General features: G+C 44.4%; 3 protein-coding genes across 4 annotated transcripts; 1 reads left to right on the forward strand and 2 right to left on the reverse strand.

Annotated features, from left to right (window-relative positions):
* The first annotated feature begins 57,854 nt into the window (after window positions 1-57,854).
* MMADHC (metabolism of cobalamin associated D) lies at window positions 57,855-71,179 on the forward strand. 2 transcript variants are annotated; one of them, XM_077784889.1, is made up of 8 exons: window positions 57,855-57,887; window positions 58,179-58,224; window positions 59,612-59,756; window positions 60,837-61,045; window positions 63,090-63,195; window positions 65,529-65,659; window positions 68,641-68,727; window positions 69,877-71,179. In XM_077784889.1, exons 2-8 carry the CDS (start codon window positions 58,216-58,218, stop codon window positions 70,069-70,071), a joined length of 882 nt encoding a protein of 293 aa, XP_077641015.1. In that variant the 5' UTR covers window positions 57,855-57,887; window positions 58,179-58,215; the 3' UTR covers window positions 70,072-71,179. The 2 variants fall into 2 exon arrangements, with proteins under 2 accessions (XP_077641015.1, XP_077641014.1); XM_077784888.1 differs by lacking the exon at window positions 57,855-57,887 and having other exon boundaries at window positions 57,899-58,224.
* Window positions 71,180-79,372: 8,193 nt separating this feature from the next.
* Window positions 79,373-108,548, reverse strand: LYPD6 (LY6/PLAUR domain containing 6). Its single transcript, XM_077784819.1, has 5 exons — window positions 108,395-108,548; window positions 85,545-85,720; window positions 83,431-83,529; window positions 81,055-81,185; window positions 79,373-79,570 (listed from the first exon to the last, which is right to left on the reverse strand). The coding sequence occupies exons 2-5, from the start codon at window positions 85,675-85,677 to the stop codon at window positions 79,373-79,375; spliced, it is 561 nt and encodes a 186-aa protein (XP_077640945.1). The 5' UTR covers window positions 85,678-85,720; window positions 108,395-108,548.
* Window positions 108,549-132,626: 24,078 nt separating this feature from the next.
* Window positions 132,627-138,410, reverse strand: LYPD6B (LY6/PLAUR domain containing 6B). The gene is made up of 4 exons (XM_077784820.1): window positions 138,287-138,410; window positions 137,006-137,104; window positions 134,312-134,442; window positions 132,627-132,803 (listed from the first exon to the last, which is right to left on the reverse strand). Exons 1-4 carry the CDS (start codon window positions 138,408-138,410, stop codon window positions 132,627-132,629), a joined length of 531 nt encoding a protein of 176 aa, XP_077640946.1.
* Between the last annotated feature and the right edge of the window lie 5,769 nt (window positions 138,411-144,179).

Below are 144,179 nucleotides of genomic sequence, written 5' to 3' on the forward strand. Positions count from 1 at the left end.
CATGCTCCCCAACCTCCCCTGGAATCCACCCCCAGGTTCACCAACCCTTCCATGGGGAATCCAATCAGCTGTAACCAGTTCCTGGAGATGCCAAAGGTTTGGCACCACAAACTCCCCAGGGAATGTGGCATTTCCTGCTGCTGGCCAAAATATTGGATGGGCTTTGCCTTTTGGAGGTGAAAAGAGCACCCAGGACACCTGGAAGTGGCATTTGAGGTGGGAAGCTGGATTAGCAGGATAAAATATTCCCCATTTCATCCCTCTCCTGCCTATTCCTGCCCAAAATCCAGGACAAAGGGAGGTACCAGCTTTAAAATCCCATTTTGCTTCTGCAAATTCTATTTTTGCCAAACAAGCTCGGCTTTATTTCCGAGCTTTGCTTTTGCTGCTGATCACGAGGTACAGAAATCAAGGAGAAGAGCGTGAAATGAACTTGAGTTGTTTAAAAGAGCTTGATTGATATGAAGAAAAAGCATTTCCCCTTGAATTCACTGCATGGAGGGAGCTTTTTGAAATCCACACTCCTCGTCAGGAAAACAAGGAATTATGTGCTCATTGAAGCCAGATCCAAAGTCTGGGAAATTACTAAAGTTAGAAAAATGCAAATGTTGGATTAGTCTGGAAGCCTGGAATTGAGTTCCATTAACTCTGACATTTCTGCACATCCACTGTGTATTTTCCCAGTTTATTTCTGTGGCTGACTGGGAGCAAAATCCACCTCAGCCTTTGGGCTCCACAGGAAAAGGAGGGACAACAAAGCAGGACACGGATCATGTCCCACATGCCAGGGACTTCCAGGGGCAATGCCACCTTCCTGAGCTTCCCAGGGCTTTTCCAGCCCTCTGCTCTCTGCATCCAAGCGGGAATAGCAGGTGGGATGTCCCGTTAGGAACGTGCCAGGTGATGCCACCCCTCCGTTGGCACTGCGGCATCCGTGGCAGGCTGGGCGCTGAGATGGAGCCAGATGGCAGCAGCTGTTCCATTCAGGACTCCTGAGTCACAGCCCAGTCCCTGGATCCTTCAGAGAAGATGCTTCTTCCCAGTTTTTTATTTAGCATGGAAGTGCTTTGCTCAGGAATCCACCCCCGGAGCAGCCTCCTACGGTGTTTCTTCCAAAATCTCCTCTCCACGGTTGGGAAAGGAAGAAGCTTTGCTGGCAGCAGAGTTCCCAGCTCCCCAAGGACTGGGAAATGCATGGAACAGCACTTCATTCCCAGGATTAATTAATGAATGATCATTAGGCTCCTCTAGCAGGGCATGCACAGAGGAATGGGACACCACAGCCAATTCTCGGCCCTGAGGATCACCAATCCCACTGGATCATCCATGGTCAGCCAACCCCTCACTCCAGCAAGGCAGGAATTCCTTCTAAACCCTGAAATACAAATTCCTGGAGGAGACAACCTGGATTGCTCCATGGAACCCCAGGGTACAGCCCTGCCCTGCTGGAAACAGCCTTGGGATCACCCATCCCATGTGGAAGCTGCTCGTCAACGCTTGATTTATCCAGCTTATCCCATAGGTAGTTAATTAATCCCCTTCCCCAAAAACAAGTTTATTGCAGTCTGAGTGGCTTCCTGTTTTATCCCAGTTTCCCCATGCCAGGATCTGCACTGGAATGCTGAGTTTGGGACTGTCCCAGTCTTCCTTGGGTTTGTGATCCAAACTTTCCTCTGGCTGTGGGGAACCCCATGGATTTGTGGCTCTCCCGAGGGCTGCCAGCTGCAGTTGGGGGACCAGCAACTCTTCCCTGCCTGGATTGGTTATTCCAGGGAATATGAGCATTTCCAAGGGAAAATGAGCATTTCCAAGGGAATATGAGGATTTCCAAGGGAAATGAGCATTTCCAAAGGGAAAATGAGCATTTCCAAGGGAAAATGAGCTTCCCTGCAGAAGCACCACGATGCAAAAGCTGTTCCAGACCTTATCCCTAATTTAATGCAATTCCCACCAGTTTAGCCCAGAACATTTGTGATCCAAAGCTGGGAGCAAGGAAATGTGGATTTCCTGATTTTTTTTTGGGAGGAAGGAAAGCAAAACCAAATGGGGAAATGCATTTCCCTTGGTAAAGCGCAGCTGCAGTTGCATTTTCCTCATGGATCTTCCCTCTCTGCCATCCCTTTCCTCCCCTTCTCCCACCAGCCAGGCTCCAAATATTCCAGCCAGGACCCATTTCCAGAGTTTATTGTCAGCCTTCCTGAGTGTCCATAGTTCTGGCATGGAAATATTCCCCTCAAGGCACCTGTGTGGGATGGAATTAATTTTTCTGGAGTGTTTGGGAATGGTCAGTTAAGAGATGCTGGATTCCAAATCATTATTATTATTATTATTATTATTATTATTATTATTACACCTGATGCAGTGCACTCCACCTTCCCAGGGTGGAAAGCACAGCTCTGGGATGAAATTCCACATGTTAGGAACAGCTGTCCCAAAACTGAGCATCATCAGGATTGTCCAAGCTTGGTTCTGACCAATTTCCTTCTCCATGAGAGAAGAGTGATTAAAAATCAGGATTCAGTCAGCTGGAATTGCCCGTAAAAGCCAGGATATTATCATTTCTATGAGGGAATCATCATGCCAGGGATGTAAAAGCCCTCCATGAAGAATGAATCCACAGCCAGAGCTGTTGGAAACATTAGGAAAATAAAAGGCTTCTTGCTGTTAAGTTTCATTTAAAGGAGCTTGAAATTCCCAGGAAGAGCAGCCACGAGCTGCAGAAACCTCGTTAAGTGATTTCCAGGGCTGTTTGTTATTTTACCTCTGTTTACATGACATTTACGGCGGGGTTTAGGTGAAACAGCAGCTCCTTCAATCCATTTATAAACCCTCCCTTTCCCAAGGACAGCGGTGGTGCACAAGGAAAAGAGTTAAGGAATGCAAATGTGAGGGGAAAGGGCTTTATCCTAAAACCTGGAGTAGCTACAAATCCAAATAAACCCGGCACCTTCCCATTGGAAAAGCCAGGATGTCCCAGCGGGGAGGAATTGGCTGTAATTTATCCCAATTCCACAGGGTGACCCTTAAAACGTGCTGCACTTTGCATTTCTTGCCCTTTATTACCCAGCCCTTCTCTGCTTTGCTTTTAAAATGATAAAAATCGTGATTAACTGAGGGGAAGCTTGCAGAGAATTTAAATCCTCCACGAGCACCTTTGCACTGCTAAACTGCTGGATAAAAAAAAAAACAACAACAACAAAAAAACCACCCCTAAAAGCCTCTTTTATGTGCTGGATGAAAACACAGAGCAGCAAAGTACAGAGGGAAAAAAAGAAAAACAAACATGGAAAAAAAAAAGCCCTCAGATAAAATTTTAATCATATTTGCAGTAAATCAAGAGCAGTTCTGGGTTGCTCTGAACTTTGTCCCCTTGGGTTTGTTTCAGAATGAAGGCATCACATGAGAATCCCTTTAATAATGACATTATTTTGCCGGGTTTAGAAGAAAAGGATACAAAAATCAGGGGAAAATGGGAATGTGCAGCTCACAAAATTAAATACATGTGGGAAGCATAAAAGAACCAGCCTGAGGAGTAAATTGTGGGCTCAAGGCTTCCCATAATTGCACAGACCCCAATCATCCCCATCCCAGCCCAGCCCGGATTTGATCTGGGATTATTTGGGATTTTATGGGTTATTCCAACCATCACAAACCACGTAATTAACAGGGAAAATAGAACCAACACTTTTCCAGCAAATTGTTCCATTGTCAGCTCATTTATGAGGTGAAACGGAGAATTTTCCCCCAGTTTCCCAAATCCACCACCAATATTTACAAAGGGAAGATGAAAGAAGCTCAGCCACTCAGCACAGAAGGCGACATTTTTGGGAAGTGACTTAATTGCAAACATTTTCCTTTTAGGAGCCACTCTGGGAGACACCTTAAAGGGATTTGTTTTGCGAACGTGTCGGGTGTTTAATTTCTAAAATAACATTTCATGGCCTCAGCACTCCAAGTGATGAGTCACTTGTCAAACCTTGGCCCACGCTGCCAAGTGACTCAGGGAAAAAACTGCCGGAGGGTGTTTGGAAAAGAGGCAAGGAAAAGAGCAGAGGAGGTGGCCAAGATTTAAAGGATGAGTGGCCTTTTTGAGGCCGGGGAGGAGCAGAGAGGGATTTTGGGGAGGGGAATGTGTTTCCATCCTCTCCTGGGGTCCTTTGTCCCCCCACAGCCCCCACAACCAGGAATTCCTTCCCAACGTCCCATCTAAACCTCCTGTCTCCCAGTTTGAAGATATTTCCCTTTGTTCTCTCACTCCATCCCTTGTTCCCAGTCCCTCTCCAGCTCTCCTGGAGCCCTTCAGGCCCTGCCAGGGGCTCTGAGCTCTGCCTGGATCCTTCCCTTCTCCAGGGGAACATTCCCGGGGCTCTGAGCTCTGCCTGGATCCTTCCCTTCTCCAGGGGAACATTCCCGGGGCTCTGAGCTCTGCCTGGATCCTTCCCTTCTCCAGGGGAACATTCCCGGGGCTCTGAGCTCTGCCTGGATCCTTCCCTTCTCCAGGGGAACATTCCCGGGGCTCTGAGCTCTGCCTGGATCCTTCCCTTCTCCAGGGGAACATTCCCGGGGCTCTGAGCTCTGCCTGGATCCTTCCCTTCTCCAGGGGAACATTCCCGGGGCTCTGAGCTCTGCCTGGATCCTTCCCTTCTCCAGGGGAACATTCCCGGGGCTCTGAGCTCTGCCTGGATCCTTCCCTTCTCCAGGGGAACATTCCCGGGGCTCTGAGCTCTGCCTGGATCCTTCCCTTCTCCAGGGGAACATTCCCAGCTCTCCCAGCCTGTCTTATTTATGCAGAGAACAAAATAAAAAACTCAAATGATTCTTGCAGGTCCCCCAAAAATTCCACAATCTGGGTGGAGAAGAAACCCCTCCAAAGGGACAGCCCTGCCTTTGGTGCTTCCAGTCCTCCTCCAATGATCCCAAAATCCCGCCTGGACTGGGAAAGAGCGGAAACCTCGGCGAGGGAGGGTGGCTCCGAGGCAGCAGCATCCATCAACAGCCAATTCATTATCCTAAATCCAGGGAGGATAATGAAACCCGCTGAAATATGGGACCAAAGGCCAAGGTTGGGTTTCCCTGGAAACCAGAGCATTGTGTTGGCTGAATTTTGTTGTCCCCAAACGTTGCCCTCGGTATTCCAGCGCCGTTGGTTTGCCAAGGGAAACGTCGGAGCATTTCCCCCCTTCCCTCCCCTCCCCTCCATCCCTGCACCAGGCTGACTTTATCTCCATTAATTTCTTACTAAAAGGATTCCAAATGTTGCCTTTTTTTTATCATTCCTGAAGTTTTTCCCGTTTAATCCTCATAAGGACGCTGCCATTTATTCCCATAAATATCCTAGCCCACTTAATATCTCCTTGGCCCTTGCCAATCTCTGGGAGAAAAGGAGTGACCTCGGTGGGGCTGGGATGATAAGGCTGGGATTTATCAGGAGGAACTCCTAGGAGCCTTCTTTTCATTTTTTCCAGCTGGGGTATAAATCAAGGGGATGTGGGGATCATTCATCCCTGGTGATGGATCTGTCATCGCAGGGAAGGACGGGGGAGCAGGGAGATTTGTGTGGGTCCCTCCTCTCCCGCCCTGCTGCCACCCCTGATGGAAATGTGAGCTCACACTGGGACTAGCTGGGGAAAAGGGGCTGATAAATTGCTTAACCACACCATTCATATTGTCTGCTCATAATTCCCAGTGTTTTATCTCCGTGTTTTGAAGCGGCGAGGGAATTTCAGGGCTTTTTGCATGCCATTCCTTAAACAAGACAAACTATTTTTAGTGACTGAGCTTTCCAAGGAGGAGTGAGGAGGAGATGGGCTTTCCAGCAGGATTTTTAATGCTCAGCAGCACTTTTCCCCCCACGTGAGGACCCCAAGAGCAGCTCCAGCCAGCCAGGAGATGCCTCTACAACCTCTGCTTCATCAAACCCGCTGTGTGCAGCACCTCCTCTCCCTTTGGTGGCAAAGAAAGGTGATTTTTCCTATTTTGTGTGGATAAAGAAGTGCCTCAGGCCCTGGGATGTGCTCTAATAACAACCAGCCCCACACAGCAGGAGCTGCTAAAGAATGGAAAATGGAGATAAAACTGTGTAAACACTAAGCAAGGGATTAAAACATCGCCACGTTTGTTGAGAAAGCTCAGAAATATCTTCCAGAAGTCCTCCTGAACCGCTTCGTTTTCCATGTTTTGTCTGTCAGCTCTGCCCCCTGAGCAGAAAGGCAGCTGAAAATCCCACAAACAGCCTGGTGGTGGAGGGGAATGACATTCCTGTCAGGACTGGGAAATGCAGGAAATATTTAACATTCACCATCCTTCCTCGGGGGAAGGAAATTCCTGGTTTTTCTTACCCCAGATAATTTCAGTCCATCCCAACCCACAAAGGTTTATCAACATCGGAGCTTCGGCTTGATGATGTTCAAAGGTCTTTTCCAACCTTAACTCCATGAATTTAAGTTCCTTTAATTTAAGTTCACAGGAGGAAAATTGTCTATGTGTCTATTTGGGTTTATTTTCCAGCTTTTTCCTCTTTTCCCTCTTTTTAGGTGGAGGAAATCAGGGATTCGGTTTTCCCATTCCCAGCAGGATTGTGCCAGCCAGGGGACACAGATCCCTCACCCTGCAGAGATGAGCTCCAAGGTCACCCCTGGGACACTGCCAGGGCTCAGAATTCCTCCCGGGACAGGGAAAATTCCTGCTGGGAATGCTCCAGGGCTCAGGAGTGGTGCAGAGGCAGAATTCTCCTCCCCATTCCCAAGGGGAAGGGAACAAGAGGTGTGAATTTACCACTCTGGGGCCATAATATTCCCAAATTTCGGCCCTGGGGAGATGCTGGCCCCCTGTGTGTTGCCCCACCAGTGCTACTGGTGGATTTTTCTGGAATCGCTGGGAAACTGCTGGTGGAAAAGGGAAGGCTGGAACAGGGAAAGGTCATATTCCATGTTTTGTAGGGGGAGCAGGAGCTGGGCCCAGGCAGACACCCGGAATCCCAAAAGGATCAGATGCCTCTGGAGCTGAGCAGGACCTTCATCCTCACCCTTTGGGGACATGGAAAACCCCTACAGGGAGCTGGGAATATTTCTGAGGGAAAAATCCCTAAAGGGAGCTGGGAATGCTGCTGAGGGAAAAATCCTGACAGGGAGCTGGGAATGCTGCTGAGGGAAAAATTCCAATATCGAGCTGGGAATGCTGCTGAGGGGAAAATCCTTAAAGGAAACTGGGAATGTGGCTGAGGTAAAAATTCCTACAGGGAACTGGGAATGCTGCTGAGGGGAAAATTCCAATATTGAGCTGGGAATGCTGCTGAGGGGAAAATCCTTAAAGGAAACTGGGAATGTGGCTGAGGTAAAAATTCCTACAGGGAACTGGGAATGCTGCTGAGGGGAAAATCCTGAATGGAGATAGGAATGCTGTTAATGGAAAATTCCTGACAGGGGACTGGGAATGCTGCAGAGGGAAAAATCCTGACAGGAGCTAGGAATGCTGCTGAGGGGAAATTCCTGACAGGGAGTTGGGAATGTTGCTGAGGTAAAAATCCCTAAAGGGAGCTGGGAATGCTGCTGAGGGGAAAATTCCAATATTGAGCTGGGAATGTTGTTGAGGGGAAAATCCTTAAAGGAAACTGGGAATGTTGCTGAGGGAAAAATCCCTAAACGGAGCTGGGAATGTGGATGAGGGGAAAATCCTGACAGGAAGCTGGGAATGTGGCTGAGGTAAAAATCCCTAAAGGGAGCTGGGAATGTGGATGAGGGGAAAATCCTGAATGGAACCGGGATTTCTGTTAATGGAAAATTCCTTACAGGGAGCTGGGAATTCTGCTGAAGGGGAAATCCTGACAGGGATCTTGAAATGCTGGTAATGGAAAATTCCTGACAGGGAGCTGGGAATGCTGCTGATGGAAAATTCCTGACAGGGAGCTGGAAGTGCTGCTGGCACAGGGATCCCTTCCAAGGCCAGTTTTCCATAGGTGTGGATGAAGGAGAGGGCTCCTGCCTGACCCAAGCTGCCTTTAATTGCCTCATTCCCCTTCCCATCTCTCCACTTTCCTTTCATGCCTCCTCCGCTGTCCGTCCCTGGCTCCTCACATCTCCCCAGGCCTGGTTCCCTCTTTTTTCATTGCCATTTCTAATGCCCCAAAGGGTTGGATTTTTATTCCTCTGCCTCTTGCTTCCCTGAATGCTTTCCCTTGGGAATAACACCGGGGCCTCATCTTTCATTCCCTTCTGAGGCGAGATAAAAGAAAAAGGGATGTTAAAGCCACACAAAGCACCCCAATTTCACTTTGATCTAGACATCAGCGAGTCGTTATAGGGCCAGAATCAAAACAATCCACAAATCCAGCACAGTAAGGAAGGTTTCCAGGATTTTTTTTTTTTTTTAATTAAGTTTCAGGGGAAATTTGAAGTCTTGCATATGAAGGCATTCCACCCTGCCAAATCATTCCCAGGTTTTGTGGTGAGAAAAAGGGAATTGAGTCTTATTTGCCATCAGCAAAATCATGGAACTGCATCAAATTAAAGCAGCCTTTCCCAGGAAACTGGAGAAGTTATCACCTACTCCTATTAGAATGGACCTGACATTAGTAAGACAATTCATAAAACACCAAGACCTAATTGACATTTTGAAGGAAATCCAGAAAAATGGAGAGAAAACTCTCATTACTGTCCATCATGATACAAAAGAGATAACCAGAGTTCTGCTAAGAATCAAACAAGAAGCAGATCATCAGTGCTGGGATGTAATCTTTAGATAGATGCCAACTACAACTGGGATTTTTGATACGCTGTGTCACCCCATTGCAGTTTTACTGATATTAGAGCAAGTTTAGAGTTATCTTTTATAGTATTTATTTAGAATTAATGAACACTACAGTCTCTTTGTCAAATGTGCACAGCCCAGATTCCTGCATTCCCTGCTCCGAATGCCCCTCCTGGAACTCTGCACGTCCTCCAAGTCCCATTCCTGTCTTAGGCTGGAAATGGATGTGTGTTCTGTCACCACCTGTAGAGGTGGGGCAGTTCTCTCCGGTTCTTTGGGCAGCTTTTTCTTTGTCTCTTCCACAACCAATCCTCCCTCCAGGAGATCTCTGCTGTTCATGGGCCATTAATTATTAATTATCTCCTGTTCATGGCTGAGAAAATTCCATCATCCCATGGGGAGATGCTCCACCCAAGGGAGGAGCCAAAAATTCCTACCTGGATCCAATCTGACCTGGGAACAGCACAGCAGCCTTTGCCCCCTGCATTCCCAGAGGAGCAGCTTTCTTCCCCTGCATTCCCAGAGGAGCAGCTTTCTTCCCCCTGCATTCCCAGAGGAGCAGCTTCCTTCCCCCTGCATTCCCAGAGGAGCAGCTTTCTTCCCCCTGCATTCCCAGAGGAGCAGCTTCCTTCCCCTGCATTCCCAGAGGAGCAGCTTTCTTCCCCCTGCATTCCCAGAGGAGCAGCTTCCTTCCCCCTGCATTCCCAGAGGAGCAGCTTCCTTCCCCCTGCATTCCCAGAGGAGCAGCTTCCTTCCCCCTGCATTCCCAGAGGAGCAGCTTCCTTCCCCCTGCATTCCCAGAGGAGCAGCTTCCTTCCCCCTGCATTCCCAGAGGAGCCCAGGCCCATCTCCCCCATTCCTGGAGCTCCAAGGAAAACTCCCCCCTTGTGCAGATCCTGCTCCAGCAGAAGCACAGCTGGCACTGCAGGAGGGCTGAGCCCCCCTGGGATGGGGCTGAGCCACTCCCTGACACACAGGGGACAGGGCATTGCTGACCCTGTCAGTTCTATTTAGTATTTCTGCATTTTTATTTTTATCTTTTTTTTCCCTAGTAAAGAACTGTTATTCCTGTTCCTACATCTTTGCCTGAGAGCCCCTTAATTTCAAAATTATAATAATTCAGAGGGAGGGGGGTTACATTTTCCATTTCAAGGGAGGCTCTGCCTTCCTTAGCAAGCACTTAGCTTTTCAAACCAAAAATTCCCAGCCCAGGGAATTTTGGTTTGGTTTGAAAGCATCAAAAGAGAGATTTTAGACCTGTGTGGCTTTCACTCCAGTGCTCACTGAACATCCTGAGCTGTTCACACTCCCTGGTCTGGGATCTTCTCCCAATTAACCACCGGCAGCTTTTGGGATTTGTGTTTGACACAGGCAAGGGAAGAGCAAAAAGCAGATCCTGGAGGGAGCTGGGTGAGCACCTCAGGGTGGGATAACCTGGGGCCAAGGGGCTCCTGGTGCTGCCCTTCCTGAAGGAGGAGAACGTGGAATCCTGGAATTCTTTACGTTGGAGGGACCTTGAAGCACATCCAGGTGGGCAGGGACACCTTCCAATATCCCAGTTTGCTCCAAGCCCTGTCCTTGGACATTTCCAGGCATGGCACAGCCACAATTTCTCTGGGAATTCCATTCCAGGGCCTCCCCACCCTCACTGCAAAATCTCCTCCCTTAAATCCAATCCAAATCCAGCAAAATCCTTCCTTTAAAAAACATTCCCCTTGTCCTCTCACAGCAGCCATGCCACAAATTTGTTCCTATTTTTTTCAGAGCTCCCCTTCCAGGATTGTCTCCTTTTCCTTCTGGGAATTTTTTATGTGGCGACTTAGGGAATTTTGTGACAACTTAGGGAATTTTCCTCTTTTGTGCAGAAAGATGTAAAGATATGTCAAGGATTGGGATGTCCACCTTCCCCAGTGTGGGATTTCTGGCCCATACTTCCCAGCCTCAGATTCCATCCTTTTTATCCCAAATTTCTCCTGCTGGAAGCAACCAGCCCGTGACCACACCTCTGCTTTCCCAAAAACTCTGTTTCAAACTTCTCTGCGAGTCCTGCTTACTTGAGGAAATGCTCTCCCCGTGGCTGCCAGATAAAAAGCAGAGATAAGAAATGGATTGAGCCCAGCAGAGCATTTTTCGTGCAGAAAGTTCAAATATTATGGTGGGGTGGTTTTTTTTTTAATTTTTTTTTTTTTTTTTTTGGCGGTTTTTTTTTTTTTTTTTTTTTTTTTTTTTTTTTTTTTGGTTTTCCAAGCAAGAAATAGGGATCCAAACCCTGAAGCCATGGATCTGTCCCAACCTGGCCTTGGACACTTCCAGGGATGGGGCAGGCACAGAACCTCCCCACCCTCGGTGTAAAAATCCATGACAATTCTCTTTTTAGCCCTGTTTCACCACGGCTTTAATGGTGCAGTAAATTCCTGGGAAAGGCCACCTTTGCATCCATCTGGATCCCGCCCCAGCTTGATTCCAGCAGTAATTACCGGGAATTTCCTCGGGCAATCAAGCCTTTATCAGCGGCGGGTGCTTCTGCACAGACAAGTAGATATTAAAGGGCATCGCCTTACAAAAATCAGCATAATGGCTTTTAGTGCCGGCCTGAATTGGTGCCGGAACATCTGGCTCCAGGTGTGTGTGTTTAACTGCGCACACATCACCTTAATTAGAGGAGAAACAAGGCTGGGGCACGGAGTCCCCGGCAAGCATTCACTCTCTAGTTTCATTTAAAGCACAGTGATTTGTAATAAGAAAAGCAGATAATGATCGGAATTCTGCCTCTGCTTGCAATAAAACTTTCATTTTTTTTTTTTGGTTTTGGTTTCATTTCAAGCAGCTGACCCCCTCCCCACCAAACCTCACATCCCATCTTCTTGCAGCTCCCTGGTTTTGGGGTATTTGTGGCACCCTGCATGCCCATAAAGCCAGAAATTGCTGCCACACGACCATATTTTGGTTTTATCTAGAAATAAACCCATCAGCTTTGGGCACACCCCGGACTCCAGTGCTCATTTGGGCCCAAATCCACAAAAGAGAATAAACAATAAAGTTCAGCTCCCGCTGGCTGAGGCACTCTGCTGTGGGAGCAATGGATAAACACAGCAGAATTCCCTCCTGATCTGTCCCCTCCGACATTTCTGGGCACCTTGGGAGGGAAGTTGTTGTCTCCATGTCCCTCCTGCCACAGACCCACACCCATTTGGTTTTTTCATCCGTGAAAATTCCATGGATTTGTGAATAATCCAGGGGACAGCGATGAACTCCTCCTCACTCACAGCTCTGCTGGGTGAACTCTGCCAATCCCCTCATCCACAGGGAATCCTGCACCCCCCAGAGCTGCTGGAGGTCTCATCCCATTTTCCCCCTGCTCGTTATTCCAGCTGGAATCACAGGCTCTTGACCCACGGGGTGTGGGCTGGGGAACTCAGCCTTGTAAAACTGCATTTTAGAAGTCTGATCTCTGTTTATTCCCTGCTGCAGGAGGGAAGGGCTCCAGCAGGGCTGTCCCACTGTCCAAACTTCTCCAGAGCGTTGTAGGATCATGGAAGGGATGGTTGGAAGGGGCCTTTAAAGTTGGATGGGGCTTGGAGCAACCTGGGATAGTGGAAGGTGTCCCTGCCCATGGCAGGGGGATGGGCTTTAAGGTGCCTTCCAACCAAACCATTCTGGGATTCTGGGGTTCTGGGATTCTGGGATTCTGGGGTTCTAACTTTGATTAGATCTATTTTATGATCTAGTCCAATTCCCCATGGAAACTCCTCAGAGCCAGAGAAACCCTTGGGAGTCATGGACCACATGGCCCCAGCAGGAGGAGATTTCCAGCCCTCCTTGAAAAGTCATAGAGAAATTTAGGATGCAAACCCTTGAAGTTTATCACGTCCAGCCCTTTCCAGCACTGCCCAGGGCGCCGCTGCCCCGTGTCCCCAAGTGCCACATCCACAGGGCTTCAAATCCCTCCAGGGATCCCTGGGCAGCTTCTTCCAGGCCTTGAGCACTTTTTGAGGAAGAAATTTTCCCTCAGATCCAACCTAAACCTTTCCTGGTGCAACTTGAGGCCATTCCCTCTTTTCCTTAAGTCTGGCATGGAGGAAACAGAACTGGGCCCAAAATCCTTCTCTCCAGTGGTGAGGCAGTTTTATGGTTAATACCTAAGGATTTTTAGCCATGTGGGATTATATCCTTAAATTCCTGCTCTGCTGGGCTCCACATTTCATATTTACCCCCTGCCCAGTACTCTCTGAGTCCCGTCCAAGCACAGCTTGCAAAAGGAACAACCCACACCAGGCTCCAGAGGGAAAATCCAGAATTTGCAGTGCTTTAAAATCCCCACACATCCATTATTCAGGGAAGGGATGCAGGCATGGGGGGCAGGAACGAGCCGGGCCCCCTGCTCGAGATTAGCCGCAGATGGCCCAGCCGAGGTGGGGGAAAGCCTTCGCCTCCCTGGTGATGGATGCACAAATCCCTCCTGCAGCTGGGGAATGGATGGTGATGGATCGGGAGAGCATTAACCTTGTCATTTGTAATAGGTCATCCAGAGATTTTATCACGTTTCAATCCACGTTTTTTATCATGTTTTTATCATCCCGAGCCCCTTCCAAAGGGAAACCTGGAGATGGGGACGGACGGGGGCAGCGTTCAGGGAGTTTGATGATAATTTTTTTAATGCTTGCCTTTCCTGAGTCCTGTTTTATTTTTTTCTTTTTGGCTGTGGAATGAGATGCCCGTTTCCCAAGATTTATGTCACCAGATTAGTGATGTACAATTCCTGATGGCCTCGAATTCCAAATTCTGTGAATTCCCAATGTCCTTGAGGGCACAGCAGGATTAAGGGAATGCCCCAGGGACAGGAAGATTTTAGGGCTGTTTCACGCAAAAAGATGAATCTTTTCAAAGCACCAAACGCTACATTTTCCATTAATCTGGGAAAATTCTTCCTTCTTCACTGGGAACATTTCCCATTTTCACCTCTATTTTCGAAAGGAAGGAAGGAAGGAGGGAGGGAAGGAAGGAAGGAAGGAAGGAAGGAAGGAAGGAAGGAAGGAAGGAAGGAAGGAAGGAAGGAAGGAAGGAAGGAAGGAAGGAAGGAAGGAAGGAAGGAAGGAAGGAAGGAAGGAAGGAAGGAAGGAAGGAAGGAAGATATTGGATCCAGGGGATCATCCTCTCCCAGTTTAATGCCATCAAGCTCAGGTTAGTGGGATTTTTATCTGGAAAAGCCACTGGAGTAAAGTGCTTAGGAAGAGGCTAAACAGATGCCTGAGTTCTGATGAAAAAACGTCATTAAAAACACAAACAAATCAATTTTTTAAGATAGCAAATTAAAGAAGGGGGAGTATTCCAGGCCTGGGAGAGGAGAGGATCCCACCCCGAGCTGTTGACTTCTGCAGAAAATGTAGAAGTCTTGGCTCTTGCCATCTGCATTCCAAAGGGAAAGGAGCTGAATTTCCCTAATTACCAGGATCATTCCCATTCCAGCCTGTCTCTGGAATGCTGAGGACACCGGAGCCTCTTGCCCTCATGGCAGAGCACAGAGTGAATTTTTATCACCTTTGGCATCAGCTACAAAACCAGGGCAAATCTGTTCCATCTGCTCCGTGCTCACGCCCTGAAAACTTGAGATTAAATTAATTTCTTGAGGAGGTTTTTTGGGACAACGATGCACCGGGGTGTATTTATATCACAGGACTGAATTCTCTGGGATTTAGGGCATCTCCTCCCTGGGGGGGAGCTCTGTGCTCCAAATTCCACCAGTGCAACCTCTCCTCAGGCTGTGGAGAAAAGAGGATTTCACCCTCAGCAGCTAAATCCACCTTCAGGGGGAAAGGCACCAGCAGCCTCTTGTCCCAGATGGAATTATCTTGGGAATCACATTTAACTCAGGCTTTCACTTTGTTTCACTTCAAACACAGAAAAACATATGTGGATACAGAGAGGTATTTACACAGTGTTTATTTTTAGATTTAATCTGATGCAGAAAAAGGAGTTTAAAAAAAAAATCAAGCAAAAAGAAGGTGAAAATTAATTTCTGAGATGTGGCTGGATCTGCTGCACCTCGTAATAAGATTTAAGATCAATATGTTGATGGAATATTTTTCTGGAACAAATATTCCAAGGGGAAAGTGGGGCAAGGATGGCTGGGGGCTTTCCAAGCATTTGGATCAGCACTGCAGAAATAGGAGGAATATCCAGTCTGGAAAAAAAGATGGGTTTAAGTTAGAGAAAACCCCAATATATTCAGGAATTTCACTCCATGGAGAGATGATAAATTTACAATTCCGTCTCTCTTTCTAGTGAAGGCATTGCTTTTGTTAAGGGATTATTCTCATTTTTTGTATGAGCTCACATCAGGCACCTTGGCTTGGATCATCCCTGTCATGACCAGGAAGTTAAACACCAAAAAATGGTGGATTTTCCCCAAAAACGTGCCAGAGATTTGCAGTGCCAAACTCTCCTGTCACAACTGGAAGAAGAATTCAACCCTGAAAGCAGCACTTGTGTTCTGAGCCGTGTCCTGTGTTCTGCACACACTCTTGGAAAAGACTTCCCAAAAATATTGAGTGACCAAGGTTTTAAACTGTGCTCCAGCACTTTACAACACACAAACACACACAAAAAAATCCCAGAATTTATCCCTTTGTGGCTGTTGTGCAGCAGAGATGAGTCAGAGTTTGTGAGCACAAGCTCAGGCTGCAGGGTTGTGTCCTGGGCAGGCTCCTCCTGCTCCGTGTGCTCCTGCTGAGGATGGAGATTGTATTAACCAGGGCTGAAAATCGGGGTTTTTAATGGATTTGGATGTTTGGAAGTGCAAATGAATCCCTGGAAATATTCATGGTCACGTTGGATGGGGCTTGGAGCAACCTTGGAGAGGGGAAGGTGCTCCCACCACGGCAGGGTGGAGCTTTAAATATCCCTTCAAACCCAAACAGACCCATGATTCATTCGTATCATTTCAGATAAAATGAGGTAATTTACAGGAAATTTGATTAAAAGCCTCCCATTTTTTGGAGTTTGGTACAAAATGGACTGAGGGAGCTGTTGCTGGTGTTGAATATTTGTTATCATTGCTGGGTCGTGGAAAACAGATTTTGAAGCTGGAAAACGGAGGCTCCAGACAAAGCAAAGCTCATCTTTTCCAGAGGAGCTGGGGCTGCCCCTGGATCCCTGGAAGTGTCCAAGGCCAGGCTGGACGGGGCCTGGAGCAGCCTGGGATCCTTGGAGCACCCTGGGGTGGTGGAAGGTGTCCCTGCCCATGAGCTGAGTGCTCTTTCATGTCCCTTCCACCCAAACCATTCCCTGGTTCCGTGGTGATTCCGTGATTCTATGATGACTCCATGATGATTCCATAACGATTCCATGATGATTCCTTGATGACTCCATGATGATTCCATAACGATTCCATGATGACTCCATGATGACTCTGTGATTCTGTGATGACTCCCTGAGGATTCCATGACGATTCCATGATGAGTCTATGACGATTCCACAACAATTCCATGATGATTCCATGAAGATTCCATGACAACTCCATGATGACTCCATGATGATTCCATGATGATTCCATGGTGATTCCTTGACAACTCCATGATGACTCCATGATGATTCCATGACGATTCCATGATAATTCCATAAAGATTCCATGATGATTGCTTGACAACTCCATGATGACTCCATGATGACTCAATTATGGTTCCATGACTTCATGATGATACCATGATGATTCCATGAAGATTCCACGATGATTCCATGATGACTCCATGACGTTTCCATGATGACTCCATGACAATTCCATGACAATTCCATGATGACTCTATGATGATTCCATGATGACTCTATGATGATTCCATGACAATTCCATGGCGATTCCACCCCCTCACACCACGCAAGGCCGTGACCCACACCCGGCTCAGCCTCCTGGCACACAATCAATGAAATTTGGGTTTTTCACGCGTCAGAGCCCTCACCTGTGAGCGATCAAAAGCAAAAACTCAATCCAGACCCTGCTGAGGTCAGAATCTCAACCCCCCTGTGCCTTCAGACCCTTCGAGCCGCCCGGAACAAAAACCGTTTGGAGAAAAAATCCCAAATAAAGGATTTCAGAGAGAAGCCTGAGCTGCTGGAGCTGTCACACCTGGTTAGCTCCAATCAGGCTGCATCATGGATTTATGGCCCAGCACGGATCACTCCAGAGGCTGGGATGAGGGATTATGCCAGGAAGGATGGATCCTTCCTTTTTTTTTTTTTTTGTACCTAAAAACAAAGTTCAGTTGAATATAAAAAAAAACCAAAAACAAACACAACAAAACAAAACAGAAAACAAAAACAAAAACAAAAAACCAAACCAGACCAAAACAAATGAAAAAAAACAAACCAAAAAAAAAAAAAAACAGCTGACAGACGAACAAAAGTATATAGGGAACATATAGAGGATAAATTTAGGGTTTTAAAAGGACATGGCATTAAAAAAATCTGTGTTTTGTCCTCAGCCTGATGTCTGGCCAAAGGCTCAATCAACTTTTTCCTCAACTTCATGGAGATTTTGCCTTTTCCTCATTATTTTCCCTTGTTTAATCCATGTCCCATCACTGCTTCTGTCTCCATCTGGGAATAATCTTTGTTCTCAGCCACCGCAGGAATTTTTTTTAGGGTGTTTCCTTGAAAATTGGAATTCATTCGGATTCATGAGAGCCCAAGATATCCCTGTGTGTCTTCCTGCACCATCCAAGTGCCACCAAACCACATCCATGGCTTTTTTCCATGGTTTATATTGAAAAAAACTCTGTCACAGATGCCCAAATGATGCCAAATCTTTAATTCTTCCATTTTTTCCCCCTCACATACGGTAATAGTTTTCAACTAAAAAAAATCGTGCATGTCCATGACATTTGCTAAGGATAAAGAAATAAAATAAAATAAAATAAATAAATATTTTTGGGGGCAAGTTCTTTCTTTTGGAAGGAAAACAATGCTTTTGAAACTCTTGTTTTAAAAAGTGCCATTGCTCGTGTCGAGCTGAAAATATTTGGCTCAAGTTCAAGTGCAATAAAAACAGCTTTTGAAACATCCAGATTTACAGTTAAACAGACATTCCAGCCTCCACACAGCTCTGGATCCAGAAAATCCTTAGGAACACTTGGGACAACCCACCCTGGAGACAAGGAGCAGCTGTTTTGCCTTTCCGGTGGCAAAAAAAAAGGAGGATTTTGGGACATTCCATGGTTTCCCTAAGAACGGGGGTTGTTCTGTGTGTGCAGACAATGGATCCATCAAATCCAATCCTGTTTTTCCCAGGATCTCGGACCCTCAACACCAAAATAATGGGAAATAAATGCAGAGGAAAGTCCTTAACCTGAGGAATGGAATGCTGGATGAGTTTCAGGGAAGGGAGATTCCAGTTGGACAATCCTAGGAAGGAGACCTTGCTCCAAGAGCTCCAAGGAATGGATCCCAACAACTTCCAGCTTCCCAAATCCACCTAAAAGAGGGACAGCAGCCACTCTGCTGCTTCTGATTCAGGAGGTAAATACAGAGAAGATAAATACAAAGAAAAGTCTCTCCTTATCCCGAAGAATGGAATGTTGGATGAGTTTCAGGGAAGGGTGATTCCAGTGGGAAAATCTGAAGAAGGAAACCTCGCTCCAAGAGCTCCAAGGAATGGATCCCAACAACTTCCAGCTTCCCAATCCACCTAAAATGGGGACAGAATTGATTCAGGAGATCAATACAGAGGAAGGTCTCTCCTTATCCTGAGGAATGGAATTTCAAGGAAGGGAGATCCCAATGGGACAATGAAAGGAAGGAGATCTCGCTCCAAGGGCGTTCAGGGATGGATCCCAGTAAATTTTGTGCTTCAAGCGTCCCAAATCCACCTGAAAGAGGGACAGCAGCCACGCCGCTGCCTGTGCTACACATCCATATGTGCCACATGCCACGTAATTAACTTAATTAGCCAAAGCCCGACGAGCAACAGGCGCCGGGACTGCTCCCCAAACCATCAACGTGACAGGAGAGCCGGGGCTAATTAACACCTCCTTAATACCTCCACAAATACCAAACCTGCTGCCGGGAGAAAGAGTTTCACACTTCCTTATCAAATTAGGGCGAAAGCACTCCTAATGAGCGAAAATCAATTAGTGCGACACCCAAATGAATGTATTTGTGCTGTCAGCAAGAGTTATTTGCATAACAGTTTGCAAGGGCAGGGGAGATGCTGGAGCTGCTCGGGTTCCTAATGAGGAGCTGCTGCTGGAAAAAAATTGTTTTATCCAATTGTTTTATATTGTTTTATTTATTTGCTGGTCCCGTCAGCACCAGGAGCATCACAGGGGATCCTGCAGAGCTGTGTGTCCAAAAAAAAATCACCCCAAATTCCAGGTGAGGATTGGGAATGACTTTCTAGCACGGCATTGCTGATGGAGACCTGGTTCTTCTCTCGTTTGTCCAGGGAGGTGAATTCCTGTTCAGAGCCTCTCCAGGGAAGAATAAACAGCTGGAAATGGTACCCAAGCCAAAACAGCTCTTGGAAAATCATCCTTTGTTTCGTGTTCTTGTTAAGAGCTCTAATTAAATTGGAGGAGTGGCTCAGGAACAAATGGAGCAGAGATGGACAGCAAGTGATTTTGATCAGATTTAATTTTATTATATCTCCTTCAAACATTTCCTTGCCTTTCTGGTGTGTTCCAATGTAGTCCTGACCTTGGACTTAATTGTTTTGGAGCTGTGTTTGTGACTAATTCCAGCGTGCCTCAATGGAATAGTCATGGAATAGTCACAGAATCATGGAATGGTTTGGTTTGGAGAGGATCTTAAAGTGAATTTGATTTAAATCCCTGCCATGGAACACTTTCCACAATCCCAGGTTGCTCCAAACCCCATCCAGCCTGGCCTTGGATACTTCCAGGGATGGGGCAGCCACACCTTCTGCGGGCAGAAATGTAAATATAAAAATTATAAATATAAATATACATATACACATGACAGAATATGGACTGAAATAACTTCCCGCAAAGCCGAAATCCTGAATTCCTCTCAGGATGCATGCACACACACCCCCCCGACAGCCCTGGCAGGATTTTCCAGCCCATTTTCTCCTTTAAAATCCAATGGTCAATTCTCCACCTTGGGAAATACCCAATCAATAGAAGGCAGAACATTTTCCTGGTAAAACAAAATCAGATTTGAAGATGCGTGGGCAGGGTGGTGCTCTGTGATGATCCCAAGCTTTTCACATCCTCAGTGTTATTTTCCAAGGACAATAATAACTGTGTCCATAAAAACCCATTAAGCACTCAATTCCAACATTTTTAGAATCCCTGTTTTCATTTTAGTAAGCTTATTAAAAGGTGTGAGCACTGGGGAATATTTAATCCACAAAAAAATAAAAATAAAGAAGCAAACAGCCCCATTTATTTCATGTCCTTGAAATCATCTGCAGCAAATATAAAATTATTTTTAAAATTAGGATTGGTGGGGAGGGATGAGGTAACTTCTATGGTTCCTTCCAACCCAAAATATTCCACGATTCTAAATCCATGCTGGAGGTCACGCCTGTGGAAATTTCCCCAGGAATTTTCTTCTTTGAGCCCCTCAATCTTTTGGGATTCCACTTTCCACTGGTTTTCCCGTGGTTCCTTTCTCTCGCCCACTGTGGGATCTGCAGCTCCAGGAATTCCCAGCGTGCTGGGGCTGCAGCCTCGCCATCACCATTCCCTGCCTTCCCTCGGCCCTGCCACAGCAATTCCAGCAGCCCTGGCAGCTCCACCATCCCCTCCTGGAGCACATCCATCACCCAGGTAACCCTGCAGGCTTTGCACCCCTGGCTCTCGCCCAGAAAACAGGGGAAAAATCCACAATATTTTACCTTCCTGCACTAAAATTGGAATGAATTTTAACTTTCTGCTGGGCTCAATCCATTTCTTATCTCTGCTTTTTATCTGGCAGCCACGGGGAGAGCATTTCCTCAAGCAAGCAGGGCCCGCAGAGAAGTTTGAAACAGAGTTTTTGGGAAAGCAGAGGGGTGGTCACGGGCTGGTTGCTTCCAGCAGGAGAAATTTGGGATAAAAAGGATGGAATCTGAGGCTGGGAATTATGGGCCAGAAATCCCACACTGGGGAAGGTGGACATCCCAATCCTTGGCATATCTTTACATCTTTCTGCACAAAAGAGGAAAATTCCCTTAAGTTGTCACAAAATTCCCTAAATCACCACATAAAAAATTCCAAAATAGAAAAGGAGACAACCGTGGAAGAGAAACTCTGAAAACAATAGGAGAAAATTTGTGGCAGGGCTGCTGTGAGAGGACAAGGGGAATGTTTTTTATAGGAAGGATTTTGCTGGGTTTGGATTGGATTTAAGGGAGGAGATTTTGCAGTGAGGGTGGGGAGGCCCTGGAATGGAATTCCCAGAGAAATTGTGGCTGTGCCATGCCTGGAATTGTCCAAGGACAGGGCTTGGAGCAAACTGGGATATTGGCAGGTGTCTCTGCCTACAGGGATTGGAATTAAATGGTCTTTAAAGGTCCCTTTCAACCCCAACCGTTTCATGATTTATGATTATTTGTCCAAGAAAATGAAAATCAACTCCAGCTTCCTGTCAAATGTTATGCAAAAGAAAGAAAATTCCATGGAAACAGATTTTTCTTTCCTCTCACATCACTCCACGGTCTGCTGAGGGCTTTGTTTTCTCTCTGAAAATAAATGTTCTGATGTTCTGTCTGGATCTGATGTATAATTTGGGCATTCTGGGGAGAACTTTGAAAGAAATCAGGTTGTAATCTCCTGGAAAGGATGGGAGGCTGCCAGGTCAGTGCCTGAACCAGATGAGGGCAGATCAGCACCTAATAAAGAAAGCAAATATCAGTGAGAAATGAGGGAAAACAAATTCCTGAAGGGCTGATACCAGAAGGGAGAGAATTGGGAATGAGGGAGATCACAGGAGCTTGGAAAACCCCATCAGCCTCTTATAGACACCTCCAAAATTATTCTCATTTACACAGGGGAAAATTGGCACGGGGCAGCTCCTTGGCTGGTGCAAGCAGGACAAATAGCTGGAATAAATACTGGGAAAAGAGCTGGGAAAGGCTGTGCTGGCAGAGCAGCTCCTTACCTGCCACATTAATTAATGCTATTAACGCTGTGCTCCTGGAGGTGCATTCTGATACCTCAGGTTTTGGCTTTTATTTAATTTTTCAGGTTCTGTGCTGCTTTGGTGTGCAGCTCTGAGCTTCACATTCAGTGTTGCTGAGCAGGGAGACAAAACAATTCCTGCTCCAGCTGGGCACCCAAATGATCCAAACCTCAGCCCAGGAGCACAAACAGCGTGGGCTGGAGAGAGAAAAACAAGCAGGGTGGGACTGCCTGGGCTGGAGCTGGAATGGGACAATGAACTCCAAGGTGCCAGTGGAGCAGAACTGATCATTTTGTGACCAATCATCCATTTTTTGGGACCATTTTGGGTCATTTGGGTGCAGCCCTGGCTGGGCTCTGGTGCTGCCCAAGGTGGTTCCATGGAGGAGATCAATTTAATAAATCCTTTAATAAATCCCTGTTTATTCTGTGACTCTGCCCAGCCTCTGCTCTGGGGCAGCTTCTCAAGGCATCAATTCCCTAAATGAGTCTTTCCTAAGGACACATCCCTGGATGTGGGCTGGAATTCCTCTCCCAGCCTCTCCCGAGGGGAGCACAGGCCCTGCTTGGCAGGAGGTGATACACACACACCCCATGTGCCGGGGGCTCAAAGGTGGTGACAACACCCTGGAAAAGCAAAATCCTCCATGCCTGGCATCCTCAGGGTGAGTGGGGACACAGGAATCCTGCTGGGAGGTGTTTGGCAGCTCAAAGGGGATTTGTAAAACCTCACAGGTGTTTTGGGATGTGAACTCTGTGGAAGACTTCTCTTCCTCTGTGCAGCTTTTCCTCAAGGGATGCTCCAGGAATAATCCTGGTCCTGTCACATCAGACTCAGAGCCCTGGGAATGTTCCCCTGGAGAAGGGAAGGATCCAGGCAGAGCTCAGAGCCCCGGGAATGTTCCCCTGGAGAAGGGAAGGATCCAGGCAGAGCTCAGAGCCCCGGGAATGTTCCCCTGGAGAAGGGAAGGATCCAGGCAGAGCTCAGAGCCCCGGGAATGTTCCCCTGGAGAAGGGAAGGATCCAGACAGAGCTCAGAGCCCCGGGAATGTTCCCCTGGAGAAGGGAAGGATCCAGGCAGAGCTCAGAGCCCCGGGAATGTTCCCCTGGAGAAGGGAAGGATCCAGGCAGAGCTCAGAGCCCCGGGAATGTTCCCCTGGAGAAGGGAAGGATCCAGGCAGAGCTCAGAGCCCCGGGAATGTTCCCCTGGAGAAGGGAAGGATCCAGGCAGAGCTCAGAGCCCCTGGCAGGGCCTGAAGGGCTCCAGGAGAGCTGGAGAGGAACTGGGGACAAGGATGGAGGGACAGGAGCCAGGGAATGGCTCCCACTGCCAGAGGGCAGGGATGGCTGGGAGATTGGGAATTGGGAATTCCTGGCTGGGCTGGAATTCCCAGAGCAGCTGGGGCTGCCCCTGGATCCCTGGCAGTGCCCAAGGCCGGGTTGGACAGGACTTGGAGCACCCTGGGATATGGAAGGTGTCCCTGGGCATGGCAGGGGTGGGATGGATGAACTTTAAGCTCCTTTCCAACCCAAACCATCCCATGATTCCATTCTCCACATTTAATTCCCCAGCTGAGTCGCTCTTCTGGTTGTTCCAAAAACCTGAATTCCTGGTGTGTGACACACAGGAGACAGACGTCACCCCCAGGTTTGGGACAGGGTCTGGTTGTCACTCTCTGATGTCCAACAGCAGCAGGAGGGGGCCCTGGGCTCACCAAGGGATGAAAATTCCCTGGTTCATGAGGGCAGAGGAACCCAAAGCCCACACCCCATCAGCCACAGGGTAAAACTGCTTTCCTTGCCTCCACAGAGGCAAAAATAGCAAAAATACAGCACAGTGCCCGTGGCTAAAGCAGGAGGCTGTGGAGAGCCTGAATCAGACCCAAATCACAGCAAGGAGTGTTTATGTTTGATATCACCCAACAAAATCTCCCCAGGACAACCTCGAGGAGCTCAAACTCCAGCAGGAGACCCTCAGGACAGAGAAAAACATTTCCTTCCCGCTTTTCCAACCCCTCGGGAAGCGAGGCAAAGCTCCTCCAAGGCACGTCGAAATGTCACAGACCTCCCCAAGACAAATATATCTTTTGTGCGATTTAAAAGGCAATCAGGGAGCTGTTTTTTCTGATTAATATGGGCAAAGTTGGCGGCCACAGCGGGGGACTGATGAGGCTAATCCGTCAATGTCCTTGAGAACGGGACTGATTGCTCCAAAGCCACTGGAAGTGCATAATGAGGAGGGATCAGGGATGCCCCATCCCTCCTGCTCCAGGGGTTTTTGGGTGTTTGCACCTCAGCTGCCTCCACGGGAGGGATTTGGGTGCGTTCTCCAGAGGGCATCGCTAATGAAATGAGGAATGGGAGAGGTTGTCCCGGGTCAGGGGAGATCAGGACAGCACGGAGCTGGAATTTAGGATATTTGGGTGGTTCTGGCTCTCAGCATGTGCAGAGACCCTGGAGATGTGGCTGTCCCACACATTAACCTGTGCTCCCAGTGCTGCTGCAGCAGGACCCACCACGGGCGAGTAACCACAACTAAATCCATCAACAATTGTCCAGAGCCCCTTTTCCAGGGAATTTGTACCTTCAGTGGGAGCAGGACGGGGATCACTGCCCAGCCTTCCCTCCTGCATGTGGGACCAGTTATTTGTGATGCAGAAATGCCCTGGAGCAGCCAAGAGCCACCAAATCCACATTTTCCTCTCCATCCTGTGAATCCGGGCTCGTCTCTGCCTGGTTTCTCCGTGCTCAGAGCAGGAGCCATGGGTGTTTTTCAGGCAGCACCGCATCCCTGCTGAGAAATGAGGAATTTCACGGCTTACTGAGCACAGCAAATCGTCACAGCAGATAAGACACGGCCCCAGATTATTTAATTCATTTTTTCTTGCAGTTGTTGCACATTCAGAAATGCCACAGCCTACAAAGCCACGCTGGTTTTCCTCCTCTCAGTGCTGGGAGCTGGGTTGGATACACCCATGGAGAGGATGGAATCCCTGCCCTCTGCCTCCTGGAGTTCTCTCCACTTCCTAAATTCCAAGGAGTCTTTGTCCTGGCAGCATTCCCGCGGCCCCAGGAGCAGTTGGTGGCACCTTCCAAGGAGCTTCCAGAGGGACTTCCCATCTCGCATTTCATTTGGAAGTCTGTGCCTGCCTCCTTGGGATTTCTCCAGGTGGGATTCAAGGATTAGGATCAGGTTTTCCAGAAGGGGGAAGCTGGAGTTGCTGCAGCAGCAATGGACACATTCATGTTGCTTCCCAGAGAGTGGAGAGGAGGAATCAAGTCGAGTTATTCCTAATTTTTCCTCCTTATGGGGTATAATTTTCCTTATGAGCAGCTTTGGCCCTGCTTAACTTCCCACTCCAAAGGGTGAGCCAGGCATGTCCAGACAGTGTTCCCTTTCCTGCATGAACCAAGAAGAGAAGCTGAAGATCTTCTCCATGTCCTGGTGTGACTCTGCCCTCCTTCAAAACCAGGTCACCTCCCATGTCCATCCATCAAAAGCTCCAAGGAGGTGCCAAGGATAATCTCCCACTGGATTAATTTTTATCCTAAATGTTACGAGCACAGAAATGCAGAAAATTAATGGAAATGGCTCCAGCTACGTTGGATAGAATTTACAATTATTTGAAATTAAAATTCCAGTGACAATGACAGCACAACTAAAGCGATTCCACCTCATTTTTTCTCAAGGACACAAAATGTTCCCAGATTCGGGCATCCCTCATGCTCTGGCAGCACCGGGAAGGTTGGGAAGGGGTTGGAAGTGCCCTGACTGGTACCAGTGACCCCCACCCAGCTCAGCTGCCATTTCCATCCCTTCTGACTCCACTTCCAGCCCCGGATCTGTGGATGCTGTGGGGAATCAGATCCTTCCCTCCAGCCTTCAATGCCATGGATTTTGCAGCACGTTTGGCCAAAGAGGAGGTGGCACATCCATGTCCCACGGGAGCTGGGAATGGCCTGGGGTGGCACCTGGCCCAGGGCAGGGTGGGACAATTCCAGCCCCGTTTTCCCGGCAGGGTGGGACACCGGCTGCCAGGATCTCTCGCCATCTGCTCATCTGCTGCCGCAGAGCGATTCAAAGCGAGTTACAAATTTGTAATGACCTGAATATTCCAGCGCTGGCACATTTGTAATTAGTACTCGCTAATTTGCTCTCAGATCTTTCTCTCTCCTGTACAGCTCAGGCTGCTTTGCAAGACAGATGATGGAATACCTTTCCTCCCCTTGGAGAGCAAAGCAGCCCGCCGCAGACGGCAACTCTGCCACCTTAGGATGGCTCTGGAAAACTGCAGGAAAAAATCCAGCCCAAAATCCCGGCGGGCACTTCTCCACCTTCCATCCTCCTCCCTCCATCCTCCCCTCTTCACCTTTCACCCTCAACCCTCCATCTCCAACCCCCATCCTTTGTTTTCCATCCTCCATCCTTCACCCTATATCCTCAATCCCCCATTTTCCACCTTCCACTTCCCACCCTTCATCCCCCATTTTCCACCTTCCACTGTCCATCCTTCATCCTCCATTTTCCACCTTCCAATTACCATCCTTCATCCTCCATTTTTCATCTTCCACTTCCCATCCTTCATCCCCCGTTTTCCACCTTTCACCTCCCATCCTTCATCCCCCATTTTCCACTTTCCACTTTCCCATCCTTCCACCCTCCTTCTCCCACTCTCCATCCTGCATCCTTCATCCTCCACTCTCCATCCTCCATTCTTCATCCTCCACCCTTTATTTCTATCTTTCACCCTCTATCCTCACAGAATTCCCAAAACACTGAGCAGGAGGACAAGCCACACCTGGAGAACATTTTCTTCACACTTTTGGTGCTGCACACCCCTGTCCTGTTCCCTGCTGCAGATCCTGGCGTGGGGTTGTTACACCTGGATTTCCACTGCCGGAGGCAAATTCTTCCAAAAGATCCAACATGGGAATTCAGCTCCGTGCTGGAGGAGGTTTTACCTACTCCCAGCCATGTTTGAAGGGTTTCCCAAGGCCCAGAGCTCCTTGTGGTCCTTGCTCCAAGCTCAGTGGGAATGGCCAAAGATCCCAGCAAGATCCCACCCCGAGTACTCAAAAATATTGATGTTAAAATCCAAAATTTGGCAGGAAAAGCACATGGCCACATCAAGGCAAGGACACCAAACTCCTGCCCAGCCCCTCCTGCAGAGACCTCGGTGCTGCTTTTTTCCCAAAGTTTAGCCGACAATCCCTGTTCTGTAAATATTCCTCCACCAGAAGTCACCTGCTGGCAGCATGGGAAGGAAAGCTTTTCCTTGGAAAAGTCCCCTGGTGTCACCTCCACAGCTGGCAGCGTCCTCAGAGCCGGAGCTGTAACATGAGAAACACTTGGAATTGCTCTGTATCCCAGAAATCTGATCCCACAGAGCCACAATTAAGCAGATGAGCCATCAGAAAATATTTAACGCTTGCAACAGGTTTTCCTTCTCAGCCCCATCAGATAAAGGGATACTGGTGGGAAAATCCAGGGAGGCTGTGGCTGGAGTTCAGCAAAAGGACTAAAGAGAGGGAAAACAATGTTCCTTTTAGGCCCGGGGCTTCAGGAGTCCCAAATTCCCAACATCCGAGCTAACACATCTGAAATTACTCCCTGGGTCCCAGCCCTGAACTCTGTTTATGTTTTGGAGAGCAGCCAAGAGGTGGCTTAAGTGGGTAAGGAATCTGTCTTGGAATAGGATTTCTTCTTGGGATTTTCCTGGGGCTCCATGAGCTGAAGGGGGCACAATTCCTTCCTGGGATATCCCTGGAGCTCTGTGAGCTAAAAGGGACACAATTCCTTCTTGGGATATCCCTGGGGCTCCATGAGCTGAAGGGGACATGATTCCTTCCCGGGATATTCCTGTGGCTCCAGCCCTTCTCCATGAGATAAAGGGGACACAATTCCTTCCCAAGATATTTCTGTGGCTCCATCCTTTCTCCATGAGCTGTAAGGTACACAATTCCTTCCCAGGATATCCCTGGGGCTCCAGCCCTTCTCCATGAGCTGAAGGGGATGGGTTTGGCTTTTCCAACCCTCAGAGATGGCCAGTTGTTCATCCCAGTAAAGCTAAATCCATGGAGAGCCATCCCAGAGCATCAGGAATGGTGTTGGAAGGATGGGAAGCACAGGGATGTGGCAGCACATTTCTCTCCCTCTCAGGATTTTTCATGGAGGTGCACAGAGAGAAATGAAAGAAAACAATTTCTATTTCTGCTCCTTGTTTTCCCATGTGGAATGTGTTTGGAGAATTTTTTCCCTGGGGTGATGCTGGGTTGGATTCTGGTGAGGATTGTTTGAGCCTGGTGGCCAATCCAACCCAATCCAATCCAATCCAATCCAATCCAATCCAATCCAATCCAATCCAATCCAATCCAATCCAACCCACCTGGGGCTGGACTCTCAGAGAGGGTCACCAGTTGTGTTAGAGTTTAGAGTCAGAGAAAGTAGTTTTAGTTTTAGTATCCTCCTTTTATATAGCATATTAATGTATTTTAGCATAGTTATAATAAAGAAATCATTCAGCCTCCTGAACTGAGTCAGACATCAGCATTTCTTCCCATTGGGTTCTCCTGCATTTCCAATACTGGGAAGCTTAGGAAGGTGTTGGAAGGACCAAGCACAGGGCCATGGAATCATTAAGGTTGGAAAAGGCCTCCTGAAATCATCGATTCCAACCATGAACAGAGTCCTTCAGGTCAGGAACATGAGGGTGGGGATGGGGCTCTGATCCCAGGGAATGGGGACGGGATGGGAGGAAATGGCCTCAAGCTGTGCCAGGGCAGGCTCAGGTGGGAGATCAGGAAAATCCCTTCATCCCAGCCCTGGCCCAGGGTGGAATCCCCATCCCTGGAGAGATTGAAAAGCCAGTTTAAAATCTGGATGTGGCACTTGGGGACATGGATCAGTGGTGGCCTCGCCAGGGCTGGGGAACTGGTGGACTCAACCTTGGAGGGCTTTTCCAGCCTTGGAGATTCAGTGATTTGATGATTCTCCTGTAAGGGAGAGACTGGAGCTGCTTCAGGAAGGGAAAATGTGGGTTTTAAGTAGAACCAACACAAAAAAGCTTTCTCCATCTCCCAATTCCAGCTGAAGGAATTCCTTCCAGTCCTTCCAATTATCTTGCTTGAGTTGGAGGGAGGAGAACTGATCCTCACAAATCTCATCAGACCCCTCAGGCTTAAATAATGGTCACCAACTTTTTTTTTTTTCAATAGACTTTGTTGCCTCTGCAATCCATATTTCTCTTCATACATCAAATTTTACATCTTTCCAACAAGAAATTCAAGACTATTTGTGCAGACACTTTATTAAATATGATATTCATTTGTTTTAGTCTCATCTTACACATATTTCATCAATGTTTCTCTGAATGTTTTAAGCTTTTATACACACGGGGATTAAAAATTTTATACATTTGTTGCTCAAGGTGTTCATCAAAGATGTTTTGATGTAATAATAATAATAATAATAGGAAGAAGAAAGAAGAAGAAGAAGAAGAAGAAGAAGAAGAAGAAGAAGAAGAAGAAGAAAAAGAGTAATTGAAAATAGAAGAATGCAGGTGCATTTCCAGAGTTCCAGGTGGAAATTGGACAAGAAAATGTTCCTGTAGGACACCAAAAACCACAGCAGGCCTCAGAAAAACTCAGAGCATGATAAGGTGAGGTAGGAAAATCCTACCTTAGGACATGGAGATGATTCAGGATTCCAAACCCTCATATTTTAGGGAATTAAATCCTCTAATTCATCCCTTTGTCAGGCCTGAATTGCTTCTTGTATTTTTAAGAGTGCCCCATTAAATAATACAATTAATTGGGGATGTAGGTGAGGATATCACAGATCCTGGTTTGGGATGTCCAGGAAAAAGAAGGATTTCTCCCTTCCCTCACATTTATTGATCTGATATCACATTTATTTATATAATATCATATTTATTGATATAATGTCATATGTATTGATATAATGCAATATTTATTTATATAATGTAGTATTTATTGATGTATCTGGAGTGCTGCCAGTCCCACCAGCTCACCCCCAGTAGATGTGAGCACCCTCCAGTTTCCAGCTCAGAACTGGGAATTTCTGCCCCATTTTTCTCCTGGCTCATTTCAGATTTGAGGCTTCCTTGGGGAACAAATCCTGCAAACAAGGGAAAGATTCCCATTGGGATTCTTTCTTCCAGCACCACTTTATGCCTAAATCACAATGTCTAAGATGACCTTCAGTGTGTCTGAACCCTTCCCTGGGGAGCAGGATGAAGAGGAATTTGCATGTCCAACCCTTTTTTTCCATGACATTTGCTGGCAACGTGGATGGAGTTTCATTAGCTCCACGTTATTTATTTGATCTTCCCATTTTTATTCTTGCCTTTGATTACCCAATAACTCTGGAAATTATTTGGAAGCCTACGAGGGGGTTCAGCCTAAATAACAACCCTGCCACCTGACCCTCATTATTCTCCTCTTCCTTTATTTTACATAGGCAGAAGAGGAGGGAAAATAAAAAGGGATTAAAAAAAAAAAAAAAAAACCATGAGGAACGATGTCACGGAGACAGATGAACATTCCTGCTCCGGCTTTTATCTCTGGGAATGCTGGCAGCCCTCAGATGTCTGAGCAATGCTGAGTTGTTACAGCACTGCTGGGATCAATAGCTCCATTAATCTTTCAGAGGCTGCCTCCTTCCATGCTCCATCCACCATTTCGAGGGAAAAAATCCACCTTGCACATCCCAGCTGCATCCCTGGAATCATCCAAGGCCAGGCTGGACCGGGCGTGGGATAGTGGAACCTGTCCCTGCCAAGGAATCCCTTGGAATTAGATCAGCTTAAGGTCCCTTCCAACCCTGGAATTCCATGAAATAAATGTAAAAACCAACCCAGGAGTGGAATATTGGGAAGCTGTGGCTGTGAGCTCCCCATGGAAACAGGAACGTCCCTTCCAACCCTGGAATTCCGTGAAATAAATGTAAAAACCAATCCAAGAGTGGAATATTGGGAAGCTGAGGCTGTGAGCACCCCATGGAAGAGGGAATGTCCCTTCCAACACTGGAATTCCATGCAATAAAGTAAAAAGCAATCAGGAAAGGAACATTGGGAAGCTGTGGCTGTGAGCTCCCCATCGAGGTGTGAACACCCCTTTAAACCCTGGAATTCCATGAAATAAATGTAGAAACCAATCAGGAAAGGAATATTGGGAAGCTGTGGCTGTGAGCTCCCCACGGAAACAGGAACGTCCCTTCCAACCCTGGAATTCCATTTAATAAATATAAAAACCAATCCAGGAGTGCAATATTGGGAAACTGTGGATGTGAGCACCTCATCGAGGTGTGAACACCCCTTTAAACCATGGAATTCCATGAAATAAATGTAAAAACCAATCCAGGAGTGGAATATTGGGAAACTGTGGCTGTGAGCTCCCCATCAGAGCGGGAACATCCCTTCCAACCCTGGAATTCCGTTAAATAAATGAAAACACCTACCCAGGAGTGGAATATTGGGAAGTTGTGCCTGTGAGCACCCCATGGAAGAAGGAATGCACCTTCCAACACTGGAATTCCATGAAATAAATCTAAAAACCAGTCAGGAAAGGAACATTGGGAAGCTGTGGCTGTGAGCTCCCCATCGGAGCGGGAACCCGCGGCACATTCCGGAGCTGAGGGCTGCAATTCCATGTATGGCTCTCTTTAAGTATCATCCTAAGTGTTATTTAAGAGAGGGGCAGTCCTCAGATAGATCCCGAATCCCTGAGGAGAGGAGCTGAGGGAAGAACACACGGAGCAGAAATGGCTTTGTGTCATAATCTGGAGATTTAACGATGAGCAGAGCACGCGGAAAGAGGACGGAAAGGGCAAGGTCGTGACACCAAATCTGAGTAAACAAGCCTGGGAGTTTGTGGGAGAAACAGCCAAGGAAATTCAGGATATTTGATGGGAATTTTCCCAAAAGCTGAGTTCTTCAATGCAAAGCTCTCAGCTGGCAGCTTCCAAATCAAAATTGAATTGGAAAATCCTGCATGGTTTTAAGATACCCTGAGGTACAGGGATGGACAGCTGCCATCCCTGCCAGGAGCAGGGATGCATTTCCAACAAGTAGGAATGAGAGTGAAAAGCAGGAATGAGAATTAATTTGGAATATTCTCTCTGGGAAGGTTTAAATTATGTCCACCATAAAAGCAGGGAGGGGGCAACACCCACATGAGGCTGTGAGTGGGATTTATGTTTCCTGACACTGCTGGGATGGAGCTCTGGGAAGGGATGGAGCTCTGGGAAGGGCTGAGCTCTCATCTTCCTGCTGGTCTGAAAAAACAGATTCAAATTCATCCATTTTCACTGCTCAATGAATTCTTCTCCTGAGAAAATGAAGCAGCTCCAGCACGACTCCTCGATGGCATTTCAGGATCCAACCCGAATATCAGAATCATGGAATTTGGTAATGCTGCAGTGAACTTTACAGGCTGCTTTTCAGCCTCCAAAAAAAAAAAAAAAATACTTGTGTAAGTAGAGAAATAACAGTGATGGAGCTGGTTTTATATTTTATAGGAATATTTGATTAAGGAAATTCATGCAGTTCCACTTGGGAAGGCACAAAGACTGGTTCGAAGCCAAGTGAATGCTCTGTGCAAAGAGACTTTCTCCATCTGCAAGCCAATAAAATGGGAAAATAAATGCCACGTTCAGGGAAAAACAAACAGCACAAACACCACAATTCAAACTGGGTTTTTTGTTTTGTTTTGGTTTGGTTTGGTTTGTTTGTTTGTTGGTTTTTTTTGCAGAGGAATCAGTTATGGCAGCTTTTATATGGATTGGCTTCCAAATGGAGAGGAGATGTGGAGCAGAGATCCCAGCCTGTTTTTTCCCCACTCACACTGAGTTTTCCATCCCCACAAGCCGTTCCCATTCCCGAAATTTCTGCAAAGTCACTCGATTTGCATATATGCAAATAACACTGGGTGTTTTCCCTGCTGGAGACACAGCTCTGCCTTTCTCTGCATTGGGCCATAAATGCTGGCAAACAGCAGAAGCTGCGGGAAAACGAACATCAACTCCAGAACAAGGAATTAGGAGTTGGAGAAATATGGATTAATTAATTTGAAATTACAAATCTGAGCAGCCACCAGGCACTTTGGGGGCTGCTTTGGCCAGGTTATTCCCAGGATGGATAACCCCACCTGGAGCCATGGAAGGGCTTTGCTCACAAAGATTCCAAAGGTTTGGAATTTGCACGGAGCTGGGATTTTATGGTGAGATTTTAGGATAAGAGGAACGACATCCAAGGGCACCATTCCCGGCTCAGGGCTGCAGCTGAAGCACTAAAGCACAAGCAATTTAATCTGCCAAAATGGTGATTATTATTCGCCATTGGCTGCATCCAGCAGGAATCTTTTGAGCCTCTTTTCCCATTGTTTGCAGGTCTGTGGCCAGGCTGTTCCAGAGGCAGGGATGGATCGATCCCGACCCCCATCCCGCATTTCTGACGGACAAAAGGGCTCATTTCACACCCAGCTGGATTCCCTTTGTGAAGGACATTCCTAAAAGGGCTCCCTGGGGTCATCTACACACCAGGCAAACGCTATTTCTGGGAAAATAAAATCATTCCCAATATATTTAGGGATTAAAACTGGGAAAGAGCTATAATCTATGCTCAGCTTTTATTTTAAAAGGGCAGCATTGGAAACCCGTTTGGAAAATCCCATAGGAACATTTCACAGGAGGATAAATCCCACCCTCAGCCAGCCTGGGCAAACTGGAGGTTGGATGGGTGGAATAAGCTCAGGTTCTTTGTCTGTGGAAGCCACGTTTGGGAATGATCCAGTAACAGAAGAGATTAAATCTGCTTTTCTAGCAGAGAAACCAGCCCAGAGCTCCCAGCCCAGTGTTCAGGTGGAGCACACACCCCAGGACAGATTTCCCTGCACATTCCTGCCTCCTGTCCTCAGCCAGGCTGGACACAAAATGTTGGGAATTTTCACAAATCCACAGGGAAAACATTCGGCACTGGATCCATTTCTAGGCCAGACTGGAACAAACTGGGGCCATGGAAGGTGTCCGGGCCCATGGAAGGGGTGGAATAGGCTTTAAGTCCTTCCAACCCAATCCATTCCATGATTCTCTGATGGTTTGCTGGGGCTGAAAATCCTCCTGATCCCAAAAATTCCAGAGGCTGCAGGTACTTCCAAATCCCAGCTCCATCCCATCCCCTCTGCTCCTGGGGAGGTGAATCACACAAGGACATCTTGAAATCACGCAAGGACACCAGCAAACAGCAGCTTTGCAATAAAAAAAATGTATTTCTGATAAAAATTTTGCTGGAAAATCCAAATTTCCCTGGATAACATAAAAAAATGTGATTTTCTCTCTCTTTTTTTTCCTTCAGACACAAGCCCAGTGTTAATAAGGCAAAGTTGTGTGTGACCAGGGTGACTTTTGCCACAACCCCAGGTGGCCCCTGCTCGCCCTAAGGTCACCGACCACAGAGGGTTGGGCAAAATGAAATCTCTTCCTGCAAAAAGGAAAAATCCACCTGGGAATGACGTTATCAGCACTGGCACCAAGGAGAGATCATCACATTCCTGCAGCAATCACCTGGAGAGAAAGGCAAAAATTCCAAACCAGCCGATAGTTTGCGTCGCTGGAGGAAAACCAGTGGTGGATAAATTCATCCCACACGTTGTGGAGTCTTTGCTTGTTTTTTCCTGCCAAGGTCGGGATTAAATGTGTGAGATGGGATTTCTTGTTGGGACTCAGGTGTTTATTAGTTTTTATCTCTGTCACAGTCTCACAGAGTGTGAGCTCTACAACACTTCACTCTAGCAAACTAAAAATGGAGCCATGTCTCTCTCTACAAGGTCTTTTAAGGATAAACTGTTTAATTAAGAAATGACACCTGAATTATTTTCACTTTTAACCCAATAACCAACCATCCATGCCCACAATGGGGACTTTTTCATTTAATTACACAAAAACACCCAAACCCATGGAGAAGAAGGTGGAGAAGAAGGTAAAGAAGAAGGTGAAGAAGGTGGAGAAGAAGGTGGAGAAGAAGGTGAAGAAGGTGAAGAAGAAGGTGAAGAAGGTGAAGAAGGAGAAGAAGGTAAAGAAGGATCAGCCTCCACCCTAAAACCTCCATCTTGCTTTATAGATATTCCTGTTTTCTAAACCTTAAACTCTGAGTTTTCCACCCTGTGATATCACACACTTCTAATCAACTCCCCTCCCACAATCCCAGTTCTGCCATTCCATTTTGGAACCTTCTCCACGACTTCAGGTCAGTGCAGAGTTCTCCTGGGGGTCAGTGCCTGGCAGCACAAAAATCTGAAATTTTCAGCAGCCAGGGCTCCAAGAACTCGTGACCTCCGGGCGCTTCCGAAAGCACAAGGACGCTGATGGATCTGGAGCTTTGACACACGAGCAAACCCGACGTGTTCTGGTTACAATATCCCGTGAAGCCGTAATTAAGGCCTTTATGACAACAAAGAAAATTGGATTACATTATTCCAGGGCTAAACAGCCCGAGGATTGCAGGGAAACCAGGAGGATGGAGCGTAACGAGCCACAGGCGGCTCTGACAGCAGACAAAGACGGGCGATTGTGGGAGAATCTGAAGTGGTTTTGTGCCTTTTGAAATTATAGAGGACAAGCCCAGGAGTGGCAGCTGAGGAAATCACACCTTCATTTTCTCCCGGGCTCTTCAGACTCCATTTTTCTGTAAGTAATGCGGGTAAATCAGAGGGGTTGAATGCCATCCACGCAGATCCTGCTTTCCCCAAGAATCACGTTTTCCATCGTGGCTTTATTTAAATGAGGGCATTGCTCATGTCACAGTGAAGTGAGGGATGCTGGAAATTCCCAACACACACCACAGCCACCTCAACTCTCTGTCCTTTAAAACACCAAACCAGTTCTGTAAGACCCAGAATCCCCGGAATTAAAATCCCAAGGGTAAAGAGGGGCAGCTCCATTGAACTTTGCAATGGATTCCAGCCTTTTCCATTATATTATAGGATCACAGAATTCCAGATGGTTTGGGTTGGAAGGACCTTGAAGGTCATCCCAATCGACCCCTGCCATGGCAGGGACACCTCCCACTGTCCCAGGCTGCTCCAGCCTGGCCTTGGACACTTCCACGGATCCAGGGGCAGCCACAGCTTCTCTGGACACCCCGTGCCAGGACCCACCCTCCCAGGGAATCCTACCTAAATTAACGAAATAATTCTCTTTCCTAGATTAATTAAATTATTATCAGAGTTAATGGGACACTGAGGAGCATCTGTGACCCTGCCCACAGCTCTTCTTCCCTGCCTTCCTCCACCAAGCACAGCAGGATGTGCTCCCTCCTCTCCATCGTTCCCAAAAGGTGTTTTGTGGTCAGCGGATCCCATTTGGGGTTTGCAGGGAGCCAAAGGAGCAGGGATTTGGCTCTTGGCAAAATGTCCTTTTCTTTGTGCGTCCTTGCTCTCTGTGCAAATCCAAATCTGAGCCAAACCCACTGATTTTCACAGAATTCACAGAATTCACAGGATCACCAGGTTGGAAGGGAACTTCGAGATCACCAAGACCATGCCCTAACACCTCAACTAAACCATGGAATCAAGGGCCATATCCAGTCTTTTTCCCTAGTTCTTTGTCAAAGCCTTGTTAAACCTCATCAATTTGCCAAAAAATCCCTCCCAGCCCTTGTCAAAACCCTGGCTGACTTCAAACTGTGGAAAACCTAATTTTTCTTACAGCAAACCCACAGAGCAAGAGTTCTAAGTGCCATGTTCTAAAAAACTCCATTTATTTTATTTATTGCCGTGGTTCCTTGGCCTTTTCCTGGCATCACACTCTGCACCCAGCTGTGCCCACAGAAAAATTTGGAGCTGGGTTTTGCCACGTGCCCCCACCATGGTTTGGCTGTTCAGATGCTGAAATAAAACTGGATTCTCAAGCCAGGGAATAAAAATCACCTCACTCCTCAGTTGTAGGGTAAATGAATTTTATAAAGCACGAATATCATTTGTTTTAATAAAAGGGGGTTGGTTCATCTGAGCTTGGAATTCTTTGTTTCCAGGTCGTGTTTGGCGTGTCCCAGCTGGGCCTTCATCCCTCACTGCCCATCAGATCACACACAGAGGTGGCTGTGCTCTGGAATATTGTTTTTCCATGGATTTTCCATCCTCTTTACTCCTTCAGAAAAGGTACAAAGGTGTCAATACCTTGCCAGGCTGATATTGATTTGTGGCACATCGTGAATGTTTTGTCTTCCATTCCCTTCACTGAGCAAAAAGAGCTGTGGAAAATCTCATCCCTGCTTTGTTTTTTGGGGTTTTTTTTTGGTTGGTTGGTTGATTTTTCAGTGTTTTTTTAAATTTTAGTTTTATTTTTGGTTTATTGTTTTAATTTTTTATTGTTATGTTTTTATTTTTTGGGTTTTTTTTGTTTTGTTTTATTTTTTGTGTTTTGGCAGTTTTTTTTATTTATTTTTTTGGGTTTCTTTTTTTTTGTTGTTGTTGTTGTTTTTTCTGCCCACACAGAATGAGCAAATACCCAGCTCTAAAACAACACCTGAAACACCTGATTGAAAATACAGGAATTTTTCAGTGGATTATTTCAGATTTTTTCAGGGAGGGGCCCCATCACCATGCAGTTTCAAGACAGGCTTTGTACTAATGTGGTTTTATTTTATTTTTTGAATTTTTTTTTGTGTTCCTAATTGGGGTTTGGACAAGGACAGGCCGAATCTGTGTGGGAAAGGGGCAGGGAATGTGCAAAACCTCCCCAGGATGTCCCAGGTGTCACCTCTGGTGCTTCCCTGGGATCCATTGGCATCTTCCAGCTCCTCCCCAGAGCTGCAGCTCCAAATTCCCAGCCAAAAATTCAAGTCTGTTCTTACCACTTGTTTCCCTTCTGTGGAGCATAAATTTAGGGATTAATTTAAAATTAGCAGAGCAGTGTTTCGGGAGGGATGAGGTGTGAATTCTGAATTTAGCAGATTCAGAATGTTTCCTCCCCATGCCTCATTCCAAGATGGCAAAATTGATCTACTTGGAAAAAAAAAAAAAAAAAAAAGATGCTAAACATCAGTAGGATTAACCAACCCCGAAATTCCCCTCCAGAGTTCTTCTGGGATATAAGGAAATTATTTAGGTTGACACTAAGGAAATAAAATTATTTGTTTGGCCCATTAATTGCTTTAAAAATGCATTATCCACACAACTTTGCTTCATTTCCAGTAGGAGCAGACTTCAGCTCCCTGAAAACCTGATTTCTTTAAACATCCACACAACAGGAATTTTGATGGTCTAACAGAGTTTGGGGGGTATAAACCCCCCGTTATCAATTTCTATGGCCTAGCAAAGTTTTAGGGGGGTATAAACTTCACCCAGTATAAATTTTATGGCTTAGAAAAGTTTTGGGGTCCATACAACCCTCCTTAAAAAATTTTATCGCCCATAGATAAAATATATACATATACACTATTTCTAGAAGTATATATATATATATATATATATATATATATATATATATATATATATATTATATATATATATAATATATATATATAAAAATATATATATCTACATATATATATCTACATATATATATATATAAAATATATATAACACCATAGATGTAATATAGATATAGATATAGATATAGATATAGATATAGATATAGATATAGATATAGATAGATAGATATAAGCATATTTATAAATATAAATATAAACAAACGTATAAATAAATTAATTATTTAAACATATAAAGAAATTAATTATATAACTATAACTATAACTAACTATAACTATAACTATAACTATAACTATAAATATAAATATAAATATAATTGGAAGCTCAACAACTCACACTATTATAAATATAACAGTGCCAAGCCTCCTAAAAACCCCCAATCAATTCCATTTTCCAAAGCCTTTGGGCAGGACATCAAGCAGGGGGGCTGCGAATTCCCCCCCTATATCCATCCCCAAAGCCAAGCCAGGCTGTCTGCAGGAATCAAGGCTCCCAACAAATTGGGAATCACTCCTGCAATATTGTGCAGTTTGTTCAGATGAGGCAGAGTCAAAAATCATCCCTAATGGAAGCAGGTCCACGCAGCAGCAGGCGCACGCCAGATAATTTAAGCAGGAGGAAATGGGCTTTGAAGTGGTCCCTGATGAGGTTTGGCTCATTCCTCAGAGAATCCAGATGGATTCCAGAGATTTTTTAAAACCACTTTCTAAAGCTCCCCCCCTCCCTGCCATTAGGGCGCATTATGGTGACACTCTGCAGTTGGGATTTTCTGGGGAAAACGATTTCCCTGTGGGCTTTTCCTGGGAATTGTTCCCCCTCAGTACCTGAAAATTTCTTTGACATTTCATTCCCTGTCCTGCACAATCCCTGGGATTTTCCTGGGAATTGTTCCCCCTCAGTGCCTGAACCCCACTCTGATATTTCATTCCCTGTCCTGCACAATCCCTGGGATTTTCCCGGGAATTGTTCCCTCTCAGTACCTGAACCCCAACTCTGACATTTCATTCCCTGTCCTGCACAATCCCTGGGATTTTCCTGGGAATTGTTCCCCCTCAGTGCCTGAACCCCACTCTGATATTTCATTCCCTGTCCTGCACAATCCCTGGGATTTTCCCGGGAATTGTTCCCTCTCAGTACCTGAACCCCAACTCTGACATTTCATTCCCTGTCCTGCACGATCTGTGGGATTTTTCTGGGAATTGTTCCCCCTCAGTACCTGAAAATTTCTTTGACATTTCATTCCCTGTCCTGCACAATCCCTGGGCTTTTCCTGGGAATTGTTCCCCCTCAGTACCTGAAAATTTCTTTGACATTTCATTCCCTGTCCTGCACAATCCCTGGGATTTTCCTGGGAATTGTTCCCCCTCAGTACCTGAAAATTTCTTTGACATTTCATTCCCTGTCCTGCACAATCCCTGGGCTTTTCCTGGGAATTGTTCCCCCTCAGTACCTGAAAATTTCTTTGACATTTCATTCCCTGTCCTGCACAATCCATGGGATTTTCCTGGGAATTGCTCCTCCTCAGTGCCTGAACCCCACTCTGATATTTCATTCCCTGTCCTGCACAATCCCTGGGTTTTGCATTTTGCAGAGGATCCCTCCTGGGCCAAATCCTGCCTCTTGGTCATCCTTGGAAGCTCATCCATCCTGACCTGCTGGGGGTTGTGCTACAGGCATTGAGAGTGGTCTGAGCACTCCTGCTTTCACCCCAAAATGTTCATTCCTGGTTTTCACAGCTGCAGAGAGGAGCAAATCCAGGGGACAGCCCAAGGATGCGTGCTATTACAAAAGGCTCCCTGATTTTGCACTTTGCTGGGAATTTCCCTGCGAAGCCACGGAGCAGCCAGCCAGGAATGAGGGATTTTTGGATTTATTCCTTGCCTTGCTTTGTCTCCAAAGCGAGGGAAGCGACGTGTTGGATGCTCCAGCTGGCTGGACTGTGCAAGCCAAGGAGGCTGCAGCTAAACCAGGGACACCCAAACAGCCACCGAGCCCAAATCCAGGCCAGGATTGCCTTCCTGATTGGAATTTTAAGGAAGACACACACACACAGACTCATTGTATCTATAATTAAAACCTACAAACCAACCCTACCACGAGCATTCCAGCCCCTCTCCCCACTCAAGCAGCTGCAGCAGGTCCTTCCCATCAGGATAGGGGTCACCAAACCTTGTTTTCCTTTCTTTTCCTTCATTTTTTTTTTCCCAAGATTTGACCTTCAGAAGGCAATTCCTGGGCAACCCTCACAATGAGTGCCTTCCCCCATCCGTGTTAAGTGCCGGGGAAAGCTATCAGGCAAAGAAAATTGATTCCCTTTCAGAGGCAGAACCAGAGGCGGCGAGGGATTTGATTTCCCTGGAAGGTTATTATATTCAATGCTAACATTATTTAAAGGCTTTTCAATGGAGCTGTACTCCACAACACCTCATTACGGAGGAAAATCAGCCTAATGATTGCGCTCTGCCGATACGGGGGGATTTCATTCCTGCTGGAGATGCTCTCCGCCTGGGAATGAGGTGCATCCATCACAGCAACCTGCACAGGATGGGAAAAGGAAGGAGACCAGCCCTGTGCAATAATTGTTAGAATTCCTGGCTGCCAAGTTGGAACTTTTCCGTTCAAACGCGTGGGATTTTGCATTTTCCAGCACCTCGCCGAGGTTTCATCCATTAAACATGAGTTCAGGGCTGAGTCTATTTGGACTGGCTGTTTCCTTTCCATAAGGAACCCGTCAGGAGTTTCAAATAATCGGGAATGTGGTCATTTATTTCCACGTTGCTTTACTAAGTGTGTGAACAGCACTTATCACCCCCTCACACACCTGCAGCGCCGGCACATTTGCATTTGTGGAACTAAACACATTTCTGCAAGGGAATTAAATAACACACACTTTTTCTCAGGTTTGGCCAGCAAAGTTCTTCCAATGTTGGTTTTTTCCCCCTCTCTGAAAAGGTTTTCCAATAAATGAAGTGACTTTGGGGTTTATAAAAAGTATTGGCTGGAAGTGTTTGTGTTTTCAGTGAAAACTCCAAATCATAGAATCATGGAATGGTTTAGGGGGGAAGAAACCTCAAAGCCCATCCAGTTCCACCCCTGCCATGGGCAGGAGCATCTTCTGCTGTCCCAGGTTGTCCAAGCCCTGTCCAACCCAGCCTTGGACGCTTCCAGGGATGAGGCAGCCACAGCAGTGGTAGGCAGGTTGAAAAAACTTGTTGTCCACTCAAAAAATAACATTAAACACATTTTTATAGTGAAAAACTTTGGTTTAATAGATGATTTTTCTCATGAAGGGAAAGATTAGCAGGTGACATCTCCTGTCTAACAGGAGAGTGCTTTGGCAGCCTGGCAAGAAATATTTAAAGTTACCCGAGCTGGGACTTGAAATTCAGCCTGGTACAGCTTAAATCAGTCAGACTCAGTTTCCAACCTTACATAATCTAAAATTTAATACAAACCAGAGCGAATTCCCCAGTGCAGCACGAATCAGGCACCAGGTCTGGCTCAGCAGCCCCAGGCTTGCCCTCCTCCCCCTCTTCCAGCCTTCCTAACTGCACAGAAACTCTGGTTTTCCGAGCTTTTTCCTGCTAATTGAATCCCATTTACTGCAGGCCTGCCTGCATTTACAATGAGCTGGGGGATCGTTTCTGCCCAGACGTGGGGACTCGGCGGAGCTGCAACTCGTAACTCAAACGTGCCCCTTGCAAAGAGGGTTTAGAGCCCTCAAAGGAATAAACCCAGCACTCTGTGACCCTGGAAAGTCACCTCGCTGCAGACACGGGGTGGTGTGGGATCTTTCGTCCCCCAGATCCCAAAATCCAGAGCTTTTCCACCTCTCCAGGCATTGTGGGGCAGAGCTGGCTCTGGTTCTGACGTGTTCCTGTAGATAAATAGGGATTTTTAAACTCCTTTTCCCCCCAGTTTGCCATTAGAATAATTAATGGGAGGAGAGGATATATGGATAAGGAGAGGAAAAATGGATAAGGAGAAGAAAAATGGATAAGGAGAGGAGAGCAGCATCCTGCAGCTCACCCCTCCAGCTTGGAGATGGATGAGGTGAGGAAGAGGAGCCAGCAGGCCACGCTGAAATCCCATCCCAAATCCAGGTTTAATATTTATAGCTGGGACAGTGCACCAGGAGCCTGAATCCCACACAGGGGTTGGATTATTGGGAGTTTTCCCCACTCTTTGCCTTCACCTCCAGCAGCAGAGGCAGCAATTCCATATGGAAGCATCCCAGCACTCGCCCAGCCAGCAAAGCAATTTGCCAGTCATCAGCTGCATTAACCAGGAAATCCTCCGGGCAAAATTCCTCCCCGAGCCGCAGATTCCTTTACGGAGTCCCCCAGCCCTCCAACAACTGGATTTTAATAACTTTAATGACCCCAATCCTGTGAGCTCAAGTTAAAGATTAACTTTGGAGCTTTTCATGGACTAATTTGGGTGCAGGAGGGTTTGGAGTTGTTTTTCCTGTCAGAGGTTTGGCTCTGGGCTTGCAGTTGGATGCTCAGCTCAACTGCTTCGGTTTAACAATTTTTCCTTCAGTTTTCCAACGGTTCCTAAAGTGCAAAGTGGAAGAAAGAGAAACCTTGGGGGTTTTATGGACATTTAAAGTTCACGAGGAGGGTGGTACCCTCTGAGGAGCTCAAGTGTGGTGTAGGAATGGGACAAACCCATTGGAAGTGTCTCCTTCTGGGATGGGATGGTCGCCATCACCCTGCCCTGCTCCGATGGAGGCAGAGTCTGGACACCCAGCACTTTCCAAAGCTCAGGAGAACTGAGGAGCTGCTGCCAGGAGCCCTCACGCTCGTTAACACCTCCTCACTTGCAAGTCTGGCAGCTGGAAGGGTTGGACCTTCTGCAGGTGGGACATGTGGGAATTTGGACCTGTCACTGGTGGAAGACGCCCAACCCAACGTGATGGAAGAACCCCAATCCAACCTGATGGAAGACTCAGCCCAGCAGGATGGAAGACACCCAACCCAACATGGTGGAAGATGTCCAAAGTGATGGAAGACACCCAATCGAGCCTGATGGAAGACCCAGCCCAGCAGGATGGAAGACACCTAACCCAACATGGTGGAAGATGCCCAACCTGGTGGAAGACACCCAACCTGGTGGAAGACGCCCAACCCAACATGGTGGAAGATGTCCAAAGTAATGGAAGACCCCCAATCCAACCTGATGGAAGACTCAGCCCAGCAGGATGGAAGACACCTAACCCAACATGGTCGAAGATGCCCAACATGATGGAAGAACCCGAATCTGGGAAGACTCAGCCCAGCAGGATGGAAGACACCTAACCCAACATAGTGGAAGATGCCCAACCTGATGGAAGAACCCCAATCCAACCTGATGGAAGACTCAGCCCAGCAGGAAGGAAGACACTTAACCCAACATGGTGTAAGATGCCCAACATGATGGAAGAACCCCAATCTGGGAAGACCCAGCCCAGCAGGATGGAAGACACCCATTCCAACATGGCAAAAGAAGTGATGGAAGATGCCCAATCCAACACAATGGAAGGTGCCCAACCCAAAGCAATGGAAGACACCCAACCCAACATGATGGAAGACGCTCAAAGTGATGGCAGATGCCCAACCCAATGGGATTGAAGACACGATGGAAGATACGCGACATGATGGAAGATGCCCAATTTGGTAGAAGATGCCAAATCCAACATGATGGAAAATGCCCGACCCAGTGTAATGGAAAAAACCCAACCCAACGTGATGGAAGATGCCCAACCCAGCGTGATGGAAGATGCCCACCACAACGTGATGGAAGACACCCAACCCAACGTGATGGAAGATGCCCAACTCAGCATGATGCCCACCACAACGTGATGGAAGATGCCCACCACAACAAGCATGAAGACAGTCCAGCATGATGGAAGATGCCCAACCCAATCCAACCAGCTCAGCGCCAGGATTTTGACCTGGAGAATTTGGGGGCCACAGCCAACCCTGCAGGGCAAGTTGGGCAGAGGGGTTCCTGTAGCAGCACTCGTGCAAGAGCCTCATTGCCTCCAGAAGATCTTTTCCTCTCAAGCCTGGTCCAGTGCCAGAACCTTCTTTAGCCCTGCAGTGACAATTCCAGACTGGTTTGGGTGGAAAAGGACCTTAAAACCACCCATTGCAGCCCCTGCCATGGGAACGGACACCTCCCACTAGACCAGGTTGCTCCAAACCTGGTCTGGAACATTTCCAGGGATGGAGAAACCACAGCTTGATCTATCCCACAAATGTTACCGACTCCAAAGGAATTCTACCACGCACCCATGAGGCATCAAAAGCAGGGAAAGCAAAAGCAAGACTGCAAATTCCATCTTTTCTAATGTGAACGTGTTGAGTCACCAGTTAATTAATGAGAAGTTACACGTGAAAACTGCAGAATGAGTCTCCAGCTCTCTGAGTCAGACGCCCACAGGTTGGAGGAGGGAAGGAAGAGGGGGAGAAGGGCTTTGCAAAAGGATGCCCCGAGGAGCAGGAGTGAGGGGCCATCCACCCGTCACATAATTCCCAAGAAAGAGTTATATAGAGCATGATGAGAGATGTCAATGCTTTAAAAAAAAAAAAAAATCCCAAAAAGAAATAAAATGCCAGACGTCTACAAGCAGCAATTTGCCAGAAAAAGCAAAACAGCTGAGGAGGAGTAATCTGAGCCACATTATTTTCTCATTTTCTTCATTAATTTTAAATACCAAAACTTACAGCAAGGCAGACCCTTAAAAAAAAAAAAAAAAAAGGAATAAAAAGAAAGTTTAACTCTTTCTCTTCTGTGTGAATAAAGCAGCAGAGATTTTTCTAGTGAAGTCTCCCTTCGATCTGAGAGGATGGGACCAGGGGCACAGAGCAGAGCTGGCTGCTGAAGAAGACCATGACAAGGTGCTGAACGTGAAAGTTACACCCAGCTTAGATCCCATCAGGGCCTCCAGCCCAGCTCTGCATGGGGAGATTTGGGAAAAGCCTCGAAATCCTTGGACAGTTCTGCTTTCCCTTCTCAGGGTGACAAGGATGGCAAGGCCAGCTGCCCCTCCTGTCACAGATATCAGGACAGACCATCTTCCTGAGCTCTGACACCACAGAGAGGAGTAACCTCCCAAAAAGGGAATTATTCCCAAGCCAAGCTGGAGAAACTCTCCTGTTTGGTTTGAGATTGAACCTGTCCATGTGCTCACCATCCTCCTCCCCTTTTCACTCTCTCCTCTCTGCATGCAGCCTGAGGTTCAGCCCAGTTTGACCAGTAACCACCTAAATTATTTCAGTCATTTCTCATTCCTGGGACGGCTGGGCCTGAAGGAATCACCAAGACAGGGATGAAACAAAACATGATCTGTTAGTTGAGACACCCTGGAGTAAAGCCAAGGAACACCTGGAGCATACTGGAACCTGTGACCCTGCTGTGCCACTGAGTGACAACCACCAGGAGCTTTAAAAATACCTCAAAAGCACCAAACCCAGTGGATGCACCAGGTCCTGCAGCCCCCAGAGGTCCAGGTCCCTCTCCACTCCAGCCAAGAACTCAACGTCCAGACTTCCAAGTTTAGGGAAAACAATTCCTGAAGCTTTTATTGCCAAGAAGCTGCTTCACTGATGACTTGTAGAGGGATTTCTCTTCCCAGCTTTCACCCCCAGCTTGCACCTCCTTATCCTGCACTTCTTGTGGTGATGAAGACAAGACCCAAATGCCTCAGACAGCAAAAAGCTGCTGGTTTTCATCTCCCTGACATACACAGGCCAGGCCCCAAACTCTTTTCATCCAAATTCTCTTTCCCAAAAAGAATATTTTATGCTTATTATGGCACAGTGCTCAGTTTGGGTTTTTATTCCCGAAACCCGAGCTAGAGGTGCTCCAGGTCAGGGGGTTAGGGAGAAACCTGGAAAACTCTGCAGCTTCCAGCTGGTGGCAATGCTCTGCCTGAAGCCATGGCCACAGGAGTCACTTTTTGAATAAAATTCACAAATCATCTCCCAGGTGAGAAGTGAAGCTTTTGGAGTCCCTGTTTCCACGTGGTTTCGTTTGGAAGTGAAGAGGATGGCGAGCAGCAAGGACCTGGTCCTGCTCCCACAGCAGCACCTACTGCTGCCTGCCCTGTTTCAGCCCAAATTTCACTTTTTTCCCCCTGACAAAGCAAAGGATGAGACAAAGCAGGAAAGAACGATTCCTGTTGGGGATCTGTTTCCATAGAAACACTGAAATTAGGAGGGAGAGGAGCCTTCCAGCACCCCCCAGTGCGCCGGAGCTCCGAGGCCTGCTCGCAGCCCAGCTGACAAAACACTCTGCCATGGGAATTCCATGGAATTCCTGCCCACACCGACCCTCCCAGACAGAATTCCACTCTGCTGGGATGGAATCAGGGAGGAAATACCCCAAGGACAATCCTTGAGCCGCCCTCACGCTCCTGCCTGGGGAGCTCTCGGATATATTTAACTGACAAGATGCACAAAACCCAGCAAGGAGAACACAGGAGTTATTTGGACAGGATTCACAGGTTTGCAGTATCCAGATGGAACACACAACTCCTCCAAAACGTGAATATCATGTATTTTTTTTCTTTTTTTTTTTTCTTTTTTTTTTTTTTTGAGCAAATTAATGTGGGCCACCAGCCAGGCTGTGTCAAGAGGAACGTTCACATAAGGGAAGCAGTCACAGCACGACCCTTTGTCCCAAAAAAACATCACTGTACTTCCCACTGCTGCTGGGTTTAGCACAAAGGAGGTTACCAAGCTCCTATCTGGCACCAAAATCCTGGGAATTTGCTGGTCCTGGTGTCCTCCAGTGCCAGCTGGGAAGGAGGAATTTCATCTTCTTCTTTGGACGCCTGGAAATGAAAACATATGTGCCAAAAAAAGAAAAAAAAACAACAAACTCTGAAGCATTAATGAAAACTGGATGCTGCTTCTTGTTACTTTCTAAATTTGAGATATAACAGGAACACCGAAAAATGTGCAAAGGAATGTTCTTCCCCCTCCACTCAACAACAACAAGCTTTTCCCTGGTAGTTTGCAGCACCATCCCTGCTCCATAAAAACACAATAAAATCACTGGGAGAAACACTAGAAGAGATTGACAGAGTAAAACAAGAACAAAGTATAAACCCAGAAGCATCAAGAGTAAGCTCTTAAGTCTCTTCTTCCTAATCTCCCCAATGATCTCCTCCACTGCTCTGTTTTATTACCTCTCAGAAGGGCTTTAGCTTTAATATAGATTGGAATTACTGGGGAAAGGAAACATTGGAAACATTTAGGCATCCTAACTCTTTCAAGAGAGGTTCCTTAACCTTTAATCCTCCTTCCTCCACCCGTGGGCCGCTCGATATGTGAGGCAAAAGGTCAGGAACGTGGGCAAAGGCAATAATGTGAGTGCAGCCCACTTTTCTGTGACCCAGGCAATCAGCAGGCAGTGCACAAACACACAGCCCTGGCTTTTGCTGCTGCCCAGGGCAGTTTCAGCACTGGCAAGAGTTCAAACCACTCCACGGGCGTGGATGGGCAAGGAGAAGGGCTGGCAGGGCCAGAGAGGGCTCAGAAAGCCACCAGGTGGTTTGGGATGGCACCTTAAAGTCCATCTTGTGCCACTCAGTGTCACAGGCAGGGAGATTTCCCACTGTCCCAGGCTGCTCCAGCCTGGCTTTGGGTGTAGGAGTCCAGAGCTTCCCTCTGGCAGGTCTGGGAGCCTGGCAGGGGTCAGGAACTCATGGACAGAGATCACAGACAGTGTCTGGACAGAGCCCCCAGAGACACTGGCTGTGATCTCTGTCCATGGAAAAGAGTTTTCAATCTCACAGGATGAATTACCAGCTCTGAGTGTTTGATATCAGTAATAATTAAGTGTGGCACGGGTGCAAAAGTAAAATTTTAGGATTCTAGATGAGGGGTCCAAAGGGGACAAGCTGGAGGAAATTGGGTGTGCCTTGTCCTTTTTCTCCTTCTTCATGCCCTCCATGTCTCACTGTGGTGTTGGCATTTTTCTGTTGGTTCAGGCTGGGGACACACTGTCCAACGTAGGTGACAGATATTGGCACGTTCTTGTAAATGCAGCCCAGGGAGTTTCTGGTATTTAATGTTTGTCACATCCCACTGAGGGCAGAGCCCCACACGCTGCCCTGCAGGACAGAGCTGGGCAGGGCAGCAGAACATGTGAGAGATAAACAGAATAAACAACCTGGAAACAGCACAGGTTATTTATTATTTCTTCTTTGGCAGTGGGGCTGAAAGACAGAGACTTTCTACAATCTCAGAATCATTTAAATACCACATTTGGGCACTTCCAGGGATCCAGGGGCAGCCACAGCAGCTCCGGGCACCCCGTGCCAGAGCTGGGCAGGGTTGGCCAAGCAGCTCCCTGGCTGATCTGAGCAGTTTTCCCCCTTTTCCTCGCCCCTGGGGTGTTTTTGGGCTGATCAGTGAGTTATGATCATCCCCAGCCCTGGAGCTCCTCAGGAGCTGCAGCTGTCACAGCCCGGCGAGGGACGCGTGGCCTTGGCTCCGCACCGAGGGGTCTCATCTGGCTTTTAGGATGGTTCCTGGCAGCTTGCAAATCAAACAGCAACAGCAAAATCAGCTCCAAATCCCCCTCACAAGGGCTGAGCAGCTCCATGAGATCCTTCCTGCTGCCACCATAAATATTCAGCAGGTGCCCCAGGGAGCGGTGCCTTCATCTCCCGTGCCCTGTGCTGGCAGGGTGACAGCTCTGGAGCCAGGGATGCTTCCCCAGCTCCTCAGGAAGTGTGGAGGGACAGCACTGCACAGCAGGCAGTGATGTGCTCCAAAAGAGGAGTCACAGCCCACAGCCACCCTGCCTCGCTGACCTTCCCAAACCCGCCGCCTTCCCCAGCTCCGCAGAGCCCCTGCTAACCAGAAATGCCAATTTTTCCACAAGTTCATTCCCTCCCAAAAGGCTCCCGAAGGAACAGGGTGACAACTGCAGCCACTGGTGTACCCAGAGCCTAAACTGGGTCCCAGGGGGGAGCTGAAGGCAGATTCTCCCTGCTGAAAAAAAGTGAGCACGACAGAAAAAGAGAAGTTTAAAAAGGGATTCAGCCCTTCTGCTGGTTTTCCACACCAAACTGATTCACTCAGCTAAACATTCAGCCCCGAGGCTTTCTTCCCTCAAAACAGATTCGCTCCAAAAGTTGTTTTATTCGGGGCAGAAAGGATGGGCAAGGCAGGAGGCTCCTTTTTCCTTTCTGTTCAGGCTTGGCTGGGAGTTGGGGTTGCTGGGTTTCGGGGTGATGGAATGATGCTCTCAGCATCACCTCAGGGGTGATGTGTGGTCCCCGTGTGCAGAAACCTCTCCTGAGCTCCAGCTTCATCCCCAGAGCTGCTGATGAGCAGCGCTGGAGGGAGATGAATAAAGATGTGGAATTGAATATTCAAGTACGCAGAGATGTGTTGGTGCTGCCTTTTGTTAGACACACCAGACACTGATTTGTACCTTCTGTCAAAGCTAAAGATTTGGGAGACAGCACAAAATGTTGGGTCTGCTGTGTGGAGTTGAAAAAAAAAAAATAACAAACTTACAAATTCAAGAAAATCATGTGCACGTTGCTGCGTCTCTGGGTTTTTGTGGTTCATCTACGAGTTGGAAGGAAATATTAATTCAGCTCCAACTAAATGATCCTGGGGCTGTCAAAGTTGTGCATCAGTCTGGGAGGTAAGTGGAATTTAAAATTTAAAAAAAAAAATTCCATCAGGGAATCACCAAAATGGACCAGGAACAATCCCATTTCTTCTGATCAGTATTTATTTACCCCAGAGGAAAATACTGATTTATCCCACAGATTAACCCCTCTGATTTTTCTTTTTTTCAGTAGTTTGGAAGATCCTGACAACTAAAAATGAAAACAACGTGCACCAAACAAGCTTTTGGCTGCCCTTTGCAGGCTGCAATCTGACGTGCAGGATGGGGACCCACAGATTTCATGGCTCCACCACACAGGCAGAGAATTTCAGCAAACTTCCCTCTCCCTTTGATCACCTCATCTGTTCCTAGCAGAACTTTTGAAGAGGAATGTCTGATGTTTCCTTCTGAAGTCGACGTGAGAAAGTGAAGAGCCTTTATTTTAAGGTACCTTTAGAAAAGTTGGCACGTGAAAAATGGAGTTTTCACTCATTTGTTTGAGTCATTCCAACACGCACACGCACAAAAAAAAACAAAACAAAAAACAAAAAAAAAAAGAATCTGTCAGTGACAAGTCAGGAGGTTGTTTGTTATTCCTGAACTGGTAAAAAAGAGAATATTCAACCCACCAGGAATGTGTTCTGGAAATTCCACTGTTCCTTACTCTTCCTGAAGGATAAAAAAGTTTTGTGCCGTGGAATGAGGAAAAACAACAAAAAAGCAAATTGAGAACCAGAGTTTGGTGTCAGAATTAGGTAACAGCACCTAACCAGGTTTCTCAGCAGAAGGGTTTTGTTCTCCACAATAAAAATGCTCTCAAGTTAAGAGGTTCAACTTTAAATATCTGACAGAGCAAAATGCAGCAATTTGAATAATTATTTATCTCATTACTCCAGCCAAGGCCTCTCTACAGCAATAATTTTACCCCCAAGTATCAAATCCATGCTGGAAAGCCCAGACAGGGAATTCATACCTGGATTTTGCCTCTCTCAGTGACTCAGAGGGGGAAAATATCTGGGAATTCCTAAAATGAAATATCTGCCAATGGGAAGGAGGAAGTATCTGGGAATTCCTAAAATGAAATATCTGCCAATGGGAAGGAGGAAGTATCTGGGAATTCCTAAAATGAAATATCTGCCAATGGGAAGGGGGAAATATCTGGGAATTCCTAAAATGAAATATCTGCCAATGAGAAAGGGGAAATATCTGGGAATTCCTAATATGAAATATCTGCCAATGGGAAGGGGGAAAATATCTGAGAATTCCTAATATAAAATATCTCCCAATGGGAAGGGGGAAATATCTGGAAATTCCTAAAATGTAATATCTGCCAATGGAAAGGGGAATTCCTAATATGAGATATCTGCCAATAGGAAGAGGGAAATATCCCAATTGGAAGGGGGAAATATCTGGGAATTCCTAATATGAAATATCTGCCAATGGGAAGGGGGAAATATTCCTAATATGCAATATCTGCCAATGGGAATTTTTATCCCAGTTTTCACTAAAGACATTGGAAAGTGTTCCACAATCTTCACTGAGCTCTGGATGTGGGTAAGGAGAATCCTGATGAGGCTTTGCAAGAAGATTTCCTGGACTGTGTCCTGAAATTCTGGGGGTTCTGACCTCCCTTTTCACAGAGCTGAGTTCAGATTTGCTCCTAAAACACAGGAAAAAAGAGGAATATTCAGGGATTGTCAGCATGGCAATGGCAGCATGCTGCACCCTGACTGCTTCCCTCCCATTTCCAGCCAGGAGGTTTGGTTAAAACCCCATAAATTTGGACAGAAAGGGCCTCCAAGTGTCCTGCCCGACACGTCAAGAGAGACATTTTATCACAACATCCATCAGCCAGCCCAGCTCCTCCGAGTGGGAAGTTCTGTGATTTCTGGTCTCACATTCTGCTGGGTTCTTTCATTCCCTGCCAGACAGGAACAGCCCCATAACTCACAGGCAGCCCACCATGCCATAAACCTTTTTTTTTTTGAGACAACCTTCCCATCTGTGAGGGTTAAAAAATACGACCCCATCTATTTAAAAACAACAAAAAAAATTACAATAAACGAGGAATCTGGTGGAATAAGTTGCCCATTAGGCATGGCACGAGTGGGTTTAAGCAGGAATTCTGCCTCCTCAGATTTTCTAACACTTCCCAGATGGATAAAGATTGACCAAAAATAGAAGCAGCCTATTAAAAAAAAAGCTGATTTTGATCCAGTTCTGAAGGGAACCTTTCTCCTAACCTGGCACCCAGCACATAGCCTGGAATGCCACATTCCAGAGCAGATGGAGGGCTCAGGACCACCAGGACCTGGAGCATTCCAGGCTGCCAAGCCTGGTGGCTTTGCCACCAGAAGATCCCAAAAAAGGGCTCCACATTTTCCTGCTCCTCCTCGATCTCTCCATCCAAGAGCTGGGACCTCAGGAAAATGCAAAATACAAACCAGTCCTTTTCCAAATTCAGCTTCAGTGTGGACCAAATTCTGCTCACATTAAACCCAATCCAGACTATTCTGGCCTCCAGCCTTGGTGACAGCCTCAGCACTAAATTACTGACACCTAAATTCCATAAATTCCCAGATTTGCCACCAAATTCAAATCACATTAAACCTAATCCAGATTATTTCTGGCCTCCAGCCTTGGTGACAGCCTCAGCACTAAATTATTGGCACCTAAATTCCATAAATTCCCAGATTTGCCACCAAACTCTGCTCACATTAAACCTAGTCGAGACTATCTTTGGTGACAGCCTCGACACTAAATTATTGGCACCCAAATTCCATAAATTCCCAGATTTGCCACCAAATTCTGCTCACATTAAACCTAATCCAGACTTTTTCTGGCCTCCACCCTCAGCAGTAAATTATTGACACCTAAATTCCACAAATTCCCAGATTTGCCACCAAATTCTGCTCACATTAAACCTAATCCAGATTATTTCTGGCCTCCAGCCTTGGTGACAGCCTCGGCACTAAATTATTGACACCTAAACTCCATAACTTTGGAGTGGGACCAGTGATAATATAAATATCTCCCAAAAGACCCAACCTGAAATCATTCCCTGCTCCCCACAGTCTGTGTTGGATGTGGCAGCATCCCTGAGGTGCTGCTGGAAGGGAGCTGGAGAAAAAGGAATTGGGAATCTCCTCACTCACCCCACGTCAGCAAGGAGGAAGCTCATGCTTCCCAGGAAAAAATATTCCTTTTTAATCCTTACCAAGCAAATTCTAAAGCTTTTAAAGCTCGATTTTCTGTTTTAAACCAAAGTGAGGTGAGTTAATGCCTGCCTCAACCTCATATTCATCTGGATAATCCTGCAACAGGGCTCCTCTTGGAAGGATGTCCCTGGAAATGGCACATCCCACTTTAGGAAGGTTGGTAAAATTCTCTTTTTGGTGAAAAACTGGGAAATTGCAGAGTCAGGGGGAGCTGTGCTGGTAAAGAATTCCCAGTAAATTCCCAGTACAGCAGAGTCAAAGCCAAGCATTTTGCTGGGAAAAGGCTTTTTCCTGCCTTGTCCTTTGGGTGGACATTCCAGCAGGCAGGGAGATAAAGGAGGAAATCCCTTTCAGGTTCACAGCAATCCATTCAAGGGGGAATGTCTTCCCAAAAAGTAAACAAATCATACAAAAACTTATCTGGTGTCATTGCACCGCTCCCCCTAAAAGCCTCTTTTCCCAGTGGTAGCCAGCAAATCTCTGAAAATGCCAGAAGAAAGGGATTGCTCATATAAACACATCCATTTCCAGGGGAAGTTTACTCTTCCTATAGCCAGAGGATGTTTATTTTGGGGGAAAAGAGCACGTTAAAACCTTTCCTCCCTTCTCCTCCATCCCGGTTTCCCTGGCACTCAGGAGCAGCCATTCCTCATTCCCGAGGTTTAGCAGGTCAAGGGAAGGGGGAGCCCCAGTGAAAACGTGAGGAAAAATAAATACAGGGAATAAAATGGATAAACAAAACAGCTGAGCTGGAGTTTGGAGGCTAAAAATTCCCTGGCTGCTGTGGCAAGCACATTTCTCTCCCTCTCAGGATTTTTCATGGAGGTGCACAGAGAGAAATGAAAGAGAAAACAATTTCAATTCCTGCTCCTTGTTTTTCCCACGTGGAATGTGTTTGGAGAATTGTTTCCCTGGGGTGATGCTGGGTTGGATTCTGGTGAGGATTGTTTGAGCCTGGTGGCCAATCCAACCCACCTGGGGCTGGGCTCAGAGAGGGGCACCAGTTGGGTTAAAGAAAGTAATATGTAGTTTTAGTATCCTCCTTTTATATAGTATATTAATGTATTTTAGTATAGTTATAATAAAGAAATCATTCATCTTTCTGAATTGAGTCAGACATCAGCATTTCTTCCCTTTGGGTTCACCTGCATTTACAATAGCGAGGGGCAGAGACAAAGGATGGCTGAGAACTTTGTGGGGTGATCCTAAATTTCCCCTGGAGCACAGTGCCACTCCCTCTGCTGCCCTTTGGGAACGCAGGGAATGGGGCTGGGATGCCGGGGAGGTCTGGAATTCTCCATTTTAGAGATGCAAAATCAATGGCAACGATTTGAACTCGGGTTTTGCACAGCCCTAATGAAGTTTAATGGGTGCCATTAGGAAAATTGGGAGCACCAGCACAATCCATCATTGCACAGATAAATGGGCAATGGGAATAAAAGAATATCTGGGCGGGGTTTAGTACTATTTAACCAGCAATTCCTGTATCCAAAAGGAAAATCACCATGGAAAATACCTAAAATTCAAGTTATTGTTTCATGTCCCTGCTTGCTGTACTGCGGTAACTTCCTCTGCTTTCAGATTTTGCAGCTGCAGTTAGCTCCAAGTTTTCTGTTTTGTTTCCCAGCTTTCTGAAAATCTTCTTGCCTTTACTATCTCCCACAGTTCCCAGGGTGGAACTGGGAATAACACCAGCTAAGGATGAAACCCTGGTTTGGGATTTCCAGTCTGATCCTAGGACCTCTTCCTAGAGTTTTGGAGACTCCAAGGATGGAGTTGGGACAGCTTCTCTGGGTTCTTGGAAGAGCAGAGAGGAAAGAGCTGAAAATTCCCTTTCTGCTCGTCTCGGGCACCAAAGCAGCTTCTCAGGAGCACCTCTGGCTCCTCTGCTTCCAGAGCAGGGAATCCAGGGAAGGAGAATCCTAGATGAGGTCTGGAGTTCAGTTCTCAGCCAGGGGGTGCTGGTGACTGGGAAAGTTCCGAAATTCCTGATGCTCTTCCTGGTGCTGCAGCCTGGTTGAGGTGCCAAGAGGAAATCACTGTCCCAAAAAAAGAGAAAAATCCTGGAATCATGGAATGGTTTGGGTTGGAAAGGACTTTAAAGCTCATCCCAATCCACCCATTCCATGGCAGAGACACCTCCACTGTCCCAGGCTGCTCCAGCCCGGCCTTGGGCACTGCCAGGGATCCAGGGCAGCCCCAGCTGCTCTGGGAATTCCAGCCCAGCCAGGAATTCCCAATTCCCAATCTCCCAGCCATCCCTGCCCTCTGGCAGTGGGAGCCATTCCCTGGCTCCTGTCCCTCCATCCCTTGTCCCCAGTCCCTCTCCAGCTCTCCTGGAGCCCTTCAGGCCCTGCCAGGGGCTCTGAGCTCTGCCTGGATCCTTCCCTTCTCCAGGGGAACATTCCCGGGGCTCTGAGCTCTGCCTGGATCCTTCCCTTCTCCAGGGGAACATTCCTGGGGCTCTGAGCTCTGCCTGGATCCTTCCCTTCTCCAGGGGAACATTCCCGGGGCTCTGAGCTCTGCCTGGATCCTTCCCTTCTCCAGGGGAACATTCCCGGGGCTCTGAGCTCTGCCTGGATCCTTCCCTTCTCCAGGGGAACATTCCCGGGGCTCTGAGCTCTGCCTGGATCCTTCCCTTCTCCAGGGGAACATTCCCGGGGCTCTGAGCTCTGCCTGGATCCTTCCCTTCTCCAGGGGAACATTCCCAGCTCTCCCAGCCTTTCCCTCTGATCCTCTCCATGGTCTCCTCTGGACTCTCCAGCAGCTCCACGTCCTTTCCACACTGGAGATCCCTGAGGGAAAAAAAATCATCTCAGTAGCAACAGCAAAACCTGGACATGAATTTCAGCTCTGAGCTCCAGGTTTGGACACTGAGGAGTTTCCCTGAACTGAAGCCAGGTGGATTTTTCCAAAAAGGCTTTGGAAGGAGGAATTTGGAATCCTGTCATGTGCATTTCTTCCTCTCCCTCAAACTGAGAGCAGCAATCTCTGAGGGAAGAATTTAATCAAAGCCAGCTGCTAATTGCTTTCCTGACACCAGGGGAGAAGGATGTTGGCATCCAAAAGATCAGGAAGATTTTTTTTTTCCCTTATTAATATTTGATAAATCTGTAATTGGATCGTTTGATTTTGCAGTCTCCTTTGAATGGGAACTTTATTGAAATGAATCTTTATGAATTCAAGTCGCAAACGTGAGGGGCTGATAATTCATGGATTGATTGGAGTAGCTGGAAGTGGCAGAGAGGAGATAAATTGGGATTGCCTAAGGACAAGTCAATACAGGCTGGATTTAATCCACAGTGCTTCCTATTAGAGGAATAAATTACATTCTGTAAAGAGTTAAAGTTGAATTTCTCTGATTTCTCATCTCTTTCTTTTTTTTTTTTGTTTTTTTTTTTTGCTGGAGTTCATAGATTCCACGTGAATATTTAATGCAAAAGCAAACGAGAATTAAATGTGCTAATATTGAATTAATAAAAGAGTTGAGCGGCATCCAATATTGAGAGAATGCGCTCATGAAAAAATTCCAAAAATCAAAAATTGCAACATTATAGCTACTTAATACATCAAATTGTTTAGGAATGGATAGCACAATTTCCTCTTGATCCCGATAAAATAAAGCCAAGACTTTATTAAATGCAGTAAGGACATTGTAAGGCTGAATGTTATTACTCTGGCCACAAACCCAGTGTCCTGCTCCGATTTTGAACTATGCAAACCTCTGGCACTGCTTTATGTTAATAAATTCCTGCTAATAAACCAGTGACAAAGCAAAATAAATGTCCAGAAACCTCTGGTTTAGAAGGAAAATAAATCCAAGGCCTTGTGCAAGATCACTGAGGGATGGGAACGCCCAAACTTTTATTTGGGAGAGATTAAAATTCCTTTTTCTTCTCCAGCAATGCTGCTTGGGACAGAGAGTGAAGAAATGGCAAAAAAAGGAGGAAAAAAACTTTAATCCTTGGGGCTGTGACCATTCCTTGGGGGAACCTATCCAGAACTTTTCCATTAAAAAAAAACCCAAAAACAACAGAGAGAGGAGGCACTAAAGCAAGTTTTAAATATCTTTATTATTATTTCGTAGAAGTTATTTGAGGTATTGCCATTGAAGACATAGTTTTGTGGTAGAAGGGCCACTGATGCTCCCCATTCTCAGAGAACCCCCGGCTTTGCGCTTTTCCTTAGCGGAAACACCCTCCCCTCCTTCAAATTACTTCAAATAAACCCCCTTTTTCCCTTTTTCCTTCCCATTTCTCACTTTTTTGGGAATTCCCGGGAACGCTGAGGGCGAGGAGGGGCGGCTGCCGCTCCGTGCGCGCCCCCTGCTGCCCCGCGCGGGAACAGCCCCGCCGCCCGGCCGCGCTTCTCCGCCCCGCACACGGGGCAGAGCCGGCTCGGGGACACCGAGGGGGCTCCGAGGGGACACCGCGGCCCCGCCGCTCCCGATCCCGGCCCCGCCGCTCCCACGGGAACCTCGCCGGCCCCGCCGCCATCGCCGCCTTCCCCTCACGGCCTCCACCTCCCCCTCCCGCGGCCCTGAGCAACCGAACGCCGAGCGGCGGATCCCGCGCGGTTCCGCGCCGCGCGCATCGAGGCGTTCGGCGGATCGGCTGGCTGGGCCTGGTGGCGCGCGGCGAGGGCGCGGCGGGGGCGGGTGAGCGCCGCCATTTTGCAGGAAGGGGTGAGGGGGGCCGGGGCTTCGTTTTTATTTTCCTTTTTTCCTCGCTTATTTCTCCCTTTCCCCGCTCCCTTTTCCCGTTTCCTTCTCCAATTTCCAGTTTCCTCCTCCCTTGCCATCGGCTGCCGCTGTCTGTCCGCGGCGGCGCCGCTGCGGGGAGGCGGGGAGGCCGTGCGGGCTGTGAGGGGGCTCCGTGGCCGGGGAGTTCAGCGCCTTTTTTTAATTCCCTTTTCTCTTTTCTTATTTTTCCTCGTCCTTTTTCTGTTGTTTCCTTTCTTCCCTTCTCTTTTCCAGGCGTGTCCGGGCCTGGCAGCGAGGGGAGAGCAGCGTCATGGCCAATGTGAGTGAGTGCGGATGTCCCAGGAACGGCGGAATTCAGGATTAAATGGAATTGCAAACAGGTTTGGGTGGGGAAAAAAAACAAAAAACAAACAAAAAAAACCCTTAAAATCATTTAATTCCCACTCCGTGCCGTGGGCAGGGACAGCTTCCAGTATACAGGACCTCACAGCCTCCCAGGGAAGAATTTCTCCCTAAAATCCCAATCCAGCTCCACTTGGAATATCCCATTTTAAGAATGGAATTAAAGATTAAATCCATTTTTTCTCTGCTTTTTCTGTCACCCTGCGCTCAGCCACAGAGGGATTCTGTTGGTGGCACTCAGCTGATTCCAGCATAAAACACCTTTTATTGATTGTTTTTATTGCTCTCGCCGCGGGGACATGAATAATTCATGAATTATTCTAATGCCAGGTGTGTCAATATTTGCATAAATGAGCTGTAATTAGCGACATCTCCCTGTTAACCCAGGCTGAGCATAAGGAAAAATTCTTTTTTCTGCTAATTACATGTTGGCTGTGATTGTTTACATCTGTTTATAACATCCTCATCATGCCAAAATTAATTTCAACAGCGATTTGACACGATAAAAAAATAAGATTTGAGAGTGGAATCAGATTTTTGTTGTATTACAGGAACCTTTTAAAGCTGTTTCAGAAGGAGACAGCTCCAGGCTTGAGCTGTAAATAATTGATTTAAGTCATAAATTAAATACGTCTTGAAGCATTTGAGTTTTTGTATAATTTGGTAGAAATTATTTTATATTTACACAGAAGTGCTGGATGAGAAACTGCCTTAGGTCCTGATGCTTTAAATTTTTTGAATGTTTAAAATTTTTATATTTAACATCCACATAGCAGCATTTATTTTCTTCTTTTTAAAAGTAAATTACTTCTGAAAGTCCCTCTTTTTGATATAAAATTGCATCATTTTCTATAGAATCAAAGCTGCAGCACTTAAGGAAAATCCTTTCATGTTATTTTCTCAAAAAGAGTTGCTATTCCTCACCTGAAAAATTGAATTTTCCAAAAAAAACCACCCACACTGTGGCAGGTGGGATTTGTATTTTCCAGGAAACAACCACAGAGACAATCCCTAGCCATAATTTAATTTAAATTTTGGTGTTTCAGTGGTGCTGTTTTAAATTTTCAGGGCTTTAATTAACACTAAACCCACTTGTTTTTAAAGTTTTTTCTTTTCTTGAAACAACAAAAAAACACTTTTACAACTTGACGTTACAGCTGGTCATAATTCAAATTTTAACAGAACTCTTGAAGGAGGATTTTTTTTTGGTCACTCACAGAGTTGTGTTTAAATGCTTAATTTGATTTTTATTATTAATTTATGGTATTATTAATGAATTATTTTAATTTTTCTTCTCTCTCCAGGTGCTCTGTAACAGAGCAAGATTGGTCACCTACCTCCCAGGCTTTTATTCCTTGCTCAAAAGAGTTGGGAATGCCAAAGCTTTTTCCACTGCAGGATCCTCTGGCTCAGATGAGCCTCACGTGGCTGCTGCACCTCCTGATTTATGTAAGAAAAATTCAATTTATGGAGAAAAAAATTAAATTTAGGGGGGAAAAAAGCAAATTTAAGGGGAAAAAAGGCAAATTTCTGCCAATTTCTGGCGTTTCCTGACTGTTTTTTGTGTTTCCCTGCTGTTTTTTGGGTTTTCCTGATCCACTTGGGGATTTCCTGACTGTTTTTTGTATTTCTTTGCTGTTTTTTGGGATTCCCTGCTTCTTTTTGGGATTCCCTGCTTCTTTTTGGGATTCCCTGCTTGTTTTTTGGCATTCCCGGCCCGCTTTTGGGATTCCCTGCCTGTTTTTGGCATTTCCTGCTTGTTTTTTGGCATTTCCTGACGGCGTTTGGGATTTCCTGCTTGTTTTTTGGGACTTCCTGCTTCCTTTTGGGATTCCCTGCCCGCTTTTGAGATTCCCTGCTTGTTTTTTTGGCATTTCCTGCTTGCTTTTTGGCATTTCCTGCTTGTGTTTTGGATTTCCTGACTTCTGGGATTCCCTGCCTGCTTTTGGGTTTCCCTGCCCATTTTTGGGATTCCCTGCTTGTTTTTTTTGGCATTTCCTGCTTGTTTTTTGGCATTTCCTGCTTGTTTTTTGGCATTTCCTGACTGCGTTTTGGATTTCCTGATATTTGGGATTCCCTGCCCGCTTTTGGGATTTCCTGCTTGTTTTTTGGGATTTCCTGCTTGTTTTTTTGGCATTTCCTGCTTGCTTTTTGGATTTCCTGACATTTGGGATTCCCTGCCCGTTTTTGGGATTCCCTGCCCGTTTTTGGGATTTCCTGCTTGTTTTTTGGCATTTCCTGCTTGTTTTTTGGCATTTCCTGACTGCGTTTTGGATTTCCTGATATTTGGGATTCCCTGCCCGCTTTTGGGATTTCCTGCTTGTTTTTTGGGATTTCCTGCTTGTTTTTTGGGATTCCCGGCCCGCTTTTGGGATTTCCTGCTTGATTTTTGGCATTCCCTGCCCGCTTTTGGCATTCCCAGCCCGCTTTTGGCATTCCCTGACTTTTGTGGGATTCCCTTCTTCCTTTTGTGATTTCCCACTTGTGTTTTCTCCCCCCGTGCCCGTCGCTGTCTCTGCGGCGCCGCAGGTCCCCGGACGGTGTGGCCGGACGAGCTGATGGGGCCCTTCGGGCCGCAGGACCAGCGGTTCCAGCTGCCCGGGCACATGGGCTTCGGGTGCCACCTGCAGGGCACCGCGCCGCCCCGCCGCCCCCCGAGCCTGCCCGACCTCCTGGCCGAGCCCTCGGCCGCCGACCGCCACCAGCTCGTCATGGCTCAGTGCATGGGCGAGCTCCAGGTGAGGCACCCCCTCTGCACCTCCCCAAAAATCCATTTCCTGCACGGGCCGCTCCCACACAAACTGCCCTGAAGGGTGTGCTTAGGCAGAAACATTTCAGGCTGGTCTGAAACAGAATTTTAGCAGGGATTTAATGGGAGGATTTCACGCTTCAAACCTGCTGTTGACCAAGTCTCGCTGTTTCTTGCCCAGTAAAAATGAAATTTCCTTCAGTATTTATTTAATGGATTCACATTTGCAAAGTTTAGTGCTAAAGAACCATGGAATTCACCCAGAAGTCCACCAAACTCAATATGAGATATTCATTATGAATACAACCAGTAAAATTGGAATTTTCCATCAGTATTTTATTGAGTGGCTCTGGATTTGCAAAGTTTGGGCAATGTTTAGTGCTGAAAACCATGGAATTCACCCAGAAGTCCACCAAACTCAAAATGAGAGATTCATTATGAATAAAACCAGTAAAATTAGAATTTTCCTTCAGTGTTTTATTGCATGGATTTGCAGAGTTTGGGCAGTGTGTTCCAGATTCATCATCATGAATATACCCAGCAAAATTGGAATTTCAGTGTTTTATTTCATGGATTTGCAAAGTTTGGGCAATGTTCAGTTCTAAAAACCATAAAATTCAACAAGGAAACCACCAGCGTTACAATGAGAGGATTCTGGCAGTGTTCCACATTCATCATTATGAATGCACCCATAAAATTGGAATTTCCTTCAGTATTTTATTGAATGGCTCTGGATTTGCAAAGTTTGGGTGATGTTTAGTTCTGAAAATAATGGAATTCACCCAGGAATCCCTCAATTTTACAATGGGAGATTCATCATTATGAATACACCCAGTAAAATTGACATTTTCCTTCAGTATTTTATTGAATGGCTTTGGGTTTGCAAAGTTGGAGCAATGTTTAGTTCTAAAATAGTGGAATTAACAGATAAATCCCCAACGCCCCAATGAGAGATTCATCATTATGAATGCACCCAGTAAAATCTGAATTTTCCTTCAGTATTTATTTAATGGATTCACATTTGCAAAGTTTGGGTAATGTTTAGTTCTAAAAACCATGAAATGCACCTGGAAGTCCACCAAATACAAAATGAGAAATTCATTATTATGAATACAACCAATAAAATTAGAATTTTCCTTCAGTGTTTTATTTCATGGATCTGGATTTACAAAGTTTGGGCAAAGTTCAGTTCTAAAACCCATGGAATTCACCCAGGAATGCCTCAATTTCACAGTGAGAGGATTCTGGTAGCTATTCAGATTTATCATTATTAATATAATAAAAACACAATACAATTCTTAATCAATAAAATTAATTGCTATAAGATTTTAAATAAAATTATAATGAATAAAAACAGTAAAATATTAATAAAAATTATAATAAATTATCCATTTATAATGGCAGCATGATCCCAGCATTCCCTCAGATCTAATTAATAAAAATTTATGGTTTTATATATTATATATATATTTATTGTGTATATATTTATATGTATATTTATATACTTACATATGTTTTTATATATTTATATATTGTATTCTGTATATTCTATCTATAGTCTATTTATATAATCTATATATAAATTCTACATAGTCTATCTATATATTCTATCTATATAGTCTATTTATAATCTATATTCCATTTGCATATTCTATATATAAATTCTATCTTATATTCTAATATATTTTCATATCTATATTTTATCTTTATTTTTATCTTTATTTTCATATCTGTATTTTCAAATCTATATAATTTCATATCTACTTTTTAATATATTTTCATACTTTAAGTAACTTTTAATAACTTTAAGTATCTTTAATAATATTATTTCAATTTTTATATGGAAATTATTTTTAATTTTAAATTTATTATTATTATTTATTAATTATTTTCATTTTAATATTAAAAATGTGAAGTGCCACTGCAAACACCTGAAACTGCTCAGTGAGTCTGATCACTAAAGCATATTTTGATATTTTGAGTAGTTCCTGATGGATATTAAGTGATAAAATGTGGATTTTGGTGCTTTTTAGGGCTCTGATGCTCCCCAGAAGCAGCAGATCAATAATGCTGAGACCTACTTTGAGAATGCCAAGGTGGAGTGTGCAGTGCAAGCCTGTCCTGAGCTGCTGAGAAAAGGTTCATTTTTATTGACATTTTTATTTCCAGCAAAATTCCACTTTGCCATGGAAAACCAGTGAAAAGTTAATTCTGAGTTGTTAATTACAAAAATCCCTTTGGGCACAATGGAAACCAATTGCTGTTGGCAATATTTCACTTAATATTTTTTATTATATCCATTTTTTAATATATTTGCTGCTGACAATATTAAATAACTTCATTTCAAAGGTAATTTCCAGTTGTTGTTTTAGTGCCAGGGAAATTCTGGAGTTAATTCCTCATGGAACTTCTGCCAGAACTAAATTTGTATATTTAATTTATTTAGGAAAGAAATGACCAAAATTAAATGGGAATAAAGCAGAATAGAATGGAAACCAAAGCTTTGCTGCTGACGATATTCAATACTTTATTTAAAATGTAATTTTTATTTGTGGTTTTAGTGCCAGGGAAATTCTGGATTTAATTCCTTACCCAAAATCCAGTTGTTAAATCCTTTGGAATTTAAGAAATGGGAATCATGGAACTTCTGCCAGCACTGAATTTGTGGTTTGAATTTATTGAGGAAGGAAATGACCAAAATTAAGCAAGAACCATTTAATTAAATGAAAAATAAAAAATAAATAAAAATAAGAATAATATTTTTCTTCTTAATAATAGAAATATATTAATGCCGTTTAATATATAAATTATTATATTAATATATACATTTTATATTAAATAATTAAAATATTAGCTATTAAAGAATTAAAATAAGAATATTTTATTAATAGAAATATAGTTTTATAAATTACATAAATATATGTATTTTTAAGTAGATGAACATCTATGTTTATATTTTAAATTTAATAGAATTTGATTTATGTTTATTTATCCATACATTATAACAATAAATGCAAAATTAAGAGAAAACCTAATTAAATAAAACCAATTTAAAGCGCAGTGTGCCTGAATGTTGCTCTGGCTGGAATGGGGAGCTGCCATGGCAGGGCAGTGTCAAAAAATATAATAATATTTTTTATTAATATATATATATTTACAAATACACACATATATAATATAAAAACATATTAATATAATATATTAATTAGAAAAATATATTCATATTTTTAATATATGAATATATTAATATATTAAATCCACTATAATTTGATTGCTATTTATTATCCATAAATAATAACAAAAATTAAATAATGAATATAAATAATCAAAATTCAAAGAAATAATAAAAATAAATAATCAACAATGCCAAGAAAACCAAATGAAATAAACTGAATTTAAAGAGGCAGTGTGCCTGAATGTTGCTGTGGGTGGGAGGGACGCTGCCTGGCAGGGCAGTGTCGCTGTTGGACACGAAATGAGCTCACAGAGCTTGGGAAGTTCCAAAGAGAAAAAGACCCAGATTTATTCAAATATTGGGAATTTCCACAATTCCAAAGGTGACGTGGGTTGGAGGATGGAATTGCCACTGTCCAACCACACTGCTCCAAAATCAATCAATCATTGCTCTCCACCCACAGGGAAATCTGTAAATATTCTATTTAAACATGAAATTGTGTGGGACTCTGACTCTCAAATATGCAAACATTACCAGAAGGCGAAAGAAGCTTTATGAGAACTTCAAAACTTGAAAAATAATTATAAAAGAAAAGATAACACTGTTAAAAATCAGGGCAGCAGAGCAGCAGCAATGTGTTTGTTTCCCTGTTGCAGTGGCACAGCAGCAGCAATGTGTTTTTTGCCCTTTGCAGACCTGCAGCCGTGTGTTTGTCCCACTGCAGACCTGCAGCCGTGTGTTTGTCCCTTTGCAGAGCTGCAGCCGTGTGTTTGTGCCACTGCAGACCTGCAGCCGTGTGTTTGTGCCACTGCAGACCTGCAGCCGTGTGTTTGTGCCCTTTGCAGACCTGCAGCCGTGTGTTTGTGCCCTTTGCAGACCTGCAGCCGTGTGTTTGTGCCCTTTGCAGACCTGCAGCCGTGTGTTTGTCCCTTTGCAGACCTGCAGCCGTGTGTTTGTCCCATTGCAGACCTGCAGCCGTGTGTTTGTCCCACTGCAGACCTGCAGCCGTGTTTTTTGCCCGTTGCAGACCTGCAGCCGTGTGTTTGTGCCACTGCAGACCTGCAGCCGTGTGTTTGTGCCACTGCAGACCTGCAGCCGTGTTTTTTGCCCGTTGCAGACCTGCAGCCGTGTGTTTGTGCCACTGCAGACCTGCAGCCGTGTGTTTGTGCCACTGCAGACCTGCAGCCGTGTTTTTTGCCCGTTGCAGACCTGCAGCCGTGTTTTTTGCCCGTTGCAGAGCTGCAGCCGTGTGTTTGTCCCACTGCAGACCTGCAGCCGTGTGTTTGTCCCGTTGCAGAGCTGCAGCCGCTGTTCCCCGCGCTGGGCCCGCGCAGCCTGACGGTGCTGACGGTGACGCAGCGCAGCGCGCAGGACATGAGCGCCTGGAGCGCCGAGGCGCAGCAGGAGCGCGAGCAGCTCCTGGACAAGGTGAGCGCGCCGCTGCGCCCGAGCCCGCCCCGCCAGCTGCTCTGGGGCAGAATTGAGTGAAAAATGTGACCCTGCATTGCATGTTTACATACACGCTTATATATGGAATATCCATAAAGCTCTGCTGCGTTTCTGGGACTTCACTCCCTTTACGGCGTGATCTGTTAAGAAAAGAATTTGTATTTCCTTGCATATTGTTATATATATTATATATCGTGTATATATATTATATATAATGTATTATATATAAGATATATATTGTATATTTTATATATACATATATATAAAATATTCATGAATCTTTGCTGCATTTCTTGGGTTTCACTTGCTTTAGGGTGACTTATTGAAAAAAATTTATATTGCATATCATATATATATATATTTATATATATATATGAAATATTTATGAAACTTTGCTGCATTTCTAGGGTTTCACTTGCTTTAGGGTGTCATTTATTGAAAAAAATAGATATTGCATACCATATATATATATATATGAAATATTCATGAAACTTTGCTGCATTTCTAGGGTTTCACTTGCTTTAGGGTGTCATTTATTGAAAAAAATAGATATTGCATACCATATATATATATATATATATATGAAATATTCATGAAGCTTTGCTGCATTTCTGGGGTTTCACTTGCTTTAGGGTGTCATTTATTGAAAAAAATAGATATTGCATACCATATATATATATATATATATATATATATATATGAAATATTTATGAAACTTTGCTGCATTTCTAGGGTTTCACTTGCTTTAGGGTGTGACTTATTGAAAAAAATGTATATTGCATATCATATATATATATATTTATATACATATATGAAATATTTATGAAACTTTGCTGCATTTCTGGGGTTTCACTTGCTTTAGGGTGTCATTTATTGAAAATAAAATATTACCTTGCACACTATGTATTATATAATATACGTTATATATTATATAATATATATTATATTATTATACCGTATATATTGTATTATATTTATATAATACATGTAAATATAAAATATTCATATACTCAGGAAGCTTTGCTGCATTTCTGGGGTTTTGCTTTCTTTAGGGTGTCATTTATTAAAAAATTTATATTCTATGCTATGTAATATATATTATATATTATAATATATATGTATTAATACATCATATTTATATACTATATATTACATATTATATATATTATATATACAAATATAAAGTATTCATATACTGATGAAGCTTTGCTGCATTTCTAGGGTTTCACTTTTTTTAGGGTTTGATTTCTTTTTAAAAAATGTTTCTATTATATTGCATTCCATATATATATTATATAGTTCTATATTATATTTTTCTTTTCTATTATTTATAATACAATTATATTATAACTGTTAATTATAATTTACTGTTTAATTCATTTAATTAAGATTCCACTGCACTTTTTACTGGTCAACTACAAAAAAAATCACCAATTTCTCTGGGGTTTTTCCACTTAATGAATGTTTTTAATTCTTTTTACCCTGGATTTCAGTTTTGTTTTTTCATCTTAACTTTGTCTTGTTCTTTTACCTCTAGAGGGCTCTGAAAATTCCTTTATTTCCCATTTCCCACAATTTTACTATTTCCCCAGCAAGTGTCGCTGTTCACTGCCCTCAGCACCTCAAAAAAACCAATTTCTACCTCATCTTTGTAAAATACCCCCAAACCCAGCATTTCAGCTGGAAATAAATCACATTTCTGCCTGAAATTAATCTGGGAATGCCCTAAAACACAAATGTGGGCTGTCCATATCCACCAAAAAAAAAAAGGAAACAGCACAAAATGACAGAGAAATTAAAATTCCTTCATTTCAGCCTCTTCTTTCCTTTGAATTATTTCTGGCCTGTTGCTCTTTGGTGTTTTAATCTGGTTTAAAATCAAAATATTTGCATAAATCCAGGTCAAGTGTTTATTCACCTCACTCTGAGGGACCAGAAGAGATCCTGGATCAGAAATGTTGTGTCTAAAATTGGGATATTTGGGATTTAATTTCTAGTTTGGGCATAATTAATCATCAGAGCCAGCAAACTTCAAAATGCAGAATTTACTGGGGTAAATTTTCCTTATTTTGAACTAATACAGAATCTACTGTAAAGGGTAAATTTTCCTTTTTTTTTTAACTAATACGGAATTTACTGTAAAGAGTAAATTTTCTTCATTTTGAACTAATACAGAATTTATTGTAAAGGATTACTTTGCCTTTATTTTGAGCTAACACAGAATTTACTGCAAAGGGTAAAAATCCCTCATTTGGTATTGCAAAAGATAAAATTACCTCATTTTGAACTAATACAGAATTTGCTGTAAAGGGTAAATAAATTTCCCTTTTTTGAACTAATACAGAATTTACTGTAAAGAGTAAATTTTCCTTATTTTGATCCAATTCATAATTTACTGTAAAGAGTAAAATTGCCTCATTTTGAACTGATACAGAATTTATTGTAAAGGATAAATTTGCCTTATTTTGAACTAACACAGAATTGACTGTAAAGGGGAAAATTCCCTTATTTTGTATTGCAAAGGATAAAATTGCCTCATATTGATCTAATATAGAATTTACTGTAAAGGATAAATTTTCCTTATTTTGAACTAACGCAGAATTTACTATAAAGGGGAAAATTCCCTTAATTTGGACTAACACAGAATTTTCTCTTAAGGGTAAAAATCCCTCATACTTTATTGCAAGGGGTAAATTTTCCTTATTTTGAACTAATACAGAATCTGCTGTAAAGGGTAAATTTCCCTTTTTTGGACCTTTAAGAGACTGAAGTTGAATAAATCATATTTTTATAAATTTGGAACCTTGAGCTTCTTAGTGCACTAATTGCAGAGAAAAATCCAATTTTTACAACTGTAAGTAAATGAAGGATTTTATTTATAACAGGTAGAGTGAGAAGTAATTAATTTTGTGTGATAACCTCATGTGATACTTTTCTTTTCCCAAATTTTTCCCTTCCAGTTCATCAATGGTGCCAAGGAAATCTGCTATGCAATTGCTGCTGAGGGCTACTGGGCTGATTTCATTGATCCCACCTCAGGACTGGCAGTAAGTTCTTTCTTGCTCTGTGGAATATGGCTTAAATCCAACTTTTTCAGGATAATTCCTTGAATTAATTAAGATTTATGAGCTCAGCTGTGGCAGCTCTGAGTGCAGGAGCAGCATTGTCAGGAAATGAAATTGGCTTTTAGGGAACTGGAGAAGTTTTATTCCCCAAATCCCTTGGGTATTTCTGCCCTGCCCAGGTAACTTGGGAACCCTGACACCTGTGCGGGTGAAGGCTTTAAAAAACCTCTTTGCACCTGTTAATGATCCTTTTGTCCCCAAAAAAATGAACTTTTTGTTGCTGTGGAACAGTGGGAGCTTTCAGTGGGAGATGGATTTTAGTTTGAGCTCGGCTAAAACCGTAGCACAGTTCAAGGGGACGGTGGCAAAGCTGGGCTTAGTGGGGTTTGATTTAAAAACACTACAAAAAGCAGGGATTTATTGTGCCAACAGAGGCAAACAGGGCATGGCTGGAAGGCAGAACAGGCCCTTCAGGGCTGGAGAAGCTTCCCAGAATTCCAGACATTGAAGGAATTGGGGATTGATGGAAGTGGGGTTTTGTCTTCAGACTCCGGCAGTAACATCCTGGCCCAGAATCAGGAGTGGGTTTCAAGTCAGAATCTTCCTCTTGAGATAAAGAACTGAAATATCTCTGTGCGACTTAAATCCCAGTTTAATATGAATACTTAAATCCCAGTTTAACATAAATACTTAAATACCAGTTTAATTTAAGTACCAGTTTCATTTGAATATTTAAATACCAGTTTCATTTAAATACCAGTTTCATTTGAATATCTGTTTGCAAGTTAATCGCATTGTTGCTCCTCTAACCACCTTTCTTTTGGGTCTTTTTGCAAAGTTAAATTGTTAACTTTTGCACTTTCCTAGGAAGTTTCTCTCCTTAGTCCATGCCCTGTTTGTGCTGTTCCTAGCAGGGTTCTGCCTTAATTCCTGCAGAGGCAGCAGAAAAACCAATCCAATCCCACCCGCACTTTTCCAAAAGTGCTGGTGGGATTGAGATTTGAAAGGAAAACCTTTCCAGCTCAACACTAAACTTCTCCACACAGCTAAACTCGGGCTTATCCTTCAACCATCCATCAGAATTCAAATCCTCACGTGGAAAATTTGTATTGTGTTGCTATTTTCCTCCAGTTTTTCGGGCCTTACACCAACGACTCCCTGCTGGAGACCGACGAGCGCTACCGGCACTTGGGCTTTGCCGTGGATGACCTGGGCTGCTGCAAGGTGATCAGGCACAACCTTTGGGGTACCCACGTGGTGGTGGGCAGCATCTTCACCAACGCTGAGCCCCACAGCCCCATCATGAGGAAGCTCAGTGGCCACTGAGCCCTCCAGCTCCTTTTGGCCTCTTGGGATTCGTGGAGTTCTTGGATTCTCCGTCGGCATCGTCGCGAGTTCCTCGTTCCCAAGGTTCTTAGAGAATAAAAGTAGCTGTTATTTATTCCTGGTCTTTTGGGGAATGTGTGTTCACCACTTGTGGGTTTGGAATATGGATTGGCAGCATTGAGAAACAAAACAATTACCATTTCCTTTTCACATTTTCCATTTTATCTTGCCTCGACCATTATTTCGCTGGTCGATTTAGTGTTTGGAATCCTCTGAAAATGCCACTGAAATTCCCAACAAACTGCCATTCCTGAAATTAGCAACTGGCCAAAAAAATGGGATGAGTCATAAAATTGTTCTCCCAGAATACAGAACTTAATAAAATCTGAGCTAATCACTCATTTGCTGTTGGAAAATGAGAATGAGGTCAACTTTCAGTGGTCTCCAACTCAAAATCCTTAATTATCCTGGAATTACTCATCTCTTATTGTTTTTTGTCTTCATGGTGCTTGGGATTTATTTTCTCAGTGTTAGCTAAATATATTTAATTAGCTTATATACCTAAATGTAATTTAAAGTTGCTTTTGTAACTTTCTTAGGTCATTAAATACAAAAAAAAAAAAAAGAGAGATAATAGGGCAACGCTTGGATCTCATCATTGTTTTCCTGGACTTGGATGCAATCTAGACTTGCCTCTGGAATTTGGAAATGCAAAGAGCAATTAGGATCAATTATTGCAATTAAAAAGATGTATCTGCAAGAAGGTTCCAGGCTGGTCAGGCCTCACAAAAACAGATCCTTGGGGGGAACAACAGGGCAAGAATTCCAGGACACTGCAACACCTGGAATTTCAGTGCCTTGCACTTTGGCTCTGGGGCTGAAGCAATAAAATAAAATAAAAATAAAAATAAAAATAAAAAAAGCAATAAAGCAGATTTGGATCTCCTCCCAGGCAGTGTGGAGCCATTTTCCATCCTTCAGCTTTGTTCCCTCTGCCTGAGGATCCTGGGATTTTCACTGAATTTTTGGGCTTTTTTTACTGCAAAGATTTTATTCCTGGTTTTTTTTCTTCTTCTCATCAAGAGGATTAAAGGAAGTTGAAAGTGCAGTGTGCTGTGTCTGTTTGCAAAATCCACACTGGAGGGCTCTCACTGGACACTTTGGGGAATTTTCTTGGATAAACATTGGAAAAATCGTGGAATTCTTCACATAAATTGTAAATACCTTAAAGATTTGATGTTTTATCTTCAGCTTTTATCCAGTTAAGATTGGGGTGTTCATTTTTGACTTCAGGTTCTTTAAGTTTTGTCCTGTAAAGAGTTTTTCTAGTGGCTTTTCCTGAGGCAGAAATCTCACTGGAATATTGGGAATTTTGCCTTGACCTCATGGATTTTACTGATTTATGTCAGGGTTTGAGTGGAGCTCCAATTCCTGATATTTTTCTAAATAGAATTTTCTCATTAATCCCCAAAAAGAGCTGGAGCTGTTCCAGTTGTGTTTTTCTCCCCCATCACAAGAGCCAGACTGAACTTTCTGCTATAAAATCAAACTTCTGGAATACAAAATAAACCACTTAAAAGTTGTGGGGGGAAATAATCCTGAGCAATGTTAAATTAATTCCTTCCCTTGCTCTTGAGCTGGCCTTGGATGTTGAGGATTTATAGATCTAAAAATATCTATAATGTATAAAAATATAAAACATATCTATGTAAATATAAAAATATCTAATATATGCTATATAGAAATATATGAAATATATAAAAATATAAAAGGACATATATAAAGTATATAGAATGTAATATAAAAAATAATAAAAAACATATAACATTCTCATATATCTATATAAAAATATATAAAATATATTTAAAGTATTTCTGAAGTCCTGTACAGAGAAATGAAGACACTTTTAAAACCACCCTGTAACCACTTAAAAGCTGTGGGGAAATAAACCTGAGCAATGTTCAATTAATTCCTTCCCTTCTCTTGAGCTGGCTTTGGCTGTTGAGGGTTTATATATATTAAAATATATGTAATATAAAAAATTACGAAACATATCTATGTAAATATAAAAGTAGCTAATATATAAAAATAGAAAACATATCTATTTAAATATAATATCTAGTATAGCTTACATATAAATATATATTGAATATATATAAATATACATCACTAAAATATATATATATTTTCTTTCTATATATAACTATATATATGTAGATATAAAATATATTTTTGAAGTCCTGCACATTAGGAATGAAATTCATTTTAAAACCACCCTGTTACCACTTAAAAGCTGGGGGAAATAAATCAATTCCCTCCCTTGCTCTTGAGCTGGCTTGGCTGTTGAGTATTTATTTATTAAAATATATAGAATATATAAAAATATAAAACATATATAAGAGGGGGGAGAATTGGGAATTATTTCTGGGTTATTTCTGGGATTATTTCTGGGATTTTGGCTGCCCCTGCATCCCTGGAAGTGTCCAAGGCCAGGCTGGATGGGCCGGGAGCAGCAGGATCCAAATCCCTGCAAGTTTAAGTAATTTCGCTTGAAATAAACTTTATTTCAAGTTTATTTCACTTGATTACTTTGCTTCAGCGTTGATGAATTTAATTGCAATTAAAATGAGGAATTACTTCCCTCATCCATCCAGGGCTTCACCTGAGCACTGATTTTTTTTCCCCCTGGAATGAGCCCAGCATTATTTTTATTCCCATTTTCGGGGCGCTTTTCCAGCAATGTGTGCAATGATCCCGTTTAAACCAGCTCTAAATCCTATGGAATAAATCCACATCTGCTCGTGTTCAATGCAGCAAAAAAGCTCAATTTCACAACCACTTGCAATTTTTGTGCCCTTCCCAGTGGGACTTTTCCCAAAATCCCAGATTTTTCCAGGAGCTGCGTGTCCCTGTGCCCAGCTCGTGGCAGCTGCAAGGATCCGACTCTGTCCTGCCTTTTCCAGGGGCAAATTCCCTTTGTTTCCAGGGAATAAGAGGTAGTTTAGGCCGGGTTTAGCAATGCAAAGCTGGGCTTTGAGCCGAAGGTTTGGGATCAGACTCTCACCACAGGAATCTGAGCCCTGGGATCCCGGCAGCCCCTCCAAAGGAACGGAAAACTCCCCAGGGAGCCAGTTCAGCTGCAGAGCCGAGCCCAAGATTGGAATTCGCAGGGATTGGAATTCTCAGTATTGGAATTCTCAGTATTGGAATTCTCAGTGATTGGAATTCTCTAGGATTGGAATTCTCAGGATTGGAATTCTCCAGAATTGGAATTCTCAGTGATTGGAATTCTCAGTGATTGGAATTCTCAGTATTGGAATTCTCAGTTATTGGAATTCTCTAGGATTGGAATTCTCCAGGATTGGAGCTCTGCAGGATTGGAATTCTCCAGAATTGGAATTCTCAGTATTGGAATTCTCAGTATTGGAATTCTCAGTTATTGGAATTCTCTAGGATTGGAATTCTCCAGGATTGGAGCTCTGCAGGATTGGAATTCTCCAGAATTGGAATTCTGCAGGATTGGAATTCTCCAGGATTGGAGCTCTGCAGGATTGGAATTCTCCAGGATTGGAATTCTGCAGGATTGGAATTCTCAGTGATTGAAGTTCCCAGTGATTGGAATTCTCCAGAATTGGAATTCTCAGTGATTGGAATTCTGCAGGATTGGAATTCTCAGTGATTGGAGTTCCCAGTGATTGGAATTCTCAGTGATTGGAATTCCCAGGATTGGAATTCTCAGTGATTGGAATTCTCGGTGATTGGAGTTCTCAGTGATTGGAATTCTCAGTGATTGGAATTCTCGGTGATTGGAGTTCTCAGTGATTGGAATTCTCGGTGATTGGAGTTCTCGGTGATTGGAGTTCTCAGTGATTGGAATTCTCAGTGATTGGAATTCTCGGTGATTGGAGTTCTCAGTGATTGGAATTCTCGGTGATTGGAGTTCTCAGTGATTGGAATTCTCGGTGATTGGAGTTGATTGGAGTTCTCGGTGATTGGAGTTCTCAGTGATTGGAATTCTCAGTGATTGGAATTCTCGGTGATTGGAGTTCTCAGTGATTGGAATTCTCAGTGATTGGAATTCTCGGTGATTGGAGTTCTCAGTGATTAGAGTTCCCAGTGACTGGAATTCTCCAGGATTGGAATTCTCAGTGACTGGGATTCTCAGTGATTGGAATTCTGCAGGATTGGAATTATCCAGGATTGGAATTCTCAGTGATTGGAATTCTGCAGGATTGGAATTCCCAGGGCTGGAATTCCCAGGGCTGGAATTCCCAGCAGGTTTTGGAGGGACAATCTGGTTGTGCTGAGCACAGGGACCCCCAGGGGGACGTTGCTGCCACTCTTTGCTGAGGAGCTGAAAAAAATCCCCTTTATAGATATAAATATATAAAAAACAAATCAATACATAAAGAAATAATATATTTCTATTATTTTATTTTATATATATAAACAAATATCAATAAATATTTATATATGTATTTAAAAATCACTGAACTCAAGTAGGGTCTAAACACCCAGGTGGGTTTTGTGCCAGCTGGGATTTCCAACCTCCAAGAAACTCCCTGGAAAATTCAGTCCCAAGGCCACAAAATCCAGGAGAGCCCCTTCCATGAGCAAATTCCTGATTTTTTCAGAATATCCCGCATGGATTCTGTGAGCTGGGGAGCTCTCCAGGAATCTGCATTTCCCTGTAATTCCCAAAAAATAAAAAAAGCTTTTTGAGCCTTAAAAATACCAGAATTTGATAGAGCAGAAATAGGGAAAAAAGGGATTTTCCCCAGGTTTTGCCCCAAAAAACCTGGAGTTGAAGCGCCTTGAAGTCAGAAAAGAATGAATTCCAGTAGAATGAATTAATTACAGAAGAATGAATTAATTACAGTAGAATGAATTAATTACAGCAGAATGAGATGCTGCAGTGCAGTTATTTAGGATTGCTCTGGTGACCTGCAGAAATTCCATTTCTCCCTCCTTTTGCTTTGCTCCCTGGGCTTGAAAATCCAGAAAATTCCTGGAATATTGGAATTTTCACCCTGGTGAGGTGAGGAGAGGGATGTTTGTGGAAAAGGAAATCAGGGAATGAGGGGAGAGGTTGAGATCCTTGCTGACATTTGGGAGTGAGGAAAAAATCATAAAAATTCACAATTTAGGGACAAAAGCATGGACAAAATGTGAGTAATTGTTCCAGGCAGGAATGTGAGCAGGAATCCAAGGAAATTCAGGGATTTAACTCCATCCTTTTCTTTATGGAGCTCATCCCCAGCACCACCTGGCTGCTCCCTGTCCCCTTTTCTTTATGTCCCAAAAAATCCCCAAACCTGAGCTGTAGTTTGGGAATTTTATTTCATTTCCCCCTGGAAATAACGAATCATTCCCATGTTTTCCTCCTGCTCCTTCAGGTATAAACTGTATAAATAATTTGGTATAAATTGTTTTATGCTGGGCACAAATCTGAGGAATTCCCATTTATTTTGGGAATCCCTGGATTCTATTTTCCCTCTCTGCCCTGGGAAAATTCTGTATTTTCCATCATTTTATCACATTTAACCTGCCCTGGCTTTTTTTCCCCCCCTCTTAATTCCACGGCTGGAATTTCATCAGACACTTCACAGTGAATATTTAACCCTTTTATTTATACAAATGTACAAGAATTTACACCTGTTAAAAAACAATTAAAACATTTCAAAGAAAAAAAAAAAAAAGGAAAAAATAAATAATGGTGCAGCTCAGCATTTGTGGGGTTTGGAGCCCAGGGAACCCCAAATTGGTGCAGGGGGGGTTCAGATCCAGGGAGATTCCACAAGAGGCACAGGCTTGGATTTTTTTTTGGGAATCTCCAGAGCTGGGTGGAATTTGCGTAGAAAATGAGATTAAAACTCTCAAAACCAGAGATGGGTGAAAGGGCAGCAGAATTCCAGGTTTGGCTGGGGATGAGACCAAAAAAATGTTGATTTTTATATTAAAAATCACTCAAAACAAACAGTGCTGAAGGTCGATTTTTATAAAGATGTCTATCTAAAATTTATATATATATATATATATAATTTTTTTTGCATAACATCTCCTGTAAAACACACTTTTCCTTCCTTGGTGAAATCACCTGGAATGAAGAAATCTCCCTGGAAAATTCAATCCCAAGGCCACAAAATTCAGGAGAGCCCCTTCCATGAGTAAATTCCTGATTTTTCAGAATATCCCACATGGATTCTGTTGAATTTGGGAATCCCAGCGGTTTTCCACTGGAAATGAGGATTTTTAGGGATTTCTCTGCTGGAGTTTAGGAATTCCAGAGGTTTTCTGCCAGAAATTAGGATTTTTAGGGATTTCTCTGGTTAAAATTAGGAATTCCAGCGGTTTTCTGCTGGAAATGAGGATTTTTAGGGATTTCTCTACTGGAGTTTAGGAATTCCAGAGGTTTTCTGCCAGAAATTAGGATTTTTTAGGGATTTCTCTGGTTAAAATTAGGAATTGCAGCGGTTTTCTGCCAGAAATGAGGATTTCTAGGGATTTCTCTGCTGGAGTTTAGGAATTCCAGAAGTTTTCTGCCAGAAATGAGGATTTCTAGGGATTTCTCTGGTTAAATTTAGGAATTGCAGCGGTTTTCTGCTGGAAATGAGGAATTTTAGGGATTTCTCTAGTTAAATTTAGGAATTCCAGCGGTTTTCCGCCTGTCCCGGGTGTTGGCATCTCCTTTCCAGGCGCTGCTTCCTCGCTGCCGGAGCTGCGTTAATTAGGGCGTGTTAATGAGGCGGGCGTTAATGAGCTGGGCGGGGACGCGGTGACGGGACGCTCCGAGCGCCGCTCCTGCAGCGGGACGAGCCGGACCGTACCGGGACTAGGCCGGGCCTTCCCGGCCCAGGAGCTTCGGACCGGATGGACCGGGATGGACCGGGATGGACCGGGATGGACCGGGATGGGCTCGGGATGGGCCCGGGATGGACCGGGATGGACCGGGATGGACCGGGATGGACCCGGGATGGACCGGGATGGGCCCGGGATGGACCGGGATGGGCTCGGGATGGGCTCGGGATGGACCCGGGATGGACCGGGATGGACCGGGATGGACCGGGATGGGCTCGGGATGGACCGGGATGGACCGGGATGGACCGGGATGGGCTCGGGATGGGCTCGGGATGGACCCGGGATGGACCGGGATGGGCTCGGGATGGGCTCGGGATGGGGCCGGGATGGACCGGGATGGACCCGGGATGGGGTCGGGATGGGGCCGGGATGGACCGGGATGGACCCGGGATGGGGTCGGGATGGGGCCGGGATGGACCGGGATGGACCGGGATGGACCGGGATGGGCCCGGGATGGACCCGGGATGGACCCGGGATGGACCGGGATGGACCGGGATGGACCGGGATGGGCTCGGGATGGGCCCGGGATGGACCGGGATGGACCGGGATGGACCGGGATGGACCGGGATGGGCTCGGGATGGGCCCGGGATGGACCGGGATGGGCCCGGGATGGGCTCGGGATGGGCCCGGGATGGACCCGGGATGGGCTCGGGATGGACCCGGGATGGACCGGGATGGGCCCGGGATGGGCCCGGGATGGACCGGGATGGGCCCGGGATGGGCCCGGGATGGGCTCGGGATGGGCTCGGGATGGGCCCGGGATGGGCTCGGGATGGACCGGGATGGACCCGGGATGGGCTCGGGATGGACCGGGATGGACCCGGGATGGGCTCGGGATGGGTCCGGGATGGGCCCGGGATGGGTCCGGGATGGGCTCGGGATGGGCCCGGGATGGACCGGGATGGGCCCGGGATGGGCTCGGGATGGGCTCGGGATGGGCTCGGGATGGGCCCGGGATGGACCGGGATGGGCCCGGGATGGGCTCGGGATGGACCCGGGATTGGCCCGGGATTGGCCCGGGATTGGCCCGGGATGGACCCGGGATTGGCCCGGGATTGGCCCGGGATGGTCCCGGGATTGGCTCGGGATGGGCCCGGGATCGGCGCCGGGTTCCGGGGACGCTCCCAGCGGCTCCTTCGGCAAACGGGACCCGCGGGAATTCTCCGCCGAGCTCGGGATTATCCCAAACCAGGCGGGGATTCGGGACTCCGCTGTCACCATCGCTGTCACCATCCCTGTCACTGTCACTGTCACTGTCACCATCCCTGTCCCTGTCACTGTCACTGTCACTGTCACCATCGCTGTCGTGTCCCTCTCCTGTCGCCGCCCCTGTCGCTGTCTCAATCACTGTCCCTGTCTTGTCGCCGTCCCTGTCCTGCCGTTGTCACTGTCCCGTCCCTGTCGCTGTCACTGCTGTGTCGCGATCCCTGTTACTGTCCCGTCCCTGTCGTGGTATCCGTCACTGTCCCGTCCCTGTACTGTCCTTGTCATTGTCACCGTCCCTGTCCTGTCACGATCCCTGTCACTGTCCTGTCCTTGACCCGTCTCTGTCGCGGTCGCGGTCCCAGTCACTGTCCCGTCGCTGTCACTGTCCCGTCGCTGTCACTGTCCTATCGCGATCTCTGTCGCTGTCCCATCTTTGTCCCTGTCATTGTCCCTGTCCCATCTCTATCCCTGTCCCTCTCCCGTCACTGTCACTATCCCTGTCACTGTCCCTGTCCCGTCTCTATCCCTGTCAATGTCCCATCCTCTGTCACTATCCCTGTCACTGTCCCTGTCCCTCTCCCTGTCCTGTCGCGGTCGCTGTCACTGTCACTGTCCCGTCTCTATCCCTGTCAATGTCCCATCCTCTGTCACTATCCCTGTCTCTGTCCCTGTCCCTGTCCTGTCCCTGTCCTGTCCCTGTCCCTGTCCCATCTCTGTCCCTGTCCCGTCCCTGTCCCTCTCCCGTCCCTGTCGCTGTCACTGTCCCTGTCCCGTCCCTGTCCCTCTTCCGTCCCTGTCCTGCCGCTGTCCCTGTTCCTCTCCTGTCTCTGTCCCCGTCCCCGTCCCTGTCCCTGTCCCTCTCCCGTCCCGTCCCCGTCCCTCTCCTGTCCCTGTCCCTGTCCCCGTCCCTCTCCTGTCCCTGTCCTGTCCCTGTCCTGTCTCTGTCCCTGTCCTGTCTCTGTCCCTGTCCTGTCTCTGTCCCTGTCACTGTCGCTGTCCCTGTCACTGTCGCTGTCCCTGTCCCTGTCGCTGTCCCTGTCCCTGTCCCATCTCTGTCCCTGTCCCATCCCTGCTCTCGTCCCTGTCCCTCTCCCGTCACTGTCCCGTCCCTGTCTCTGTCCTGTCGCGGTCCTTGTCACTGTCTCTGTCCCCGTCCCTGTCCCGTCCCTGTCCCGTCCCTGTCGCTGTCACTATCCCCGTCCCCGTCGCTGTCATATCCCGTGCCGTCCCTCGCCGTCAGTGTCCGGCCGCGGTGGCGGTGGCGATGATCCAGCGCGGAGCCAGCAGGGCGAGCGCGCTGCCGAGGGCGGCGGGGCCGGGCGGGCGCGCGCGGGGCGCGGCGCCGCGCGGGGCGCGCGTGGCGAACACGGCGTCCGAGGCGTTCCGCGGCAGGCGCAGGTTGCAGATGCTGCCCTCGCAGCACGACGTGCACACCTGCACGGGACAGCGGGAAACGGCAGTGAGGAGCCCCGGGAACGCGGGATTCCGGGGGAAAAAACAGAGAAATCAGGGAATGGGGAATCCCGGGGAACGCGGGATTCCGGGGGAAAAACCAGAGAAATCAGGGAATGGGGAATCCCGGGGAATGGGGAATTCCAGGGGAAACGGGGAATGGGGAATTCCAGGGGAAATGGGGAACGCGGGATTCCGGGGGAAACGGGGAATGGGGAATTCCAGGGGAAACGGGGAACGCGGGATTCCGGGGGAAACGGGGAACGCGGGATTCCGGGGGAAACGGGGAACGCGGGATTCCGGGGGAAACGGGGAACGCGGGATTCCGGGGGGAAAAACGGGGAACGCGGGATTCCAGGGGAAACGGGGAATGGGGAATTCCAGGGGAAATGGGGAACGCGGGATTCCGGGGGGAAAAATGGGGAATGGGGAATTCCAGGGGAAAAACGGGGAACGCAGGATTCCAGGGGGAAAAATGGGGAATTCCAGGGGAAAAACGGGGAACGCAGGATTCCAGGGGGAAAAATGGGGAATTCCAGGGGGAAAAACGGGGAACGCAGGATTCCAGGGGGAAAAATGGGGAATTCCGGGGGGAAAAACGGGGAACGCAGGATTCCAGGGGGAAAAATGGGGAATGGGGAATTCCAGGGGTTAAAACGGGGAACGCGGGATTCCAGGGGGAAAAATGGGGAATTCCAGGGGGAAAAACGGGGAACGCAGGATTCCAGGGGAAACGGGGAATGGGGAATTCCAGGGGGAAAAATGGGGAATGGGGAATTCCAGGGAATGCGGAATTCCAGGGGGAAAAACAGGGCATGCGGAATTCCAGGGGGAAAACGGGCAATGCGGAATTCCGGGGAATGCAGAATTCCAGGGTTAAAAAACAAGGAATGTGGAATTCCAGGGAGAAAGGCGCAGGGAAAACAGGGAACGCCAGAATTCCAGAGAAAAACAGGGAATGCGGAATTCCATAGGAAATCATATACTATACTATATTATACTATATTATGTTATACTATATTATATTATACTATAATATATTATACTATATTTCACTATATGATACTATACTGTACTATATTATACTATATTAAATTATACTATATTATAGTATATTACACTATATGATACTATACTGTACTATATTATACTATATTAAATTATACTATATTATACTATATTACACTATATTATACTATACTATATTATACTATATTAAATTATACTATATTTTATACTATATTACACTATATGATACTATACTGTACTATATTATACTATATTAAATTATACTATATTATCCTATATGACACTATATTATCCTATATTATCCTATATGACACTATATTATACTATACTATATTACACTACATGACATGACATTTTTTTTCCTTTTTCTCTCTGCCAGCACAGCCGCCGTTCCCAGAGCAGCCCCGGGCGGGAATTTGGGATTTTCCCGTGCCCACCTTGTACTCCTCGTGGCGGCTGTAGCTGCAGCCCGTGCTCAGGCACGGCTCCAGGCCCACGCAGCGCTTGGTCACCCACACGCTCTCCCCGCTGGCCCTCATCGTGTGCTGGCTGAAGCAGTACCTCGTCCCTAAGAAACAAAACCATGGGAATCTTTATCCGCCCGATTCCCTGAGAGTCCCCCAGCAGGAGAAATAGGAATGAAATGCTGGATTTTTATCCAATCACAGGATTTTTAAAAAATAAGATATTTTTGGTGTATTTATTGTAGATCTTCTGCTGGCTGAAGCAGCACCTTGTCCCTAAAAACATGGGAAATCTTTATCTGCTCAATTCCCATTCCCTGAGAGTCCTCCAGCAGGAGAAATAGGAATGAAATCCTGGATTTTTATCCAATCACAAGAGTTTTGAGAAAATAAGATATTTTTGATGTATTTACTAAAGCTCATGTGCTGGCTGAAGCAGTACCTCGTCCCTAAAAAATAAAAAACAGGGAAAATCTTCATCTGCTCAATTCCCATTCCTTGAGAGTCCTCCAGCAGGAGAAATAGGAACGAAATCCTGGATTTTTATCCAATCACAAGAGTTTTAAAAAATAAGATATTTTGGATGTATTTACTGTAGATCTTGTGCTGGCTGAAGCAGTACCTTGTCCCTAAAAAACAGGGGAAATCTTTATCTGGGAAGAAGTCCCAGATTTTTATCAAATCACAAGAGTTTTAAAAAATAAGATATTTTTGGATGTATTTACTGTAGATCTTGTGCTGGCTGAAGCAGTACCTCGTCCCTAAAAACATGGAAATATTTATCTGCTCAATTCCCATTCCTTGAGAGTCCTCCAGCAGGAAAAACAGGGAAGAAGTTCCAGATTTTTAGCAAATCACAAGAGTTTTAAAAAATAAGAATTTTTTGGATGTATTTACTGTATATTGTGTGCTGGCTGAAGCCAAACCTTGTCCCTAAAAACATGGGAAATCTTTATCTGCCCTATTCCCATTCCTTGAGAGTCCTCCAGCAGGAAAAACAGGGAAGAAGTTCCAGATTTTTACCAATGACAAGAGTTTTAAAAAATAAGAATTTTTGGATGTATTTACTGTAGATCTTGTGCTGGCTGAAGCAGTACCTCATCCCTAAACACATGGAAATATTTATCTCCCAATTCCCTTTCCCTGAGAGTCCTCCAGCAGGAGAAATAGGAAAGAAATTATGGATTTTTATCAAATCACAGGATTTTTAAAAAATAAGACATTTTTAATGTATTTATTGTAGCTCGTGTGCTGGCTGAAGCAGTACCTTGTCCCTAAAAACATGGAAATTTTAATCTGCCCAATTCCCATTCCTTGAGAGTCCTCCAGCAGGAGAAATAGGAATGACATCTTGGATTATTATCAAATGATGGGATTTTTTTAAAAAATATGATTTTTTGATGTATTTATTGTAGACAATGTGCTAGATGATACAGTACCTCGTCCCTAAAAACCATGGGAAATATTTACCTGCCCAATTCCCTGTTGCCCCTTTCTCCTGTCAAAACAAGGAATATCTGGGAATTTTGGGCTCGTCCCACGCCAGCCAGCCTGGGGGGTTTTATTGCTGCTGGTTTGAGCTCGAAGGAAAGAACTTGAATGCCCATGGAATGGGATCAGCTTCAAGGTCCCTTCCCACCCAAAATGGGAATTTTAGGGAAGAACTTTAATGCCCATGGAATGGGATCAGCTTTAAGGTTCCTTCCCACCCAGACCAGGAATTTTAGGGAAGAAATTTAATGCCCATGGAATGGGATGAGCTTTAAGGTCCCTTCCCACCCAAAATGGGAATTTTAGGGAAGAACTTTAATGCCCATGGAATGGGATCAGCTTCAAGGTCCCTTCCCACCCAAAATGGGAATTTTAGGGAAGAACTTTAATGCCCATGGAATGGGATCAGCTTCAAGGTCCCTTCCCACCCAAAATGGGAATTTTAGGGAAGAAATTTAATGCCCATGGAATGGGATGAGCTTCAAGGTCCCTTCCCATCCAAACTGGGAATTTTAGGGAAGAAATTTAATGCCCATGGAATGGGATGAGCTTTAAGGTTCCTTCCCACCCAGACCAGGAATTTTAGGGAAGAAATTTAATGCCCATGGAATGGGATGAGCTTTAAGGTCCCTTCCAACCCAAAACTGGGAATTTTGGGTGGGAAAAGCAGCAGCAGCCTGATTGAATCCCCAGCTGAGCCAGGGGAAAACAGGGAATAAAAAGCTCCAAATCCTCAACCTCAACCACTGCAAGGAGACAGAAGAGCTTAAAGGATTAACCCCAGAATGCCATATTCCACATTTCTGGGAATATTCCATTTCTGGCATTGGGATGGAGCCCTGGGATGGGGCCGGTTACCTCTGGGGCAGTAAACATCCGGAGCCCAGCGGTTGCACTCGTAATTATCCGAGGCCTTTTCGCAGGTGAAACACTTAAATCCACGAGGATACGGCGTGGCTGAAAGGAATGGACAATGTGGAGTTGAAAGGAATGGATAATGGAGTTTAAACCATCCTGTTAATCTGGTTCTGTGCTGCTTTTTGGGAGGAAACAGCAACGTTTTTTTCTCTTTAGATCCACATTTCTCCAGCTTTTGCTGTCAGTGTCAGCGGGTTGGTGCTGGTTTGTAAAGCCCCGTCCCCCACAGCACCTTTGGGTCGCTGTGGACTCCTTCCAGCTGTGCTTGCCCAGCCCAAGTGCCCAGTGCTGACTTCAAAGGGACCTGATGGGAGCTGGGAATGCTCACTGGAATCAGAGCTCACATCCAGCACTTTATCAGAGCTGATAACACAATATCAGGTGGATTGAAACCCTCTGCGAATTGTCCTGCTGAGGGAAAGAGCTGCTCCAGTTCAAGGCTGGCTCAGGGCCCCAGAGGGAACAAAACCACTTTGCTGAACCTCCAGCTCTGACCTGTGTCCTAATTTATCTCGCCAAACGAGGGCTAATTCCTTAATTGCTCTCCTGGCAGCACTTCTGGGGCACTTCCAATCCCACCTCAAGGTGCTGCCACCTTCTCAGAAGGCAAATGGTGAAGGGGTCACCTTTAGCAGCACTTTGAACCTGTACAGCCCCAAGGGCCACATCTTCACCCTCCTCCTCCTCACCTCCTCCCCTGGCTCTGGATGCTGCTTGGGAATGAGAGGCGAAGCAAGAGGATTTCATTGCTTGTTTCCTTTCGGCTTTTAAGGAACAAGAAATCACCCAGGAGCAACTCTGGTGGGGCTGGGACAACACAATAATTAAATTAATCCCTCTGACCGTTGTATCACAATTGTGATTAAAACAGGAATTTCATCCTGCTTGCACAGAATATAAACTTTTCAGCACATGAAGCAGCGAGTTTTCTGTGGGAGCAGAAGGCAGGGAGAGCTCCACGGGCACCGTGTTCTCATGGAATTTGAGAAGTCTGTGTCAGATAAAGTGAACAGCCTGGTGGGGGTCCAGGGAAGATCTAAAGATGCACAACTCTGTTGCTCCAGGAGTTACTGGAGGCTGTCGGTGCCTCAGCAGCTGCCCGTAACCCCATGTGTCCTTTAAACCCTTTTGGTCCAGTTTTACACAGAATCATGGAATGGGTTGGGTTGGGAGGGACCTTAAAGCCCGTGTTGTCCCACCCTCTGCCATGGGCAGGACACCTCCCACAAAAACTTAGGTTTTCTTCCACCCTATGAGAGTGGGGACTGTACAAACCAGGTCCCTCCCAACCCAAACCATTCCACAATTCCATGTAAAACCAGGCTAAAGGCAGAGCCAAAAGCAAAGAAACACAGCCATGGTTCAAGAAGTGGGAAAAATGAAAGAAAGTTGTGATGAGATTAAATGTGGTACAGAGAAACGCAGCAGCCCAGTGCCTTGCTGGAAAGTATTCCAGTGGCCCCTGAGGACCATGGAAATGATGATTGGAAGTGGCTTTTGGGTTGGGCTCCTGTGGGAATTTGAGTGCAAATCCAGAAGCTCAAGGATCAGGAGATAACTGATATTTCCCTCGTCCTTGTCCCTGTCCCAGGGTGTGACACCTTGAGAAGCTGCCCCAGAGCAAGGCTGGACAGAGTCACAGAATAAACAGGGATTTATTAAAGGATTTATTAAATTGATCTCCTCCATGGATCCACCTTGGGCAGCCAGAGCCCAACCAGGGCTGCACCCAAATGACCCAAAATGGTCCCAAAAAAAGGATGATTGGTCACAAAATGATCAGTTCTGCTCCATTGGCACCTTGGAGTTCATTGTCCCATTCCAGCTCCAGCCCAGGCAGTCCCACCCTGCTTGTTTTTCTCTCTCCAGCCCACGCTGTTTGTGCTCCTGGGCTGAGATTTGGATCATTTGGGTGCCCAGCTGGAGCAGGAATTGTTTTGTCTCCCTGTCCACCAACACTGAATGTGAAGCTCAGAGCTGCACACCAAAGCAGCACAGAACCTGGAAAATATCAAAGCTGAGATTTAGGGCACGGCGAGGCGGAGGTGACTTACTGGAGGGGTGGAGGTAGACGATGTCCTTGGCGGTGAAGTCGCGGCTCCGCGCGGCCGGAGCACGGCCGGGCAGCAGCACCAGGAGGAGGAAGATGAGGAGGAGGAGGAGGAGCAGCCCCGGTGGCCAGGCCATGGCCCGGCCAGGACCTGCTCATGCGGCGGCCGAGAATCCCCACCTGGACAGAGCCACAGAATGCCAGAATTATCCAGGCTGGAAAACACCTCTGAGGTCATCGAGTCCAACCTCTGACCGACACTCCCTTGTCACCCTGAGGGCCACATCCAGGTTTTCCCGAAAAACCTCCAGGAATTGTGACTCCACCACCTCCCTGGGCAGCCATTCCCATGGCCAATCCCTCTTTCCCGACAGAGAGCGGGGACGAGCAGAGCAAACCCACAAGGACCTGGCCACCACCTCATCCCCATGATCCAGCCCCAGAGCCTTCCACTCATGTGGTTATTTTGGCATCAACAAACACCAAAATCTTAATTATCTGAGGCCTTTTTGCAGGCGAAACACTTAAATCCGTGAGGATACGGTGTGCCTGAAAGGAATGGAAAATATGGAGTTAAAAGGAATGGAAAATATGGAGTTGAAAGGAATGGAAAAGATGGAGTTAAAAGGAATGGATAATGGAGCCAAAATGAACCCATTCATCTGGTTCTACACTGCTTTTCAGGAGGAAAAGCAATGTTTTTTCTCATTAAATCCAAATTTCTCCAGATTTTCCCATCAGTGTGAACAGGTTGGTTCTGATTTGTAAAAGCCCGTCCCCCACAGCACATTTTGATCACTGGAAAAGACCTGGACAGAGGATCTCCCTGGATTTCCAGTGCAGTGGGAAGTTGGCTGGTCCCACAGGAGGTTGGTGTTTCTGCTGATACCTCATCTCCACCTTCCTCCTGACTCCTCCCCACTGCCTGGGCCACATCTCCACAATCACACTGGTTTTATCTTGGCCTTTCCTCTTGGAAAAGCCTCCATCTCAGAGCTGCAAACAAAGTCACCATTGGATTTTCCTCATCCATGCTCCAAAGGGATTTATTCCCTTTATTACACCATTAGTAAATAATCTGTTGTATTTTTCCCAAGTCCCTGACTTATGGGAACTAATTAAAGCAGAACCAAATAACCACTGTGGTGCCATTCCTGAGGCCATCCCAAATCCAGCAGCTTTCAGGAGCATCCCAATCCCTGCACCCAGGCTCTGGGGAGCCATCCAGGGGCAGACAAGGCTAAAAAAATAATTAAATACACAGCTGAGATTATTAGAAACCCTTAAAAATTATGCAAGTGCCTCGAAAATCAAACAGGACAGGAAAATCCTGAAAGGATGTGGCTGCTGAGCCCAGCTGGAGCCAGTGGTTTCCTTTGGAATCCATCCAGAACACACAGAGTTGGGATGAGCTTTTCCACCCTGATCAACCAAAAGATCTGCAACACCCAGATAATTCCTAAGCAGCTCTGAATATGTGGTGCTTATTTTCTAATAAATATTTTTCTTTGTTGATTTTTTTTCTTTTTTCAGGAAAGATATGACGGGCTTGGGGTTGTCACCTCCAAATATTTGTCCCACAGCAGAAATCCACCCAGGACCAGCAGCACAAAGGTTGTCACTGTTCCTGCTGTTATCTGCAAACAGCTTTTTTATTAAAACACAGGGAAATCCATAAAAAAATAAGAGGTAAAAAGATAACGAACAGCCCGGTGCTTTAAACTTTGTTGCTTTAACCTTATGAAGAGGGAATTTTGGATTTACTCCTTTGATCCCTCTCAGCCAGGGGAGAATGAAATCCTGATTAGAAGCAGACAGGAAATAAAACAAACCTCTCCCAACCACGTGGAAGATGAAATAAATGGGTCCATGTGGAATCTGGAGGCAGAATTTGGGATTAATTTTTTTATCCCAAACAACACCAGGAAAGTTTCACAAGCCCCACTCTTCATTTTAAGACATCAGCAGTTTGCAGTGAGACCATCAGGAGCAAAAAAAAAAGAGGATTGGATCCTGAGTTACAGCACCAAAAATGAGGATTCACATCCCAAAAAGAGGAGTTTGTCACAGCTCAGCTCCAACTCTCATCAATAATGAACAAATGATCAACATAAAGGACAAAGAGTCACGGAATCAAGGTTGGAAAAGACCTCCAATATCATCAAATTCCAATCATTATAGCGATATTTTAAGTTAAAGCACAACAAGGCTGAAATAACGGCAGGAATTCCTCCCAAGGGGACAAGAATTTGTTGGGTTTGCTCATCCAGAGCACAAAACTCGTTTGTTTTTGCAGAACTGATCAAATCCTTCCAGTTGAGGCCGTTGGTTTTCCCAGTGTCCCATTTGTGGGACCGACTGCTCTCCCAGCCCCTCCCCAAACCCCGAGTGGCAGCACTCGGTCACCAGTTTGGAAAAGTGGCTGGTGCCAGAAATCCTCCAGCTGCTCCCTAAAATATCCACGTCCTTCCCCTGGTAATTGCAAAGACCTTAATTGCCAGCTTCTAATGAGTGCCGAGAAACCGTGAACGGACTGAGAGAATTCGCTCCCCCACCTCCCTTTTCTGTTTGAAACAGGTTTAATTACAGGCAAATAATTACAATTCTAAAATCCTCTGGGTTAGAAAATTGTCCAGAGCGAGGCAAGCAGGGCCAAAATTTTAAATTGTGGGATTTAGGGAAGTCCTTACATAGCAAGCACCTGCCACCATTATTGTCACCATTTGTCACCATGAGCACATTCCACCTGCTCATTCCATACACACACGTAGGGTAAAACCAGGAATTTCTGCAAACATGGAGATACTCAGTGCCAGATACCTAAATATTTAATATTCTATTAATATTTTGAGTATGAACACAGGGGTACACATAGTTCTGTCTTTCATGGGGGGCAAATATTTGGTGGCGTTTAAGGTAATGATGATATTTCACAGAGAGTGGGGTGGCAAAAAAATATCTTGCATTAAAGTAATATTAAATACTTAAGAACTCAATATCCAAAATTAGATATTAAATATATTTTATACATATATTGATAAAAATCTTTAATATATAAATATATATTAAATATTCGATTGATTATATAATAATTCAGTGTTCAGCATACTAATTTTCTTCGGTGTTACACTCACACAAGTGTAAAAATAAAAAAATAAGGAAATATAAAAATACTGATACAGATATGAATGTACTGTCTCCAGACATATGGTTGGTTCCCAAAATCCTACAAAATTCTAATTTTCTGCAATGGTGGATTCTCTTTAGGAATCCTATAAGCCCTAAAAAGCTTCACCAGGGGCGTAAACAATTTTTCATTCACTTCCAAGCCCCTTTTATCCAGGACTTTCAGCCAAAACAGCCAAACTTCGCACAAAACTTTTATTTTCAAGAATTATTGGTGGCCTACCAGCTACTGCAGGGCTAAACCTCTGCTGGCAGAGCCGACACGAGGCATGGGCAGAAATTTTTTCCCTCAGAATCCCCTCGGTTCCTCGCGCGGAGCCGAGCGCTCATCCCAACCTAACGGAAGCTGGCGTGTCCCGCTCGGAATTTGGTGGTGGGGCACGGTCACACGAGCCCCACATTTGGGGTTGGATCGTTTTGGGATCACGCAGGCAGTTTGTGACACAGAAACCACTGGGAAAACCAACGGCCTCAACTGGAAGGCTTTGATCAGTTCTGCAAAAACAAACGAGTTTTGTGCCTCGGATGAGCAAACCCAACAAATTCTTGTCTCCTTGGGGGAGGAATTCCTGCCGTTATTTCAACCTTGCTGTGCTTTAACTTAAAATATCGCTAAGATGGTTGGAATTTGATGATGTTGGAGGTCTTTTCCGACTTTAATTCCGTGACTCTTTGTCCTTTATGTTGATAATTCCACCTGCCCAGCTCCGGCGGCACCTCGGAGGCGGGAAGGCCGTTCCCATTCCCGATTATTCCTGCCTGCCCTTTGCCCCACCATGGTGCAAATGGACCATCGGAGGCCCCGAGCAGCAGCCCGGTTGCCAACTTGTCAGGTCTCATTAGGGAGGGGACAACTCGGCCTCGTTGGCACCGGAGCTGGGGACAATGGAAGGTCCCAACCCTCCCTGAGAGGAGGCCGGATATCAGAGCCCTGGATTTAGGGGAGAAGTGTTGATGGAGGGGACAGTTATTTTTAAGGATGGCTTTGTCCCTTCTGTCCTCCTCAGGCTCAGCTGGCTGACCATGACACCCACGAGCTGGGCCAGCTGCAACTTGGCAGTAAAAACATCATCCCAGGAAGGAAAAAAAAGGAGGAAAAAGGAATCTTCCCATAGAAACACTCAGCCAAAGCCAGGCAGGAAGGAATTCCTGATTCATGGATATTTCCGTGTTCTCCTCACTCAAGTATGGCACAGGTTGTGGCGTTCAGGGCCCTCACCTCACCCCAGATGGAGAATTTCCCTGATCTCCCTGGATTTCTAATGCAGTGGGAAGTTGCCTGGTTGGTGGGAGGCTGAAGATTCTCCCTCACAGGAGAATCCCCATCTCATCCTTCCTCCTCCATCTCCTCCTTGCTGTCTGGGCCACGCCTCCAAGTTCCTCCAAGGTTCCAACTAGCTTCCTCCTGACATTTCCTCTTATCCTTCCCCTTGGAAGGGCCTCCATCTCAGAGCTCCCTGAATCAACTCTTCCTTGAGTGCAACAAGCCAGGGAAAGTTCCCTCTCAGCGGGCAGGAAACTTTCTGAGGCCCAAAGCAGCAATCACAGCATGGCCAGGCAACGCCATCTGTGAGAAACCCCCAAGGCCTCGGCACGAGGCTGTTCCTGCTCTGCTGGGCAGGGTCAGCTGGGCCACCCTTCCTCTGCCTTAGGGTGAGTCTTCCTCAGTGGGAAACAAAGCCATGACGAGGCTGGAAGAGCTGTTCCTGGAGGCAGAGTCTTCCCTCCGTGAGAATTCCCTCATGCACATCATCCCCAGAGTGACTTTCCCAAATCACTCTGCCGATTTTCCTCCTGCCGTTCTTCCAGGTCACACAAAGCTACAGGTTGGACTCTCCATGACTGAATTTAAAATATTTGGGTTAGTTTTCATCTCCCTCCGGCTTCCAAATCCAAGCCTGGCTCTCTGCCTGTGCCATCACTGTCCAAAGAGAAATCGGAATGGCGATGGAACGTTTTCCATCTGGCAGCTGTGCCAGATCCCAGACAACAATCCCAAGGACTATTTGCAACTTCTCCAGCTCTAATTGCCTAAAGGTAAACCCCCTTCTCCTTTATCCTGCTCAGCCTTTCTGTGTCTGTTCTATTTATTTCTTTTGGTTCCCACCACACACGTCAAAAGGTTACGAAAAAATCCCTGGAATTTTTACGAACTGCCTCCAAATCCAGCTTTTTTTCCATGTGCTGTTTAGGGGATTTTCTTGGCAGTTTAACCCCAGGAATGGTTAAATGTGCATCCCATAAAATGGGATGTAGTAAAGCTCTTGTATCCAAGGAACCCTCGCTGCCTCTCATCAATTACAGCGAGCAAGAGTAATTAAACAACCAAACACAATTAGTGCACTAATTACTGCCAGGAACGTGGCCCATCTAATCGCCTTGCTGCTAATTACAAAGCCTGGAGTTCATTGAGCTAAAAGCCCTGGACCTGGGGAAGCGAAGGGGGGGACAATATGTTCCCTCTCCCACTGCCTTCCCTCGGATGCAATTTAATCTTTCACAGGATGTGATTCCAAGGTTATTTTACAGCCAGCACTTGGCTTCTATTTTCAACCTGAATCACTCGTCTTTTCAGTCCCACCAGCAAAACTTTTCTTAGGTCTTTTAACGATTTGGGGTAAAATGTCACTTCTGTTCATCCTCAGGATAGTTAGTCTGAGAAAAACACAGGGATGGAATAAATATATTTTACTGGAATATCTAAGGCACTTTATATTTGGCATTAAGGACAGGGGGAAAAGTGAAATTAAAATTCAGCCATGCTATGATATAAGAAAACATAATTTCTTTCAGGGGCAAATTAATTATCAAGCTGAGTGGGTGAAATATTCCACATTAGACATAATTAATTCCCATTTTACTCCATGAGTGTGGTGCAGGGGCACCCCTTTTCCTTCCTGTAGATTACACAGAATATTCAAGCCTGTGACCATGAACACCTCTGAATCAGCAGGAAAATGGACATGGATGATCCAACAAATCATTTCAAGACCTATTCCTGGGATTTTGCACAGCCTGCAATAGAGGCAACAAGCGTAGAAAGTCTGGGGGGATGTGGGAGATCAGGATTTGCTCAGTTTGGGAATTTGGGAAGCCCCTCAGCACACGGGCTGACCTCAGAGCATGGAGAGCCCCCAGACAGCTTGGCTCCATGCAGACAGGATAAGGAAACCATGCGTGAGCACAGAAATCCTGGGATTTTCCTGCTAATAAGAAGCAAAAACCCCCAGTTGCCGAGTTCCAGTGGCCGAGGGGAGGAGAGCAGCTAAATTATTCCCTAAATAAATATTTGAGTTCACTGGGGCAGCTGAAAGGGCTCCTCTTCCCAAGGTAGGGATGCAATTTCTGTGGCTCACAATTGCCTTCCTCCTCCTCAGGAAGGGAGAAAGGAATTTCAGGACAGGGAGGCTGTGACTGCTGGTCCAGGGCTGGTGACAGCACTGGAAGGGGACAGGGTAGTGATGTCGTCCTGGGGACAAACAAAATGAAGTCCCAAGGAACAGAATTTATGCATGATATTAAATTAAATTTTGCTCCGTGTTGAAACGGCATCCTGGACTATCTTTCCTACTTAAACCAAGCAAGAGCATCCCAGTTACTGGGAAAAAGGGAAAGAAGATTGCAGCATGAGCAAATAAAGTGCAGCCAAAACAATGCCAAAGAAACAAGGGAAATAAAAAAAAAAAAAATAAATAAAATTTAAAAAAAAAAAAAAAAAAAAAAAAACAAAACAGGAGAATGTATTCCATGTTTATAACAAGAGCTGGAAAATTATCTAAGCTGCAACCAAGATATGAAACCCATCAAGAAAACATTTTTCTAGTCCACGTTCCAGCTTGTAGCATTTTAAACAGAATGGGATGAGGTCTTAAGGTTAAATTTTTATTAAGTCAAGAAAATTAGGACAACCTTGGGAGCAGGAGGATCCTCAGTATTTTTAAAGGATCAAGGGAACAGCCGCTGAGCCCAAGGTCATCCTGGGTAAACTCCTGGAGCATTTTATTTGTCCTACAGCAACAAAAATGTCAAGTAGTAAAAAATGACAAGGGAGGGTCGTTGGGATGATGGGGAAAATAGGTCTCCAAACAATCCCATGGTTTTCCGACGGGCAGGATGCTGGCTCTGGCTGTGAGATTGTTACAGGGAATAATTGGGGGAAGACCAAAGCAGAGCACCAAAGCTCCAAACCCTCCTGATTACAAAAATGAGTTCTACCCAATTAACCAAGCGTGCTCGGGCCAAATTAAACCCCAGCCTAGTGACATCTCCAGGTCTAATTGGTGAAAAGGGCACCTCCAAAAGATATTTTTTCCCCCCACCCCATTTCCCTGCAATTCTGCACTCAGTATGTTTGGGCCAAAAGTATTGATAAGAAACTCTTTGATTAGAGGCTGACGGGGACATGAAAGAGGGAGTTTGTCCCTCCTGCGCCAAACTGTGCTTTAATAAAGCCAGACATCAATCTGCACCATTGTGTCCCCGCTGTCCCGATGCCTCTCCGGCGGGATGTGTGACAGTTCCTCTGGGACATCACCTCGCACATTTGCCATGCTGGATTAGGCACCGCGCCGCGGCCGCCCGGAACGAGCTCCGCGCATTGCCACGGCTCGGCCCCGCCAACGTCTCCTCCAGCAAATCAGGTTTTATTGTCGTGAACCCAGCCAAAATTCCAGCCTTCTCCCCTCCGAGGGGTGTTTTGAGCCATCACTGATGGCACCGTTATTATTCCTTTCCTCTCATTTATGAGGTATTAATGAATCCCGGTTTTCCCAATTCCCGCCGTAATGCCGCAGTTTTCTCCCAAATAATTTAACATATGCATGCAGCGGTGAACGAACACCATGTGTCATTTTTCCAGCCCTGGACATGCAGGGATGAGGCCATGGAAGGGCTCCCTTCCCCTGACAGTTCATCCCATTTTTTATTTCCTGACCCGCACGCGAATTCCCTTCGGCACGAGGCACCAAAAATCCAGGGGAGCCACGAAAGGAGAGGACATTTAGGAGGACAACACCTCTGCTTTCCACATTTCCAAAGAGCACGCCTCAAACCGGGCTGGACAGGAGGCCACAGCAACCCTCAGGGAAACAACTGGGAATTGGGAATGGCTCGGCCATTCCCAGCTGTACAATTCCAACATCTCCATAAAATCTAATGACCAAGGAGCCGAGCCTCGTACCAGGATCCTTTAGATAAGTACCTCGTTCTCATTTTTATCTTGATAAAGTAGCTCGTGTTTGTGTGAGTCCAAATAAATACGAGTTTCTTGTTCTATTTTATCATCTCAGCTGTCACCCTTTGCTCCATAAGGACCAAAACAGATTTTGTCTTAAATCTCTTTGCAGAAATTACCATAATTAGTTATATTTAAAAGGAAAAATTCATCTGATTTTCTATTTTCTATCCTGTGACATCAAATTTCAGATATTTTCCTCCTATAGCTTTACTCAAAATTATCCCACTCCAGTTTTAATGTGTGTTTTATTTGGCATAAATTAGAAAAGCTACATATTATTAAATAATATGCAATAAACCCAAATGAGAACTGACTAATTAATGTACTTTCAGCTGTCTGGTTAATCCATGGAGTAAACAAATCCTTAATTCATGATGATTCAAATTAGTTTTTCCAGGAAAACAAAACCCAACAGAACCAAAACCAAATTCTATTCTCCTTAAGAATTTCCAGTATTATTTGAATTCGAAGGCCAATTAATTGCCACTTTTCCTCCCAGAAAAAAACATTTAATTCCTTTATTTTTCCAACTTGATGATGAAAAAAAAGGCTAATTAAGAGAAAACTCATCCCCAGCACGATGGGAAGCTGTAAAATTCCATCCCCATTTTAGCCACCACTCCCCAGGACGGTTTCAAACTTCCAACACCACAAAGAGGGATATCAGTGGCTATTCCCAAGATGGAAATTTTGGATTTCTCCCTGGATTTTAGCACATAAATATCCCGGAAAGCTGAGAGCTGTAGGTGCCTTCCCACAGAGGATCCTTTACCCTTGTGCAGAAAGTCACTCCCTTTCATTTACGTCATTTCAATTTACAGATGGACAAAATGCCCTGAATAACCGAATTCATTTCAATTTGAATTCATTTTTCTGAAGCTAACATGAGCAATTTTGCTGTCCCAAGTTCAATTTGGAGAAAAGTATTTATAAAGTGCATTAACTGCAGAAAATTCCAGGAACAAAGCAGGGGTAATTCACGTCCCCAGCACCCATTTCCTTGTATATTTAATTTTTCATTGAATTTTTACACAAGTTCTTTACCCTCCCTGCATTTCCCTTGTAGATAAACACCGTCAATCAGTTTTAATGTGTATTTATCAAAAATGAAAAATATGGGCACAACACAATATTATAATGAAAAATCCTGTTATGTTCCACAGCTAAACAGGCAAATATTTCTGTGATCCATAATTGTCTGCCAGCATGTCAGAAAGCTGAGGCATACATTTATTTTTAGGAAGAGTAAATAGATAATTTAATATTTATTTAATAAATAAAATAAACCAAGCTACTCAACAGTTCTGCAAGCAGAAAACCAGGCTCTCATCCTCATGGATTTCACCCCAAAACAAAACCTTAAAATTTTTAAGCAATGTCAGAAAAGGATTATTATGTTGTTGTTTTTTCAGTTCTTTTGGTGGTTTTTAAGGGTTTTTATTTATTTTTTTTCATCCAATTGTTGCTTTGACCCACCAGAAATAATTCCCTGGATCTTATGGATTATTTGCTGTGTCTATTCAGGTTTAACAGCAAATAACAACAGTGCCCAAGGACAGAAAAAGTGAATTTTCCTGAAATTACAGCGCCTGGATAGCGGAAATTTTTCCAAAATAGCAACATTTTATCCACAATAAGCAGAATATTTCTGTTTTGTGGCAGAAATAATGCTAGCATGAATAAAGCTTCCTAAAAATGGGCTCAGATTAAAAGGGGTGGGAAAATAATTGAGGATCTTCCTGGAATGCTCATGAGATAAATCCTAAGGGTCACGGATCCAACACCCAGTGCCCAGGAGAATGGAAAACCCTGGTTTGGGTAATATAAGAATAAAAAATGAAAATAAACATAAAAATCAGTGGAGGGAAGGAAAATAAACACACCCAGGATGCAGAACTAGGGCTGGAGACTGCCTGAGATCAGCAGGGAAAGGGAGCAGGAGCTGAGGTGGGAAGGGAATGGGATGGAGACAAACCCAAGTGCTTGGGAGAATTTTGATGGAATTCCAGACGGGTTTGGGTGGGAAGGACCTTAAAGGTGATCCCATTCTGATACCTCAGGTTTGGCTTTTATTTAATTTTTCAGGTTATCTCCTGCTTTGGTGTGCAGCTCTGAGCTTCACATCCAGTGTTGGTGGGCAGGGAGACAAAACAATTCCTGCTCCAGCTGGGCACCCAAATGATCCAAATCTCAGCCCAGGAGCACAAACAGCGTGGGCTGGAGAGAGAAAAACAAGCAGGGTGGGACTGCCTGGGCTGGAGCTGGAATGGGACAATGAACTCCAAGGTGCCAGTGGAGCAGAACTGATCATTTTGTGATCAATCATCCTTTTTTTGGGACCATTTTGGGTCATTTGGGTGCAGCCCTGGCTGGGCTCTGGTGCTGCCCAAGGTGGATCCATGGAGGAGATCAATTTAATAAATCCTTTAATAAATCCCTGTTTATTCTGTGGCTCTGCCCAGCCCCTGGGCAGCTTCAAGGCATCACTTCCACCATTCCAGGCTGCCCCAACCTGGCCTTGGGCACTTCCAGGGATCCAGGAGCAGCCACAGCTTCTCTGGGAATTCCAGCCCAGCCAGGAATTCCCAATTCCCAATCTCCCATCCATCCCTGCCCTCTGGCAGTGGGAAGTCATTCCCTGTGTCCTGTCCCTCCATCCCTCATCCAAACTCCCTCCCCTGTTCTCCTGGAGCCCCTTGAGGTCACCACATCTCCTTCCACCTCACCCCATACCCAAATGAGGAGAACAGAAGCTTTTTGTGGCGCATCAATTAAAACCAAGCCCCTCCTTGGTGTTAATTAAACTTTAAACCTCTCCTCATCTGCCCTGCCCCGTGCTAGATCTGAATGCCTCATCCCCTTGGCATCACCAAGTCCACTTTCCCAAGGTTTTTTTGGAATATGACCAGGAACTCAGGAGTCTGCCAGCTCAGAGATGTTATCTTATACGAAGAATCCCTCAAAAATCGTGCTCCAACTCATCTGCCTCAAACACTCACCTCCAGAACATGCTGAAAGCACAGAAGCTTTCCAAATATACCCCCATGATTTCACCAGGGCTTCATTTTCCCTCCTGAATCACCTGGAATTCCACAGGCCACGATCCATAACTTTCCCTGTGTCTCCGCTGACGTGTTCCCTGTGGTTTATTGGTTTTTCATTAGATCTGAGCTCTGCTCTCATCCTACCCTGAATTCGTGGAGGAATCCCTGTCTGACCAGGGAAATGCTGAAAATACACAGATTTTCAGCTGCTGATTTCTCACTAATTGACATTTTCTGCCAATTATTTCCATGCTGACAGTAACAAACACCACTGTCAATAATGACCCTCCAAGGGTGCTTTTCCTGCTTTTCCTTGGGAGAAAAGAGGCTTCCAAGAAAATCATTCCACAACGCTTCCATGTTTTACCACAACACACACAAAGGAATATTTAAGACAAAATAAACTCATTTAAATTTAAAATATTTGAACCAAAGCTTTGTATGTTTTTTTTTCCAGCTCAAGCAATACACTGACATAATTATATTTTACTATATTTATTTTTTAGCTCCCTAATCATTGAGAAACCATCTCCAGAAGGGTGAAGGAATATTAGGAATATCAGAGGATTGCCCCTGGATCAGCACAGCCTGTGCAAGACAGAGCAGAGAGCACAACCTGGCCAGTCCATAACATTACAGAAAAGAAAAAAAATTAAAACAGCCTAGATTAAAGCATGATGAAAATTTGCTCCTTAAAGCCAAGAGACTAACCAGAAAATGGGCTAGGAATTCAAAAATCCCACTGGTCCAGAGGATACATGGAAACAGGTGTGCTAAAAGGAATTCCTAATTATTTTTGTGCCACTATTCTAATTATTTTTTTTATATATCACTGAGGCCTCATGAAAAAAAACAATCAGGTTAGTATTCCTGTAGGGAATGATGGCATTTCCAAGGATGTTATAGATAAAAATATAGATTGCTAATACAGTGACAAGGCTCACCAACAGTTTTTGGCACTGAAACACTGCTTTAATTATCATAAACATAAACAGGGTGTCAGAGCTGGTTGCAATGATTATATATGAAAATATTACAATTTATTGTCATATCTAAATGCTTATTATTATAATTATCCGATATTTTAATAACATAATTTGTATTATTATATAAAATCCAAGGAATCGTGGAATGGTTGGGTTGGAAGGGAATTAAAATTCATCCACCCTGCCATGGGCAGGGACACCTCCCACTGTCCCAGCTGCTCCCAGCCCTGTCCAGCCTGGCCTTGGACACTGCCAGGGAGGCAGGAACAGCCACAACTTCTGTTTTCTTTAAAACTTTTGGTTTTAAACTACAAGAGGGCAGGATTAGATGGGATATTGTGAAGAAATCCTCCCCTGTGAGGCTGGTGAGGCCCTGGCCCGGCTGCCCAGTGGAAGTCAGGAAGATTTGCTGATATATTCCAAAATAAAGGACTCCAAAACCAGGTGGAAACCTGAAATTCCCTGGAGCAGACGCTTCAGCTGCTCTGTTTTCCTTGAAATCAGCAGGAAAGCTCCCACTGGCCTCAAATCCCAGCTCCAGAGGGAAACTGAGGCCTGAGTGGGGGCGATGCCTTGGGAACAAGGCTGGAGAGAGCCACAGAATAAACAGGGATTTATTAAAGGATTTATTAAATTGATCTCCTCCATGGATCCACCTTGGGCAGCACCAGAGCCCAGCCAGGGCTGCACCCAAATGACCCAAAATGGTCCCAAAAAATGGATGATTGGTCACAAAATGATCAGTTCTGCTCCACTGGCACCTTGGAGTTCATTGTCCCATTCCAGCTCCAGCCCAGGCAGTCCCACCCTGCTTGTTTTTCTCTCTCCAGCCCACGCTGTTTGTGCTCCTGGGCTGAGATTTGGATCATTTGGGTGCCCAGCTGGAGCAGGAATTGTTTTGTCTCCCTGCCCACCAACACTGGATGTGAAGCTCAGAGCTGCACACCAAAGCAGCACAGAGCCTGAAAAATATCAAAACTAAACCTGAGGACTGAGGGAGAAGAGCATCCTCCTGCAAAGGCTGAGTGGGAGCAGCTCCCACAGGACCCAGATCCTGCAGAAATCTTGGAATCTACCCAAAATCCTGACCCCTCCTCCCCCCAGTGCAGCTCTACACATAAACTCATAACCGAGGCCACAGCTCTGAGCACCACAATCCCTAAATTAATTAATTTGGGCTCCCAAGGTGCTGTACAACCTTCTCCTGTTATGACAGACTTGCAGATGCTTCACATTTTTCATTGATGACCAGGGGCTGGTTTGTGGCGCTCCGAGCCACGCTCTGTGCCAGGGGTATGAGGTCATGGAGCTGAAGCTCTGACTCCCTGCCACATCCAGCTGGGATCTTACAAGAAGCCAACATGAGCTTCCTGTGCAAAACTGGGAACAAAAGAGCATTTTTCCAGCAGTTCCCCCAGGATCCATAGGAATCTCAATGTCCAGCTCCAGGCACAGATCCCATTTTATCACCCCACCAGCTCTGGCACGGAGCAGAAACCCAGTGTGGGCTCCTCTGGGATGTGGCTGAGACACAGAGAGGTCCTGGCAGGGCACGGAAAGGTCCTCATTTCCCAAACCTGGGACACACAGAATGGGGTGGGAGATGCAGCCTCCAGCCACAGCTGGAGACGCAATGGGATGCTTTGGGTGGGAAGGGACCTGGGGATCATCCAGCTCCAACCTGGGCACCTGCCACCATCCCAGGCTGCTCCAGCCCGGCCTGGGGCACTGCCAGGGATCCAGGGGCAGCCCCAGCTTCTCTGGGAATTCCAGCCCAGCCAGGAATCCTAATGAAAATGGGGAAAAGAGGTGACAGACACCCAGAGCTCCACACCTTGCACAGGGACAATTTGGTGCAGGGTCCAAAGCACCCAACCTGTCCTAATCACCTTGAGCTCATTAATTTACAAAGCTTCGGCCCAACTCTCGGGGCTGGCAGATGATCAAGCTCTTAGTGGATGTGATTCAAACTAATCCACTAAAAGGCATTTAATTCCAGCGAGGAAATCAGGACTTTTCAATTATTAGAAGTGCTAAAAAAGTTTTACTGCCAGCAGACTTTCAAGGCGAGGGGAGAAACGAGGCCCAGCTCCATCCACGGGGGGTTCCCACCTCAAATCCCACCACCAAATCCCACCCCATGGATCCTCCAGTTCCCTTTCGCTGCAGACAGGGAAAAAGCAGCTGGATCCAGCCTGTGGTGCTGCTTATTTTCCCCTTTTCCATCCTTCAGATCCCATTTTCAGTACGGGAAAGAGAGGATTTTGTCAAATTAAGCAACTTCTGATTGGATCCATCAGGGCATTTGGCCAGGCTGGAAGGGAAGGGAAGGTTGGGAAGTTAATGAATATTCCACGATGGGAACATCCTCCAGCTACCTCAGCCAAGGAAAGCCTGCACTCCCATCAGGACCTCACTAGACACCAAAAAACCCAAAAATCCCAAAATCCAACAGAGAAAGAAAGAGATAAAACTTTTAACTGTCCCAAACGTGAAAAAAAATGGAATTACAAACCAGGACAAGACCCAAAGTTGTAAAAATCAACTTCCTCAGACATGGGGCTCAGACATTGGAGCTGGGAATGTTGCTGATAAACTGCTCAAGATTTTTATTTTCCAGTTCCAAAAAGCCAAGGCCTTGTTGTCTGAACACCAAACCAAACAACACCAAATGTCATTTCCAGATAAAATATTTCAGTGGATATAAAACTCAAAGCAGGATATAAAACTCAAAGTGGATAGAAAACTCAAATTCATTAATTTAACAACACTCTTGGTTGCCTCAATTAAAATTTGCTCCATAAAGCAATCCCACAAAAAAAGGCTCCTGAGGACAAAAACCACTAAAAAAAACACCCCTTTCTCTTTTCCCACTTAAATATTAGATCGAAACCCAAGGTAGAAGCTGTTTAAAATCTCTGTTATCTGGAAAAAATGAGAAGATGGTGATATTAATTTTTAAAACATTGTTAAATGCCCCAAAGATGCTTTGTACCCTATTAAATGTTTGAGCAGTGCATGGTTTGGTAGATACAAGCTGAAAACAATTTAATAGCAGTGAAACTTCCATCCTCAGAATGCAACTGAAGAAAACAAATTTAAATCCCTCTCCATCGTTGAAGGCCAGAGGACCAATATAGAGATTTCTGTATTTGTGTACAGGTTTTATAGAGTTATAGAAAACAGATATTTTAGGGGGATAAAATAGATATTTTAGGTGGATAAAATAGATATTTTCGATGTATTTTTTATATATTTATCTACGGATGGACACACACTCATCGCCCAGCAGACACAGGAGGTAAAATGAGGACGACAAGGCCACTTAACCTTTCCTTGGGGTGTGAGGAACCCGCGACGTTTTCGCTCCCCACAAACCTCTCCTCCTTCCTACCCCCATGGACACCCCAAAAAACTCTTCTCCACGAAATAACCTCCTTGGGAAAACCTCCAGGAAATCCCAGTGGGTATCCCAAACTGGGCACCTATGGATGGATCCCAACCCCCCCGTGGATCTTCCTGGAGAGGGCTGGAAGCTCCTTAAGAGCATGGAGACATCTCAAGAGGTTTTAACTCTTAATATCTGCAGACTGGCATCTGCTTCCCCGGCAGTTTAGCCCCAAATGTACGTCTGGGAAGAAGGAGAGCCCTAAAAGCAGGCGGGATTTCTATGAAATCCAGCCCTGCACTGCTTTGGCTTTAGAATCTTGTTATATGAGCACAAAAATCCCAGGAAAACAAACTCCCTTTGGAGAAATATTGAGGGTTGGGAAAGGCTGGTCGGGCACAAAAGCAAAGAGTTTGGTAGGTGTGGAGAAAATGAAAGGTGCAAAAATAAAATCAACGCTGTTTAATATTCAAATATAGATAGTAAGTAACACAACAGAATAGGCCAGATTTGTATTAAACACAGAGTAATTAGTAAAAAAAAAATTAAAAAATCTAGAAGTTCAAATGGTCTGATTTATTTCCTATATTTAGATTTACCACAAGCCTTTTGTGGGGACACTCAAATATCATTTCTACAAATACACAGATCGACTCTAAATAAACTGCACGTGCAGAGCCCCTGTTAAATCAATATTTGGGATGTGGAATCCAAGTGCTGCTGTTTGGGATTCTGGCCAGGAAAGGCCACGAGACCCCGTGGTTGAGCAGCAGATGCACAGAGCGAGGTCTGGAGATGCTGACATTCCATCAAGGGCTCCCATTCTTCTGGGGACAAGAGCCATTGTTCCCTGTCCCACCAGGGATCGTGGGGAAGCACATCTGCCCGGATTTATTTTATTAATAAATAATTAATAAGTGGGTTTTTTTCAAGTTTTTTAAGGTGTTTCATTCAATTCCTCAAAAATAACTTCTGAAGGGCAATCTGACGGAATTTGCTTGGTTTATTCAAAAATTGTGTTTGCTGATGTGAAACAACAAATCAATTAAAATCCGCAGGAGCTGGCAAAGAGAAATCCAGAGGTTTAATGGAGAATATTTTGGTTTGATTGTCCTTCTCCTTCCTACCGACCTCATTTTCAGGTGACTTTGTGGCACGTATTTATGGCCACGAAGTAATATAGTATAACTCCACTACTAGTGGAATTATACTATATTATATATATATATTATATTATATTATATATATTTTATATTTTTATATGTATATATATATATATAGTAGTATAACGCCACCTTCTCTTCCAGACACACAATATTTACATTAAAAATCCATCCTACAGCTGATGAATCTCCAAAAATGAGCTTGTCAAGCCCTTTTCTCCCCCAGCCAGACCCAAAAATTCCTGATTTCCCTAACAGGAGCCTGAATTTTGTGGCACGGAATGAGCTGAAATCACTCTGGCAGCAGAGCTGGAAAACACAGGACTCACCCTGCGAGGTGATTCCAGCTGGGAATCTCTGCCTGGATAAAGGAATGATAACACTGAAAGGCAACAGGGACCGAGTTAAAAAATTCCTATTTTAAATTTTTTAATTTTTAAAAATTTTTAAAAATTTCCCATTTTTAACTCAGCTGTTTCGGAGGAGAACGTAATGAGTAAGTAAATAAATAAATTAATTAATAAGGACTAACAGCAGCAGTTCACAAAATTTCCGGAGAAAAGATATTTTTGAGGGCTTTTTTAAAAACTGCCCCAGGGCACTTAAAAGTCCACATTTGATGAGCTCAAAATTAGGCAAGATTAGGAGTGTGCAGCCTTCAGCATTTCTGGATATAAACCACCAGGAAAACACTCTCCTTCCACAACTTCCCCTTTTCCAGATTCCTTTTATTCCCTGCACTGCAAACCAATCCTGAATCCCAATAATTTCCTCTGTTAATCTGGTTTTACACTTTATTTTTATTAGGTTTTTTTAGCGCAGTAACTCCTTCCTCGGGACAAGCCCCAGGAATTCTGCAAGCTGCCTGCTGCTGCAATATTTCCCTTCCCATTTTTCCAGGCAAATCCACAGGGATCATCCCACAGCGAGTCAGGCACCTGCCTGGGAGTCGTAATTTGTCTGCACAGCAGCTCAGGAGATGAAAGCAGAGCCACACAAAAGCTCAGGACTGACTGATAGGAAATAATTGCAGGCAGAATTCCAGGAGAGGAATTGATGTAATTCTATTAAAGGCATTTGTAGAGGAAGAGAATGCAAAAAAAAAAAACAAAAAACAAAACAAAAAAAAAAAAAAAAAAAAAAAAAAACAAAACAAAAAAAAACCCACTAAAATTTAGATAGAACGCACACAGATTTGGATAAAATACAGGAATAATTGGCATTAAACACATAAAAGACATAAAAAGGAAAACATGATAAAATTTTAATTATAAGTGAGGTACTTCCTCTCATCTTTTCCTATCACATTAAGCAGTTCATGTAGAATAGTTAGCAGTTTATATGGAATACTTAGCAGCTTATATAGAATATTTAGCAATTTATGTAGAGTATTTAGCTATTTATATGGCATATTTAGCTGTATATATAGAATATGTATTAGTTTTTCTAGAATAAACTAGATATTGCTAGAACTAAACTAGATATCTATCTCTAACTAGATATCTACATAAACTAGATATCTAGAATAAACTAGATCAATTGCTAGAATATTTAGCAATTTATGTAGAATATTCAGCAATTTATATAGAATATTTAGCATCTTACATAGAATATTTAGCAATTTATATAGAATATTCAGCTGTATATATAGAATACATACTAGTTTTTCTAGAATAAACTAGATGTTGCTAGAACTAAACTATCTCTAACTAGATATCTAAATAAACTAGATATCTAGAATAAACTGGATAAATTGCTAGAATATTTAGAAATTTATGTAGAATAGTCAGCAATTTATATAGAATATTTAGCAGTTTATATAGAGTATTTAGCTATTTATATGGCATATTTAGCTGTATATATAGAACACTTACTAGTTTTTCTAGAATAAACTGGATATTGCTAGAACTAAACTATCTCTAACTAGATATCTAAATAAACTAGATATCTAGAATAAACTGGATAAATTGCTAGATTATGTAGAATAGTCAGCAATGTATGTAGAATATTTAGCAATTTATATAGAATATTTAGCAACTTATATAGAATATTTAGCAACTTACATAGAATATTTAGCAATTTATGTAGAATAGTCAGCAATGTATATAGACTATTTAGCAACTTACATAGAATATTTAGCAATTTATGTAGAATAGTCAGCAATGTATATAGAATATTTAGCAACTTATATAGAATATTTAGCAATTTATATAGAATATTTAGCAATTTATATAGAATATTTAGCAACTTACATAGAATATTTAGCAATGTATAGGAAATTAGGAAGCCCCTGGAAGAGCTTACTCAGGAATACACAGCAGCGGAGCAGCAGGAGGGGAATTTTATGTCATCATCCCAAATCCATCCCAACTGGGAGGATTTCCTGAGTTCCCCAGCGCGGCCAAGCGCGGGGAGGAGGCCGAGAGCATCTGCAGCATCCCCTGGCAGAGAGCCCCACTCTTAACTGCCTGCCCTGGCACTGCCCTGGCACTGCTGGCACCCCAGAAATGGGAATATTGTGGATTCCCAGGGAATCACTGGAGAAGGGGCTGAGCTGGGATCACGTAGGCACACTGGGCCATGAACAAACGGCCGTTTATACTGGATTTTCTGCCTCATTTTAACACGTGCCAAGGGATAAGCCGTGGGTTTATTGGGTGTACAGATGTCCAAAATAGATTTTTAGGGGGGTTAACAATACCTTATTGTTGGTGGGGAAGGAGTCCTGCCTCCAGACACACATTTCTCCTCTGAAGCCCATAAAATTTCCACAGCAGGTTTATAAAAACTCAACCAGGGACAACAAAGTGGGCAGGGAAGAGCCCAAAGAGCGGCGCTGATGGAAAATGATGATTATTTCTAGGAACATATGGCCACGGAGGGATAAGGACCCTGCTCCTCTCTGAGTAGGTCACACCACGCCACAAAAACCACAGAAAACTCACCAGGGGCAAAGCGGGTCCAGGACAGGAAAAAAAAAATTGAGGGGTTGTTCACTTTGTAGGAAAAAAGATGGAATTGCAGCAAGTCTTGTTGCTCAAACTACCAAAAAAAAACAAAAACCCTTTTAAAAAGTGGTGGTAGAATCATGGGTTGTATTTGTACGTTTGCTCTTGCTTCCCATTACAGCACAAGGAGGGATTGTCTGAGGTGGCAAAGAGCCACCAGAAATCCTACCTTGCCACCTCCTTTTGGAGCCAAGATCTCTTTCCAAAGGCAGATCCCAATCAGCGAGGCGGACACAGCACCTTTCACCCAGGGCTGAAATAACAGTTTGTTCTCGAGCTAAATGAGTTCATTTTCATGAAATAGGTCTCCCCCGAGTGAGCCAGACCATCAGCAGCACCAGCAGACACTCCCAGCTCTCCTGAGCTCTCCTTGGATCTCTTGACCCCAAGGACTCGCTCTGCCCACTCCATCACATCAATCCAACAGACATCAGGAGCAAAACGGGGCAGGAAAAGGAGTGGGGTCAGAACTTCCTGCCCTCAGGTCCTAAAAATCATCTTGAGGGATGCCCAGCCTTTATTTTTAGTGCTCCTTAAACCCCTTTTTCACCCAGGCCGTGAGAAACTGGATGGATCGACAAATCGTGCGATGCAACTTGGGTTTCCATTGGAAAACCCCGAGCCTGCAGGGCTGCAAGCAAATAATTTATTCCGTTTCCAAGCTGCGCTGTAACTTATCCTTCACTTTTACACCAGAGAGTGGCAGGAAATCAGCCCGGAGATCAGACACGCGAGCGCCGAAGAACGGGGCCGGCGGATCGCTGACGCATAAATCAAGTTTTAGATTTACAGGGAACAAGCCTCCCACTGTAACGCGGCCAGGAGGACTTTTCAGATGTTTTTATGTCAGCACTGGCCTAAAAAATCACCCAGTGGGGATGGGAAGGGTTGGATTCCCTCCCTGCCAGCACCTCCTGGGGCTGTAGGGTGGCAGAGGGGTTAGACACGAGGGCAAGCCTGGTTAAACCCCATCCTCGGTGTTTGCATAATTGATGAGTGGATGTTGGGAATCATTTTATCCCAGCAGTCCTAATGAGTTAAATCACTTTGGGATCCTCCGTCTCACCGAGGATTTGTTTTCGGCTCGTCGCGCCGCCGAGGAAACGCGGATCTGGTGGAGGAAACTCATCCCCACCCCTCGTCCCTGGCAGGGCTGAACCACACTGACCACAGCCAAGCAAAAATACCAAAATTTGTATTTTTCTGTGCTGCTTCCAGCGCTGATTGCAGAGGGAGCGGCACCACCGAGTTTCCACAGCAGGAAAATAACGCACGGCTCTGAAATCCGTGAGGCTGGAGCAAGCCTGACCTCCAGACAGCACCAGCACCAGCCAGGTCCTCCTAACTCAGTGAAAAATGGCTTTTTCACAGCAATAAAAGGAGGGAAAAATCCAGCAGAAGTTGTTCTAAAGGTGGCACCAGGGATTTCCACCACTTCCCCCTGGCATCTCTGTGGTTTGCACCAATTCCCACAGAACGAGCACTCTGAAGTGACAGAATAAGTGGTTTTTTTATATATAGAAAATGCATTTATTGTGCCAGTTCTGCCCCACTGGAGTTCCCAACCCATCAGCCCAGCAGCTGGTGTGGCCTGAAAATGAATCTTGAAGTGATTTTGAGAAACGAGCCACAGCCTGGGCTCGTGATACTGGAAAAATCAACCAGTGTGGATTACAAATGATGGATATTCCTGCAGGGATTCCCACAGTTTGGGCAGGTTTTTCATACCTTCCCGTGCCCATTGCCAAGTAAAAATTCCCAAAATACAGCACAAATTATGTGCATATGGAAAAAAATTATCCAGCTCATTGTATTGGCAAGTGATAGTTAAGAATAGAATATAATAATTATTAAGACAGTGGTAATATTCCCTCCGCTTAAGCAGGAAAGAGCACACACGCTGGCTGCAACTGGAACCACAATTATTTATCTATGAAATTAATTTAATTTTTAATTTAATCTAATCCAAAACTAGGCTGGATGGGGCTTGAAGCAACCAGGGGAAGGCGTCCCTGCCCACGGCAGGGATTGGAATGGGATGAGCTTTAAGATCCCTTCCAACCCATAATATTCCATGATTGTTTAGAGAAAATATTCATGATTTTCCAGTGTTTTTAATTAACAGGGAAGAAGAGCAGGAAGCTCTTTAGAGCAGCAGCAGCAGCAGCGTGACTCTCTTTTATTACCGACAAATACAATTATTCCCTTTGCTTTCATTCGGAAAACAACTTTTGAAGAGCCCCATTTCCATAAAGAGGCTCTCAGGAAAATAAAAAGAAAATAGAAATAAATACAACCACCCTCCCAGCCTGCTGCCAAACCCCGGAGCCCCGCTGGGGAGCGGGGCAGGACCAGCCTGGGAGCGCCTCCATCACCTCTGCGGAGCCAAAACCACCGGAGAACCCTCTCTTTTTGGGGGCTGTGACCCCAAAAAACAGGGAGTTGGGGGGACAAGGGGGTGCTTGGAAGGGAAGGGCGGGTTCCAAACACGGGGGGCTCCTGGAGAATCCCCCCGGGGCTCGTCCCGGGGCTCATCCCGGGGCTCGTCCCGCGGGGCCGGTTCTGCTGCTGGAGGGGAGCGACGGGTCCCCAGATCCGGCTGGAATGGCCGAGCCGGGGCTGAGCGAAGGGAAAATGAACATTTTTTTCCCTTTAACCCCGCACAGGCACGCGTTTGTTTTGCTGAGCACGTGTCAACCCGAGCGACTTCTCGACTGAAAATAATAATCGCCTTTTTTCCGCTGTAACAATGGAGAAAACAAGAGGGAAAACAAGAGGGGAAACAAGAGGGAAAAGCGGTAGAAAGAAGGGATTTGGGGGGTTAAACAGACACAGGGACGTACCTTTGCCGCACGGATTTTCCAGGCGCTGGCTCAGGGATTTTCCATCGCTCCCTCGGCGGCCGGGGCAGCCCGGGAGCCGGGAATGCGGGATCTGGGAATGCTGGAGCTGGGAATGATGGAGCCGGGAATGATGGATTCAGGGATGCCGGAGCCGGGAATGATGGAACCGGGAATGCTGGATCCGGGGATGTTGAAGTCGGGAATGCTGGATCCGGGAATGCTGGATCCAGGGATGCTGGAGCCGGGAATGTTGGATCCAGGGATGCTGGAGCCGGGAATGTTGGATCCAGGGATGCTGGATCCAGGGATGCTGGAGCCGGGAATGCTGGATCCAGGGATGCTGGAGCCAGGGATGCGGGAGCAGGCTGGGCTCGCCGGCTCATGGAGCGGCAGCGCCCGCTCCGCTCCGCTGGCAAGGCGAGATTAGGATCTCCGGCGGGCAGGGAATTGTGCTGAGCTCCGGCTTTCCTTGGTGCTTCATTCAAAACAAGATTTTACTCCGCGCTGGTGTGGACGCATCAAACAATCAGCGGGTTTGTTCCAGAAAGGGGAAAAAAAAAAATAAAAATCTATGGATAGCAAAGGACGAGCTCAAAAGCACAGAGAGTCAGCAGCCGAGGAGGAGAGGAATCCTGCGAGTCAGGAGCAGCATCCCAGGGTGAACCACAAGCATTCCAGCCTGTGGGATTAGTTTATTCCCGTTTTTCCTCTCTTGCCCAGTTCGTGCTCCAGCCCCGGCGCTGAATCAGCGGCTCCAGCCCGGAGCTCCGGGAAGCTTCACCCGGGCAGAGCTCCGGGGCTGCGGGGTTTCATCCCGTGCCAGCTTCCCGAGCGCTTCGTTATCTCTGCTGCTCGCAGGTTTTCAGGACCTTCATGAGGTTTATCACGTCTGTGTCCCGGCAGGCTGAGCTCAGAAAATCCCCCTCGTGTTTCCAGACCGTGACATCACATCGCAGCTCGGCTAAGTGGCTTCGAGATAACAGGCGATGCCCCCTCCCTCCCTGAGAATTCCGAGATAAAAACGTTGAAGAAGGGCAGTTTGCACACACACGGGCTGAGGTTTAACAGCACGGCTTTTAATTTCTTTCGGGACATTAATTAGTCATGCAGAAAGTATTCAAAATAGAAAGCGTGCAAACCAGAAAGTATTCAAACCAGAAAGTAAAGTATTCAAACCAGAAAGTAAAGTATTCAAAACAGAAAGTAAAGTATTCAAAACAGAAAGTATTCAAAACAACCTGAGCACGAATTCATAAAAAATCATGACTATGAAACCAGCACTGGCTGCCAGCTGAGAGCTGCTCCGAAAGGCAGGAACGCTCTTGGGAGAAGCTCCAGCGCCTCTCTCCCACTGCCATCCTCACTCCCAGCACACAAATCAGGGGCAGCACCGGTCCTTCCTGCTCCCTGCTGCTCCTGCTTCCTCTTCCAATGTTTTTGGGAAGAGCATCTCCAACGTGGAACCTCCCCCAGACAGGTCTGAGGCGTTCCTGACCTCTGGGTTTCGAGCGCTGCCACGCGCTCGCTCCTCTGCATGATGGCATTTGTCATCACAGAATCCCAAAATATCCCCAGCTGGAAGGGATCCACAAGGATCACCCAGTCCAACCCCTGGCCCTGCACAGGATGCCCCACAAATCCCTCCAGAGAGCGTTGTCCTGGAGCTCTGGCAGCCTTGGGCTTTGCCCATTCCCTGGGGAGCAATTCCAGTGCCCCACAACCCTCTGGAGGAAGAATATTTTCCTAAAATTCTCTCTGTTGACATAAACATTTATCACTCCTTGAAAAAGCTGCAAAGTCTGATTCAAATCTGTAATTAATTGCTTATTATTTACCTACACGGCTTCTCAGAGATGTCCAGATTTTCCTCTTAGGTTTACTAAGGTATAAATATTAATTTAAAAAATTCCTTAGGCTTTTGCATGGAAAATGCTGTGGAATTGAGCACTGAGTCAGGCTCGAGGACAGACCTCCTCAGACCACCGTGTCCCAAAATTCAGATAGAGGCTGGAGGATGAAGGACTTGAAAAAATTACTGGAATGAGGCTGAGAACAACAGGGAATGAATCGAAAGTTTTGGGAAAAGCTTTAAGGGGATAAGGAACAATCTCAGCGAGGGCAGGGAAGGATCCCTGTCCTTGCCCTGCTGCAGGAGCAGGACTGGGGTGGTTCTGGACCAGGAACTGCTCAGGCAGGAGATTTAAAAGCCAGATCTGGGTGTCAGGACTGAGTCAGGGCTGGGCGTGGAGGACCAGAGCTCAGCGCTGAGCAGGCACTGGGATGGAGAGGGCAGGAACTGGGAATTCCATGTGGGAAAGAAGCAACAGCAGCCCCAGAGACAGGGCATTGTTTGGGCCAAGAATTCCAGAATCCCGATAGGTTTGGGTTGGAAGAGACCCTAAAGCTCATCCCATTCCACCCCTGCCATGGGCAGGGACACCTCCCTCTGTCCCAGGCTGCTCCAACCTGAATTCCTCCCTAAAATCCAATTTAATCTCCCCTCTTTTAGCTAAAGGAAGCATCTCCCTGGATTTTGTCAGGTGGCAGCTGTGGAAGTGGCTGAGGCACAGCAAATCTTCAGCGGTTCACTACAGAGGGCGGTGGCAGCCGACCTCATCCCAAAAATAGATGGGCAGGGAAAGAAATCTCCTTTCAGAGATTAGGAGAGTGGAACAGACCCTGAGCATTGCTGACAGATGGTGGACACCCTCCTGGCTCAGCTCAAATCATCCATCAGACCCAAAATCCTCACCTGACGCATGGCATTTAATAACACACCCTTAATTATTTCCATATTTATCCCCAGGAACAGAACAGAACAATCTGTCTGCTGCTCTCAGAGCCTGTGAATCATCCCCACGAATCAATCAGAACAAAACAAGGAGCTTTAGTGAGAGGGAGCAGTGAGACAGCATCAGGAACAGCAAAAGTTTGACAGAAATCAAGAAATCCCAACCCAGAATCAGGATTAACAAGGGCTGTAAATCTTGGGGAATGCTACAAAAGCCTCGTGGTCCTGCAGGGAGATTAAGAGGTCAAAATGTCTCATTGAGAAGGTTCAGACCCAAAATCCTCACCTGACGCACGGGATTTAATAACACACCCTAATTATTTCCATATTTACCCCCAGGAATAGAAGAGAACAATCTGTCTGCTGCTCTCAGAGCCTGTGAATCATCCCCACGAATCAAAACAACCAAAAGGAGCAGCCAGGCTCTGGGACAGCATCAGGAAGAGGAAAAGTTTGACAGAAATCAAGAAATCCCAACCCAAAATCGGGATTAGGAGGGCTGCAAATTTTGGGGAATGCTACAAAAGCCTCGTGGTCCTGCAGGGAGATTAAGAGGTCAAAATGTCTCATGGAGAAGGTTCAGATGAATGAATTTATCCCATCAGGATCCCCAGGAGTGAAGCCCTCCCTGCCTGTGTGTGCATGCACAGGGAGATTTCAAACCTTTGTGGGAAACCCCATTGTGAAAAGGACTTGTGAAATCACGTCAGTCGTGGAATAAATTGTGAATCCTTTTAAGACTCCCTTACAGAGGTGGGGATTAAAGGGAGTAATTGATGTCAAGCCTTAAAAAAACAAAAAAGCTGGGTGATTCTTTGGGAAAGACATTTCTCTCTTCTCCCGAGGAGCAGCCACGTGCTGAGTCTGAGCCCTGATTTGGGGTATTTGGGGCAGCATTTACAGAACAGCCCAGGAAGTGTTGGGAGCCTGGTGCTGAGAATATTCGATTTTTGTACTGCCAGGAGAACTCTGCACTGACCTGAGGCCCTGGAGAAGGTTCCAGAATGGAATGGCAGAGCTGGGATTGTGGGGGTGGAGTTTGGATAGAAGTGTGAGATATCACAGGGTGAAAACTCAGAATTTAAGGGTTTAGAATATAGGAATATAAATAAAGCAAGGTGGAGGTTTTAGGGTGGAGGCTGGACCTTCTTCTTCTTCTTCTTCTTCTTCTTCTTCTTCTTCTTCTTCTTCTTCATCATCTTCTTCTTCTTCTTCTTCTTCTTCATCATCTTCTTCTTCTTCATCATCATCTTCTTCTTCTTCTTCTTCATCTTCATCTTCATCTTCATCTTCATCTTCATCTTCATCTTCATCTTCTTCATCCTCATCTTCTTCTTCCTCATCTTCTTCTTCATCATCTTCTTCTTCATCATCTTCTTCTTCTTCTTCTTCTTCTTCTTCTTCTTCTTCTTCTTCTTCTTCTTCATCTTCTTCTTCTTCATCTTCTCCTGCTTCTTCTCCTCCTTCTCCATGGTTTTGATTGGTTCTGTGTAATTGGATAAAAAAGTCCCCATTGCAGGCACGGGTGTTTGGTTATTGAGTTAAAAGTGAAAATAATTCAGGTGTCATTTCTTAATTGGACAGTTTATCCTTAAAAGGCCTTGGAGAGAGAGAGATGGGCTCCATTTTTAGTTTGTTAGGGTGAAGTGCTGCAGAACTCAGGGTCTGTGAGACTGCAACATAAATAAAAACTAATAAACATCTGAGTCCCAACAAGAAATCCCATCTCACACATTTAATCCTTGGCAGAAAAGAAGCAAAGACTCCGCAAGCGCTGGGGTGCCTCAAACTGGGAAATCCTGGAGCATCAAAATCCAGTTATTAACAGCAAATATGAACTCATCAATTTAAAAATATCACATGAAATAATCAATGCTCAGAGAGGGCAGCTCCAGCTCTGCTGAGAACAAATCCTGGCGTTGTCCTGCTGCTGGGGGACATCTGCTCCTTCGGGATGGGCTTGGAGGGCTGTGGCTGTGCCTTCGGGCACTCGGCAAAAATAGAATTTCATTTCCACACCTCTGCAGACGCTCCCTCAGTGGCCAGGAATGAAGCCCAGAGTGTGTCCCAGGCTCTGCAGCTCAGCCCTCGGCTCCCGGGCCAGCTCTCAATGGCTTCGATTCACGTCTAGCTCGGGGTGGCTCATGAATGCTCAGCTCGTGGCTCAGGGAGATGAAAGCTGGATTTTTTTAGTTCAATCAGCTGCTGGAAATGATTCCTCAAATTCCCCATAAACACTGGGGAAAGAGCTAAATTGGGACTGTGATAATTTAATTCTCTGCTCACCAGACCTAGTCTGGTCTAGCTCAAAGCTGGGCTTTATCTGTGTCTCAGATCAGCAATTCTGCTGTTGAGTATAATTTATAATTACTATTTATAGCTCTCCACTATCAGCACCAAACAAAACACGTCTGACTAAATGAAATTTTAATGTATCCTCATTTTCAAAAGCCTTCTGCCACTTTTAATCCCATTTAAACCTTTGCTGAAGCAAAGAGCACCCAGCATTTGGTGTTTCTGGAAAAACAGTTTGGTTATTGCAGGTAATCCCTGAAGGGGGATTAATTTTTTATAAACCTTTGGATTTAGACCAAGATTTTGGAGCACAAAGCACCTTTGGGCTGGTAGAATTGGGGCTGGGTGTTGGAGCAGCCCTGAGGAGAAGGATTTGGTGGATAAGAGGGTGGATATGACCCAGCCCTATGTGCTAACTGAATCCCAGAAATCCCAGAGCTGTATCCCAAGATTTTCCAAATTATGGTCCTCCAGGTGTCCCCTAATTCCTCCAAACCTCAGGAGCTGAGGTGTTTGCGTGCTGACCCAGGGAGCACCACCAAGACCCAGCAATGCCACAAGAAAGAGCCCAAAATCGACATCAAAATATTAAAATTTACATCCAAGAAACGCTGTCAAAATATTAAAATTTACATCCAAGAAACGCTGTCAAAATATTAAAATTTACATGCAAAATATGGAGTTCGACACTTCGAGCTCAAAATTTGCCACCAAAATTCCACCAAATGATGTTTTTTGTGGGAGAAGATTCCATGCCAGCATGGAATGGAGATGAATCCCAAGCTTGAGGTGTTTTACAGGGAAATTGCAAACGTGGGGTTGAGGTTCCTGCATGCACGAACGCTCCTGGGTTCCACCTGGAATTAGTGACATAATTAACAACATTTAATAACCTTCAACAGATACAGCCAGAAGGAGCAGCTTAAAGACTGAATTTTCCAGTCCTGGAGAAGGAATAAAAAGGAAAAATCCGTGGTGTTGCTGGTGTCCAGCATTGTTGATGACTTTCCCAGTGGTAAAACTGGAAATATGTTATTAAATCCCAGCATTTTGGGAAGAATGGGATAAACTGGGAATTCCCGTCTCCCTCATTTCACTTCCTGCCTTAAGAATCATTTGAACAGAGGAAAAAATTTAATAATTTTGAATTGTAATTCTATCCAGCTTAAAACCCCAACCAGCAAAGCACCTCAAAAATAAAAGGAATTCAGCACATCCCTTAATTTTCCATGACAATTCCCAAATACAATTCCTCTTGGACACCCCTGTGAGAGAAACTGGGTGATAGAACAAAACTTAACACATCTCTAGTTAAATTAAAAAACAACAACAAAAAAAGAATACCTGAAATAAAAAGGGAAATATTCCAGGGAAGAGTGAGGGAAGAAAGATGGGCAGGTGAAGGAAAGTTGGAGGGGAAAAATTGGAATATTTGAAGGGCACGGGGAAACATAACAAGGAGAAACAATTCCAGGTGTCCCAAAGAAGGTGTGGGAACGTGGAAATGTTCAAGGATGGGGTTGGAGGTTTGGAGGTGTGTGGTGTGTTTGAACAACACCCCACAATTTCTAAACTCCACTGCCAACGTGGCCCAAGGAGAACCAGATTTCAGCCAACAACTCACAGGGTGTTTTTCCTGCTCTGCCAGCCTTTCCTGGGCCAGGAAGAAAATTCCAGAGGCAGGGACGGAGCGTAGGAACTCCAGCTGTGAGATCTTGTGTTGGATGGAAAATGCTCCACAGAAGGAGCACTCCTGGATCAGCAGCAGCTGGAAAAAGCATGGAATGAAAAATAAAATAAAATAAATATATATATATGTATATAATTAATGGTGTAAAAATTTGTTCCCCACAATCTTTTTTTTTGCCAAAGAAGGGAGACAAATGCCAGGAATGAAAGAGGCCCTGTTTGTCTCTGGTTATCTGCCAGGACTTTAATTCCTAGAGTAGAAACTAAGAAGGAACTTAAGAAGAAGTGGGGTTGGAGCTTTTGTGGAATTTCTGGTGGAAAACTGGGAATGAAATCGATGGCTCTGTATTCCAGCCACTCTTCCTCTTGGATTGGCAGAAAAATGTAAACACCAGAGAGCTCCTGAGGGGTTTTGGACAATTTAGGAGGATTTCTTGCTGTTTTTCCTCTTTCCACCTGGAATTGAAGTTCTCCAGCAATAAAATTCAATTTGATTCAACCACAGCTGTGGATGTTCCACCCTGTCAGTGTCCAAGGCCAGGCTGGACGGGGCTTGGAGCACCTTGGGATAGTGGAAGGTGTTTCTGTCCATGCAGGGGTAGAATGGGATCAGCTTTAACTTCCCTTCCACTCCAAACCACTCTGGGATTCTGTGAAAATAAAATCAAATAAACAAAAGAAAGGGGGAAATCCACTGGGAAATCCTTTGCACCTCTTTAGAGTTAAGATGTGAATGGTCCAAACCGACATCTGTGCTCTTCCTACATTCCCAAAACACATAAAAAGCCTCCCTTGCTGCTGATGTCAGCTGGCTTTGAAAGCCCGCAGCAGATTTATTATTTCCTTTGGAAAAAAAAAAAAAAATGCACTTTGTTCTTCCTACGAGATCATTCCCATCAGCTCCAGCGTGCCAAAAGAAGCTGCTTTGGGAAGAAGCCAAGAAGATGGAGACAATGTGGGGGACCCTCAGCACAGATTATCTGTGGGCTAGGGGAGAAAATCTTGGTGCAATTCTGGATGTCTGCATTTGCTGCGAGTTAATGAGGAAGCTCCAGAGGTCTCATTAAGAGACGTCACTCCAAGATCCCATCTTTGTTTCCTTCATTTTTCCTTTAAGCTGCTCCCAAGCTGGCTGAAAAGGAATCTTTGTGAGAGCAGATGAGATAAACTTTGGGAATTTGAAGGCAAAGATGGCCTGGAGAGATTTGATGCAGTTGTTTCACTCTTGTGCTGATTGCTGACTGTGGCAGAGCTCTGAAAGCCCAGCTGTGTTTCCTTCCTGCTGTTCCAGCATCTTTTTGGGATGAGCAGAGAGTTCCTGGGATACAAATTCAATGCTGCACGAGTGGTGGACACCCCATCCCTGCAGGGATTTCAAAGCCACGTGGACGTGGCACTTGGGGACGGGGTCGGTGGTGGCCCGATGACCTCAGAGGGCTTTTCCAGCCTGGAAGGTTCTGTGGTTGAAGCGCTGCCATCCAGTCTGAGTTACCTGCCAGGAGCTTCCCCAGCAGGTTTGATCCCAGATCCCGTGGCCATTCCCTTTTCCTGGCTCACTCCTGGCATCCAGGACGTGCCCAACGTGCTCCTTTGTTCCCAGTGATGTCCCCTTTGGCTCCTGGCACTGCCACCAAACCAGGCTGGAGGACAAAGCTGGGACTTCCATTCCAGAGCTGAGCTGACCCCTTGCTCTGGAAGCAGTTCTGAACACAATTCCAGACTGGTTTGGCATCAAAGGGATGGTAAAGCTCATCCCATTCCATCCCAAGGGACACACCCCACTGTCCCAGGCTGCTCCAAGCCCTGTCCAGCCTGGCCTGGGACACTGCCAGGGATCCAGGACAGCCACAGCTTCTCTGGGAATTCCATCCCACCCAGGAATTCCTTCCCAGTCTCCCATCCCTCCCTGCCCTCTGGCAGTGGGAGCCATTCCCCGTGTCCTGTCCCTCCATCTCTTTTATATATATATAATATTACATAACATATAAATAATATTTATAACAACAACTTCACTTTCTCCCCAAAATTAATAGCAATTTCCAGGGAATTTCAAGTGAGAATTGTGGCACCACAGCTGTTCCAAGGCAGGCGATATTTGGAAGGATTTCTAACGAAGGACAAACACAATTTCTCCTCTCTCTTCCCCCTCTCTTCGTGTCCCAGGCACGGAGCCGAGCTGTCTGCTCCTCACAGAAACCAGAGGAGCTGGAAAATTGCATCAGGGCAGAGATAAATCCCTCACCTGGGAGAAGCTGGGATCCACAGGAGAGGCAGGAATGCGAGATGAGATCTCCCACAAACGCTCCCCGATAGTAACTGGGCAACACACAACGCTCCCAACCTGCACAATCCACTGAAATCCAGCCCTTGCCCTGCAGACGACTTGCAAAAGAGCTGCTTGCCCAATTTTTTTTTTTTTTTTCCCTCTTGGAATGCACAGATATCTTCAAAAAATTCTAAACGTGCTTTTGAGGTTCTTCCCTCAAAATTAAAAATTCAGATTTAATTTTTTTTTTTCAAATCTTCACTATTAATCTCAAATGGTGAATATGATTTATTGCTTCCTTGGAAGTGTAAACCTGTGGGAGTCAAACTCCTTTTCACACTTTTTCCTGCTGATAATGTTTTTTTGGCACATTTTCAAGCTCATTAGCTGCCACTTGAACGATTCTGTTCCTAAAATAGCACAGTGGAAACTCATTTTCTCCGGACTATTTTCATGCCAGAAAAGAATTTTCATCACCAAGATGACTTCATTGCACGAACAACAGAAAGGCTGAAAAAATAATTTCCTGCTCAGGGATCATGAAAGCAACGGGAAAACAGCAGCAGGAATGGGAGAGCCAAGGATTTTAATTGGGAATGGGAATGAGATGAAGCTCCCCAGGCTGGGACAGTGGAAGGTGTCCCTGCCATGGCAGTGGGATGAGTTTAAGGTCCCTTCCAACCCAACCCAACCCATCCCAACCCAACCCAACCCATCCCAATCCATCCCAACCCATCCCAACCCATCCCATCCCAACCCAACCCAACCCATCCCAACCCAACACAACACAACACAACCCAACCCATCCCAACCCAACCCAACCCAACCCAACACAACACAACCCAACCCAACACAACACAACCCAACCCATCCCAACCCATCCCAACCCAACCCAACCCATCCCAACCCATCCCAACCCAACCCATCCCAGCCCATCCCAACCCAACCCATCCCAATCCATCCTAACCCAACCCAACCCATCCCAACCCATCCCAACCCAACCCATCCCAACCCATCCCATCCCAACCAAACCCAACCCAACACATCCCAACCCATCCCAACCCAACCCATCCCATGTTCCCAGCATGGTTTTGGATTGGGATTCAATCCAGTCCATTGGAAAGGGAGAAAAGCTCTGGTGATCCTGATCTTCCCCAGTTCCCCCAGCCTCACGTTCCTCCTTTTTCCTGCTCTTCCCTGTGTTTCTCCTCCCTGGCCTGCTCCCCAGAACCTTCTGTCCTGCAGACACCCACACCCCCCCCCACGGATTTAGGGCAGGAAAGAGAAACAAAGGGCCTTAACCAGCAGAGAGGAAAAACATCAGAGGGAGGGAGAAGAAAGAGCAGAGCTCAAACCTCACAACATCAGAGAAAGGCCCAAGGGTGGGAGCTGCTCAGCCCACAGGCATTTCATTAACTCCGGTGAAATCTGGTTAAACAGACCAAAAATCCCTAATAAAACCCCAGAAAAGAGGCACACAATAATAATAATAATAAGACTTGCAGTTTGGAGAAACAAGTGGGATTTAAAAAAACAATATTCTATTTTAATTCATTATTTTACCTGGCGTGAATCAGAGGGCGAGCTCCTTCAAGGCTGGAAGGTTGGAAGGTTCCTTAAAGGTTGTCCCCTTTAAAGGGACAATAAATTCAGCCCGAGCCCAGCGGATTCATGGAATGGGTTGGGTTGGAAAGGAGCTTGAAGCTCATCCCATCCCCCCCTTCCATGGCAGGGACACCTTCCACCATCCCAGCTTCCCCCAACCCGGCCTTGGACACTCCAAAAACTCCTCAAGCCAGACTTTTGGGACAAGGATCAGCAGTCCCAGCCCTTTTCCAGGGCTGCAGGACACTCCAAGCAGTGTTTGGGAGTTCTAACTTGTTTTCCCAACACATTAGGGAATCATTTATCTTGTTAATCTGCAAGGCCGGGAAGAGATCGCTGCCTTCAAGATTGATGGCAGAACCTGGAGAGGGGGAAGGGGAGCACGAAACAAAACGCCTTCCAGAGCAATCTGCTCATGCAGAATGATTTATGGGTGGTATTATTTTAGGGGGGGATTTATGGAAGTGTTCTTGCAAAGATTTAGGGAGTCAATCCTATTTTCCCGGACCTCAAGTGGAGGAGCATTTTAAGAGTTTGTCCCATAATCAAACACTGCTGATGTTTGCAGCACCTGCAAAACAAAATCCCTTCCCTCAGCCTGAGCTGATTTGTTGGGGAAGGCTTTGGCGAGTGTTGATTTTTATTCTAAAAATTTCCTGGAAATTGCCAGCGAACTGTCACTGAGGGGGTTTCATTCTTCCCTTTAGATTATAAATTAAGCTCTGAGAAAACCACACTTTTCTGCAAAGCCAGAGCCTGTGCAAAGCTGAACACAAACTTCCATTCCCTGGGGAATTCCCAAGGCCTTCCCCAAATCCACAAACAGAAAGGAAATCCTCATTCCCTTTTTTTTTTGGGAATTTGGAGAATTTGGGACTCACACCTTCGGGATCTGCATCTCCCAGGGAGCAGAGGTGGTGAGATAGAAATACCTGGTGAATTTTTGAAAGGACTGGAATTTTTGAAATTTGAAATTTCTATTAGACTGCTTGCCATGGCACACATACTTAGGAAAATTCTGTCCTTACTGTACCAAACTTTGAAATTGTGGAGGAGAGTGGCTGCATTTAAATACCCCAGGGAACCTGCAAGCAAAAACAATCCCATACCATCAAGAGCTCAGGACTACCTTCAAGCACAGACAAAAAATTAAATTAAGGAGAATTTTCTCCCCCTCTCTTTGTTTACAGTTTAATCCTATCATTTCTTCACACAGAAGTACTGACTCTATTTTTATTTTTAAAACCATTCATCCACAGGGAAATCAGGAGTTTTGGTTCTGACATCCCAAAGAATCAGATCCCAAACGGGAAGGGGTGGAGGGAAAAACTGCTTGGAAGCACAAAAAAACACCAATAATATTGGTCCAGCATATTATTAAATACTTTTTATATATTTAATATCATACATTTACATTATATATATAATATATTTATGTATCTGATTCTATAAAATATATTTAACGTGTCTGATTTGCACTTAGGAAATGGCTTAAACAGCCAGCAGTGGGTTTTGCTTCCCTGGAATAAAAAATGCTATTTTCTCCCAAAAAAAACCCTTTTCCTCAATAATTGTGGGGCAGAGCCCAGCTTTTATTTCCCCTTGCATCATTTTCAACCTCTTCAAAGTAATTTTCAGCCCCCGAAGCCAGCATGAATAACCCCTTTGTTGCCCCTGTCAGTGCCCAACGCTTGGGTTACACCACGTTGGGAAATCAGCAGCTCTGGGGGGGCTTTAAAGGCATTCCAGGATACAAATAAACAGATAAATTAAATATGACGTGTTATTTATATTTCTGTTTTAAATAATTATTGATAAGCTTTTATGTTATTATAGAATAATATACTATAAATAAAATAATATAAAAATTAAAATATATAAAAATATAATATAAATAATATAGAATACATATAAAAATATAAAAATATAAAAATATTAAAATATAAGAATATAAAAATATAAAAATATAAAATATACTATAAATAAAATTATAGAACTAATAACTATATATATAACAATATAAAAATATAATATAAATAAAATTATAGAACTAATAACTATATATAACAATATAAAAATATAAATAAAATTATAGAACTAATAACTATATATAACTATATAAAAAACATAATATAAATAAAATTATAGAACTAATAACTACATATATAACTAATATACATATAAAACTAATATATATAACTAATATATATATAACTAATAAATATATATATATAATATACATATAAAACTAATATATATAACTAATATATATATAACTAATAAATATATATAACTAATATACATATAAAACTAATATATATATAACTAATATATATAACTAATAAATATATATAACTAATATATATATATAAAACTAATATATATATAACTAATATATATATATAACTAATATAGATATATAAAACTAATATATATATAACTAATATATATATATAACTAATATAGATATATAACTAATATACATATGTAACTATATATATATATAACTAATTAGAACTAAAAATACACATTTGGGGTGGCTAAAAGTATCTAATTAGCACTAAAAATACCTTGGATTGCAACTGAAAAAAAATCCAAAAAAAATTCGAAAAATTCAAGTTCACCCCGTTCTCGGTAGTTTTTAGGGGATTTTGTGATTTTTTTTTTCCTCTCCGGGGCAACATTTCTGGTTTTCCTCCTGATTTACACACCACGGAAATGTGGATTTGGTATTTTGGGGGGCTCTTTTAAGGATTCTGCAAAATACAAACTGCAGCAACATCAAAACTCAACCCTGTTGGTGTTGAAAGTGAGGATAATGTCAGTCATCCCCTCCCCTCTCTAGTTCAAAAAGGACATTTTGGTCCTTTAATGACCCAAAATTTAAATTTTTAATGCGAGGGGTTACACAGAACTGGCTGGGAAGACAAACATGTCCAGCTTAGCCCCTGGTTTAATTATCTAAATATTTTTAATATCATTATTTATTTTATATTTATTTCTAGATTCTTTTTATACTGCATTTATATATTTTTATCTATTTTATACCTATTAGTGTTATTTATGTTCTTAGATCTAAAAGATGTTTTCTATTTATCTCCTTGTTTAAATATGATCTATATTATTAGCATTTTAACGTTATTTTTTATGAACATTTTTAACACTGTTAACACTTATAAAATCACATTTATTAATTAATTAAACCAGGCTGGTTGCCTGCTAATATATCCCTTCTGACACACAAATATTACTTCAGAGAGAGCAAATATAGAGGTAATTTCACAGTACAACTGCAGGAGAAGAACTGGAATTACCCAAACATTCAAACCACTCATTTTAGGGTTTTTTTCCACAAAATCTTTATGAAGAGAAGCTTTTCCAGAGGTTCAATTTCTGCTTAATCCTTGGGAGTATCAGGGATTTAAAAAACTGGATCTGGACATCAGGGCAAGATAAGTTTTGATGTCATTAACTCTGATGAAATCTGCTTAAACGGACCAAAAATCCCTAATAAAACCCCAGAAAAGAGGCACAAAATAATAATGAGACTTGCAGTTTGGAGAAACAAATGGGATTAAAAAAAAAAAATATTCTGTATTAATTCATTCTTTTACCTGCAGAGGAGGTTCCTGGTGAAAAACCAAAGCAAGCCATGATAATAAAACAAAAATAGCTTTTTTTCCCCCCTCCAAAGTGGTTTTCCTTACAAGCCTCCCAGTTTATTTTGTGAAGTTTGGGGTTTTTTTGGCAGACGGATCCTTTTGCTTCATTTTGTGAGGGAAAAGGAAACCTGAGAGTTTTTAGCCTGAGGCCTCACATTAATTTTTCCCTTTTTGGGAGACGTTGGCCTCCAGCTTTTGGGCAGGGAAAAAAGCAGGATAAAGGCCTTGCTGCGTGTAAGGCTTGGGGTTTGGGAAACAGAGCCAAAAAGAGCCAAAAAAGAGCCAAAAAAAGAGCCAAAAAAAGAGCTAAAAATGAACCAAAAAAGAGCCAAAAAAGAACCCAAAAAGAGCTAAAAAAGAGCCAAAAAAGAACTCAAAAAGAGCCAAAAAAGAACTCAAAAAGAGCCAAAAAAGAGCTAAAAAAAAACCCAAAAAGAAAAAAAAAGAACCAAAAAGAGCCAAGAAAGAGTTTAAAAAAAGCCAAAAAAGAGTTAAAAATAAAACAAAAAGAAAAAAAAAGAACCAAAAAGAACAAAAAAAGAGCCAAAAAAGAATCCAAAAAGAGCTAAAAAAGAACCAAAAATAAAAGAACCAAAGAAGAGCTAAAAAAGATCTAAAAATAAAAGAACCAAAGAAGAGCCAAAAAAGATCTAAAAAGAACCCAAAAAGAACAAAAAAAGAACCAAAAAAAGAACCAAAAAAAAGCCAAAAAAGAGCTAAAAAAGGGCAAAAAAGAACCCAAAAAGAACAAAAAAAGAACCTCAAAAGGGATAAAAAAGAACCAAAAATAAAAGAAACAAAAAAAAGAGCCAAAAAAGAGCTAAAAATGAACCCAAAAAACACAAAAAAGAACCAAAAAAAAACCAAAAGAGAGCCAAAAAAGAACCCAAAAAGAGCCAACAAAGAACCAAAAAAGAGCCAAAAAAGAACCAAAAAAGAACCAAAAATAAAAGAACCAAAAAAGAGCCGAAAAGAGCCTGAAAAAGGAGTAAAAGGAGCCTGAAAAGAGTCTGAAAGAAGTCAAAAAAGAGCCAGAAAAGAGCCTGAAAAGGGCCTGAAAATGGCCTAAAAGGAGCCTGGAAAAAGCCTGAAAAGAGCCCAAAAAAAACCTAAAAAGGGCCTGGAAATGACCTGAAAAAGCCCAAAAAGGGCCTGAAAAGAGCCTAAAATGGGCCTTTAAAAGGGCCTAAAAAAGGCCTGAAGAAAGGATAAAAAGAGCCTGAAAAGGGCCTGAAAAGAGCTTAAAAAGAACCTGAAAAAGGTCTAAAAAGGGAGTGAAAAGAGCATAAAAAAGGGCATAAAAAGAGCCTGAAAAAAGCCTAGAAAGAGGCAGAAAATAGCCTGAAAAGAGCCAAAGGAGAGCCTGGAAAGAGCCTAAAAAGGGCCTGAAAATGGCATAAAAAGATCCAGAAAAAGGTCTGAAAAGGGCCTGAAAAGGGCTTGAAAAGAGCCCAAAAAGGGCCTTAAAAGAACCCAAAAACAGCATGAAAAGAACCCAAAAAAAAGCCTGAAAATAGCCCAAAAAGAGCATGCAAAGATTTTTTAAGGTTTCAAAGGTGCCTCCGGCCCCATCGCAGCAACAGCAACAAAAAAAAAAAAAAAAGAAAAGAAAAGAAAAAAAAGATAAAAAATTGGAATAATCAATCAAGACATGGGAATGAGGTGAGAAACGAAGGGGATGAAGACAAGGAGATTTCTGGAGCCTGAAAAGGTGTTTAGGCTCCATTTCAGCAGCACTTGGGATGTTTTTGGAAGCTTTCCCTTATTTTTATCCATCAGATTTTTATTTTATCCAAACCACTGCTACCCTTCTCCAAATAGTTACTCCCCAAATTTTGGTTGTTTTTTTTTTTTTGGTCCGAACAGTAAAATAAAAATAAAAATAAAAATAAAAATAAAAATAAAAATAAAAATAAAAATAAAAATAAAAATAAAAATAAAAATAAAAATAAAAATAAAAATAAATAAAAATAAAAATAAAAATAATTAAAAATAATTTTAAAAAATTAAAATAAAATAAAAAAAAATAGAAATAAAAATAGAAATAGAAATAAAAATAAAAATAAAAATAAAAATAAAAATAAACATAAAAATAGAAATAAACATAAAAATAGAAATAAAAATAAAAATAAACATAAAAATAAAAATAAATAAAAATAAAAATAAAAATAAAAATAAAAATAAAAATAAAAATAAAAATAAAAATAAAAATAAAAATAAAAATAAAAATAAAAATAAACATAAAAATAGAAATAAAAATAAAAATAAACATAAAAAAAATAAAAATAAAAATAAAAATAAAAATAAAAATAAAAATAAAAATAAAAATAAAAATAAAAATATTTAAAAAGCACCACACCCACTGAAATCCAGCTACTTTACTATCTCCAAAACCATCTGGACTGGGGGCAGAGAGATTTGCAGGCTGACGGCAGCCTGGGGGCACAGGGGAGCTCCGGAATTCCTGGCCCAGGAGAGCAAATTCCCGAGCCCTGCAGGAGCGGAGGGGGAATGGCAGCTGGGGAAGGGCCGCTGAGAGACGGGAACGCTCCCGCTGCCAGCAGGAATTCCCCGGAAAAGAGTCTGGGGAAGGAAAATGTCTCTGGGAGCAGCAGCAGCTGCACTCTGCTCCTCTGAGGGACAGCGGAACCGGGATGTGCAAACCCCGATCCCAAACTGGGATGTGCAAACCCCGATCCCAAACTGGGATCCCAAACTGGGATGTGCAAACCCCGATCCCAAACTGGGATGTGCAAACCCCAATCCCAAACTGGGATGTGCAAACCCCGATCCCAAACCCAGATCCCAAACTGGGACGTGGAAACCCAGATCCCAAACCCTGATCCCAAACTGGGATGTGCAAACCCCGATCCCAAACTGGGATGTGGAAACCCCAATCCCAAACCCAGATCCCAAACTGGGACGTGGAAACCCAAATCCCAAACCCCGATCCCAAACCCGGATCCCAAACTGGGATGTGCAAACCCCGATCCCAAACTGGGATGTGGAAACCCCAATCCCAAACCCAGATCCCAAACTGGGACGTGGAAACCCAAATCCCAAACCCCGATCCCAAACCCGGATCCCAAACTGGGATGTGCAAACCCCAATCCCAAACTGGGATGTGCAAACCCTGATCCCAAACTGGGATGTGGAAACCCCGATCCCAAACCCAGATCCCAAACTGGGACGTGGAAACCCAGATCCCAAACCCAGATCCCAAACTGGGATGTGCAAACCCTGATCCCAAACTGGGATGTGCAAACCCAGATCCCAAACTGGGATGTGGAAACCCAAATCCCAATCCCAGATCCCAAACTGGGATGTGCAAACCCCGATCCCAAACCCAGATCTCAAACTGGGATGTGCAAACCCCGATCCCAAACCGGGATGTGCAAACCCCAATCCCAATCCCAGATCCCAAACTGGGATGCGCAAACCCCGATCCCAAACTGGGATGTGCAAACCTGGATCCCAAACCCAGATCCCAAACTGGGATGCGCAAACCCCGATCCCAAACTGGGATGTGCAAACCTGGATCCCAAACTGGGATGTGCAAACCCCGATCCCAAACCCAGATCCCAAACTGGGATGTGCAAACCCCGATCCCAAACTGGGATGTGCAAACCCCGATCTCAAACCCCGATCCCAAACTGGGATGTGCAAACCCCGATCCCAAACTGGGATCCCAAACTGGGATGTGCAATCCCAGATCCCAAACTGGGATGTGCAAACCCCGATCCCAGTCACAGCTGGGCCCCACAACCTCTCCCCTTCCCAAATCTCTTCCCTCCTGTCCCAGCCGCAGTTTCAGGTCTCACAAGCATTTCCCACCCTGGAATTCCAGGATGAATCCCTGGGCATTTTCCTTCCCCACGCTGGACTTAAGGAACATTTCCCCAAATGAGGTTTCCTCGCGTGTTTTGCTTTTCCTCCTCACCAGAATTCCCAAATTTCCCTGACATTGGCTTTTCTCCCCAGGCTGTGCATGGTCAGCTCATCCCTTGCTCCTCTCCTAATTCCTGCACATTCCCAATCCCCCTTTTTCAGCAGGATTTCCCACTTTTATTATAGATTCTTTTTTCCACATTTATTTTAGATCCTTTTTTCCACATTTATTTTAGATCCTTTTTCTTAGGTCTGACCTGAGCCTAACCAATCTCCCTGCTTCCCATTCAAATATTTCTATTTCAGTTCTCCTTTAAAGCCCAGAGATTTTTTCAAGTTTAATTTCCAGCCAATTTTTGATGCAAAAATGCGCATCTGATATTTTTCGGGAGATATTTTTTAAATTCCCTGTCTGGTCTGAAAGAAGTTTAATACAAAGAGGTATTAAGAAAATGGATGAAGAATAATGGATTTTAAAAGAAGGGATAATAGAACATTTGAATTAAAAATATAAAGCCCATGAAATGAAATTACAAAGGTCATTGATGGTGACATTTCAGCTGAAGCCAAAAGTTTTCAGGAATGTTCATAGGGGAGATCCCAGGAGCTTTTGGAAATGGAAATAAAATTTAAATAAAGCTGCTGGAGGCAGAGAAACTTAATGGCCTGGCCTCTCCATGAGTTGGAATAGGAAGTAGAGTTGAAAATCCCTGAATATTTTGCTTAAAATTAGAGGACTACAAATACATATTAATAAATCAATTAATAAATATTAATAAATGAAGATTAATTCAACATCTTGGAGCCAACCCAAAAAGGAAGAAAAAAAAGGAAAGGAAACAAAGAAAAAAGAAGCAAAACCTAACATTTACAAAAGAGGTTAAAAAAGGAGAAGAAAGAAAAAGAAAAATGATAAAAAATGTTTAAAAGCCACTGAAAAATAAAAGTAAAAAACTGAGATACAAAAAATAAAAGAATTTGAAAATCCTCTCCAAAACATTAAAAGTGACAAAAAGTAAAAAAAACAATTTAAAATTATCAAAGATAAATATAAATTATAAAACCTCCAAATTATTATATGGTCCATAAAAAATTAAATACATATATAAAAAACCTAAAAAAATACTAAGATAAATATCCCACAAATATCCCCTCCATTTAAATATCCCCACTATATTTAAAAATAAAAATCCCCAACAACCCACACCGAAACTGGGACAAATTACCCCAAATGAACTTTGTGAGGTGACCTTTAAACCCTTCAATAATTTCCCTTTTGAATATTCAAAAATAATTCTGAATATTCAAAATATTTTTCTTTTCTGTTTTCCCACTCACTGCTTTTTCTGCCTCTCCTTGATGCCAAAAGCAGAATAAATTAGATTTCATTTTATTTTCATTAAAATACTATAAAACTACAATTAGTTTAGCAATGATTACAGCAATCAGAACTTAAGAAATGCAAATAAAATTAATTTTTCTTCAAGTTTTTTAAATATCTCTGGGCACAAAGGGTCTGTAACAGGATAAATCATCCTCAAGAAGGCAGGGTAAATACTCCCAAAAATAATCCTGGAATACAGCAAAGGAAATTTAAATTATGCTGAAGTCAGAGCATTAATTTAATTTAATTTAATTTAAGATTTTAGCATGCAATATTTGTCACGAGAAACGTTCTCCACCAGAAAATATTGGAATATTTTTTATTAAAAGTGCCATTTCTGGAGAAAACTCAAAGCAGTTACACAGCAATAAGAAAACATCCAAACACTGGATAATGAAGAATTATCAGAATTTAAGTTTTAAAAATAAACCGACTACAGTGCAATGTAAATAAAAATCATATTACACACAGATCTATATAATAAAAAATACATTTAACTGCACAAACGGATGGATTTGCCATTGCATCTGAATTATTTTCAGGTTCAAAATTTTATGGGTTTACAGAAAAATTATTCCCAAAGTTTTGGGGTGAATTTAGGCAATTAAAAGTTGAATATATTTAAATTACAACATCTGTGAACCTGAACTGAGATAAAGACATCACTGAAAATTGGTTTTAGCAAATGCAAATTGGAATGTATTTAAATTACATCTGTGAACCCGAAATGAGATAAGAGAGATCACTGAAAATTGGTTTTATCAGATGAAAAGCTGAAGATATTTAAATTACAACATCTGTGAACCTAAAGTGAGATAAAGACATCACTGAAAATTGGTTTCATCAATTAAAAGTTGAATATATTTAAATTACAACATCTGTAACTTAAATTATGACATCTGAACCCAAACTGAGACAAGGACATCGCTGAAAATTTGTTTTATCAAATCCAAGAATATTTTTTTTAAAGTTTATCACACAGAGATCTGAAAATCCTGACACCTGAAAATATTTAATATAAAAATTCTGCCATAAATTAAGATCGGATTGTCGTACAGTCATCAATCCTGCCAAAAATATGGTGAATTTTCAAACTCTTTTCTCAGCACGTTTTTCTCACAAAATCAGCATTTAACATCAAATCCAAGCAGGGTTTTCCATTAAAAAAAAAAAAAAAAAAAAAAGACGAAGCAAAGGGAAAAACTGAAATTTCCTCTTAAATTCCATATTTCTTCTACCAAGTGCCTCTTTGTGCATTGCATTAACAGCATTTGCATATTCAATTCTCCATTAAAAATAATCCCAAACTTTGCCATAACAAAGGGATTGGTGCATCCAAATGATTACAACTCATCCTTAATTATTCTCCGCCCTCGGAATCCTAAAATTCTGATTTTAAAAGATAAAATCCAAGATCAAATCCTCCCTCATGCCCAGGCTGCATCCTTGAACCTTCAATTGATTTACTGGCGTTTACCCCAAACAATTCCTTCCCAAAAGCAGAGACATTTCATGAGGTTTAAAACCTTCATTTCAGAATTTCTTCACTTTCCAGTGAGGGGAAAAAAAAAATCATTCAACCAAGGAAAAAACCCAAAGATTTTCCCTGCTGAAATGTCATTTTTTTGTTGTTGCAGCAGATTTTTAGGGTCCCAAAAGCTCTGGGATGGCATTCACACTATAAAAATCCCCTCAGAAATGAGATTATTGTGAGTGACAGCAACTCCTACAAGACCATGTTGAGATTGGAAGAATCATTCCCAAAAATTGAATTTAGGAGCAATTTGCGCCGGAAAAACCCAATGACCCAAAATGTGGGAGCCAACTTCCACCTGGGAGGAATTCCTTGTGGAGCAGAGAGAACCCTGGGATGGTTTGTCCACCAAAAAATGCTTTCATCTGGAGAAGTCCTTCATGGAGCAGAAGGATGAAGGTAATTCTGGGACCAGCAGAGAATCCTGGAATGGTTTGGGTTGGGAAGGAGCTCGAAGCTCACCCGGATCATCCAGGGAAACGTTCTCCTGTCCCAGTGCTGCCTCAGGTTTTGGCTTTGAGATTTTCCAAAGTTTTCGTGTGCAGCTCTGAGCTTCACATCCAGTGTTGGTGGGCAGGGAGACAAAACAATTCCTGCTCCAGCTGGGCACCCAAATGATCCAAACCTCAGCCCAGGAGCACAAACAGCATGGGCTGGAGAGAGAAAAACAAGCAGGGTGGGACTGATGGGCTGGAGCTGGAATGGGACAATGAACTCCAAGGTGCCAATGGAGCAGAACTGATCATTTTGTGACCAATCATCCTTTTTTTGGGACCATTTTGGGTCATTTGGGTGCAGCCCTGGCTGGGCTCTGGTGCTGCCCAAGGTGGATCCATGGGGGAGATCAATTTAATAAATCCTTTGAATAAATCCCTGATTTATTCTGTGGCTCTCTCCAGCCTTGTTCCCAAGGCATCACCCCCACTCAGGCCTCAGTTTCCCTCTGGAGCTGGGATTTGAGGCCAGTGGGAGCTTTCCTGCTGATTTCAAGGAAAACAGAGCAGCTGAAGCGTCTGCTCCAGGGAATTTCAGGTTTCCACCTGGTTTTGGAGTCCTTTATTTTGGAATATATCAGCAAATCTTCCTGACTTCCACTGGGCAGCCGGGCCAGGGCCTCACCAGCCTCACAGGGGAGGATTTCTTCACAATATCCCATCTAATCCTGCCCTCTTGTAGTTTAAAACAGCTTGTTCCAAGCCCCATCCAGCCTGGCCTTGGGCATGTCCAGCGATCCAGGGGCAGCCACAGCTTCTCTGAGAGTTCCAGCTCAGCCCCTCCCCACCTTTCCAGCCAGGAATTCCATCCCAATATCCCACTCAATTCTCCCCTTTCCCAGTGGGAGCCATTCCCTGGCTCCTGTCCCTCCATCCCTTGTCCCCAGTCCCTCTCCAGCTCTCCTGGAGCCCTTCAGGCCCTGCCAGGGGCTCTGAGCTCTGCCTGGATCCTTCCCTTCTCCAGGGGAACATTCCCGGGGCTCTGAGCTCTGCCTGGATCCTTCCCTTCTCCAGGGGAACATTCCCGGGGCTCTGAGCTCTGCCTGGATCCTTCCCTTCTCCAGGGGAACATTCCCGGGGCTCTGAGCTCTGCCTGGATCCTTCCCTTCTCCAGGGGAACATTCCCGGGGCTCTGAGCTCTGCCTGGATCCTTCCCTTCTCCAGGGGAACATTCCCGGGGCTCTGAGCTCTGCCTGGATCCTTCCCTTCTCCAGGGGAACATTCCCGGGGCTCTGAGCTCTGCCTGGATCCTTCCCTTCTCCAGGGGAACATTCCCGGGGCTCTGAGCTCTGCCTGGATCCTTCCCTTCTCCAGGGGAACATTCCCAGCTCTCCCAGCCCAGCTCCAGAGCAGAATTCCAGCCCTGCTGGATGGCACAGAATCCAGATATGGAAAAGGAGAATCCAGATCTTGAGAAATGAGAGTGATCCATGAGAATCCAGGTCTTGGAAAACCTTGACTCAGACATCAAGAACCATTTTCCTTTGGCAAGGAAAAACCTTTTCCATCCAAATTTTGTAGCTGCACAATCGCCCGTCCAGAAGCCACAGACTGAATTCAGACACCTTTCTGCATCCTAAGAATATTGTGGAGGAAATTTTGGAATGTCAACAAGCCTAGAAATATTTCAGAATCTTTTTAACAAATAATTAATGACACAAACCAGCAAATAATTAAGACAATATTGATGTAAAAGAAGCCAAATTTGTAGCTACTTGAATTTTTCAGGGAACAGCTCAAATCTCTTTTTTGAGTCAGTTTAAGTGATCCATCCTTCCCGAAATCATCCATCAGGACAGTAATATTCCTGGGAAAAACCTGTGCAAATCAAGAGAGAACCCAGCACAGCTCCCTCTTTATTCATTCCAAGTGTCCACTTGGAATTTTTAGGATAATGAAGCTGCTTGACCGTCGCTGCAATTTCGAAGTCATGATATCCCAATATCTATAAAATAATATTTTTGTGATATTCTGAGGGGACACTCAATTGCAAGGAAATAATCCCTTTGCTTTGCAAGATCAGGAATTCTACTCTGGGTGCTCCAACAGGATTTTTTAGGAATTCTACATTTCCCACAGCTTTAAACGGGAGGAGGATGAGGCATTTTACAGAAAGAAAATAATTACTTTTGTATTATTGCCAGGAGAAATGAGAGCTCCGATCAAGCAGAACAAAAATCCAACCTCATATTTGTTCTCTATGAAAACCAGAGGTGTTCTCTGAAATCAAGATAAGCTTAAACACAGCTTGATAAGAAACTCCAAGTTGTTTATGCACATCAAAGATTTAAATCCAGTTCCCCCCTTTCCACATCATCCACCCAAAGCTCCTTTTGACTGTGATTGTCACGGTTCCGTCCCAGAACCCAAAAAAAATGTGTTTTCCTCAGGAAACAGGGAACCAAACCTCGAGTCCACCCCACTGCCCCACCCAGCGGGGAGGTTTTTTTGTGGGGTTTATTCTCAACACTGGCGGGAAGGATTCCCACCAAAGCACCCAAGGAGCTCAGGATGACCTTTCCTTAAACTGGCTGGGACGAGGGGACATCAGCGACTTCTCCTTGGAGCTCCTGGAGGTTCCTGGCGCGGGGGCTGTCCCAGCAGCTCTGTCCGGGGGTGCGGTGTCAGGACAGCGCCGTTGTCACCAGTGCCACCAGTGCCACCAGTGCCACCAGTGCCGCCGGGCTGGGCCGCGTGCCCGCGGCCGTCCTGCGCGCCGGCAGCACCGCCAACACCGCATTGGTGGCGTTGGTGGGGATCTCCACGTTGCAGATCATGCCTTCGCAGCAGGAGATGCACTCCTGCCACGAGGAAAGGGTCGTTAGGTCAGGGTGATTAATTCAGGGCAATTAATTAGTTCGGGGGGGGTTGGTTCAGGGTGGTTCTGAGAGAGGAACGCGCATTTAGTAGGGCAGAGCAGAGCAGGAGTAGAGTATGAGTAGGGCAGGAGCAGGGCAGGAGCAGGGCAGGAGCAGGGCAGGAGCAGGAGTATAGTATGAGCAGAGTAGGAGTAGGGCAGGAGCAGGACGTGAGCGGAACACAAGCAGAACACGAGCAGGGCAGAGCAGAGCAGGAGCAGAGTATGAGTAGAGCAGGAGTAGGGCAGGAGCAGGACATGAGCAGAACACGAGCAAAACACGAGCAGCTTAGAACAGAACAGGAGTAGAGCAGGAGCAGGGCATGAGTAGAGCAGGAGCAGAACTGGAGCAGGACTGGAGCAGGACTGGAGCAGAGCAGGAGCAGGACTAGAGCAGAGCAGGAGCAGAGCAGGAGTAGGAGCAGAACTAGAGCAGAACTAGAGCAGGACTGGAGCAGAGCAGGGGCAGAGCAGGAGCAGAAATGGAGCAGGACTAGAGCAGAGCAGGAGTAGAGCAGGAGCAGAGCAGGAGCAGAGTATGAGCAGAGCAGGAGCAGAGCAGGAGTAGGAGCAGAACTAGAGCAGAACTAGAGCAGAGCAGGAGCAGAGTATGAGCAGAGCAGGACCAGGACCAGGACCAGGAGCAGAGCAAGAGCAGGAGCAGGAGCAGAGCAGAGCAGGAGCAGGACTGGAGCAGAGCAGGAGCAGGAGCAGGAGTAGGAGCAGAACTAGAGCAGAACTAGAGCAGAGCAGGAGCAGAGCAGGAGCAGGAGCAGGAGTAGGAGCAGAACTAGAGCAGAACTACAGCAGGACTGGAGCAGAACTAGAGCAGAGCAGGAGCAGGAGCAGGAGTAGGAGCAGAACTAGAGCAGAACTACAGCAGGACTGGAGCAGAACTAGAGCAGAGCAGGAGCCCGAGCAGAGCAGGAGTAGGAGCAGAACTAGAGCAGAGCAGGAGCAGAGCAGGAGCAGAGCAGGAGCAGAACTAGAGCAGAGTATGAGCAGAGCAGGAGCAGAGCAGGAGCAGAACTAGAGCAGAGTATGAGCAGAGTATGAGCAGAGTATGAGCAGAGCAGGAGCAGAGCAGGAGCAGAGCAGGAGCAGAACTAGAGCAGAGTATGAGCAGGGTATGAGCAGAGTATGAGCAGAGCAGGAGCAGAGCAGGAGCAGAGCAGGAGCAGAACTAGAGCAGAGTATGAGCAGAGCAGGAGCAGAGCAGGAGCAGAACTAGAGCAGAGTATGAGCAGAGTATGAGCAGAGCAGGAGCAGAGCAGGAGCAGAGCAGGAGCAGAACTAGAGCAGAGTATGAGCAGAGCAGGAGCAGAGCAGGAGCAGAGCAGGAGCAGAACTAGAGCAGAGTATGAGCAGAGCAGGAGCAGAACTAGAGCAGAGTATGAGCAGAGTATGAGCAGAGTATGAGCAGAGCAGGAGCAGAGCAGGAGCAGCACGGACCGTGTGGCCGCTGTCCCCGCGGCGGTGGCAGCCCACGCGGTGACACTCCTCGCCCGTGGCGCATCTCTTGGTGACCGAGGTGCTCTCCCCGCGCGCCGTGAACAGGTGAGCGGCCAGGCAGTAGCGAGCACCTGCCAAAATTTGAGTTCCCTGATTGATCCCTTGGAGCAGCTTTGCAAAATATTGATCCTACACACAGCTCCCACATTTTTCCTACACTCAGCTCAGCAGAACGTCCCCAGAAATTGGCTCCTCAGAACTGTTTATGACTTCATCAACAGCATTTAGCAAGGAATTAATTCCTGCGAAATCTCAGCTGGCCCTTCAAACCTCCAGCAAGGATAATAAAACAGTGCTTTACCCCTCAGAGCACAGGGCGTGGGCACAAAAGGTAAACTTAGAATCCTGTGTTGCTCAGGAACGAGGGTTCAGTGGTGAAGGCAATAACATTAATGCTCAAGATGTATTTCTCGACACTGAACAAAGTATTTGCCACTTTGAAATCCATCCAGTCACTGACCAGAAAACTGTGCTTGTATATACTGGTAAGGTTGTGCGTGCTTGAGAACTGCCTGTGATATTGTAAACATCAATAACAGTGATTTTATTTTGTCTCCTAGATATCATTCTCATTTTTGGATTTGCAATTCTGTTAAGATTATTATTGCGAAATCCTCTTCACGTGAAGAGGTGAGTGGTCAGGCAGTAACAACAGCGGAGTTTGAGTTCCCTGATTGATCCCTTGGAGCAACTTTGCAAAACATTGATCCTACACACAGCTCCCACATTTTTCCTACACTCAGCTCAGCAGAACATCCCCAGAAATTGGCTCCTCAGAACTGTCTGCAACTTCATCAACAGCATTTAGCAAGGAATTAATTCCTGCGAAATCCTTCAAACCTCCAGCAAGGCTGCTTTGATTGAAATCACTAATTAGCGCCATCATCCACACGTTTATTTTCATTTCTCTCCTCCTTTTGGCAGCGCCTTCCCGGGTGGTTTCAGGTTTGTTTCCTCACTCCTCCGCTTCGCTTCTTCCCCTTTCCCACCGCTCCCGTGAGTGTCAGCGGGGTGAAAAATGAGGAAACATTTCCATCTTTTCTGAGTTTTATCCTCCCCAGCACAGGTGGGATCCCCAGCCAGGCAGGTCCTGCTGCCCACAAGGAACAGGAAATTTTGGGCTGGTATCCGAAGGGAATAAAGCTACAGAGGAAATTCTTCAGGTTTTTTAAACAACATCTTTAAATTAAACTCTTGGGAAGCACCTCATTATATATATATACACACAGAGAGAAACATAGGTAATTAATATTGGTGTATCATTAAAAATCTGTTGGAATATTAATTTGATTTTGTTATATAAAAGTGGGAGATGGAGATAAAGAATTTTTCACTGTTGCTTTATACTCTGAAGGGAATAAATCAACACAGGAAATTCTTCGGTTGTTTTAAACAAGATTTAAATTAACTCCTGGGAAGCACATTATTATATAGATACTCAGAGAAACATAGTTAATTAATACTGATCTATTATTAAAAACCTGTGTATTAGTAGTTTGATATGTATTATATGATACTGAGAGAGATGGATATAAATAATTTTTCACTGTTGCTTTACAACCCTGAAGAAAATAAAGCTACAGAGGAAATTCTTCAGGTGCTTTAAAGAAGATTAAAATTAACTCCTGGGAAGCACATCATTATATAGATACACAGGGACACATACATCTAAATATATGGCATTGTATTATAAAATATAATATATTAATAATAGGTAATTAATACTGATGTATTATAAAATATTAAAATTATTTAAAATAATGTTATATTAAAATATTAAAATTAAAGTCAATATTAATCGTTAATTTAATATTAAAATACTAACATTATTTAAAATACTTGTATATTAGTATGTTTTGTTATATATTATATAAAACTAAGAGAGATGGAGATAAAGAATTTTTCGCTGTTGCTTTACACTCTGAAGAGAATAAAGATTAAATTCTTCAGGTTTTTTAAACAAGATTAAAATTAACTCTTGGGAAGCACATCATTATATATATACACAGAGAAACATATATAGATAAATAATATGGATGTACTACTAAAAATCTGTATATTAATATTTTTGATATATATTACATAAAACAGAGAGAGATGGAGATAAAGAATTTTTTGCTGTTGCTTTACACTCTGAAGAGAATAAAGATTAAATTCTTCATGTTTTTTATACAAGATTAAAATTAAGTCTTGGAAAGCATATCATTATGTAGATACACGGGGAAAGATATATGTAATATAGGCTATAATATCATTAATATATTAATAGTACATTAATAGTAGGGAAATAATACTGATTAGAAAATATTAAAATTATTTAAAATAATGTTATATTAAAATATCGACATTCAATTCAATATTAATACTTAATATTAAAATAGTAACGTTAATTAAAATGCTTGCATTTTTTTTTGCTAAATAAAACTGGGAGAGATGGAGAGAAATAATTTTTCACCGTTGCTTTACGCTCTGGAATGGCCAAAATGATCGCGCCAGCAGGAAATCACTTAACTCAGCATCACCAACACCAAAACCGTGCTGGCACACGGAAGGAGCCAGGCTTCTCCAAGGGGGTTGAGCCAAGGAAAAGCAAATTTAAATCTCCCGGGGATCTCCTCCTCCAGCCTTACTCACTCTCAGGACACCACCTGTCCTCAGCCCAGCGGTTGCAGTTGTAGTTGTCCACCGCGTTGTCGCAGGTAAAGCACTTGAAACTGTTTGGGAATGGCGTGGCTTGGAAAGGGTTAAAAGAAAAATAAAAGGTATGAAAATACAGTCAGTCGGGAAAGTATTGAGAAAAAAATTGAAAATATTCAAAATGACGCTTTGCGCGCATGGATTTACAGAAATAAAATATATATATGTTTACGTCTTTTCACTCTTAGGCAAATAGAACAAGTTTTGCAGAAAGCTTTTTTTTTCCCCCTCTAGGCTTGAACTCAATGTATATCCTCATGTTTTCACTCTCATAATCCAAAATTGAGGCAGTGGTGGGAAAAGCAGGAAAGAGGGAAGAGTTTATCTCTCTCCTCATGGAGTAAAAATAAATCTACATTTTCCTTTGATGGAAAAACTGCATTTCCAAAGCAGCTTGAGCTCCCACTCAGAAGGAGCCCTTTAAACAAAAGGTCTTTTTAAAATCTTATTTCCATTATTTCAATGAATTGTTGGAAGGTGCAGGGTTCATTAAGGGCAGGTATTATTTCCAGCTATTATTTCCTGGCTGGTTTAACGATGCAGATAATGCAAATGAAGGCATGGAACACTGCTGATGTCAGATAAGAGGCAAAAAAAAAAAAAATAAAAATACATTATGCCATTAGTGCCAACAGGCTTCACAGGTCCCACAAGGTTTTTAATTACCTTCTGAGTGAATTAATTGCATGCAGCAACACCTATTCCTCCCCTTACAAAACCCCCAACAAGATAAAAGACCAAAACCACCTGTTCTGGATTATTTACAAGGAAACCGCTGCCAAATTTCCTCTGCAGGGAGACAGAAATAATACAAAGAAAGCCCTTAAAACGCCAAAATCCTTGTGCACTCTTTAATCTGGCAATGATTTGATTTATTTTCATTTAGTCAACCTGTCAAATACTAAGGATAAAGTGCTGTGGGTTGAGGAGCAGGATATTTATTTTAAAGTTTCTTTGGAGACGAGCAGCCGAAACCCAAAGGACTGGAAGGATGGGGCAAAAAATTACAATTTTAAATATTAAGGATATTAATAATTGCAATTTTAACAATCAAGGATAAACTGCTGTGGGTTGAGGAGCAGGATATTTATTTTAAAGTTTCTTTGGAGACGAGCAGCCGAAACCCAAAGGACTGGAAGGATGGGGCAAATAATTTACAATTTTAAGCTAGAATTTCATAGAGTAAAGGCCAGAATTCCATCAGAAAAAGCTACTTACGGTCTGGTGGAGGCCTGATGTTGTAGAAGTTGATGTTCTCAGCCGAAACCCAACTTCCCAAGAGGACGAGGACCGGGAGAACGGCTCCGGCCAGCGCGCGCCGCGCCGCTCCCATCGCGGGCATCGCTGCCCGGGGAAATCCCGAGCCCTCAGGCCTGGAAAAGCAAGGGAACGCGTTCCTGAGTGGGAATGGCGAGGATCTGAGCTGTGGGGGGATGAATTCCCCGCGGAATCCTGCTGGAAGAGCGGCGATCCAGCCGGGAATGCCGGCGAGCGGCGCAAAGCTGAGCTGGTGGTGCCTTCTGCTGGCCAGAACTCCTCACAGAGGGCTGGAACTCACAGAATAAACTCAAGTTCACCTTAGTGCTCTCACCTACTTGTCCTCCTGAGCCTTAAAAATTCCTCGAAAGAATCCCTAAAAATCAGCAGGATTCAGGTCCCTCAGATCCAGCTTGAAACAGTGTGGAATAAACAGCGCCAAACGCAGAGAAATCTCAATTTTAACACCAACAACCAACCCCTTACCTGAGATAAATAAATTTAATTTCATCATCTGGATTTTAAGTGCACTTTGTGCTGTCACAGCATTAAAACTTTTAAGTGTAAATTCAATTTATTTCTTTTTAAGTGCATCCCAAGGGAATGCTAAGGAAGATGGCACGGACGTTTTGGAGAAGGGCAGGGTGGAAAGTTCACGGGGATGAGGTGCAATCACCCAAAAATCCATTTATTTGGGGCTCCCGGGGTGCCCTGCCAAGGCTTCAGGGAGAAGAACTGAGCATTTTGCTCAGGTTCGTATATCCTATTTAAATCTATTTAGATTTTAAGTCATATTTAGATTTCCACACCTCCAGACAAACACAGGGAATTGGGGCGAATTCCAGCGACCCTGGAGCCTGGTTCAGATATTACAAATCACAACCTCACTCCTCCCATGCAAAAACCCAGCAGGACAAACAAGCTGGAGTGGAGGCTCCTGCCCAACCAGAGCCAGAGGCATTCCCTCCACATTTCCAGGCACACCCTGGCCAGGCTGGAAATGCTGCTCAGCAGAGAATTCCAGGAATTTCCCCTTTTTCCCTGCGTTTTTTTTTGGAATTGTTCAGGTTTTTCCCTTTCCAGTGAAGACTGTTTGGCCAACCAAGCAAACAACAGAATTTTAGGAATTGTGAATTTTATTGTGAATTTAGCCATGCTGCTTGAGAGCTGCCGATTAAACCTTGGCTTTATGGATGTGTTCCAGGAGAAATTCCAAAATCACAGCCTACCTCTGCTCCCTGTGTACTTCCGACACTGTTTTCCATAGGATGGTCCAGATTTCTTCTGGCTGCAGCCCAGGATCAGAAGGATTAGGCAGAAGAATCTGTGGAGAACAAGCAGCAACAAATCACCAAAATTCTGTTTTCAAGAAACAAATTTGCATTAAATTAAGATAAAAATTAGGCTTTTATAACGAAATACCCAAAGAAGCACTCGAACTACACAATGTGGCACTGCAGAAATTGAAATTCCCTCCTTCCTGTGATATTCCACTGCCAGGAAAGACAAATAAAAAACAAAAAGTGAAGGAATGAGGCTCAGTCCATCCCTGAGGATGAGTTTCTTCCCAGAAAACCACTACTGAGGGGATGAGCTGGATGGGACCACACCATGAACATTCCCATTTCAGAGCAACTTTCCCCAGGATTCTGCCCAAAATATAATACAGTAATAATAGGTAATTAATGCTGATATACTATAAAATATTTAAATTATTTTAAAATCATTTTATACTAAAATATTACCATTCAATTCAATATTAATACTTAATATTTAAATAAAAACATTTTAAAAAATGCTTGCATGTTAATATATTTTATTATATATTATATAAAATTGAGACAGATGGCCATAAAGAATTTTTCACTATTTCTTTACATTCTGGAATGGCCAAAATTGAAGAAGCACAGATCAGCAGCAAGGGAAGCTGAGGGAGTGAGGACAAACCACGGAGAGGCTGATGAACAAACCGGTCCCCACCAGTGTGTGGAGCTGATCCAACTCCTGGAATTCCAAGTCATTCCAAGGCTCCAACTTCCAGAGCCACACATCCCTGACCCAAACACCTCACCAGATGTGATCCAGATTTCCTGACTCCAAGAGGGCTCCTAACCTTACAAATTACTGAGGGATGCTGGCAATGAGATAAGTCTTTATTGTGCTTCAAATCCTCACTCTCCTTCCTGGATCCCTTGCAAATAAATGTGTTTATCCTGGAATTCCAGGATGCTTTGGGGTGGAAGGGAATTGAAAGCTCATCCAGTTCCACTTCCACACCTTCATGGTGCTCCAAACCCTTCCCACCTGGCCTGGGATGCTTAAATCCTTGGAATATCCTTACTATGGCCTTGGAATATCTCGAGCAACCCAGTTCTGATCAAGAATTTTACAGAACTGCAGCGCATTTCAAGCATTTTTAAACGATTTCCATTTTCCTCTGCAGGAAGGGAGGGAATTGAATGATCCCAACACTTTCCAAGACTTCTCTCCTTGTCCTGTATTTGCTGCTGGCTGAAGGGAACTCTGCCTTTAGGGGCTGTAACTGGATCTGAAGCACCTGGGCAGAAATAAAAAAAGAAAAGGCACAATTCCACTCGTGCCGGTCTGCCCCAGACCCAGCTCCCCCCTGCTTTCCCTCGTGCCAAATGGAAAATTTGAGGGAATATAAACACAAAAAAAAAAGAAGAAAAAAAATAAAAAGTGACTCTCTGGCTGGGGGGAAGGCTCAGCAAACCGACCTCCCAACCTGATGTAGTCAAAGGTGCCCTTGTTTGCCAGGCAGGCCAATAAATAATGGATGTTGTTTGCCATGGCTTGGTTACACAGCTGCACCACAAATCCCATCAAATAAGAAAATATTGGCCCCAAAAAATGGCTTTCATATCTCACCCACGAGCTTTCAAAAGCTTGTTTTCTTCATAGTGCCTTATCTCTGTCGAGCTGGCAGATAATATTATCCAGCAGGCTGAGTAAATGTTTCATTAAACCCAATTAGGAGCTCTCGTTAATGAGGGGGGGGGGGGGGAATGTCACAACATGGAAGATTAACTTATATAAACAGGAGCAAACAGGGAGCTCCAGCTTTCCTGGGGGAGGGAAGACAACCCAAAAGGGAAGGGCTGAGTGCTAGAAAAAAACCCTGTGAATAAAACCCATCCCAAGAAAACAACCAGGAACACAAAGGCTGAAGCGACAAAAATATTCCAGAAGGTTGGAACCTCGCAGGGTGTGATGGAAAAGCGGGAAGCGGCATCCCTGCTTTCTGATTTTAATAAAATTCCAGCCTGCTGACATTGTTTTTCCTGGCAGGCTCAGCGGAGGATTAGCAGATTGAACAGCAGATATGGAATGCAAATGGAACTTCCTGCTGTCATTTAGTAAAGCAATTTTCAGGTGCTGTTAGATAATTGCAAACGCTCCTGGTAAACTGCAACTGGGGACGTGAGAGTTCCACAGGCAAAAAGGGATTTTCTGTTTGGGGCTGGAAAGGTAAAACCCAACTGTGGCAAGCACATTTCTGTCCCTCTCAGGATTTTTCATAGAGGAGCACAGAGAGAAATGAGAGAGAAAACAATTTCTATTTCTGCTCCTTGTTTTTCCCATGTGGAATGTGTTTGGAGAATTGTTTCCCTGGGGTGATGCTGGGTTGGATTCTGGTGAGGATTGTTTGAGCTGGTGGCCAATCCAACCCACCTGGGGCTGGGTTCAGAGAGGGGCACCAGTTGGGTTAAAGTCAGAAAAAATAGTATGTATTTTTATTATCCTCCTTTTATATATTATATTAATGTATTTTAGTATAGTTACAATAAAGAAATCATTCAGCCTTCTGAATTGAGTCCAACATGGTCATTTCTTCCCACTGGGGTCACCTGCATTTACAATACCCAACATCTGACGTGACCCTGCCACAAATCCCAAATGCCACCAAGGAAATCCAGCTTGGCTAAAAGAGCAAAAAGAGCTCCCTGCCTGCCCCATTCCCATATTTTCCTCTGCAGACCATTCCTCCAAAACCCAGCCAGTGAAGAAGTGGACAGGATAAATCTTCAAAAACCCCATTAGGAAACAAACGGACACATTTAAAATGCAAAGGTGGGGAAAAATCAGTATTCTGACAGATTAAAGCACCCCAGAAATTCCTGCAGATCTGCAAATTTAAAACTCTTTGCTATGGAAGTTTTATATTTTTTTTTTTTCCCTGCTGAGTTGAGCCTGTGTTTTTTCACTTTTTGCCTCACGGGAGGTTATTATTAGCACAACACACCCCAGGAAAATGGATTTTACATCACGCTGACAGACAGCTGCAAGGAGCAACAATGACAGTATCGAAGTGAACTCATCCACTGGATCTTGAACCACCAGAGTTTCCTCCAAGAACCCCACTTGGAACGAGAATTTGGCCTTAATGACACGAAATTACCGAGTCCTTTATCTGAGATCTTGCAGCAGCAGAGCACGACGTGGTTTGGCTCCGGGGAGGGTGTCTGCAGCAAACACCCGGCGATGATTTCAGAATGAAAATAATCCCTGATCACCACGATAAAGCGGCGCCGGCGTGAAGGATTGGGGAGCTGAACACACCGAATGAAAAGTGCATTCTTCCTGTCACGGCTGAGGTGAAAATTCAGAACCCCTCATCGTCCATGGATGGATCTTCCCCATGTGGAAAAAGAATTATTTTTGTTGAAAAACCCGTGAATGAGATGGAATTTCTGCCAGTTTTCCGTTTCCTCAAAGAACTGCGCTTTGCCAAAGCTCTGCTTGGCCGAAAGTTGAGTTTTGGAACATTTTTTATAAATCTCCTGCAAGTGGTTGGAATCTCCCCCTCACCTGTGCAAGGCTGGAAATTGGAATTTAACATGGCTCTGGAGAAAAGGGATTACAGGAATAGGAATAAGCAACGTTTTTTTTATTTTTTTCCTTGAGACTTGGTGTCCCAAAATTCAACTGACAGCCTATTTAGGTTTAACAATATGGAATGTACAGAATATTTACTCAAACTTTCAAACGATCCAGCATTTCCTCCAGGAAAAACTAACTATAATTAAGAAAATATATAATAATAATAACTGCCATTAAAATCTCCTTGGAAGCTGCTTCCCTACAGATCCCACCACAACCCCAGAGCTCTCCTTTCACCATCACTCTCCCAAAAATAAGGAAAAACTCAAGAATCACAGAATTTTCAAGCTGGAAAAATCCCCAAATATAAACCCTGAAACACCCCAGGCCCACCAAAAAATCCTTCTGAATTTAAGGATTAATTCTGAATTTAAGGATAAATTCTACATTTAAAGATCAATTCCGAATTTAAGGTTCAATTCTGAATTTAAGGGTCAATTCTGAATTTAAGGGTCAATTCTGAATTTAAAAATTATTTCAAAATTTAAGGATCAATTCTGAATTTAAGGATCCATTCTAAATATAAAGATCAATTCTGAATTTTAGTATCAATTCCGAATTTAAGGATCAATTCTGACCACTGGGGTCTAATCAAACCCACAGAGAAGGAATTTTTGTCCTGATGCTCTTCAAATAATTTCAAGCTCTGGTACTTCCCATTTATTGAGGAATAAATAAGTATGAATTAAAGTTCTCATTGAAAAATGCAACTTTAAAGCAAATCATATATATTTTATATATTATAATCTATATGTTTAAAAGTAGGTCAATATTTAGGTGATATTTTTATTATTTCCATAATATTTGTGTTTATTAATTTATATTTTTATAGTATTTTATATTATAGATAAATAAATACAAATGTTTTATATAGAATATAATATAAAATATCTTATTTTATATATAATATATTACTCACATTTTACTATATTATACCAAAAATATAAATATA

Source organism: Lonchura striata, chromosome 8 (genome assembly GCF_046129695.1).
Source record: "Lonchura striata isolate bLonStr1 chromosome 8, bLonStr1.mat, whole genome shotgun sequence".
Classification (NCBI taxonomy): domain Eukaryota; kingdom Metazoa; phylum Chordata; class Aves; order Passeriformes; family Estrildidae; genus Lonchura; species Lonchura striata.

Coding starts and splice junctions, on each gene's coding strand:
- MMADHC (XM_077784889.1), top strand. Junction 59,757..60,836: donor TGCTGCACCTCCTGATTTAT/GTAAGAAAAATT, acceptor GCGGCGCCGCAG/GTCCCCGGACGGTGTGGCCG. Junction 63,196..65,528: donor TCCTGAGCTGCTGAGAAAAG/GTTCATTTTTAT, acceptor GTCCCGTTGCAG/AGCTGCAGCCGCTGTTCCCC.
- LYPD6 (XM_077784819.1), bottom strand. CDS start 85,677: ATGGCCTGGCCACCGGGGCTGCTCCTCCTCCTCCTCCTCATCTTCCTC. Junction 83,530..85,544: donor CGTCTACCTCCACCCCTCCA/GTAAGTCACCTC, acceptor CATTCCTTTCAG/CCACGCCGTATCCTCGTGGA. Junction 81,186..83,430: donor GGATGTTTACTGCCCCAGAG/GTAACCGGCCCC, acceptor TTTGTTTCTTAG/GGACGAGGTACTGCTTCAGC.
- LYPD6B (XM_077784820.1), bottom strand. CDS start 138,410: ATGCCCGCGATGGGAGCGGCGCGGCGCGCGCTGGCCGGAGCCGTTCTC. Junction 137,105..138,286: donor CATCAGGCCTCCACCAGACC/GTAAGTAGCTTT, acceptor ACCCTTTCCAAG/CCACGCCATTCCCAAACAGT. Junction 134,443..137,005: donor GGACAGGTGGTGTCCTGAGA/GTGAGTAAGGCT, acceptor AAATTTTGGCAG/GTGCTCGCTACTGCCTGGCC.